Raw genomic sequence first — 127,625 nt, 5'->3', positions numbered from 1 at the left:
TTTTAATTTGTATTATTTCACTGTAATAAACCATAACTATAAATATAATAGCTTTTCTCAGTCCTGTGAATTCTTCTTTTCTGGTCATGGGGACCCTTGTCAAGGTCTGTAAAAGAGAAACAGCCATCTAAGAAGCAGTGGGAAAACCAAGAGAGTGTGGTTTCATGAAAGCCAAGGAAGTTAAGTGATTCCAGCAGGGGGATGGCCAATGGTGTGAAGATGTGTAACGTTGGGGAATAAAATATGTCCACTGGATTTTAAAACATGGAGGTCATCGATGACCTTATCAAGAGCTGCTTCATAAGTGATGGGAGTGGAAACAGGCCAGGGTAGGCTAAGGAATTGAGAGAGATGTGAGGAGATACCTTTATTTATTTATTTATTTTTAAATTTATTTATTTACTTGACAGAGAGAAATCACAAGTAGATGGAGAGGCAGGCAGAGAGAGAGAGAGAGAGAGAGGGAAGCAGGCTCCCTGTTGAGCAGAGAGCCCAATGTGGGACTCGATCCCAGGACCCTGAGATCATGACCTGAGCCGAAGGCAGCGGCTTAACCCACTGAGCCACCCAGGCGCCCCCGAGGAGATACCTTTAGAGAAATAAACTGAAATTTGAAAAAAAGACTACATGTTAATTCCACCTGTATTTATAGTAGCAAAATACATCAAAAACAATCTAGTTATCTGATAACTTAATAGGAACCCTTCAAATTTATTTACTGAAAATTTTTACAATGGGTCTACTTGCTGAATCAGCAATTATATTTTAGAAATATTCAACAGAAATAATTATAGACATGCAAAAAATTATTCATCATGTTTATCACATTATTGTATATAATAGAAAAAATGAAAACCTTATTATGTAACAAGAGCTAATACATTAAAGTACACTCAAGTGATGGCAACTTATTGCCTAATTTGAGATGTATCTTTTAAAAATTTTTTGAAAAAAATAAAAAAAAAGATTTTATTTGCCAGAGAGAGAGAGAGAGAGAGCGCGTGTGCATACACAAGCAGGGGGAGTGGCAGGCAGAGGGAGAAGCAGGCTCCCCACTGGGCAGGACTCAGACTCGATCCTGGATCCTGGGATCATGACCTGAACCAAAGGCAGATGCTTAACCAGCTGAGCCACCCAGGCGCTTCTCTCTCTCTCTCTCTTTTTTTTTTTAAGTTTTATTTATTTATTTGTTTGTTTGTTTGAGACAGGGAGCAAGAGAAAGAGCATGAGCAGCGGGGAGGTGTAGAGTTCCCCCTGAGCAGGGAGCCTGACATGGGGTTCATTCCCAGGACCCTGCGATCAAGACCTGAACACAAAGGCAGATGCTTAACCAATTGAGCCACCCAGGTGCCCCTAATTTGGGATGTATCTTACTGGTTGCAAGAATTAGAGATAATGTATATGAAATGACTTTGTAAATTATAAACTCCTGTTCAAATGTCTTGTTTATTACTGGGATTACTAATGTGCTCCTGGAAGGCCTTAGAAATATGGAAAAAACAAGAGTTAGCAGTTAGGCTCAGCTCTGCCATCTGTCTCTCTTTTGTTGGTACTAGTAGTTCTCAAATTCATTCAGACAACATAGAACCTAGAAGTTGAAGTACACTTTGAATAGCATCATGAAATGTTGACAAATGAACTTTATTATTTTTTCTTTGATTTTCAGCATCTTAAGCCTTATGAGTACATAATTTACAAATCTGTGCTGATGGTATATATCCTGTTTTAATCCTTCTAATGAGTTGACAAAAACACCATTACCTATATTTATATATATATGTATATATATATATACACACACATATATATATACACACATGAATATATGTGAGTTCTACAGTTTTATGTGTTTGTGAATCGCTGTTTAAAGATAAAACTTTTTTTTTAATATTTTATTTATTTATTTGACAGAGAGATCACAAGTAGGCAGAGAGGCAGGAAGAGAGAGGGGGGGAAGCAGGCTCCCTGCTGAGCAGAGAACCCAATGCAGGGCTCAATCCCAAGACTCAGTGATCATGACCTGAGCCAAAGGCAGAGGCTTTAACCCACTGAGCCACCCAGGTGCCCCATTCTTTTAATTTTTAAGTAAGCTCTACACCCAGTGCAGGGTTCGAACTCACAATCCTGAGATCAAGTCGCATGCTCCACTGACTGAGCTAGCCAGGCACCCCAAGACAATCCTGAATTATAACTCAGTCTTACTTAGATAGTAAAGGATTCAAAAGCAAAGTTTAACTTGCTATTATATGTCATGCTGATTTTTTTTTTAAGATTTTATTTATTTATTTGACAGAGAGAGATCACAAGTAGGCAGAGAGGCAGGCAGAGAGAGAAAGGGGAAGCAGGCTCCCCGCCAAGCAGAGAGCCCGATGTGGGGCTCGATTCTCAAGACCCTGGGATCATGAGCGAAGGCAGAGTCTTAACCCACTGAGCCACCAAGGTGCCCCTGTCATGTTGATTTTTAAAAACATCTCATCTTACAGGTAATTTACAAAATGTGAGAAGTGTTAAATATTCTTTGACATTACACATAAACAACACTAAAATACCTTTCATTAAGTAAAAGGCAACATTGTAGATACAGGGAATTTCAGTTGGCCTAATTAAGACCAAAAGATAAATTGGACATTGCTACCTTATCTTCAGCACTGTAACAGCCCCGTGAACACACATTGAAGGACAGGCGAGTCTTGCTCAGTTCTATGAAACAGTGAAGGCATTTCTTCAGTATTTAAATATATTAATATGACCAGTTGTAGAAATCTAAATATAAAAAGCAATCTCCTTTGGTTTTGAGATGGCATTCACCATCTTTGTGAAGAGTTGAACGTTACTAATCAAGTCCAATTATATCTTTTTTTTTTAAGATTTTATTTATTTATTTGACAGAAAGAAATCACAAGTAGGCAGAAAGGCGGGGGCGGGGGGAGCCGGGAGCAGGCTCCCCGCTGAGCAGAGAGCCCATGTGGGGCTCGAACCCCAGAACCCTGGGATCATGACCTGAGCCCGAAGGCAGAGGCTTTAGCCCACTGAGCCACCCAGGTGCCCCAGTTATATCTTTAGAAGGGAAAGGAGTGCTATCACTTGCTGAACTGGAGTTACTACCAAAATTTAAAAAGCTGATTGTATTAATTTAACCATAAGCCAGTTCTATTTAAATCAGAACTGTCCAACAAAAATATTCTGTTAGCCATTCAAGATCAGAATTCTTGTGTATAAGATCAATTTTTTTTTAAAAGTAAGGTCTACACCCAACATGGGGCTTGACCTCAGGACCCCAATGTAAGGGCCTATTTAGCCAGAGCAGCTCCATCCTGACCCTGACCCTTCCTTCAGGGAACTTACTTAAAAACAAGTCCCGGAAACCAGTACCAGGTAACAAAGCCCAAATACAAGGGTGGGTCAGGCCAGGTGCAGGTATCCAATCTGTGGGTGCGCATACTGTCTCCCTAGCTACCAAGGAGTATGCCCCCCACCTTTGGGTGCCCTTTGGGCACCAGTTCTGACCAAGGTGATAGGCTAGTTCAAATATCTACTATAGGGTAAATTGTAATTCAATTGGTCACTTATGTGTGACCTAGCAGGACTGTGCAGCTTTCTCTGTGTTACAATCTCATTGGCCACCTGTGCGTGGCCAGGCCCAACCACATGGCCTTTGCCCTTAAAAGATAGTCTGTAAGGCAGAGAGACGTCGCCTCTTTGCAAGAGACGGCCCTGGCTGGTCATTTGATTCTCGATGCTTGGTGTGAATTAAAGCTTTGCTTGATCTTCGCTTCGTATCAGTCTTGCTCCTTTGACCATGGACCCAACACCCAAAATCAAAAGTTGCATGCTGCCTTGACTGAGCCAGCCAGGTGTCCCTGCATGAGATCACTCAAAGTATGTTACACTTAGAAGAAGTCAGGCCATTTCTGTTTTGTAAGAAATAAGGCAGTAGCCAACTATCACTCAATACCTTTTTTGAGATACATTGTCAAGTCTGCCTTTTTTGCCTCTTAATGCTAGCAGATTATTTTTGTTCCAGGGATATACTTCTTGGGATATTCTAAATATCTCTTTCCCCAGGTGAGGCCTTTGTTCTTCTTGGTGTCAGGGTATCCGGGGGCCTGACGGGTCTTCTACCCAAACAGACCATGGAGATTTCTTGTGCTTGTTTTCCTTTTCCTCAGTGTGGTGCTGCACTCACTTCTAGACAAAAATTTGCTCTTTTCAACATCACCCCTTTTTATTTCCTCTTTCAACAATTTGTGTTAGGAAGGTCCCTTCTCTGAAGCTGGACATCCCACTAAGTCCAAGGATAAGTTGAGTCCCAGGTGCATGCGCTTGTGAATCAACACTGTTGAGAAGTGAACTTATTTATTTTTTAAAGATTTTATTTATTTATTTGACAGAGACAGATACAGCGAGAGAGAGAGAGAGCACAAGCAGAGGGAGTGGGAGAGGGAGAAGCAGGCTCCCTGCTGGGCAAGAAGCCAGATCATGACCTGAGCTAAAGACAGACGCTTAACGACTGAGCCACCCAGGCGCCTCGAGAAGTGAACTTTAAATCACAAAATTTCACCTTTAAGACCTGATGGCCTCACCCACTCATGAGTGTTAAGTATGACATTCAAGAAATGCTCCAAATCTCAATGGCAGTTCAGCATTCCTCTGCTGGCCCTCAGGCACTCTTCTGCTCCTGCTATTGACCATGCTTGCTGGGCCCAAGAGCTGCAGAACCGGCCCTTACAAGTCTTCATGCTACTATGGGTCTGCTGCCTTATTGTCACAGACCTCCTGTGCCCAACCAATGGATTATGCTCTCACCATCACTAATTCATTTAATGTCATTTACTTCTAGTGCTTTTTCTCTTTTCCGGACAACTGGAAAGTTCCTTCCACTTCCGGTTACCAACAGTCTCAGGGGGTTTTCTCCATAGCAGAGCTGCTAGGCACCTACAGCTCTCCTTCATTTCAGAACTATTTTTCTCATAATTCTTGTGCAAGAGGGTCAAAGGTAAAAGGCAGCCTTAGCCAGGGGAATGGCTGGGGACAGCCTCTACTTATACCCACTGCTCAGTTTAGTCCTTAGCAGAATTTCTCTTTTTGAGATTTTCCTAAGGTACCTTTGTTTCTCCCTCCAGTTCAGTCTCCTTCAGGAACCTTTGGGTCTGCCTCCTTTATATTCATTTCAGATTTACCATGTGCCAGGTACTGTAAGCACTTTACAAATATTTGTCAACCTTAAGGTGGGTCATCTTAGGATGAAACACCTTTTTACAAATGAGGAAACTGAGGCAAGTTAATTAAGTTACCCCAAGTCACAGCTAGTAGGTGGTGGAATCAAACTTCAAATCAGGCATTTTTAAAAAAATTGTATTTATTTATTTTGACAGAGAGAGAGATCACAAGTAGGTAGAGAGGCAGGCAGAGAGAGAAGGGGAAGCAGGCTCCTTACTGAGCAGAGAGCCCAATGTGGGGCCCGATCCCAGGACCCTGAGACCATAACCTGAGCTGAAGGCAGAGGCTTTAACCACTGAGCCACCCAGGCACCCCCAAATCAGGCATTTTGCCTCCAGGACATACATTCAGCCTCAGTGTTATGCATTCTCCATCAGACAGATTTGTGCATATGGTGTCTCAGCCTTATGAATGGTTTTAGTTTCTCCCCTACGATTTCTGAGCTACCATTGCAGATCAAGGACATACTTGGGTGTCTTTCTGCTGGTTTATTTATTTTTAGAGTAAGTTCTATATCCAATGTGCAGCTTAAACTCACAACCCCAAGATCAAGAGTCACACGCTCTACTGACTGAGCCAGCTAGGCATCCCAAGAAGTACTTAGGTATGTGTTTGTATGTCCCCAAGTATTCCATGACAGGTTACTTCCTGGTACTACCTTTTCAGAACACACAGTAAATCTCATGAAGGGCAATTTCTTCTCTATAAAATTATATAGTTTTTGAAAACACTTTTATACTGGATTTTAATAAAGGCAAGTAGTAGCAGGCTTCAAAAGGTTAAGAAAAATTCAACAAAGCAAAACTTGGTCGAGAGATTCAGCCCCATTAACTCAATTTTTTGAAGTGAATTTGGATTAAAGTCTTTATTTGCTCTTTATTATATATACTCCATATTTTTCGCCATCTGCACAGATACCCTGCAGGTCTAAACCAGTATTCCTCAACTATTATTCTATTAGCAGCCTAACTGATCTTTCTTCCACTCTGAACCCCTACACATGATTTCTCTAGGAAGCAGCCCCAGTGACTCTTCACTGCTTGGAGTCTTTGCTCAAGACTCATCCAAACCTTCCCATCTCACTCAGCGTCATGAAATTAGGTTAGGAGTACTCCTTGGATAATCCACCAGAGGAATTTTTTCCAAGGGGTACAAGCTAAGGATAGTTTCGAGGGAATTTGTCACATATAAAAATAAATGTACACACATAGTTTTTTCATACAGTGCTTATTATAAAAATGAAAAATGAAAGTAGATGTTATAACACATTTAGGTCTACATGAACTAATATAAAACTACCAGCCATCTTATTAAGACAATCCCAATAACAACTTATTTCCCATGTTTATTTAACAAAATACAACATTAAAAAAAAAAGATTTATTTATTTTAGAGAGAGAAAAGAGAACACAAGAGTGGGAGGGGCAGGGCACAGAAGGATAGGGAGAGAGAATATCCCAAACCGATCCCTGGCTGAGCACAGAGCCAGCCCAGAGCTGGATTTCACAATCCTGAGGAGATCATGACCTGAGCTGAAATCAAGTGTTGGGAGGCTTAACAACTGAGCCACCCAGGTGCCCCCAAAATAAAACATTTTCTGATGGATGTGTTTCAACTGCATGGTGGTGTTTGTTAAATAATGTTTAACTTTATTTTTTTAAAGAAAGTATTTTATTTATCCATTTGATAGAGATCACAAGTAGGCAGAGAGACAAGCAGAGAGAGAGAAAGCGGGAAGCAGACTCCCGGCTGAACAGAGCGCCTGATGCGGGGCTGGATCCCAGGACCCCAAGACCATGACCTGAGCCAAAGGCAGAGCCTTAACCCTCTGAGCTACCCAGGCACCCCAATAATGTTTAACTTAAATGTTCACTTTTAAATTGGATAATTTGAAATAACAATTTTAAAATGTCATTATTGCAAAATGTTGGTAATTGCATTCTTTGCAACTATTCAGGTGCATGATGAAGAATTTTACTGTCAACTACTTAGAGTGTTTGAGAAAATAGTTTTTCAAGGTTCTTTTCAAAGGCATGTAAGTTTAAAAAATTGAGGACTATTTCTGTGTATGACCTGGGCCCCTTAATTTCCTTATGCTCATGTTCTACTACTCTGTCCCATATTCAAACCATTCAAGACCCCCTGACTCATTGCTGTTCCTCTAACAAGTCAAGAATCCCTGTCTGCCTCAGATCATTTATACTTACTGTTTGTTCCTCTCCCTGGAACACTCTTCTTCAAGAACCACAATTATTGTTCATGTATCAACAGAGGCCTTCCTCAGTCATCTCTGATTTCTTTTACTCTTATTTTGTCTTTATAGTACTTATCACTCCCTAGCATATATTTACTGTCAATCAACTTATTGTCAATCTCTGTTATATTGCCAACTCCTAGAAGGCACAGATCTCCTTTGCTTTCTGCTGTTAATTTCTAAAACGCTCCCTAATACATAGTCAGAGGACCATTATTTTTGACCGAATAAATGAAAAATATTTCGAGGAGGACTTGTGCAAGCTCAAAGAATAACAGTTCCTTGGCAACACTGTCAGAAGACGAAAGCACTTCATGATCCTAACGTTAAAACAGCCGCTGCGCAACATAAACATCCCGAATACTTGTTTTCAAATAAAGACAAACCTTTCTGAAAGCTGCTATTACCCATATGACTAGGACATTTGGAACCCAACTCTCTCCAGGACACTAAGCGGGACTCTCAGGACATAACATTGTGTAGATCCCGTGGCTCCTCAAACCGACGCACAACTGAATCCGCGGAAGCGACTTTTCAACATCCATCTGTCCTGCCAGCCCCACCACCCCCTCCACTTCCTGATGCAGGTCTGGGGTGTGGCTCTGGCATCTCTGCTTTGAAAAAGCTCCTCAGTTGGTTTTCTGATACGTAGCAACGTCTGAGAATCAATCACCTGAAGAAGCTAAAAATAGCTGTTAAAGAGTTTCTTCCTCAGGGGAGCTTTTCAGCCTATCTCTGGCAGGCCTCCAATGAGGGTGGGGGGAAAAGGCCCAGTTTCACGGCTCCCTTGGGGCACAACCACCCAAAGGAACGCAGCCGGTTACGGCACCAAGCCCCAGGAGGCCCGCACCTCAGAGCCAGGTTATAGCGTCCGACCCTGCAGCAAGCGAGGTTCGCGCCAGCCTCTGGGGACGGCGCCGCTCGGGAGACGCTGGCTCGGAAGGGACCGATCCGGCCTCCCATCCTACGCTTTCCCGCTGTGTCGGAGCTCGTTAACAAATGCCGCCTAAAGGCGGCTCAGCATCAACGGCCACTGCTCTAAATGCTCCCAGCGAGCCGAGCAGAGGCAGCGTGGACCCCACAACACCAAGCCAGAGGTCGGGAGCGGAGGAGGGGACGATCCCGGCCGGGGCCCCAAGTTCCCGCCTCCCTCAGGAGGACGCCGTGCGTACGTGCGCGCACCGTGCCCGCCCTCTCTCAGCCGCGCGACGAGAGGGCGGGGGCGCCGCGTGCGCGCGCGCTCTCGTTCGTTCGCTCGCCTGCTCGCTCTCGGCTGCCGCTCTCGCTGCGGCTGCGGCTGGGGCTGGGGGCGGCGGCGGCGGCGGCGGCGGCGCGGGCGGCGGGCGGCGCGGGGCGGTCCGGCGGGTTCAAAGAGGAAAACATGGCGGAAAACAAAGGCGGCGGCGAGGCTGAGAGCGGCGGCGGGGGCAGCGGTAGCGCGCCGGTAACTGCCGGGGCCGCCGGGCCCGCGGCGCAGGAGGCGGAGCCGCCTCTCGCCGCGGTGCTGGTAGAGGAGGAGGAGGAGGAAAGCGGCAGGGCGGGCGCGGAGAGCGGCGCGGCCGGGCCCGACGACGGGGGGGTGTCCGCGGCCTCCTCCGGCTCGGCCCCGGCTGCCTCAGCCCCTGCGGCCTCAGTGGGCCCTGGAGTTCCCGGGGGCGCGGTATCGACGCCGGCCCCAGCTCCAGCCTCAGCTCCCGCTCCGGGTCCGTCGGCGGGGCCGCCTCCTGGACCGCCAGCCTCGCTCCTGGACACCTGCGCCGTGTGTCAGCAGAGCTTGCAGAGCCGGCGTGAGGCGGAGCCCAAGCTGCTGCCCTGCCTTCACTCCTTCTGCCTGCGCTGCCTGCCGGAGCCGGAGCGCCAGCTCAGCGTGTCCATCCCGGGGGGCAGCAACGGCGACATCCAGCAAGGTGAGCGGGAGGCCCTGCCCGAGGTCTGGGCCGAAGGAGATTTTCGGGGCCGAGGACGATCTGGGGAACGGAGGTGCTCGGGCCCAGTGCTGCTTGGAACGGCGCGATTCCGAGGGGTCTAAGAGATGAAAGACACGGCCTCAGGACAGTTTCCAGAGAAGGTGGACCGCCAGAGATAAGGGGAGGGTGAAGGGAGGGGTGCCGGCGGCGAGAGGCTGGGGGAGGGGACACCGGCTGCAAGGGAGGTTTGGGGTGTGCGGGTACTGGTCGGGAAGGCGTGGACTGCGGCCGAGCGCAGGTTCGGGAGCTGGTGGGCTCGTACCGAGGGAGGAGAGAGGGTCTGGGAAACCGATCTGAGGTAGTGTTGTGGGAGAAAAGGCCTGCAGCGCGAGAGGTGTTGAGGAGGGAATCGGTAAGCGGTAAGGGCTGTGAGGACGAATTGCTTTGGAGGGAAGGACTTGACCTGTTCGAGGCTAGGGGAGAGAAGGACTAGGAACCAAACAGAGGAGGGTAAAGGGTATTGGAGAGTTTGGGGCTGAGAGAAGCTGTCTGGTGGAAAGTAATTTTAGGGTGACATTGGGACGGAGTAACTCCGGACGCGAAAATAGGTTTGAAGGGCCTTCTTGCTTAGGGAAGTATCCTAAGGTTCAGGGGTGAAGGAGAAATGAACTTTGAAGGGAATTGGAATTCAGAGAAGCTGGGTTTCATTGTACATTAATGAGTCCCTAGTGTTCCAGACAGTGTGCTAGGATTGAGTAAAATACTGAGTGAAGAACTCATTCATAATCATATAGGTGAAACACAAACCCAGCGTGCGGCAGTGGCGGTGGGTACATGGTACAGTGGTTGTGACAAATCAAGAGAAGGTCAGGGGAATTTCATTGAAAAGGAAACCCTTGAGAAGGTTGCTTGAAGGGTGAGTTGCTCACTGGATTGGGGAGTTTTCAGGGCACAGGGTACTTTACACATCCTTGGAGCTAAAGGTTAACTAGTCATTATCAAACACATTAATGTTCCTATAGTGAGATGTACAAATATCCCACTAATGGGGTAGACATAAATAACTTCCCACAATTCAGGGTGGGTTTTGTTGTAAATTTAGGAAAACTTTAAAATTTCAAAACTCTTGAAATTTGCCACTGCAGGTAAGGGGTGGCTGACCTGTGCTAAAGGATTTGGGATTCATCCAGTAACGTATATCTTGTACAGTGTAGGCTAAAAGGAATCCCTGAAGGGCTTTTTTTTTTTTTTTTTAAATTTTATTTATTTGACAGAGAGAGACAGTGAGAGCAGGAACGCAAGCAGGGGGAGTGGGAGAGGGAGAAGCAGGCTTCCTGGGAGCTGTGAGCTCGATATGGGAATGTGGGGCTTGATCCCAGGACCCCCATCATGATCTGAGCCAAAGGCAGATGCTTAACGACTGAGCCACCCAGGCGCCCCCCTGAAGGGCCTTTTTATCAAGAGGATAAAAGAATCACATTTGTGATCCAAAGAGATCACTTGGGGGTATATTGAAGGGTCAGGGGAGGCAGGGCTGGAGGAGACAGGGCTGGAGGAATCTTGACAATAATATAAAAAAATGAGCATTTGGAATTAATAAATGACTGGTAAGAGGTTTTAAAGAAGGAAGTATTTTGGTTTGGGGAAAAGGTATGGACTTTGTGAGATACATTTGAGTTTGGATGTCTGCTTTGTATGTCCCACTTGTGTTTGGGACAGATTAATTTTTCTTAGCCTTAGTTTTTTCAATTGTGAAATAAGGACAAAATTACCTACCTCACGGGGTTACTGATGGAATGAAGTGTGTAAAGTGACTAGTATATGGTAGTTATTAATGAAAAGGCAGCTAATTAATTAGTAGTAGTAACTAATTCTTAGTAGCCATGGGAATGTGGATAGGGGGTGTCAAGATTGGTGTGGGGCAGACAGATGTGTCTAGGCTGAGTTCCAAGTTTCTTGTTTGATGGGTGGCAGTGCTATTAATGTAAATAAACGAATTCAGGAACAGAAGCAGGTGTGTGTGTGTGTGTGTGTGTGTGTGTGGTGGAAGGAGGATATAATGATTTCAGTTATGGATGTTTTGGGTTTGAAGTATTATTGAGACATACAGGTAAGAGTGTTAGGTTAAGAATAAGGATTTGATTGATGTTGAACATACTAAGTGATAATGGGTGTATAGAGGGTACATAATGGGTGTATGACTAACTGCTTAGGGCCTCATGAGTATAGTAGGACGTGTGAGATTCAGTGTTCTTGTGGGACCCTGGATTAGGTGAGAGATTTAGAGAGGACACAAGATGAAAATTGTGTTTGACTGATGTGTCTGAGGGACTTGAGGTTATGAAATTGGCTCCTTGGTATTTATGCAGGAGAGAGAGAGAGTAATAGTCTGTCAATTCGCTCTTCATTCTCCATTCTTTGTTTTTGCACTAGGAGCAGTAAGTAGATGGGACTAAATATTGTCATTTTAAGGTAATGTTGCTTTCCAGTCAGTACCTAAAACAAATTAAGTCTGGAAGTCACCGTAGTTTAAATAGGGAATCTAGAAAATAATTTGTTAGTCTTAACTCCTGTGTGTATATCTTTTGCTTTGCTCTTTAAAAAAAGTAAGCCTGCTGTTCTAGAAGAGCACTGTGTTTGGGGTCAAGGGACATAGTTCTACAGTTGTTTTCTGTAAAGGAGGTTTATAATATTTCTGTGTCTTAGTTATCTCTATAATGTAGCTAATGGTTCTTTACTTATATCTCACTAAGTCAAATGAAATAATAAATGGGAAAGTGCTTTTTTTTTTTAAAGATTTTATTTAACAGACAGAGATCACAAGTAGGCGGAGAAGCAGAGAGAGAGAGAGGAGGAAGCAGATTCCTTTCTGAGCAGAGAGCCCGATGTGGGGCTGGATCCCAGGACCCTGGGATCATGACCTGAGCCAAAGGCGGAGGCTTTAACCCACTGAGCCACCCAGGCGCCCTTGGGAAAGTACTTTTATAAACTGGGAAATGCTTTGCAAATATAAGGTATTATGGAACACTGGTTCCTTCTCTGGTCTAGGGAGTCATAACTGGTAACTTAAGTCAACATGTTAAGTGGTTTTGAAACAACGACAAGTGCATTACCCTTCCTACTAACTGGCCTTTTTTCTGTTCCTCTAACACACCAAAGTTATTCACACTTTTTAGCTGTTCCTTCTAGATCAGTGGTTCTTCCAAGTGTGGTTTCTGGACCAGCAGCATCACCATCATCTGCGATCTTGTTAGGAATGCAAATTCTTGGGCCCCACTCCAGACCTTCTGACCAGCTGTCTGTTTTAACAAGTCCTCCAGGTGATTTTGATGCACACAAGTTTAAGTACCACTTTTCTTTAGTGAAGGGTTCCTCAATTCAGATGTTGCCTCCTTAGAAAGGCCTCTGACTTAGACCTTCAGGTGTTGCCTCCTTAGAAAAGCCTCTGACTTAGACCTTAGAAAGGCTTTTTTTTTTTTTTTTTTTTTTAATTTAAGGCTTTATTTTTAGAGTAGTTTTAGGCTTAGCAAAATTAGAGGAAGATATAGGGATTTCCCATTTATCTGCACACATGCACAACCTCCCCCAATATGAATATCTCCCACCAGAATAGTACATTTGTCACAGTTGATGGACCTGCATTGACCTATCATAATCATCCAAAGTCCATAGTTTACATTAGTGCTCATTTTTAGCGTTTGTACATTTTGTGGGTTTGGAAAATGTATAATGACATGTATCCATCATTATAATATCATACAGAGTATTTTCATCACCCTGAAAATCCGGTGCCTGGCTATTTTTAAAATAGTCCCCCAGGTCACTCTGTTACTTACTATCTTTTTTTCTTTATAGCACAGCTAAAATTTAAAATGTTTTGTTTTTATTTACTTGTTTATCTGTTTTCTACTAGAAGATTGTAGAGCAAATATTCATTATCTTTTGAATGAATAAGAATCACCTGGGGAACTTTTTAAAATGCCATTTTGGGAGTTTCAGAAACTCAGTTGATTTGGGCATGATACTAGGAATCTCATTTTTTTTTTTTTTAAAGATTTTACTTATTCATTTATTTTAGAGAGTGCTCATGAGAGCAAGGGGAGGAGCAGAGGGAGAGGAAGAGAGAGAATTTCAAGCAGACTGCGTGCAGATCTGATGTGCAGTGCAGGGCTTGATCTCAGGACCTTGAGATCATGACCTGAGCTGAAATCAAGAGTCAGATGCTTGGGGCGCCTGGGTGGCTCAGTGGGTTAAGCCGCTGCCTTCGGCTCAGGTCATGATCTCAGGGTCCTGGGATCGAGACCCACATTGGGCTCTCTGCTCAGTGGGGAACTTGCTTCCCTCTCTCTGTTTCTCTGCCTGCCTCTCTGCTTTCTTGTGATCTCTACCTGTCAAATAAATAAATAAATAAAATCTTTAAGAAAAAAAGAGTCAGATGCTTAACAGACTGAGCCACCTAGGCATCCCTAGGAATCTCATTTTTTAACACGTGTCTCGTGTGACTCTGATTCTGGTACCAACTATACTTTGAGAAACATGGTTTAGATTTTTTTTTTTTTAAGATTTTATTTCTTTGAGAGAGAGAATGAGAGAGAGACAGCACGAGAAGGGGAGGGTCAGGGAGAAGCAGACTCCCTGCTGAGCCTGATGCAGGACTCGACCCCAGGACTCCAGGATCAGACCTGAGCAGAAGGTAGTCGCTTAACCAACTGAGTCACCCAGGCATCCCTGGATTTAGATATTTGGATAAGAAAGGTTGATCTATTTACTGCTGAAGTATTTGGAAAATCAAAATAGATAAATCAGTTAATACTTGTTGAATCTCAACAGTAAGCTTTTAAAAATGCTTTGTGACTTTTAAAAAATTCTGTTTTAGGTTGAATTCAAATAGCTGTCAATAGTGGGTATGTATAGATCTGTAATGTATAGTGTGTGTATTGATCTTGTAATAAAAATACAAATTTGTATTGATGCATCTGAACAAACTCTCAAATGAACTTTTGAAAGGAATGAGAACTTCATAGTAGGGCATATCAAGACAGCATGGTTTTATGCATAAGGAACTGGATTGAGAATAACTTGCATCATGTTCTGCTGTTAATTGGTCTGTGACCTTGGCTAAAGCACTTTACAGTCTCTTCAGGTTCTCTGCAGTATGAACAGTTTGAGTTCCTATCCTGTAAAATTCTATGATTGTATTGTCTTTTATGCCAACTTTTTTTTTTTTTTAAGATTTTATTTATTTATTTGACAGAGAGAGAAATCACAAGCAGGCAGAGAGGCAGGCAGAGAGAGAGGGGGGAAACAGGCTCCCTGCTGAGCAGAGAGCCCGATGTGGGACTCAATCCCAGGACTCTGCGATCATGACCTGAGCCGAAGGCAGCGGCTTAACCCACTGAGCCACCCAGGCGCCCCTATGCCAACTTTTTGTATGTACATCACTTTAGTACTCTTATTTGTGGGAAATGATGGAAGAATCAGCATGGAAAAATTCTATTTCTGAACCTTCAGCTTGTTGTGAAAAGTTTGAGATGGCAACCTTAAATGGGATAAGTGGTAAGGGATACCTCTGAGTGTAGTGTGAAGAACACCTTCTCAGAATAGTTCTGTGTTTTATCACGGAACATGGTGAGCCACTCTGGGGAGTTGTCTATTTGAGCCCTTGAAAATTCTTGCCCCAGGAGTGTATATATACTATATGGCAATTTGCTAGTTCCGTGGCTTATCTGTTTGGGTTTTTTTTAGGTCCTACTTTCTCTGATGACCTATTTACATAAACAGGCTTGAGTTTTCGAATGATAATATAGTCATCAGCAAGCATCCATTAAAGATGTGTTAAAATTGGGGCGCCTGGGTGGCTCAGTGGGTTAAGCTTCTGCCTTCAGCTCAGGTATGATCTCAGGGTCCTGGGATGGAGCCCCGCATCAGGCTCTCTGCTCAGCGGGGAGCCTGCTTTTCCCCTCTCTTTCTGGGCCTGCTGCTCTGCCTACTTGTGATCTCTACTAAATAAAATCTTAAAAAAAGATGTGTTAAAACTGAAATACTTTAGTGGTTGGTTAAGTGGTCTGTGGTTGGTTAAGTGCACACAATTTAAGAGAGTACCTGAATTCATTTTTGAGCTTCACCTTTTACTATTTGAATGTCTGTGAATAAGTTACTTAACATCTGTAGGTTGAGAGTAATATTTACACCTACTGCACAGTGTTATTGTGAGGATTCAATGAGTTAATACATTGTAAAGTGCTTCATATAGTGCCTGGCACATGGTAAGACCCCCAAAACTATTATTTCTGTTGTTTTCCAGTTGTCTTTATGACTACCTGTATTCAGTAAGCAGAAAGAAGAGGAAGGAAGGTAAATTGTTGGTATTTTTCTAGGCTTTACTGACATCTAGTAATATATATAGCACACCTGACAAAGTCCTTTGCATTCCAATCTCGCCAGCTACTTAAAATTTATAATGTGAAAACTTGTGAACTAATGTTGTAAGACCTATCTTTATGAGGTCTGCTATCTATACATCAAAAATTTTAGAAGAATCTAACTGGTTTTTATTTCCTTATCTATATTCTTAGCAGACACTAAATGAAAATACCTTCAAGTAGTGATTCTCAAAGTTGGTCCTTATAATCTTGAGGGGATCGCTCTTATATGCCTTGAGACATGGGCAAAGTTAAAACTGTTTCCATAGTAATACTTATTCATTATTTGCCTTATTCACTGTTTTGATGTTTATATTAGTGATGCAAAAGCAGTGATGTGTAAAACTGCTGGCACCTTACCAGGGATTAAGATAGTGCCTCCAAACCATAGTAAAAGTCATTGTATCTTCACCACCATACACTTAGAGTAAAAACAAACAAAACAGCGAAAAATGCACTAGTTTCATTTGTCTTTGATGAAGCATTAAGACATTTTATAGAATCTTGATTTTTAATAATTCTGTGTGATGGAATGGGAAATGTGCATAAAATGCTTTTGCTGCAGACTGAAGTATAAAAAAGAAAGTACTTGTACAGTTGTTTGAATTCCAAGCTGAATTAGCTTTATTTTCATGGAAAATAACTTTTACTCAAAACAGTGATTGAAGAGCTATGGTTTTCAGACATGTGTGTTTGGCAGCCATTTTCTCAAAAATGACTGAATTGAGCCTGTTAATTCAAGGAAAATAACTGATATATGTTGCCAGTGATAAAAAAATTGAGCTTTTAAATAAAAATTAGAATTTTGAAAAAAACTTGTATGTGCAACTATAAGTTTGATTGCTACTCAGTATTTAAAGGCTTTTCTGATGAGATTGGTAGTGTAGGAAAGTATCAGTTTTTTAAAAAGATTTTATTTATTTATTTGACAGAGAGCACAAGCAAGGGGAGCAGGAGAGGGAGAAGCAGGCTATCTGCTGAGCAGTGACACCCCTCCCTGGGCCCCCAGGACCCTGGGATCATGACCTGAACCAAAGGCAGTGCTTGACCAACTGACCCACCCAGGCACCCTCAGATTATTATTATTATTATTATTATTTTGATAATGTGCAATGAAATGTCAACATTTGGAAGCTCTACACAGTGAACCAGTATTTTCCATATGACTAGTTGACCAGTGCAGTGCATTGTGTTACAAAATCATGCAAAGGAAAGAGATTCAAAGTGTATAACATAAAGCAGACCAGTAGATTTTAATGTAAGGGAGTAGTTAAAGTTAGTAATTTCTCCTGACATTTAAGAAATAAATACACTTTAGGGGAGGGTTGGGGGGGGCATTTAATCAGTTAAGGATCCAACTCTTGATTTTGGCTCAGGTCATGATCTCAGGGTTGTGAGATTGAGCCCCATGTCTGGCTCTGAGCTATGTGTGGAGCTGCTTAAGATTCTTTTTCCCTGGGGCATCTGAGTGGCTCAGTTGGATAAACAGGGTCCTGGGATCAAGGCCCGCATGGGCTCCCTGCTCAGTGGGGAGCCTGCTTCTCCCTCTCTCTTTTGCTGCTTTGCCTGCTTCTGCTCTCTTGCTCTGTCAAACAAATAAATAAAATCTTAAAAAAAAAAAAAAGATTTTTCCCCTCTGCTCCTCCCCACCCTTCTTCTCATATATACACAAACTCTGAAAAAGAAAAGAAAAAAAATATATACTTTATACACACACACACACTTTATATATATATATATATAAACATTACATACACATATACATATATTTATATACACGCACATTTTGAAAATTTTGAGTAGTCTCCATGCTCAGCATGGGCTCAAACTCATGATACTGAGATTAAGAATCGCATGCTCTGGGCGCCTTTTTGGCTCAGTTAAGTGTCTCTCCTTTTGGCCTAGTTCATGGCCCTAGGATCAAGTCCTGCATCAGGCTTCCTGCTCCATGGGAGACCTGCTTCTCTCTGTCCCTCTGCCTGCTGCTCCTACCTGTGCGCAGGTGTGTGCGTTAGCATTTGTGTGTGCGCGCGCGCTCTGTCTGTCTCTCTCTCTCTGTCAAATAAATAAAATATTAAAAAAAAAAAAATCACATGCTCTGCCAACTGAGCCAGCCAGGTGCCCCACTCTTTAAATTTTGTATTAGAATCAAAGAGTATCCACGTTGTTGTTTGAAAGGCCATTAAAATAATCTTCCCTTTTTTAAAATGCATAGCTTTTCTCTTCATATTCTTCAATAAAACAGTCTGTCACAACAGTTTAAATGCAAAAGCCTATATTCAGCGATCTGAATATATTAATTAAACCGGACGTTAAAGAGATTAAAAAAAATGTAAAACATTGCCACCCTTAACCAAAACCTTTTTATTTTGGAAAATATAGTTATTTCTCATAAAACTGTTGTTTAAACATGCAGTGGTTTTATTTTTACATGAACTAACAGACCCTTTAATTTTAATAAAATGAAATGTTATTAACTATTACAATATTAATATTCTAAAATTCTCAGGTTTTATTTCTAATATTGCACATATTGATGGATAAACCCATCTAAACAAAAACTGTGAGATCCTCAGTAATGTAATAGCAATAAACAGATCCTGAGACCAAAGAAGGACAAAAAGAAAATGATAATGTAGTTGTTGGGAGGAATGTCAGATCATAGGCTAGTGGAAGGTGGCAAATTCTTAGTTCATACTGAATAACTGAAGTTGACTTTTTTTTTTTTTTAAGATTTTATTTATTTATTTGACAGATAGATCACAAGTAGGCAGAGAGGCAGGCAGAGAGAGGAAGGGAAGCAGGCTCCTTGCTGAGCAGAATGCCTGATGCGGGGCTCGATCCCAGGACCCTGGGACCATGACCTGAGCCGAAAGCAGAGGCCTTAATCCACTGAGCCACCCAGGTGCCCCTGAAGTTGACATTTTTTAAAGAGCTCACTATAAGTCTCTTGATTTTATATTATTTTTTCATATTTATGACGGGTTGACATTTTACTTTCCTGAGGCCAGGTTCAGACTTGGGTTCATGGTGTTCGATACGTTACCTATGACTGTGTTGTGACCAGAAACGGAACCTCTCTGCCTAGCCAGCTTCTGGAATGGACATTAGTCCCAAAGGGAAGTGGGGGAAAAAGAAAACCATGGATTGAATGAACATCAGATGTATCATTCTTAGGAAAATGTTTGAAGCGTATGCCTTAGGCATAGGTGAATAGCAGGAATTATGTGGTACTAATGAGTAATACTTTTTGAATGCTTATTGTATGTAATTTATGTTGCACTTTTGTGAATTATTTGTCTTTATGCCTTCTGTTTTTCTTTAGCTTGCTCACATTTTTAAAAATTTTGATTTACAAGGATTTTGATAAGTTCTGTATACTGATCCTTTGTTGATTATGTAAATTGAAGATTTATTCTAAGCCCACTATGGCTTTGTGTGGTAGCCAGCTTCCAAGATGGCCCCAGTGTTCCTCTCTCCTGGTATCACATTCTAGAGTCTCCACTATAGTGACTCGGAACTGCTCTGGGTGACCAAGAGAATACAGTAGAATTAAACACTGACTTCTGAAGCTAGGTTATTAAAGGCACACAGCCTTTTCCTCACTCTTTGGTTCCCTTGTTCTAGATGAAAACAGTTGACACTGTGGCAATCCTGTAAAGAAGCCCAAATGGATAGGAATTGAGGCCTTTTGCCAACATCCAGCCCCAGTTTGCTAGCCATGTGAATGAGCCACTTTGGAAGTGGATTCTCTAGCATGGTCAGGTTTTCAGATGACTGCAGTTTTGGCTTACATTATCACTGCGGCCTTGTTAGGGACCCTGAGCCAGAACTACTTGTCAAGTCACTCCCAAATTTTTGACTCAAAGAAACTGTGAGATGATGTGTTGTTTTAAGCCATCACTAAGATGATGTGTGGCTTAGTTTTAAGCCACTAAGTTTGAGGGTAATTTGTTATGCAGCAATAGATAACTAATACACTTGACTTTTTTCCCTGTTTTTTTTTTTTTTCCCTTTTACTGTAGCTTTATAATAAGCAATAAGCTTTGTTATTCATTTAGGTAATTTTACTCTCTTCCACATATACCTTGTTCATCTTCAAGATCTTCACTGAGTTGACTTTTTGCTCTCACACATTTAAAAAAATTTTTTAGAGACACACACAGAGCAAGCAGAAAGGAACAAAGGGGGAGGGAGAGGGAGTAAGAATCTGAAGTGGACTCTGTGCTGAGGGCAGAGCCCGACGTGGGGTTGGATCTCCCACGGCTTGACCTGAGCCGAAGGCAAGAGTGGGATGCTTAACCAACTGAGCCACCCAAGTGCTCTGCTCTTACACATTTTAGAATCATGTGATTCTTATTCTTGAGGTATTATTTTACTACTGCTTGGTTCTTCTTATTTTTTTTTTTTTAAGATTTTATTTATTTACTTGAGAGAGAGTGAGAGAAAGAGCATGGGGGGGTTCAGAGGGAGAAGCAGACTCTCTGCCTAGCAGGGAGCCTGATGTGGGACTTGATCCCAGGACTCCAGCAAATGCCTTCCACTCAGGTCATGATGCTGGTGTCCCTGCCTTTTTTTTTTTTTTAAAGAGATTTTATTTTTAGGGGCGCCTCGGTGGCTCAGTGGGTTAAAGCCTCTGCCTTCCACTCAGGTCATGATCCCAGGGTCCTGGGATTGAGCCCCGCATCGGGCTCTCTGCTCAGTGGGGGGAGCCTGCTTCCCCTCCTTCTCTCTCTGCCTGCTTGTGATCTCTGTCTGTCAAATAAATAAATAAAAATCTTTAAAAAAATAAAAAAAATAAAGTTTTTTTTTTTAAAAGATTTTTATTTATTTATTAGTCAGAGAGAGAGAGGGAGAGTTGAGAACAGGCAGACAGTGGCAGGAGAGGCAGAGGGCGAAGCAGGCTCCCTGCCGAGTGAGAAGCCTGGTGTAGGACTCAATCCCAGGATGCTGGGATCATGACCTGAGCTCAGGGCAGCCGCTTAACCAACTGAGTCACCCAGGCATCCCAAGAGATTTTATTTTTAAGGAATCTCTATACTTAACATGGGGCTTGAACCCACAACCTCAGGATCAGGAGTTGCACCCTCCACCAGCTTGAGCCATCCAGGTGCCTGGAGCCTTTACTTTTTTTTTTTTAAAGATTGATCTATTTGGGGCTCCTGGCTGGCTCAGTGGGTTAAGCCGCTGCCTTTGGCTCAGGTCATGATCTCAGGGACTTGGGATCGAGTCCCGCATCGGGCTCTTGGCTCAGCAGGGAGCCTGTTTCCCTCTCCCTCTCCCTCTCTCTCTGCCTGTCTCTCTGCTTACTTGTGATCTCTGTCAAATAAATAAAACCTTAAAAAAAAGATTTATCTATTTATTTGAGATGGAAGTGGGGGAGGGGCAGAGGGAGAAAGGGAATCTCAAGCAGACTCCCTGCTGAGCATGTAGTCAGATGCACGACCAGATCTCAAGACTCTGAGATCATGACCTGAGCTAAAACCAAGAGTTGTATACTTCCTGAGGCTCTCAGGTGGCCCCCAACCTTTGCATTTTTGATGTTCTCTTTTATTTTTTAAAAGATTTTATTTATTTATTTGACAGAGAGAGAGCGGCAGGCAGAGGCAGAGGGAAAGGGAGAAGCTGGCCACTACTGTTCAGGGAGCCTGATGTGGGGCTCTTATCCCAGGATCCTGGGATCATGACCTGAGCCGAAGGCAGGTACTTAACTGACTGAGCCACCCAGGCGTCTCAATATTCTTTTTATTTTATTCTTTTACTTAAATGGGAGCTTGACTGGATATGAAATTTTAGGTTAAAATTTTTTTTTTCTCCGAACTTTGAAGATAACCTCTTTTCCAATATTTTAAGAAATCATTGTTGGTGATACTGGTCTGATTTTGCTTCTTTGTATGACCCCAGTTGGGTTTTGTTTGTTTTATTTACCTCTTCCTGGAACTTTTTAAGAATTAAACACAAAAAAATTTTTTTAATATAATTTATTTATTTATTTGACAGAGAGAGAGAGATCATAAGTAGGCAGCGAGGTAGGCAGAGAGAGAGAGAGAGAGACAGAAGCAGACTCCCTGCTGAGCAGAGAGCCCGATGTAGGGCTCGATCTCAGAACCCTGAGATCACTACCTGAGCTGAAGGCAGAGGCATTAACCCACTGAGCCATCCAGGCACCCCCTCTCAAAAAAAATTTTTTTTAAAAAAATTTTTAAGTAATCTCTATACCCAGTGTGGGGCTTGAATTTGTGACCCCTAGATGAAGAGTTAACATGCTCCACCGACAGTGCCCCTCTGGAACCTTTTAATATCTGTATATCCTTTTTTTTAAAGTTTTTACTTTAAAAAAATAGAGAGAGAGAGAACATGAGCAGGGGGGAAGGAGAGGGAGAAGCAGACTCCCTGCCAAGGAGGGACCCCAATTTGGGGCTGGATCCGAGGACCCTGGGATCATGACCTGAGCTGAAGGCAGACGCTTAACTGATTGAGCCATCCAGGGGCCCCATCCTTGTTCTTAAATATAGGGTGTGTCTCTATTGATTATTTTCCCTCTTTTTTTAATTGTTTTTTTAGAAAGTTTACTGTGCTTTTTCTGTTAGTCTCATAATCTTTATTTATAATAACAAAATTTTAAACTTTTTAAAAAAAATTTATTTATTTGACAGAAAAAGACACAGTGAGAAAGAGGGAACACAAACAGGGGGAGTGGGAGAGGAGGAAGAAGGCTCCCCACTGAGCAGGAAGCCCGATGCAGGACTCTGTGATCATGACCTAAGCCAAAGGCAGATGCTTAATGACTGAGCCCCCCAGAAGCCCCCCAAATTTTAAAAACTTAATTTTTTTTTTTTAAATAAGGATCCCTCCTTTTCCTCTCCCTCTACTCTTTCTGGAACTGTTGCTGTTTGGATGTTAGCCTTTGAGGGGTCACACTCTCTCCTATCTTTTTTCTTCGGTCTTTCTTCTCTTTGTTTTCTTCTGCAGCTGATGTTCTGAAAGACCCCCTTGACTTTATTTCTTTTTTCTTTTTTTTTTTTGTCTTAGAGGCTTCTTCAGTGGATAATCTTTGGTTCTCTTCCTGCTTGAGTGAGGCACTAGAATTCTGATTGAGGGTTCTGTGTTTGTTAATTGTTGGACCTCACCTTTTTTTTTTTTTTTTAAAGATTTATTTATTTATTTGACAGAGAGAGAGATCACAAGTAGGCAGAGGCAGGCAGAGAGAGGGGGAAACAGGCTTCCTGCTTAGCGGCAGAGCCTGATACGGGCCTCAATCCCAGGATCCTGAGAGCTGAAGGCAGACACTTAACCATCTGAGCCACCCAGGCGCCCCTGCACTTCACTTTAGACCAAGAGTTGGCAAACTATGGCCGAAGGGCCGAATCTAGCCTGCTGCCTGTTTTTGTATGACTGATGAGCTAAGAATGATTTTTACATTTTTAAGTGTTTGGAAAAAAATCAAAAGAATATTTTATGACATGTGAAAGTTACATGAAGTTCGAGTTTGTGTTTATAAATAAAATTTTTGGAACAGAGCTGAGTGTTTATGTATTTTCTAACTGCTTTCACACTACAGTGGCAAATGACTAGTGACAAGCACTGTGTACTCATTGCTTTGTGCTTCTGTGTGGTGCACTACAAATTGCAGTGATGCAGTTACAACTTATTAGGCATATGTGTGGCTGTTGCATGACACACACACATTTTTTTTAAGGTTTTTAAAATTTATTTGACAGACAGAGATCACAAGTAGGCAGAGAGGCAGGCAGAGAGAGAGGGGGAAGTAGGCTCCCTGTTGAGCAGAGAACCCGATATGGGGCTTGATCCCAGGACCCTGAGACCATGACCTGAGTTGAAGTCAGAGGCTTATTAACCCACAGCCACTCAGGCGGCCTATAAAAATACCTTTTTTAGTTACATGTGCGTACCTATCATTTAGAACAAGAAAAGTAGTTTCAAATGTCACACTTTTTTTTAAAGATTTTATTTATTTTGTTTGTCAGTGAAAGAAAGCACAAAACAGGGCTGAGTGGCAGGCAGAGAGAGAGAGAGAGAGAGAGAGAGAGAGAGAAGCAGACTCCCCGCTGATAAGGGAGCCCAATTTGGGACTCGATCCCTGCTGATAAGGGAGCCCTATTTGGGACTCAATCCCAGGACCCTGGGATCATGACCTGAGCAGAAGGCAAACTGGTGCTCCAGTTTTTTGAAAAATCTTTTAGTTGTTTTGGGGGCGCCTGGGTGGCTCAGTGGGTTAAAGCCGTGGGTTAAAGCCACTGCCTTCAGCTCAGGTCATGATCCCAGGGTCCTGGGATGGAGCCCCACATCGGGCTCTCTGCTCTGTGAGGAGCTGGCTTCCTCTTCTCTCTCTGTCTGCCTCTCTGCCTGCTTGTGATCTCTGTCAAATAAATAAATAAAATCTTAAAAAAAATAATCTTTTAGTTACTTGAGAGAGAAAGAGCATGAATGATGAGGCAGTTGGAAGACGGAGAGAGAAGCAGAGCTGGGAGCCTGTTGTGGGCCTTGATCCCAGTGGCTTGATCCGAGGACCTTGGGATCATGACCTGAGATCCCTTAACTGACTGAGCCACCCAGGCACCCCTAATTTTTAACTATTATGAATGTGTTAATGAAGATCTACTTTACATCTCTTTTACAAATTTTTTTGGTAAAGATTTTATTTATTTGAGAGAGAGAGCGAATGTACAGGGTGGGGAAGGGTGGAGGGAGAGGGTGAAGAAAGGAATCTCAGCAGACTGCACTAAGTGCTGAGCCTGAGGCGGTGCTGGATCCCACAACCCGGAGATCCGGACCTGAGCTAAAACCAAGAGTCTGACACTAACTGACTGAGTCACTTTTAACATATATCTTGAATATATGCACACATTTTCTCTTGGTTATATATATTAGAGTGGATGTGCTATGTTATAATAAAGCTGCACATAAGTTCAGCTTTACTAGATATTGCCAGTTTTCTGAAGTGATTGTATCAATTTACTCTTCTACCAGCAGTGTTTGAGATTTTCATTGCTATATACCCTTACTAATAATACCTGGTATTCTCTGTCTTTAACATTTTAGCCATTCTTATGGGTGTGTAGTGGTATAACATTATAGTTTAATTTGCATTTCCGTGATGATCAGTAAAATTAAACATCTTTTTTTATGTTTATTGGCCTTTAGATATCTTTTATTATGATGTGCCTGTTCAAGTTGTACCTGCGTTATTGTCCTATGGGTTATCTGCCTTTTCTCCAGTGCTTTTGTAGAATTCTTTATATATTCTAAGCATTGAGTCCTTTGTCAGATATACATCCTGTTCTGTGGCTTGCCAAATAATTGTGTTTTTAAAACCAGAATTTAATTTGGTTTTTGAATAAGTAGTACTTTCACATGGCTCACAAGTTAAAGTATACAAAATTAAATTGTGAAAAGTCTCCCTCCCACTCTTTGTCCTCATTCAGTTCCTATCTCCTCCAACATATAACATGTGTTAATAGTTTATTTTTTCTTCCAGTATATTTAAATAATTTTTAAAAAATATTTTATTTATTTGACAGAAACCAAGAGAGTACAAGCAGGGGGAGTACAGCAGAGAGAGGGAGAAGCAGGTTGCCAGCTGAGCGGGGAGCCTGATGAGGGGCTCTTATCCCAGGACCCGGGTGGGGATCATGACCTGAGCTGAAGGCAGTTGCTTAACCAACTGAGCCACACAGATGCCCTTATCCAAATGATTTTTTTTTCTTTTTTTTAAAGATTTTATTTACTTATTTGACAGAGAGATCATAAGTAGGCAGAGAGGCCGAGAGGGGGAAACAGGCTCCCTGCTGAGCAGAGAACCCTTGGGGCTGGATCTCAGGACTCCTGGCGCTGGATCTCAGGACTCCTGAGACCATGACCTGAGCTGAAGGCAGAGGCTTAATCCACTGAGCCACCGAGGTGCCCCTCATTTTTTTTTTTCTTAAAGATTTTTATTTATTTGACAGGTGAGTGAGAAAACAAGTGCACAAGCAGGGGGAGTGCGAGGCAGAGGGAGAGAAGCAGTAGCCTGATGTGGGGCTCCATCCCAGGACCCTGGGATCATGACCTGAGCTGAAGGCAGATGTTTAACTGAGCAACCCAGGCACCCCATCCAAATGATGTTTGACAAGGTTGCCAAATCCATGCAGTGGAGGAAAGGAGTTTTTTTTCAACAAATGATGTTGGGACAGTGGGTTTCCCACAAGCAAAAGAATGAATTTTGACTCCTTCCTCATACCAGATAAAAAAATTAATTCCAAATGGATTAAAAATATAAATATAAAAGCTAAACCCATAAAACTCTTAAAAGAAAACATAGGACTAAATCTTCATTATTTTGGATTTGGCAGATTTTCAGATAGGCTACTAAAATCATGAACAACAAAAATTGACAAATTGTACTGCATCAGAATTAAAATTTTGTACATCAGGGGTGCCTGAATGGCTCAGTTGGTTAAGCAGCTGCCTTCAGCTTAGGTCATGATCCCAGGGTGCTGGGATCAAGCCCTGCATTGGGCTCCCTGTTCAGCAAAGAGCCTGCTTCTCCCTTTCCCTCTGCTGCTCCCCCTACTGGTGCTCTCTTTTTCTCTTTCTGTCAAATAAATAAATTAAATCTTAGAAATTTTTTTTGTACATCAAAGAATATTTTCAAGAAGTTGAAATGGGAGAAGGTATTACTTGGTTATATATCAAAAAAGAGTCCAGTACCTAGAATCCATAAAGAATACTTACAACCTAACAATAAAGACAAAGACTCCAGTTGAATGATCCAAAGATTTGAGTAGACAGCAGATAAAAATATGCTCAAGATCATTAGTTACTAGAGTTGCAAATTAAAACCACAAAATACCCGTTTACATCTACAACAATGGCTCTAATAAATCAGAAAGTGTTGGCAGGGAATTGGAGAAATTTAAACCCTTGTACATTGCTGGTGTGAATGTTAAATGGTGCTGCCACTTTGGAGAACATTTTGGTGGTGGTGGTGATTGCACAACATTGTGGATGTAATTAATGCTACAGAACTGGATACATGAAAATGGTTAAAATGGCAAATTCTGTATATACTTTACCACAGGTGAGGTAGAACAAGGTGGTGGTGTGGCCTTTCAGCTCTCAGATTGGAAACTAATATCCTTCTTGTGGTTTATTGTGTGCTGTTTTTCTCATTTTAGTGCTTTTTGTTGGTGATTTCACTGTGACCCCCCAAGCATAAAGCTGAAGTGCTTTAGTATTCCTACCTTCAAGAAGTCTATGTGTGCTTTATGGAGAAAATACATCTTAGGTATAAGCCTTATATATTGTGATTGGTGTTATACTGCTATTAGCTGAATTCAGTGTTAGTGAACTAAGTATATATACTAAAGTGTGTTTAAACAAATATACATAAAACAAGCTTATATGTTAATTGGTTGATAAAAATCTTGGGATCAGAGGCTTGCAGGAATCTAACCCTGTATGTCTCCTAGTGATGATTCAGTATTCAGTAATTTGGTTTTTTGTAGCAACTTCATAGACTATAACTGCTGTGAATAATAAGACCTGACCCTATATAAGTATGAATAAAAATTACTTTGTGTAAATGGCAACTTTTAATTTTTTCATTTAAAAATGTATTTTGGAGGGATGGCCTGGGTGGCTTGGTCCATTAAGCATCTGCCTTCGGCTCAGGTGATGATCCCAGGGTCTTGGGATCGAGCCCCACATCGGGTTCCTTGCTCAGTGGGAAGTCTGCTTCTCCCTCTCCTTCTGCCTCTACCCCTGCTTGTGTGCTCGCTGTCTCTCTAATTAAAAAAAAAAATGTGTCTTGGAGATGATCTTTTGTTTTTTTTCTGAAATCTCTTCGATCTGATGCTAATGGAGTAACTTGTTAGAAATATGTAAGGACTATTGAGATATAATTCACAAAGCATGTAATTCATACATTGGAAGTATACAGTTCAGCTGTTTTTAGTGTATTCATGGAGTTGAGCAACCACAATCAATTTTAGAGCATTTTTATTACCCCCTTAAGAAACCCTATACCCATTAGTGGCCATTCCCTATTTACCCTCACTACCATCCCCCAGACAGCCACTGATTTATTTTCTGTCTTTACAGATTTGCCTATTCTGGACATTTTATATAAATGGGATCATAGAAAGAATGTGTGGTCTTTTGTGGTTTGCTTCTTTCATTTAGCACAGAGTTTTCAAAGTTCAGACATGGCTGTAGTGTGTCAGTACCTTTTTTTTTAAAGCTTGAATAATATTCCATTTTATGTCTATACATATTTTATTTACCTATTCATCAGTTGGTGGATATTTGAATTGTTTCTCTTTTTTGACTCTTAACGAATAATGCTGCTGTGAACATTTTTTTTGTACAAGGCTTTGCATGAACATATGTTTTTATCTTTTTGTGTGTGCGTATGTATGTGTGCGTGTATATATATATATCTAGGAGTGGAATTTCTGGGTTATACAGTAACTACATTTCATTTTTTGAGGAACTGCCAAAACTTTACAACATGGCTCTACCATTTTATATTCCCATCAGCAGTGTGCACGGGGGTTTCAATTTTTCTGTAATCTTGCCAACAGTTATTATGTCTTATTTTTTAATTTGAGTATAGTTGACATATATTATGTTAGTTTGCAGTTGTATAACCTAGTAATTCAACAAGTTTTTAGGTTATGCTGTAATCACCACAAATGTAGCTGCCTACCATTTGTCACCAAACAGTGCTGTTAACTGTTACCTGTGCTGTATCTTTTATTCCAGTGATTTATTCATTCCATAATGTCATTTGTACCTGTGACTTACTCATTCCATAATGGGGAAGCCTGTATTCTTTTGCTTCCCTTCACCCATTTTGCCTGACCCCCCCCATCCTTCTCCCCTCTGGCAACCATCACTTTGTTCTCTGTATTTATAGGTTTGATTCTGCTTTTTTGTTTTTTAGATTACACAGTAAGTGTAATTATATGGTGTTAGTCTTTCTCTGTTTGACTTCTTTCATTTAGCATAATGCCCTCTAGGTGCATTCGTGTTGTTGTAAATGGAAAGGTCTTACCCTTTTTTATGAGTGAGTAATATTCGTCTGTGTGTGTGTGTGTGTCTGTGTGTGTGCGCGCCCTTTCACGTGCGTGCATGTGCACATGCCAAATCTTTATCCATTCGTCTATCAGACATTTGGGTTGCTTTTATGTTTTAGTTGTTGCAAATAATACTGCAGTAAACATAGGGATGCATCTATCTTTTCCCAATTAGTGTTTTTGTTTTCTTTGGGTAAATACCTAGTAGTGGAATTATTGGATCATGTGGTATATATTATTTTTTAAAAGATTTTATTTATTTATTTGACAGAGCATGCACATGCACACGAATGGGGAGGGGCAGAGGGCAAGGGAGAAGCCCAGTGCAGGACCGGGTCCCAGGATCCTGAGATCATAATCTGAACTGAAGGGCAGATGCTTAACTGACTGAGCCACCCAGGGGTCCGTGGCTGTACCATGATTACATCTTTTATTTTATTTTTTTTTTATTTGACAGAGAGAGATCACAAGTAGGCAGAGAGAGAGAGAGAGAGAGAGAGAGAGGAAAGCAGGCTCTCCGCTCGGCAGAGAGCCCGATGCGGGACTCGATCCCATGACCTGAGCCGAAGGCAGCGGCTTAACCCACTGAGCCACCCAGGCGCCCCCATGATTACATCTTTTTAAATTAGAGCCATTCTGGTGTGTTGAAGGTCATATTCATTGTGGTTTTGACTTGTATTTTCCTGATGGCTAAGGATGTTGAACATCTTCTCATGCTTATTGTATTTGTATGCCTTCTTTGAAGAAATGTTTGAAGAAATGATTTTTGCTCATTGTTTACTTGGATTACTTGAAATTATTGTCAGTTTTTATACGTTCTGGATACTGTATTTTCATTTCTGATTTGCATGTATCCTCTTTTCAGTTTTTTGGTGGTATTGTTTGCCACACAAACTTTTGAACATGTTGCTATTGTTTTAACTTTTTATTTATTTTATTTTATTTTTTTTAAAGATTTTATGTATTTGACAGAGATCACAAGTAGGCAGAGAGTCAGGCAGAGAGAGAGGAAGAAGCAGACTTTCCGCCGAGCAGGACCCCTGGATCATGACCTGAGCTGAAGGCAGAGGCTTTAACCTAAACACTGAGCCACCCAGGCGCCCTAACTTTTTATTTTTTTTTTTAAAGATTTAATCTACTGGCATGTTGCAATTTTTTAAACTTTTATTATTGAAAAACTATTTAACATGTTTTGCTATTTCATCCATTATTAAGTGTACAATTCATTGTCACTAATTACATTCATAGTATTGGCAGCACTGAAGTTTTGTGCTGAAGCCAAATTTTGATGAAGTCCAATATACTTTTTATTTAGTGCTCTTGTGTTTGATGCCGTATCTAAAAAACCCATTGCTTAACTCAAAGTCAGTTAATAAGTGTTATGTTAGTTTCAGGTGTACAGTATAGTGATTCAGCAGTTCCACATATTACCTGTCATTATTATGACAAGTACATTTCTTAATCCCTATTACCTATTTAACCCATTCCTCCACACCTCCTCTTTTCTAGTAACCATCAGTTAGTTGGTTCTCTATAATTATGAGTCTGTTGGGGCGCCTGACTGGTTTAGTCAGTAGCCCTCTTTCGACTCTTTATCTCTCAAGATTGTGAGTTTGAGCCTCACGTTGGATGTGGAGCAGAATAATGGCCCTCGGGGTGCCTGGGTGGCTTAGTTAGTTAAGCATCTGCCTTCCGCTCAGGTTATGATCTCAAGGTCCTGGGATTTAAGCCCCACATCAGGTTCCTGGCTCACTGGGGAGTCTGCTTCTCCTTCTCCCTCTGTCCCTCCCCCTGCACGTGTTCTCACTCCCAAATAAATTTTTTTAATAAGGTTTAAAAAAAAAAAAAAAAGAATGGCCTTCCAAAGATATCTACCTCTTAATTCCCAGAATCTGTTGAAGAATGAAAGATCAATGTACAAAACTCCATTGTATTTTTATGCAGTGAATGAAAAATGAATGTGAAATGATGGGTAATCCCCGAAAGTGTAAGAAAGCAATTTCATTGACAATAGCATTAGAACAAACCAAAATACAAACCAAAACAAAACAGAAAACCCCCCCAAAACCCAACCCCAAATACTTAGAAATAAACTTCCTAAGTGTCAAAATCTATATTCTAGAAACAGGCTTTCTTTTAATTTTTTATTTAAAGTAGGCTGCACACCCAATGTGGGGCTCAAACTGACAACCAGGAGATTGAGTCACATGCTCTTCTGATATATTCAAATTTAAATTGTGTTCTTTTGTGGATGTGCATTGTTGGGTTGTCTATGTTGTCCTTTTGTTTTTGTTTTTTTTTCTTTTTAAATAGATTCTGGCAATCTTTGTCCCTTAGTTGGATTTTTGAAACCATTCACATTTAACGTTACTGTTGATATAGTTGGATTTATGCCTGCCATTTTGCCTTTTCTTTTCTCTATGCTTCTTATCCTTTGTTTTTCCATTTTTCTATTTCTGTGGTTTTTTTTTTTTTTGTTTGTTTTGTTTTTTTGTTGTTGTTGTTTTGTAAAACTGACATTCCCCACTCTCGGGGATGACAGTTGTTGTGGTATTGTCTGTGTAGTGACTTGACTAGATAATTTGTGAAATGAGGTCTATTTTCCATTGCAGTGTGAAGCCTCTGATGTTTCTTGTCAGAGGGCATAACCTTGGGCATATATAGTCACCCTGGTTATAGGAAGGTGCTTTTTAACAATTTCCTTGATCTCTGGTAAACGGTGGGCTAGAACATAGCCTTTTTTTTTTTTTTTTTTTTTTTACAGTTCATTGTAATTAAATTCAGACTCCTTTCCCAGGTAGTTTTGGAGGTTGCTCTTTAAGATTTTATTATGACCCCAGGAACACTCCTTTTTAGGTTCCTTGGGTCTCTCATAAACTAGCTGGCCTGTGGTTTAGCTTGTTGTGCTCATGGAGCTACCAGCTTCCTCTTAATTGCCATAAAAATTTCCTCTGTTTTTGAGAATGCCCCTAGGGTTAAACTTTTGTACACTCCAAATAAAGTCCCCCTGCTTGGGGGTCCTCGTGTTAGTGTCTGCATCTCCTGGGCAAATTCTCTTGGGCCACTGCTCTGGAACTGTAGGTGGGGCTAGTGGCTCACTTCTAGGGGTGAAATCCCTGCTGTATGAATAGGGTGCTAGATGGGGTACAGTAGCCTCTGGTCTTATTGGCTTGCCTTTTAGCCATGGAACCCCTCTGTTCTATCAACAACTGATCCAGTCGCCCAGTATTTTTCTCCGGCCATGCCTAGAATAGAACTGTGCCCAGTTTATTGAGTTAGTATGGAGGAAGGAAGCTCATGACCTCCTGGCCACACTGCCTTGAATTTAGCATTTGCAATCCAGAGTTCTGGGGAGAGAGATGCTGGTGGCCGCCCCTCTTAGGCAGGGTATCGTATCCCTTGACTTGGATCTAGTGGGAGAGGCTTTTTTTTTTGGCTGTACCTACCTGGAGATTTGCTTCCATCTTGATGAGTTGGTAGTGGAGGTAGGGAAGGGGTGGTGGTGGTGGTTGTTGTTTACCCAAGACTAAGTCAATTTTCTTGGATTTTTATTTATTTATTTTTTAAAACTGTATGCTCTTAGGACAATTTCCAGGCCTTAAATTATTTTTTGGGAAAAAAATATTTTTTTTCAGCGGTGTGCCTAGCTGACTCAGTTGGTAGAGCATGCAACTCTTGGTCTCAGGGTTCTGCATTCATGCCCCTTGTTGGATGTGGAATATATATATATATACACACCTATATGTGTATATATATACACACATATATATATTACATATATATATTTATTACATATATATATTTAAACCAGTTATAGTTCCTTCTCTGGGGAGGGATCTGCAGAGTTCCCAAGACTATATTTTCAAAAGTTTTCCCTGTCCTGCTTTTTAAATAATTATTTTCTTGGTATGTCTGTTTCCATCCTTTTGCTTTCAACATACTTACTTGTATTTGTTTGAAGTGTGTTTCTTTTAGACAGTGTTTGTTGGGCCGTGTTTTTAATTTATCTGTTGTGCCAGTTTGTGCCTTAAATTCATGTATTTAGACTATTCATATATAAGATAGTTACTGATACATTAAGGCCTGAATCGGCTCCTTTTTTTTTTTTTTTCCCCTTTGCTTTGAGTCTTCTTTATTTTCTTGCCTTCATGGAATTACCTAAATATTTTTTTAAGATTTCATCTTTATTTAATTATGATGCTTTTTGTATAGTTTTTTTGTAGTTCTGTATAATGCTTGAATAGTTTCTTAGTGGTTGTTTTGGACAGTAGAACTAGTTGTAACTTACATGCTATTTATATTGACAATTTACCATTTGGAGTAAAATACAGGAATTTCTATTTAGATCCTTTTACCCTTTATATTTTAGTATTTTGTATTTTAGTACTGTTTTGTTTTGTTTCTGAGTTGGCTTCATGTCTAGCGTGGAGCCCAATGGAGACTTGAACTCATGACCCTGAGCTCAAGACTTGAGCTAAAATCAAGAGTTGGACATTCAACTGACTGAGCCACCCAGGCACCCCCCATCCTTTTTAGTTTTATAATGTGGTTGTCTTTTTTTTTTTTTTTAATTTTAAATTTCTGCTTTTTTAAAGATTTTATTTGACACACACACAGAGAAGTGCATGCACAAGAAGGGGGAGCAGCAGGCAGAGGAAGAGGGAGAAGCAGGCTCCCCTCTGAGCAGGGAGCCAAGTGTGGGGCTTGATCCCAGGACCCTGGGATCATGACCTGAGCTGAAGGCAGATTATGCTTAACTGATTGAGCCACCCAGGTGCCCCAATGTGGTTGTCTTTAAATATTTCCTCTATATAGTACTATATCAGACAGTGTTACACTTTTTTACATGAGCCATTACATAAGATTTAATGAGAAGTAGTATTATGTTTATTGTCACTCTTAACCTTTATAACGTTCTTTCTTTTCTGAAGATTAAAGTTTTGTCCGTTAACGTTTCTTTTTCTGTTTAGCAAACCTCCTTTAGTTTTATGTTAGGGGATTTGCTAGTGATAAATGTTTGTAGTTTTCCTCCATTAAAAATGGTTTTAGTTCTGCTTTATTCCTGACGTGAAGGATATATTTTCTGCTGCTTTATTCCTGACCTGAAGGATTTTTTTTTGGTGCATATAGAGTTTGTGGTTAAGAGTCCCTTTCTTTCACCTTTTGAAAAGTACTGTGCCGCTTCCTTCAGGCCTCCATAGTTTTCTTGATATATCCTCTGTTATTTGAAGGGATGTTCCCCTGTCATGCAGTCATTAGCTGCTTTCAGGATTTTTGTTTTGTTTTGTTTTGTTTTTAGTTTTTGGAACTTAACCACGTGTCCTGGTGTGGATTTCTTTGGGCTTATCTTGTTTGGTATTTTTAAGGTTTTTGAATCTGTAGGTTTGTTTATGTCTTGGCAAATTTGGGACATTTTGAGCCATTATTTGTTAAAATAAGTTTAAAAAATGTTTTAATTTAAATTTAATTTATTTAGCCTATAGTGTATTATTAGTTTCAGAGGTAGAATTTAGTGATTCATTGGTTGCATATAACACCCAGTGCTCATTACATCAAGTGCCCTCCTTAATACCCATTACCCAATTACCCCATCCCCCTACCCACCTCCCTTCTAGCAATCCTCATTTTGTTTCCTATAGTTAAAAGTGTCTTACGGGGCGCCTGGGTGGCTCGGCGGGTTGGGCCGCTGCCTTCTGCTCGGGTCGCGATCTCGGGGTCCTGGGATCGAGCCCCACGTTGGGCTCTCTGCTTGGCGGGGAGCCTGCTTCCCTCTCTCTCTCTGCCTCTGTCCACTTGTGATCTCTCTCTGTCAAATAAATAAATAAATAATCTTTAAAAAAAAAAGTGTCTTACGACTTGCCTCCTTCTCTGTTTTTGTCTTATTTTATTTTTCCTTCCTTTACCCTATGTTCATCTGTTTTGTTTCTCAATTCCACCAATGAGTGAAATCTTATGGTATTTGTCTTTCTTTGACTTAGTTAGCTTAACCTAATACCCTCTAGTTCCAGCCATGACATTGCACATAGCAAGATTTCATTCTTTTTGATGGCTGAGTAATATTCTTGTATGTGTGTGTGTGGTGTATATACACACCACATTTTAACCATGTTGAAATAAGTTTTAAGTTCCACTTATCAAGATGGAAATGATATGAATGTTAACCATTCTCTTATTGCCCCACAGGTCCTTAAGACTGTGATTTTGTTTATTTTTCCCATCTATTTTGAGTAAATTCTGTTGATTTTGTCTGATGTTCAGTAATTCCATTCTCTGTCATTTTCACTTTAGTATTGAGGCCATTTATTAAGTTCTTAACTTAATTATAAGTTAATATAATTATATAATATAAGCCATTATAAGTTCTTAATTTTTGTTAATATATGTATATATATGTGTATATATATTTTATTTATTTTAGAGATAGAGAGAGAGTGCACACATGAATGAGGAGGAGTGGGTGAGCGAGAGAGTCTCAAGCAGATTCTGTCCCAAGTGTGGAACCCAGTGTAGGGCTTGATCCCACAACCCTGAGATCATGACCCTAGCAGAAACCAAGAGTCCATTGCTCACTGACTTGTTGTCATATATATGTTTTTAAAAGATTTCATTTATTTATTTGTCAGAGAGAGAGCAGAAGCACGGAGAGCTGCAGGCAGAATAGGCAGAGCAGGCAGAGGGAGAAGCAGGCTCCCCGCAGAGTAAGGAGCCTGATATGGGACTCCATCCCAGGACCCTGGGATGGCAGGGGTCAGGCAGCATCAGGCAGACTCTTAACTGACTGAGCCACCCAGGCATCCCTCTTGTTATTATATTTTGTATAAAATAATTTTTAAAAAAGATTTTATTTATTTATTTGAGAGAGAGAGTGAGAGAGAGCATGAGAAGGGAGAAGGTGGAGCCCCCCCTCCCCGTGGAGCCTGGAGCCCAATGTGGGACTCCCATCTTAGGACTCTGGGATCAGGACCTGAGCTGAAAGCAGTTGCTTAATCAACTGAACAACCCAGGTGCTCTATAAAATAATTTTTTATTTTATTTTATTTTTAAAAAAGGTTTTATTTATTTGACAGACAGAGATCACAAGTAGGCAGAGAGGCAGGCAGAGAGAGAGGAGGAAGCAGGCTCCCTGCTGAGCAGAGAGCCCAATGCGGTGCTCAATCCCAGGACCCTGAGATCATGACCTGAGCCGAAGGCAGAGGCTTTAACCCACTGAGCCACCCAGGCGCCCCTAAAATAATTTTTTTAAAAATTTTATTTATTTATCTGACAGAGATCACAAGTTGGCAGAGAGTCAGGCGGGGGAGGGGCTTGATCCCAGGACCCTTAGATGGTGACCTAAACCAAAAGCAGAGGCTTAACCCATTGAGTCACCCAGGTGCCCCCAAAGTAATTTTTAATATTTTTTAGTTCTATACTTCCCATTTGGCTTTTAAAAATTATTTTTATCTTTTATTTATTTATTTTTAAAGTATTTTATTTATTTAGTTTTCAGAGAGAAAGAAAGCACAAGCAGTAGTAGAAGCAGGCAGGAAGCCGGAAAGGGGACTTGATCCCAGGACCCTGAGATCATGACCTGAGTTGAAGGCAGACACTTAACCGTCTGAGCCATCCAGGTGTCCCTATTTTATTTTATTTTTTTTTAAGATTTTATTTATCTGTTAGAGAGAGAGGAGAGAGCACAACCAGGGGGAGCGGCGGAGGGAAAGGGAAAAGCAGGGAGCCAGATGAAGGGCTGGATCCCAGGACTCTGGGATCATGACCCAAGTTGAAGGCAGATGCTCAACCACCTGAGCCACCCAGGCACCCCACCATTTGGCTTTTTAAATCAAGTTCTATTTCTTTGATCTGGTTTTTTGTTTGTTTGTTTGTTTGTTTCAGAAGAATTTGTAATTGTTTCGTGAAGTATTTTTATGTTGCTTTCTTGAAATTCTTTGTCAGATTATTCTAGCATTTTGTTGATAGACGCATTTATTATCTTTGTCATTTAAATTGTGATTTTTTTTTTCCTGGTTTTTGGCTTGACTGTGATTTTGGAGTGTATTATATATATGTTGGACATTATATTTTGATTCTCAAGACCCTGTAGTATCGTTTTTAGCAAGCTATCTTCATGTTGATGACATGATGGCTTAAGGTGTGTATGTTCAGCTTCTTGCTGGGCCCTGCTGACATCATCCCAGGAACAACTGGGGTGCTGACTCTCACTCCCTTGCTGCACATAGCTGAGATGGAATTTCAGTTCTGTTTTGGTTCTTCCTAGTGAAAGTGGGATACTAACTAATACAACTTTGTTGCCATGTAAGCTTAATTCCATGGAGCCCCACTGACATCAGGGAAGGAGGAAGCATAAGAATGACTTACACCATCTTTTTGCAGGATAGGGTTGAAATATCAGTTCCCCCCTGGGACCTTAGCATAGCAGGAAGTGGAGTGATGCCTTGCCCTACCTCCCTCAAGCCTGTTTCTTCTAGTTAGTGCCTTGTAGGGGTGGAAGTTAGCTCTCTGTGACTACCCATTGACACAGAGGGGCATAATTTTTTTTTTCTGTAGTTTAAATAAGAAATAATGTTGGGGTGCCTGGATGACTCATTTGGTTGAGCAGTTGACTCTTGATTTGGCTCAGGTCATGATCTTGGGGTCCTGGGATCTGTACTCATTGGGGAGACTGCCTCAGGATTCTCTTTTCCTTCCTCCCCCTGCACCCACCACTTGCTTGTTCTCTCTTCTCCCTTTCTCTCTCTCAAACAAGTAAATCTTAAATAATGTCTTTTTTTCTTTTTTTTTAAGATTATTTTTAAGTAATCTCTGTACTGGGTGCAAACTCACAACCCTGAGATCAGGAGTCACATGCTCTACTGACTCAGCCCACTAGTTGCCCCAAGAAATAATGTCAATTTTAGTTAGAGCCTTCTCTATTTAAGATCAGGGCAGTGGATATACTAAGAATTGTTTTTCCGGGGCGTGTGAGTGGTTCAGTGGTTAAGCCTCAGCCTTCCGCTCAGGTCATGATCTCAGTCAGGGTCCTGGGATTGAGCCCCGTGTTTGGCTCTCTGCTTGATGGGGAGCCTGGTTCCTACTCTCTCTCTGCCTACTTGTGATCTCTGTCAAATAAATAAGTAAAATCTTAAAAAAAATTGTTTTTCCTTTTTTTCAGTTTTGTTGAAGTGTAATTGGCAAAATTATAAGATACTTGAAATGTGCATCAGGATTATTGGATATCTGTATACATTGTGGAAGGATTCCTTCCACCTATTAAGTTAACATATTTGTCACTGAGCACATTATATATATATATATATATATATATATTTGAGAACATTTAAGTTTGACTCTCCTAGCAAATTTGAAATATACAGTAGTGTTAATCAGCTATAGTCACCGTGTTATGTACTATGTCATCAGACTTTATTTATCTTAGAGCAGAAAGTTTGTACCCTTTTATCAATCTTTCTCTGTTTCTATGAGTTTGACTTTTTTTTTTTTTGAAACTTCTTCTTATAGGTGATGCCATACAGTGTTTGTCTTTGTCTTATTTCACTTAGCAATGTCCTGAAGGCCCATCCATGTTGTTGGAAATGGCAGAATTTCCTTTTTTCTCATGGCTGAATACTATTTTGTGTGTGTGTGTACATGGAAGTGCAGATAGATCTTTGATACCCTGTTTTCATTTTCCTTGGCTATATACCCAGAAGTGGGATTGGTGGATCATATGGGTGTTCTATTTTTTTTTTTTTTTTAAGTAATCTCTACACGCAGTTTGGGGCTCAAACTCAGCAACCCCAGAATCCAAAGTTGCACACTCCAATGACTGAGCCAGCCAGGCACCTCTGGTAGTTTTTTTTTTTCCCCTTGGTATTTCTATTTTTAATTTTTTGAGAAACCTCCATACTGTCTTCCATAATGGCATCACCAGTTTTCATCCCCATCAACAGTGCACAAGGGTTCTCTCTCTTTCGTGTTTTCACTGATGTTTGTTATCTCTTCTTTTTTTGATGATAGCCATTCTACCATTTTCAAGGTGATATCATCGTGGTTGTAATTTGTATTTCCCTGGTGATTAGTGATGATTGAGCACCTTTTCTTATACCTGTTGGACATATGTATTTTTTCCTTGGGAAAATGTCTATTCAGTATGTCTGCCCATTTTTTAATTGGATTGTTTGTATTTTTGCTTTTGAGTTATGTGAGTGTTTTGTATCTCAGATATTAACCCCTTATTTGATAGATGATTTTGCAGGTATTTTCTTCCATTTAGTAGGTTGCTTTTTCATTTTGTTGATGGTGTCTTGTGCTGTGCAGAAGCTGTATAGTTTGATGTAGTACCAGCTGTTTATTTTACCTTGTTGCCTTTGCTTTTGCTGTCAAATTCAAAAAATCATTTCCAAGATCAATGTCATTATCCCCATGTTACTTTCAAGGAGGTTTATGTTATCATGTCCTAAATTTGAGTTTTGGTTCATTTTCAGTTGATTTTTGTGTATGATGTGAGATCTGGGTCTCATTCTCTTGCATGCAGCTGTCCAGTTTTTACCATATTTATTAAGATAGAGATAATGAGGATTTCTTTAGGTCCTAACATTTTACAGTTTATAGGTATGAAATTACGGAATCAGGAGTCATTATGCTTTTGATTCCTGTTCTGTACAAGAAAGTGTTAAAGGATATTTGCTCTCAGGAAAATGGTATTGTAGTTTGGGAGACAAACAAAGATGAAGGGATGCGGGTGTTTGGGTGTCTCAGTCGGTTAAGCCGCTGTCTTCGGCTCAGGTCATGATCCCCGGGGTCCTGGGATTGAGCCCCACATCGGGTTTCCTGCTCAGGGGAGAGCCTGCTTCTCACTCTCCCTCTGCCTGCAGCTCTGCCTACTTGTGCTCTCTCTCTCTCTCTCTCAATTAAATAAATCTTTAAAAAAAGATGAAGGGATGATCAGTATAATTTATTTTTGCAAATGAAAAAAGTTATGGGTCAGAGAGTCTTGGGTCAAGGTTATTTAAGATGTTCTTGACCAGTTCAACTTTTATAATTATTTTGAAAAAGTAGGACATGGACATGGTTAGAAGTTTAAAAGTATAAACGGTTATGTAAAGACAATTCATTTAAACTCCCAAATCTCTAAAATGTGAGATTATTACCTATATAATTTTTATCAGGAAAAATTAAAACAACATATGGGCTAGGAAGCTAGACGAGTATATGAACTTCTGTCAGGCCATTAGTTTAGAATAAAAGATTATTCTTATGCAGGCTCACGTATCATTACATTTAACAGAACTGCCTTTTTTTTTTTTTTAAGATTTCATTTATTTATTTGACAGAGAGAGATGTCACAAGTAGGTAGAGAGGCAGGCAGAGGGAGAGGGGGAAGCAGGTTTCCTGCTGAGCAGAGAGCCTGATGTGGGGCTCTATCCCAAGACCCTGACATCATGACCTGAGCCAAGGGCAGAGGCTTATTAATCCACTGAGCCACCCAGGCGCCCTAGAACTGCCTTCTTAACATGTTTTATCAAACGATCCAGATGCATTTCAGATTCACCATGTTTAAAATTGAATTCATCTCAACAGATTCCAAATCTCTTCTTGTAAGTGCCATCTGCTTGAGTAATTTACTCCAGTTTTCTTAACCAGAAATTTGGGAATGATCCTTGTCTCCTCTTCTAATACATCTGTACTCCCCATTCTATAATTTTCTGGTGATACTTTGTCTCTTATATCTTTGTCTTTGTAACAGGTAATACTGGCTTCTTTAACTGAGTTTCAAAGTGTTCTCTCCCCCTCTGTTTTCTAAAGGTTTGTGTGTGGTTTGTATTATTTCTTCCTTGAGGAATTCACCATTGAAACGCTGGGCCTGGACTTTACTCTGAAAAAGATTTTATCGTTACTGATCTAATTTTCTTTACTTGATACTGGTATATTCAGTTTCTCTGTTTCTTGTTGAGTAAGTTTTGGAGTTTCACTCTTTTTTTTAAAAGATTTTATTTATTTATTTGACAGAGAGAAATCACAAGTAGATGGAGAGGCAGGCAGAGAGAGAGAGGGAAGCAGTCTCCCTGCTGAGCAGAGAGCCCGATGTGGGACTCGATCCCAGGACCCTGAGATCACGACCCGAGCCGAAGGCAGCGGCTTAACCACTGAGCCACCCAGGCGCCCCGAGTTTCACTCTTTTAAGTGTCCATCTTATTGGCATAAGCACATTTCTATTTTTCCCTTAATTATTTCTGTAGGATTTGTTGTTAAGTCCTCTGTTTCACTCCTGCACTCTTGAGTTTGGTAATCTTTGTTTTTTTCTCTCTAAACCGATCAATCTCCCTCTCCCTCCCTCTCTCATCTGTCTTCTTCCCTCACCCACCTTCCCCTTGTTTACCTGCACCCTTTCCTCCATCCGCCTAATTGTTGATCAGTTTTGTTGGTCTTCCCAAAGAACCAGTCTTATGTTTCATCTTCCTTTCCTTCATTGATATCTACTCTGATCTTTATTTCATTATATTTAATTTTGGTTTGATTTGTTCTTTGTTTAGCTTATTGAAGGACATATTCAGATTATTTGTTTTAGATGTGTTTTTTCTTTCTAGTATAAGTCCTTAAATTTCTATCCCAGCCTGTGCTATTAAGTGTAGTAGCTAATACCCATATGTAGCTATTAATATTAAAGTTAAATAAAATTGAAGTTTTGAGTTCCTCAGTCACTGTGGTCACATTTCAGGTGTTCATTAATCTCATTTATGTAGTGGCTACCACCTTGGACACTGAATATATGGAACATTTTATCATGGCAGAATGTTCCATTGGACTCTAAACACTGTTTTAGCTGCATCCTATGAATTTATACATATTAGTTTTAGTTTTTAATTCACTTTAGTATTTTCTTCTTTTTTAAAAAGAGGTATCTTGTTAAAGTTTATTTAAGTAATCTTTACACCCACTGTAGGGCCTGAAGTCATGACGGTGAAATCAAGAATCACATGGTTGTGAAATCAAGAATCACATGGTTTTCTGACTGAGCCAACCAGGTGTCTTTCAGTTCAGTATTTTCTAATTGTTTTTGTGATTTCTCCTTTTACCCATGGGTTATTTAAATTCTGTTTTTAGATTTCCAAATATTTGGGACTTTACAGATTTCTTTCTGTTGTTACTTTCTTTTCTTTTTTTAAAAATTTTTAAAATTGATTTTCAGTGTAACAGTATTCATTGTTTTTGTCTGTTGTTACTTTCTAATTGACTTTACTTGTGGTAGCAAAATGTTTAATTATATATATTATATATATATATATAGTTATATATAATATATATGATTTGAAGCCTTTTCAAATTATTGAGATTTGTTGGGACACCTGGATGGCTCATTTGGTTAAGTGTCTGCCTTTGGCTCAAGTCACGATCCCAGGGTCCAGGGATCAAGTCGTGCATCAGGATCCTTGCTCAGTGGGGAGTCTGCCTCTCCTTCTGCCTGCTGCTCCCCATGCTTGTATGTGCTCTCTCTGACAGATAAATAAAATCTTTATCTTTAGAAAATTATTGAGATTTTTCTTATGAATTAATTAGTACAGGGGTTGGTAGACTTCTTTAAAGAGTCAAATAATATATATTTTAAGCTTTGCAGGCCATGTAAAGTCTCAGCTGTGGCTCCCCTCCTCTTCCCCCCATGCAATTTGAAATATACATTTGGTCTTTGTCCTTGGTTCCTGACACACAGCTTTGTAAGACGAGTGATAGGACTGATGTATCATTTGTATTTTGTAACAAGCCGCTTTTGACTACACTTGAGGTTATGCTAAGAGGGTGACTCTTCTTCTTCTTCTTTTTTTTTTTTTAAAGATTTTATTTATTTATTTATTTGAGAGAGGGCGCAGGTAGAGGAAGAAGCAGGCTCCTTGCCGAGCAGGGAGTCCGACGTGGGGCTGGATCTCAGGACCATGGGATCATGACTTAAGCCGAAGGCAAATGCTTAACTGACTGAGCCACCCAGGTGCCCCTGAGTTCTGTCCTTTATTACCTTTATAATAAATTGGTAATAATAAGTAAAGAACTTTCCTGAGTTCTGGGAGTCATTCTCATGACTAACTGACCCTGAAAGAGGGCATTGCGGAAACCTTCTGAATTTATTTCCTTTGGTTGTAAGTACCAGTGATAAGCTAGGACTTGTAATTGGCATCTGGGGGCAGTCTTGTGACACTGAGCCATTAAGTTTTGGAGTCTAATGCTAACTCTGGGTAGTTAGTGTCAGAATTGAATTGTAGGATATCGAGTGTCGGAGTTGGAGAATTAGTACTGGAAATGATACCAGGTATTTGGTGTCAGGAGGAAAAAAACTACTCACAACTTTTTAAAAATGCAAATAAGTTCTTAACTTGAGGGCCATATAGAAATACACTGGCCTTGATCTATCCCATGGGATACTAACCCCATCTCTAGAGTAATAAATGGTCTTTGAGAATGTTCTATTTGCAGTTGAATAGAATGTGTATTGTACTGTTTCATTATGGAGTACTCTGTATATGTCAGTTAGATCAAGTTGGTTAGTATGTTCAAGGGCCTGTATTGTTACTAACACAGTTTTACCAATTCCTGATGAGTATTGAAATCTCCCAGTGAAATTGTTGAATTGTCTGATCTCCATTCATTCTATTACCTGTTGTTTTGTGTATTTGTTAGGTGCATATGCATTCATAATTGTTACATATTCCTGATGTATTGATTTTTAGCATATAAAAATTTCACTAAATTCTGTTCATCTGAGTTTTTTATCCTGATGTTAACTTAGCCATTCTTTCTCTCTTATGGTTACTGTTTCCCTGGTCTTTTCCTCTCCTTTAGCTTTATTTATTTAGAAAATATTTATTTATTTGAGAGAGGGAGAGAGCATGCTCACATGCTTAAGTGGGAGTGGGGGAAGGGCAGAGAGAGAGGGGGAGAGAGAATCCTAAGCAGGCTCCATGCTCAGTACAGAGCCCATTGCAGGGCTAGGTCTGATGAGGCTGAGATCGTGTCGTGAGCCAAAATCAAGAGTTGGACACTCAACTGACTGAACCACCCAGGTGCCCAATCTCCTTCTTTTACTTTAAACCTGTTATGTGTTTGAATCTAAAAATGTTTGTTTTAGATAGCATATAACTGGATTTTGTATTTTATCCAGCCTGACAATCTTTTGCTTGGAGTGCTTAGTCCACTTATATTTAATGTCAGTAGTGATACAACTGGATTTAATTTGGCCATTTTGCTGTTTGTTTTCTATCTGTATCATATCAGTTTTTGTTACTTTATTATTCATTTTGTGTCTATTGATATTTTTAATGCACTTTAAATTTTTCTCTGATTTTGTTTTCACTTTTTTAGTTGTTCCTCTAGCAATTATGTCATTATTATAAGCCTCTTCAGAATAATACTGTATTAATTTTGCTAAACTATAGAAACTTTGCTTCACTATAGATCCATTCCTCTCCTTTGTATGTTACATGTAAATGCTTAAAAAACCATCAGTGCATTGTTAGATTATTGTTTTAAACAGTCTTGTTTCCATTAAAGAAATTAAGTGCATAAAATGAGTATTTTGTGTCTTCCTCCATGTTTACTATTTCTAGTGTTTTTCATTTCCTTCCTGTGTTTCGAGTTATACTCATTTCTTTCAGCCTGATGTACTTCCTTTATTTTTTTGTGGTACAACCATGCAAATGACATTCTCTTAAATTTTATTTATCTCAGGATGTTCTTATTTTGCTTTCATTTTGAGGAATATTTTTCCTTGCTATTAAATTCTTGGTTTACAGCCTTTTAGTATTTTCAGTATGTCATTTCATTGTTTTTTGGCCTCCCATTGTTTCTGATGAAAAGTCAGATGTTAATGGTATCGTTAATGGTATTGTTCCCTTACCTCTTCCTACTTAAATGATTTTGTTTGAAAATCTTTGTCTGCCAGCAGTTTGATTTGAGATAATCTAAGTTTGATTCACTTTCTTTTTATCATAATTGGATTTCTTCCAGTTTTTTGGATCTGCAGATTAATGTGTGTCATCAAGTTTGGAACATTTTCAGCTATTATTTCTACAGATGTTTTCCCTACTTTTTTTTCTTGGTTTCTCATTACATTTATGTTGGGATTCTTGGTATTATCTTGCTGGTCTCCGAGCAATTTTTTTTTTTTTAAAGATTTTATTTATTTATTTGACAGAGAGAAATCACAAGTAGATAGAGAGGCAGGCTCCCCACTGAGCAGAGAGCCCAATGCGGGACTCGATCCCAGGACCCCGAGATCATGACCTGAGCCGAAGGCAGCGGCTTAACCTACTGAGCCACCCAGGCGCCCCAGCAATTTTCTTTTTGTCTTTGGTCTTTTTCTTTGGTCTTTTCCCCTTTTTTGGATTGGATACATGTGTTTATCCAAAGGTTCACTCAAGTCTGCTATGGTGCTCACATGTGTAATGAAATTTTTATTTTGGATTTTGTACTTTTCATCTTTATGGGTTGTTAACTATAGGTTCAGGTACTCTTTTGAGACTTCCTGCATGTTGAGGCACTGTCATCCTATTTTACTTTATTCTTTGAAAGATTCCTTTTGTTCTTGGGAATATGTATAGTAGCTGCTTGAAAATCTTTGTCTGCTAACTCCAGTGTCTGGGTTCAGTTGATCAGTTGACTGATTTTTTCTTCTTCCCTGAGGTCAGGTCACAGGTCATGTTTTGCTATTTCTTTGAATGTTTTATCAGTTTGATATCTCAGATAATATATATCTGTATATCTATATTGTAGTCACTCTAGATTATGCTTTATCTTTCTGGGCCTTCTTGGTATTCTTTAGTAATTTGCCTAGATTTAAAATGTGTAATCTGTCTTTTGTATAGTGTACAGCCATTGCTATCTCATTTTAGTATTTCTGTTTCTTTGTTTAGTCTGGCTTTATAGGGCTTGCTTGTGTATTTGCATAGCTTGGTGGCCAGTCTGTGTTTTGATTCTTAATTTTGGGCATTAGTTGTGATTGAATACCTTGAGCCCATGAGGCATATACCCACTAATGATTGATCTCTGTGGTTTGGGAAACTTTTTCAAATTTGTGACCAGTTTCTAGTCTTAGAAGACTGGATTTCTAGCCAGGTATGTGTGGAGAGTTTTAGTCCTATGGCAGCTCCCTCATTTTAAGTGTAGCGTTGACCCTTGAACAATGGGGGGGATGGGATGCCGATTCTGATGCACTTGTAAATCCTCATCTAACTTTTGAGTCCCTCAGAACTTTACTGCTAGTAGTCTGCTGATGACAGGAAACCTTACTGATAACATAAATATTCAGTTTGCACACATGTTATACATTGTATATGTCATATACTATATTCTTATGGTAAAGTAAGCTAGAAAAAAAGAAAATGTTATTTTATTTTTAATTCTTTTTTTTTTTTTTAAAGATTTTATTTATTAGAGATTGAGAGCATGTGGGCATGCTATGCACATGAGCAGGATCAGGGGGCAGAGAGAGAGGGAGAAGCAGACCTCCCTGCTGAGGGTGGAGCCCAACTCAGAGCTTGATCCCAGGATCCTGAGGTCATGACGAGCAGAAGTCAGCCACTTAACTGACTAGAGCCATCCAGGCACCACAAGAAAATGTTATTAAAATCATAAGGAAGAGAAAATATATTTACAGTAACGTAAAAAAACCCACCTGTAAGTGGACCCGCACTGTTCAGACCTGTGTTATTTAGGGGTCAGCTGTGTTAATTTTATGTTTGGGCTAGTCCCTGCTCCGTGACCCTAACCTTGGCATATGTAGCAAGCTGTTATTTCCAGAGATTTTGTTTTTTGTTTTTTGTTTTTTTCTTTTCATTATTGTTGTTTAAAGATTTTATTTATTTATTTAACAGAGAGAGACATAGCAAGAAAGAGAACACAGCAGGGGGGGAGTAGGAGAGGGAGAAAGCAGGCTTCCCGCTGATCAGGGAGCCTGATGTGGGGCTCTATCCCAGGACCCTGGGGTCATGACCTGAGCTGAAGGCAGACGCTTAATGACTGACCCACCCAGGCGCCCTCATTTCCTGAGATTCTTATTTTACCTGGCAAACCTTCTGTTTTCACATTTGCCCTTCTCTCCTAATTGATTGTGCCTTATATTGCACCAAAGTCCTGTTTTTATGGTTAGTCCCACTCAAGTAAATCTACTGATCTTGCAAGCCAGACTGTTGGGGTGGTAGTGAGGATCACAGAATCATTCTCATGCAAGAAGGGCAGCATCTCTCACCGTTTTACCTGAAGTTCTAGCAGTTTTTGTAGAAGAAGCACTTTTTGCTTTGTATTTTAATAGTTCTCAGTGCTCTGAAATAGGTGGGTTTTTTTGTGTATGTGTCTGTCAGTTCAGGATTATTATTATTTTTTTAAAGTAGGCTCTATGCCCAGTGTAGAGCTCACTGTGGAGCCCACTGCAAGGCTTGAACTCAACAACCCTGAGATCAAGACCTGAGCTGATATATAGAGTTGGACACTTAACCAGCTGAGCCATCCAGGCACCCCTATTACTCTCTACTTCAGATTACTACTAACTTGATTTCAGTAAAATACAGAGTTTCTAGTACGGTTCCTTTATCTTTTCCCTCCTTTGCGGTTATTGTTCTTTATGTTACATATATATTTTTTAAACCCAGCAATATGTTTATTGTTACAGTTAGTACATTTTTACATTTCGGAGAAGTTAAGAGAATAAAATAGGGGTGCCTGGGTGATTCATTTGGTTAAGCGACTGCCTTCCGCTCAGGTCATGATCCTAGGGTCCTAGGATCAAGTCCCACATCTGGCTCTTTGCTCATCAGGGAACCTGCTACTCCCTGTCTATCTGCTCCTCTGCCTGCTTGTGCTCTCTCTCTCTCTCTCTCTGTCAAATAAATAAATAAAAAGTATTAAAAAAATAAAAGTAAAAAAAAATAGTGTTTTTTATGAATCTGCATATATTTACTATTTCTGGTACACTTTACTTTCTTTGACTTTTCATTATGGTTTGGTGTCACGTCCTTACTGCTGTTTCATGCAGGCTTTTTTTTTTGCTCATTTATTTTTTTAAAATGATTTTATTTATTTGACGGGGATGGGAAGGGAGAGAGCACAAGCAGGGGGAGCGGCAGGGAGAGGGAGAAGCAGGTTCCCGGCTATGCAGGGAGCCCGAGTATGTGGTGCTCTGTCCAGGCCTCTGGCATCATTACCTGAGCTGAAGGCAGATTAACCAACTGAGCCACCCAGGTGCCCTGTGCGGTTTTCTTTTAAATCAGTTAAAGAAAAAAAGTAGGTTTGTACTGTGTTATATATTACTTATGTAATTACCTGTTTACTTACCTCTGTTCTTTATTTCTTTATATACATTTGAGTTACTGTCTGATGTCCCTTGCTTTCAGACTGAGGAACTTTCTTTAGTATTTCTTGTGAGGCAGGTGGACGTGCAGTGAGTTTCTTCAATCCATGTTTATATGTGGTATTTTTATTTCCAAATTTACAGGTTAATTTTAATGAATGTGGAGTTCTTAGTTGGTAATTTTTTTTTCACCCCTTTGAATTATGTCATCCCATTGCTTCCAGGCCTCTACTATTTCTGCTGTCTACTGTTACTCTTACTGTTTCATTGTACATCATGAGTCACTTTTCTTGTCTTTGATTTTCAGTAGTTTAACTGTAATGGTTACTACCCATTTGCTGGTATATATTTGTTTATCCTTTTCTCTTTCAGCCTTCTCTTGTTTTAGGTATATTTCTTAATTTGATCTTCTAAACTGTCAGTTTGCTTCTTATGAGTTTCCATTCTTTTTTGTGGGGGGTGTTTTCTGTTTATTTAAATTTTGAAATCATACTTAATTGTAGTGGAGCCCTTTTCCTTTTGTTATGTGTATTCTAATTGCATTTCTGTGAAAGTTCTCAGTACTTTTTTTTTTTTTTTTTTTTTTTTTTAAACTCAAGTTCTCTCTTGTTTCTTCCATTAGTTCTGCCTCAGTAGCAGCCAGCCAGCTGGTTCTGATTGCTCACTTCAGTCTCCCTCAAGTTACTGAACCTCCTCAAATGGGGTATACTTGTTCTTTACCTGTTCATGAGTATGGCTTCATTTACAGGGTCAAGCTTGGGGGTAGTGGTGTGGTATTGGTCAGTGGTGAACCAGTAGTCCATGGAAGACATAATAAACTTTGTTTTAAGTGCCCTGTACTGAATGCATTTTCAATTTAAATACCTTATCCTGAAAGGATAGATCCTTACTCTTTGCCTGCTCACCTCATACAGCTAGTGTAGGAGCTGCTCTCTAATAATTCAGGGACTGTTTGAGCTTCTCTTTGCAAAATTCACATGGCCTCCTAAAGGAGGCAGTGAGTAAACAGATACAGTACATCCAAGTAGCCCATCCAGTTGTGGGTCTTCGTGTCATGTCTTCAGGCCTCCCTGGATCTTTTGGTTTCTTACCTCCCTTCTCCATAAAAAGAGAGAGAAACAGAGTTGCATGCAGGTTTACCCACACAAGCATACACAGACTTGTATGCATAGACAGACTTGAAGCCCTCTCTCCTGTGAAGTATACCTCAAAGAAGACTCAGTTTCTGTAGATTTAGATTTGAGTACTTGAATTCAAGCACTGTGTTGAATTTTCTGTTATGTGGCATTGTTTCCCCCTGAGTTAGTGAATCTTCAGTCATTTAAGCTGGATGTTCTGTACTTTCTCTATAATGAACCATGTAGTAGACACTTGAGACTGTTTCCACATACTATCTTTATAGCTTTTACCTTCTTCCATTCTTCTTGTTTAAAAGTATAAAAATAATAAAATCGTTCTTAATGAATTGTTGGCTCAATTGCCTTGTTGTTTGATATTGAATATTTTTTCTTTTTTTAAACTAGCTAGCAGGTTTAAGTGGCCCATATCACCAATTTTTTTTTTAAAGATTTTATTTATTTATCAGAGAGAGAGAGAGCGAGCACAGGCAGACAGAATGGCAGGCAGAGGCAGAGGGAGAAGCAGGCTCCCCGCTGAGCAAGGAGCCCGATGTGGGACCCGATCCCAGGATGCTGGGATCATGACCCGAGCCAAAGGCAGCTGCTTAACCAACTGAACCACCCAGGCGTCCCCCATATCACCAATTTAAAAATATCTTATTTGGGGGCACTTGGATGGCTCAGTTGGTTAAGTGTCTCAGTCCAGGTCTTGATATCAGGGTCGTGAGTTAAAACCCCATGTTGGGCTCCATGCTAGATGTGGAGACTTCTTTAAAAGGAAAAAAAAAAAGTTATTTTTATACGAATTTCTGTTAATTTTGAAAAAACTATGAAAAGAGAAAGAAGGGGCACCTGGGTGGCCCAGTGGGTTAAAGCCTCTGCCTTTGGCTCAGGTCATGATCCCAGGGTCCTGGGATCGAGCCCAGCATCGGGCTCTCTGCTCAGCAGGGAGCCTGCTTCCACCTCTCTCTCTCTGCCTGCCTCTCTGCCTACTTGTGATCTCTGCCTGTCAAATAAATAAAATCTTAAAAAAAAAAGAAAGAAAAGAAAAAACTTTGGTATTTTATTTCAGGTGATGCTAAGTATAATAATTAGATTGATAGAATTATTAATGAACTCAATTTTCTGATTATACAAGGTTTCTGAATTTTTATTATTTTTAAATTTTATATATATATATATATATATATATATATATATATATAAAGATTTTATTTTTCTGACAGAAGGGGGTGGAGAGAGAGAGAGAGAGAGCGAGCGAGCGCACAAACGGGGAGCAGGAGAGGAAGAAGCAGTCTCCCCGCTGAGCAAGTAGCCCAGTACAGGACTGGATCCTAGGGTCCTGCGATCATGACCTCAGCTGAAGGCAGACGCTTAACCAACTGAGCCACTCCAGTGGCCAGTCTTTGAATTTTTATATAATTATTTATTTCTTCTTCTTTTTTTTTAAAAATTAATTAATTAATTTATTTGACAGAGATCACAAGTAGTCAGAGAAGCAGGCAGAGGGAGAGGAGGAAGCAGGTTCCCTGCCAAGCAGAGAGCCCGATTCGGGGCTCCATCCCAGGACCCTGGGATCATGACCTGAGCTGAAGGCAGAGGCTTTAACCCACTGAGCCATCCAGGCGCCCCCAGTTTTTGAATTTGTTAAAAAAAAAAAAAAGTTCGTTTATTTATTTTTTTTAAAAAAGATCTTATTTATTTATTTGAGAGAGAGACAGGAGAGAGAGCATGAGCGAGGAGAAGGTCAGAGGGAGAAGCAGACTCCCCATGGAGCTGGGACCCCGATGCGGGACTCGATCCCGGGACTCCGGGATCATGACCTGAGCTGAAGGCAGTCGTCCAACCAACTGAGCATGTTGGGCATGGAGCCTAATTTTTAAAAAAAACTTTTTTTTTTTTTAAAGATTTTATTTATTTATTTGAGAGAGAGACAGTGAGAGAGAGCATGAACGAGGAGAAGGTCAGAGAGAGAAGCAGGCTCCCCGTGGAGCTGGGAACCCGATGCGGGACTTGATCCCGGGACTTCAGGATCATGACCTGAGCCGAAGGCAGTCGTCCAACCAACTGAGCCACCCAGGCGTCCCTAAAAAAAACTTTTTAAGTAGAAATCTTTTACATCCATCAGGGAGCTTGAACTCACAACCCTGAGATCAAGTATTGCACGCTTTGCAGACTGAGTTAGCCAAGTGCCTAGTACTGGCTTTTTATGTAAACTGTACTTTTTGGGATTTGCGGTTGTAAGTGTTGAAATTGGTGTCCTGATCTGTGAAGTCCTTTTCTTCTGCTTGACCATAAATATTGGTATATCAAAGGGTATTGTACTATCTTTGATTCTGTTTTCCCCTTGCTAATCCTAACTGTGCTTCAGATTTTAACTGGTTTTATGCTGATAGTTGTTTTTATACACTTCAGCTGCAGAACTATGCTAGTTAAACACAGTCTATCCAAAACTTATTCATTACATTCTAGCTAAAATTACTTTTCCCTCGTTTTGAGTAATTGTGTAATTATCTATGCCAGAAACTGGCAAATCATCTAGAATTTCTAATTTTTTTGTCTGCTGTAACTGGTACTGCTCCATCATCATGCAGTTATTCACTAATCAATTGATTCTGCCTCTTATTCATCCTCTGTATTTCTTTTATGACTGTCTTAGTTTAGTCTTTTATTTTGTTACTAATAGATCAGCCTTTTAGAGGGCCTCTTTAGCATAGGTTTTAAGGGCATGGGGTGTCAGTTCAGACACTGTAGTTTCAGATCTTACCCCATTCCCCCATTTACATTGTCCTGTGACCTTGAGAACATTACCTGATTTCTCTGAAGTTCACTTTGCTCACCTTTCGAGTAAGAATGGTAATTGAACCTACTTTACAGAGGTGTTATGAACACTAACTGAACTAATACATAAAAGTTTCACAATAAATACTAACTGGTCTTATAGTAAAACCTTGTATTAATGTAAATTTAGATAAAATGTGATCATAATTGTCTCCTGTTGAGAATGACTCAAACAGGCGGTTAAAATTCTTATGGGGTGAGGGCAGAAGTATATGGTAGAATAAGGTTGGGCTGGGATATGTGGTGGCAGGGAGTCCCTGTGTCCCCAGTAGTCTTGTCAGCCAGGTTTTGTGAATCAAATTGAAAAAAAATGGAGGCAGCCAATAGAGTAGACATTCCTAGAACTCCTGGTATTTTAGAACAGTTTTCAAAATATGGTCTTTAGAACACATTTAAGCATGGTACTAAAATACAGTCTTTGGACACTTGTTACTGCCTAGCTAAAAATGTTTGCATAGTTATTTCTCTTTCTAGCAGCTTGACGGTATTTTATGCAGTTGAATTTGATGCCCTCACCTATTTTTGTAAAGGCAGGATTCCACTTTATTTTTTCATTCATTCATTCTTTCATTCATTTTATTAAAGTAGGCTCCACATCCAGTGTAAAGCCTAGTGTGGGGCTTGAACTCAGAACCCTGAGATCAAGAAGGGAGCTGAGATCAAGAATCAGATGCTTAACTGACTGAGCTAGTCAAGGACTGCTTACCTTATTATTATTTTTTTTAAAGATTTTATTTATTTATTTGACAGAGAGAGATCACAAGTAGGCAGAGAGGCAGGCAGAGAGAGAGAGGGAGAAGCAGGCTCCCTTGCCGAGCAGAGAGCCCGATGTGGGGCTCGATCCCAGGACCCTGAGATCATGACCTGGGCCAAACACAGAGGCTTAACCCACTGAGCCACCCAGGCGCCCCTGCTTACCTTATTTTTAATTAACTTTTTTTTTTTTAAATTTTTTTTTTTAAGATTTTTATTTATTTATTTGATAGACAGAGAGAGAGCACAAGTAGGCAGAGAGAGAGGGGGAAGCAGGCTCCCTGCTGAGCAGAGAGCCCGATGTGGGGCTCGATCCCAGGACCCTGAGATCATGACCTGAGCTGAAGGCAGAGGCTTAAACCACTGAGCCACCCAGGCACCCCTTAATTAACTTTTTCTCTCTTAACTTTCCCTTCATACTGTATTTATAATGATTCATTCATTTATTTAGGTTTTATTTATTTACTTGACAGAGTAAGAGAGCACAAGCAGGGGGAGCAGCAGAGAAAGAGAGGAAGAAGCAGGTTCCCCACTGAGCAGGGGGCCTGATGCGGGACTTGATCCCAGGACCCTGGGATAATGACCTGAGCCGAAGGCAGACCTTAATCATTTAAGCCACTCAGACACCCTTAGAATGATTCTTTTAAAGCTGTAGTTTAATTGTAAGAGAATGTGTTATTGTAGTTTGATATTTTAATTTCATGTTTTTTATCTTCCTAAATTAATACTTATCTCTATATATTACTTTTAACTCATGCATATTTAGATATCAACATGTTCTGTTAATGGCTTTGCCAATTATTTTTTTTGCATCTCATCTCAAGAACATTTTTCCAGTGAGGTGCTCGAACTCACAACTCCAAGATCAGGAGTTGTATGCTCTATCGACTGAGCCAGCCAGGGACCCCTAAATATTTTTCCATGTTCTTCAAGTCAGTAGTGGGTTAACCAGTATAAAATTACCAATTTACAAGTCATAAGTAGTCTAAAATTGGCAGTTTTATATGGCTAAATTTAATGCTTTATTAGTTCTTGTAGCAAAGAGCTGTATTGGTATGTCTGAAAATTTTATTTGCTTTTACTTTTGAATAGTGGTATTATCAGAATATAGATTGCTCAGTTGACTTATTTTCTCTAAAAGCTTTTAAGATATTATCCCTGTTAACTTTTTTTTTTTTTTAATGTTTTATTTATTTATTTGACACAGAGAGAGCACAAGTAGTCAGAGGGGGAGGAGGAAGTGGGCTCCCCGGTGAGCAGAGAGCCTGGATTCTCTGAGCTACATTGATTGGAGGATCCTGAGATGATGACCTGAGCCGAAGGCAGAGGCTTAACCCTCTGAGCCACCCAGGTGCCCCAATCCCGGTTATTTTTTTGCATTGTTTTTTTTTACTAATGAAGTCTGCTGTCAATGTGATTGTGTTATAGTACTATCAGTTAAGAGTTTTTCCTCTATCTTTACTATATTTAGGTTTGAATTTATTTTTACTTATTCTGCTCAGGACTTGAATTGCAGTCTGAGGGCTCATTTCTTCAGTTCTGAAATTCTTAGCCGTTATCTTCTTTAAATAGCATCTGTACCTCATTTCCTTTATGAACTTCTAGAACTTTTTTTTTTTTAAGATTTTATTATTTATTTTATTTATTTATTTGACAGAAAGATCACAAATTGTCAGAGAGGCAGGCAGAGAGGCGGGGTAGAGGAGTGGGGGAGGGTGGAGCAGGTTCCCTGCTGAGCAGAGAGCCCAAAGCCGGGCTTGATCACAGAACCCTGAGATCATGACCTGAGCTGAAGGCAGAGGCTTAATCTAACCCTGAGCCACCCAGGCGTCCCTAGAACTTTTATTCAATATGATGCATACTGGAGTTTCTCATTCAGTGCTTCAGCTTTCTTCTCTTTGTAGTTCCTTTTCTCTTTATCTTTGTGCTGAATATCTGTGTTCTACTTTCTACTTCATTAATTTCCTTTTCAGTTATCTCTTGTTCACTGTTTAACTTGTGTTTTGAGTTTATTCAATACTATATTTTATTTGTCTTTGATTCTTTTTTAGCTCTGTCTTCACAGATTGTTTGTCCCTTAAACCCCCTCAACATTGTACATATAAATTTTTGAAGTCTTTTCAGATTGTTTTATTTTCTGTGGGTTAGGTTTTTCTTTCTGCCTTAATGTGTTTGTTAACATACTCTAATAGTATTGGGTTTCTTCATGTATTGTAATTTTATTTTATGAGCCTTTTTTTTTTTTAAAGATTTTTATTTATTCGACAGACAGATCACAAGCAGGCAGAGAGAGAGAGAAGGAAGCAGGCTCCCTGCTGAGCAGAGAGCCCTATGTAGGGCTCGATCCCAGGACCCTGGGATATGACCTGAGCCGAAGCTTTAACCCACTGCGCCACCCAGGTGCCCCTTTATGATCCTGTCTTAAGTTGGTGACCTACTTGTGCCCTGGGAAGTGTTCTAATGAGACAATTTTGTGTTGGCAAGGTTCCAGAGAAGCTTCTCTTTTTGTTGTTGAATGAACATGTGAATTCACCTAAAAAGGAATCCCAGGAAGAGAAGTAGATATGAAGCAAAGATACTCACTTTTGTTTTGTGGACATTTTGTTTGGAGTTCTGAGTTGATTAAAGAAGGGATTTTATTTTCTGTTACCTTTTTTTTTTTAAAAAAGATCTTATTTGTCAGAGAGAGGGAGTGTGCATAAGCAGCGGGAGAGGCAAGCGGAGGGAGAAGCAGGCTCCTTGCTAGCTGAGCAAGGAGCCTGAATTGGGACTCTATCCCAGGACCCTGGGATCACAACTTGAGCCAAAGGCAGACACTTTGAAGACTGAGCCACCCCAGGTGTCCCTCAGGTTCACCTTTTTTTTTTTTTTTAAAGATTTTTTATTTATTTATTTGACAGAGAAATCACAAGTAGACTGAGAGGCAGGCAGAGAGAGAGAGAGGGAAGCAGGCTCCCCGCTGAGCAGAGAGCCCGATGCGGGACTCGATCCCAGGACCCTGAGATCATGACCTGAGCCGAAGGCAGCGGCTTAACCCACTGAGCCACCCAGGCGCCCTTTTAACCTTTGTCTTTTTTTTCCTGTTCCCAGTAGTGGTACTTAAAACTAACCCCAGTGACCCATTTGTTATCAGCTGATACTGGGCCACTTGAGCTTTGAGTTCCCTTTTGTTTCTGGAACTTCAGTTTTGCCTTTTAAGTTGGGGATTCAGTTACATATTTTTCAAAGTACATTTTAATTTTTTATATTTTAGTTATTTCTGTGTTTAGCTATTTCAGGTGGTCTTTCCGTATCTGCTTAGTCATCGTTCATGAATGGAAGTCCACATCAGTCAACTTATGGAAACTAAATTTCACTTAACACTGTGAAGATAAACTAGTTTGTAGACTTTTGGCCTTATAAAAAGAGTCCTCCCCTACTTCCCCCATAATTACGCATTTTAGTAAATTGGCATTTAAAAATAATCTAATAGGCTTGAAATGATTCTCTTAGAACTTGAAATTTGAAGTAATGAAATCCATTCTAGGGATATTATACATAAAGTTGGTCAGCAGCTTTGGCTTTGGAGTTTGGGTTTTAGTTTTGAATAATGATCCAAACTCACCATGACAACCAGCATTCAGTGACTGAGTCAGGAGCACAGTCATCTGATCTATACTAATTATAAGGGTATACTTACTCATAAACTCAAATGGAAAATGGCTCTTATTTTCAAAGCAAATATTTATATAAGTTTTAAATTTATTGACTAAATACAGAAATAGATAGCAAAAAGATCCCTGAAGAAGCTTCAGCTCTTTTTGTTTTGGTGGTGAGATACTTTGGCTGCTGGGTAATCTGTCAGGTTTAAGTCAGCCAAGGAATAGGATTTGCTGATATCTATAGACTTGAATTTATTCCCTCTCATTGGAACTTCTTTTCATGCCTCAAATTTCTGAATTCCAAGCTTGTCTGAAAGTCTTTATGGAAAGTAAGAATCTTTCTCTGAGATGTACCTTTCCACTCCTTGTCTACTCTGGGTTGGGTTTCTTCTACAGTGTTTGTGTTATTTTGCTTCTACATTTCTTAAAATTTCATTTATACTGATTTGTGTGCATTGCTTTTTCCTTTGCCTTAATATTCTTGGATGTTTTTATCTCCAGATTCCTTAATAATATTTAGTAGGATAATTAGATATGGATGAATTTTTGTTATCATAACTGTGATGTCTGCGTGAATTTTAAGAAATCTGAGAATCGGTTTACTGGGTTCAAAAAAACAAAGACTTGCATCAAATTATCATTTACACAGGTATAATGGGCACTTGATAATGTTGTTTATTGCTCAACAAAAATATTCCTTTATTGAGATGCTGCAAATTTCTGAACTTCCTCAATATTTTACGTATGTATATGTGGACATTCTTCTACCTTTTATAACTTTTTTTTTTCATTTGTGAACTTTGCACTTGATATTCTTGGTTTGCCTACTGTTTCTTCCTTTTCTAGTTGAGTTTGGAGTCACCCTCAGGCTCAGTGATTGGCAGGATTGATTCAGAAAGACTGTTACTCTCATGGTTGCATTTTGTTAGAAGGAGAGAAGAAATAGATTAAAATTAGCAAAGGTGCTTATGAAGCTCAGGAGAAAATAGGTGCAAGCTTCCAGAGGTCTCCTTTCAGTGGAGTTGCACAGGTGATGCTTAGTTTTCAAGTTACTACGTCTGACAATATGCAGGAATATTGCCAACCAGGAAAGATTACCTAAACCTCCATGTCTAGGTTTTTACTGGGAAATGTTTATAAAGAGGTGCGTTCTCTATAGAACTCACACCACATCCTGACTCTAGCCACCCTTACCATTTGGTGTAGCCAAATACAGCATTGGCCCAAGGCCACAGGTGTACAAAAACTGTCTTATCAGGTAGAATATTCCAAGAGTTAGAGGTCATGTCACAGGAGCCATTCAAGGGCTGGTATTGGAGATAGGCCTTCCTTAGGAATGTACAGGATTTGAAGAACTGAGGTCAGCAAACTTTCCTGCACACTAGTAAGTGAATGTTAATTTTTCAAGACCATGTTTAAGTGTGATCTGTTCAGTGAAAGCTTACTTAATTTATTGTAAGAAGTTAGTTGCTCCCATAGTTTTATTCCTATAATTATAATTATCTCCGTTGTAGTTTTATTATACTCTGTGTTTCTTGAAAGGTTAGTAACTCAATGCCATCTAAAATATGAAAATATTTATATATCTTTTCCTCCTTTCTCTTTCCCATACTGTTTCTTCCTTTGATTTGAACATTTATTTTTATGCATTTCCTTTAAGCATCATCTTTGTATGTACTTTGTATTATAAAATCTATGTTTTGTTTTTAAACATATAACTTTGAGTTTATTTTAACAGTGTATATATAATTTGGGAGGGTTTGTGCTGTGGTGAGTACTTTGAATTGTGTAAGACTGTTGAATCACAGACCAGTACCCCCGAAACAAATAATACATTATATGTTAATTTTTAAAAAATCACACACACACAAAACCAGTGTATATATCTATTGGGAGACTGATATTCCTACTTTAATTAACTTATTTAGAGAGTGTGTGCACATGAGCAGGGGAGAGGGTGGGGGAGTGGGGCAGAGGGAGAGGGAGAGAGAATCTCAAGCAGGCTCCATGCTTGGCATGTAGCTAGTACAGGGTTCAACCTCATGACCCTGAGATCATGACCTGAGTGGAAATCAAAAGTTGGATGCCCAGTGGACTGAACTACCCAGGTGCCCCCTGATATTCCTACTTTCAGAATGATACTGTATTTAAGTTTCTGTTTTCTGTTGCAGCTTCTATAATTTGTATACTTAAAACTCTTGGGGATTCTGTTTATATCTACATATGGTGCTTCCTATAATTTTAAGTGGTATAAACTATCAAAACATTACATACTAATCTTGAACCCTTTCTTGAAAGTAAGGATTATATCATTTATGCTATATCCTCAGTTTCATGGCTGACATACTAGTTTCTGTGTTGACTGTTGCTATTTTTTAGTTTTTAACTTCCATAGGTTTATTTCTTCTCATAGGTAGCTAGATCACTAGGAGGTTCAGGCACATAGGATCTTTCTTCCCGCATGAAAGTGAATTCAAGTAGTTCTGAACCAAATCAGAATTTAGTAGGTGATAGATTGTGTATTTTTATTGCTGCTGTAACAAAATTGCCATTAACTGGGTGGCTTAAAATAAAGCACATTTTAATCTCTTGCTATTGTCAGTTTTACTGGGTTACAGTCAGGATGTCTGCTAAAGTCGAAGTATAGTCAGGTCTGGTTCCTTCTAGAGGCTCTGAGGAGAAAATCCATTTTCTTGTCTTTTTCAGGTTATAGTGGCCACTTGTATTTCTTAGTTTATTGCTTCATCCCCAAACCATATGACTCCAGTCTCTGCTTCCATTGTTAACCCCTTCTCCTTTTCGGTAGCCCAGTCTTCCTCTGTCTCCCTCTTACAAGATGACATTTAGGGCCCATCAAATAATTCAGGATAGCGTATTCTCATCTGAAGAGCCTTAATTTAATCGTATCTGCAAAGTCACCTTTGCTCTATAAAGTGACACTGACAAGTTCCAACGATTAAGATCTGAAAATCTTTGGGAGCCATTATTTGACTAACACATTGTAATAAAGCACTTGTAGAGTATAATAAATAAGTAAAGATTTTTTTTTATATATAAACACTTGTTTGTTTCCTCTTTCTAAATAGCGTATCATTTTCCTCCAATGGAGTGACTCACTGGATTATTTTACTCAGCTCTTAATGTTCATTTCTTTGGTCTTCATATGGCTATCATGCACAATTTCCTTATTTTTTCCCAAGGAATATTTTTTAATATTTTTGTTCTGTGTTGTAGTTGGTGTAATACGGTGCCCAGTATGCCGCCAGGAATGCAGACAGATAGACCTTGTGGATAATTATTTTGTGAAAGATACATCTGAAGCTCCTAGCAGTTCTGATGAGAAGTCAGAACAGGTATGCTTCTCAAATTTTTCTTTATATTCTTATCTTGGTATTGAAATGTAAATAATAAGAAAAATGTGTTTGAATAGTTACATGATAATAAGGTAGTTCAGGTATAGTTCTATTTTTCCAGTTGAAAATAAAGGCTATTTATTCTGTACTCTCATAACTAATTAAATGAGATGAAAAGTACTTAAGAATTTAAATCTTCTGTAAGTTTTTGTGTTCTCAAGACTTAGATTTTTTACTCACTTGAATGTTTGATATGGAAGGAATAGGATTTTATTGAAGATAAATGGATAACAAACTAATTTTATTCTAGTCATTTAGTATATTTGAGAGCAGGTCAGTTTTTATTTTGTGGATTTATATTGTGTAAATTTGATGTAGATTGGTATTTATTTTCTCTTTTAGGTATGTACTAGTTGTGAAGACAATGCAAGTGCAGTTGGCTTTTGTGTAGAATGTGGAGAGTGGCTATGTAAGACATGTATTGAAGCACATCAAAGAGTAAAATTCACTAAAGATCACTTGATCAGGAAGAAAGAAGATGTATCAGGTAAGACAGAAGCAGTTTTGTTGATTTAATATACTATTAATTTCTCTTACCTCACAGTATTTCTATTTATTCTTCATATGCTTTGGATATCAATATTAATAAGAATTTAGAAAGATAAAAATTTTTAGTTTAAAAATATATGTTTTATTTTACTGCAGAATCTGTTGGAGCATCTGGTCAGCGCCCTGTTTTCTGCCCTGTACACAAACAAGAACAATTGAAGCTTTTCTGTGAAACATGTGATAGATTGACATGTAGAGACTGTCAGCTATTGGAACACAAAGAACATAGGTACAAAAGTCATAATTGCTTAACAAGAAATCTTATTAAAATATTTTGTAAAATTAATTATTATTACTTAATCCATAATTTTGTTTGTTAGCATTTTCTTAATTTTATAAATTTCTTAAAGCAAGATATATTTTCAATGAATTATTTAATGGTTTCCACATTCATATATGATTATCTTATGAATATTTGTTAAAAATATGTATTATTACATTTGGGTTTTTAAGAAAGAGGTTGTATTATTTCTTTATTTGCTGTGCTTCTGGTTTAGATAAGCTTTTTTTCAAGTATACTGTGGTATTTAGGCCCTAGGCTATAATCTAAAAAGGTAATATTCCAGGGGCGCCTGGGTGGCTCAGTGGGTTAAGCCGCTGCCTTCGGCTCAGGTCATGATCTCAGGGTCCTGAGATCGAGTTCCGCATCGGGCTCTCTGCTCAGCAGGGAGCCTGCTTCCCTCTCTCTCTCTCTGCCTGCCTCTCTGCCTACTTGTGATCCCTCTCTGTCAAATAAATAAATAAAATCTTTTAAAAAAATAAAATAAAAAAATAAAAAGGTAATATTCCAGCAGGAATGGCTGATATACATTTTAACATCAAAGCATAACTATACTGATTTCATGTTAGATATAAACCCCTTGTTTTTCTGCAAACTGTGTGTCTAAGCAAGCATAGTTACTAATTTTTTAATACATAGCTTTCTATTTCAACCCTATTATGTCCTCAGAATTCAGTACTGTTCACTTATAATGAGTCTATTACATTTGAATTCTTCTGGAAATGTACTAAAATTTCTAGTTAGGAGTGTAACAGTCCTCCAGAAAATTTTCCAGTTTCTATTAAATTGTATGTAGTTTAAGATTGTCTTGCTTACCCATAGTCCAGCCTTTTCTAAAGTGTTGTTACAGTACTTCTGCTGATTTGATGGAAATAGGTTTTATGAATCTCCTGCCAGAAAAGAGTAGGTTAAGTTGTATTAACCACATTTAAATGTGTTTCTTAACTGTAGGATGTCTTAGTGCTTTTAATTCCTTAAGTTCATTGGAATTCGTTAGAATCCTCTTAAAGAGAGAATACATTAGTCCTAATAGCTGACAATTATGCTTTCTTAGTTTGTGTGAGGCACTTTTCTGAATGCTGCATGTTTGTTTAATTCACACCCAACTATCCATGAAGTGTTAGTATTGGTATCATGACAGTTTAGGTGAGGGAGCCTACTTACAGAAAGCTTTAGTAATCTGTACAGTCTCCCCATAGGTAGCAGAGCCTGGCTTTGAACACAGGCGGTTGGATCTATACTAAGCCTGCATGTTCATTGTCTTCCATATGGTATATAGTTGCAGACACAGTGTATGGAATCTCTCAGACTTGACCACATGAAAGTAATGATCTTTGTTCTTTTTTACTGTTCTATAGAACATTTATTTAGAATTGCTACTTTAAACTTTTGTAACCTTAATTTGTTCCCAAATGTTTCGTCTTACCTGCAAGTTGGGTGGTGTTTCACTTGAAGTGACTAATCTTGTAGATGCCTTCACCTTAGGGCCAAATTTTACCATTGATTGTTTTGTAAAAATCTCAATTAAGACATTAGATTATCATTCTCACAGCTGCAGTCAGTCAGATATTTGAGCACTTGGTTTACTTACACTTTCTAAATTGTTGATAAGAAGCAAAAAGAGAAGGAAGATGGCATCCTTTTTCCCCATGAAAGAATCATTTCACTTATCCTTCCCTCACACTTTAACTTTCCTTTGCCACTTAGTTTCAGGTTCTAATCATCTCTTCAATGTTTTCTCCCTTTTCTTTAGCTCACCCTATATTTTTTCCAGGATAGACTCTTATAGAACTCATGTCATTGCACTATTTTATTCATTCATTCATTCATTCAGAAATGAATGAGAGGGAGAGTGGGAGAGAGAATCTCAAGCAAACTCCATGCCCAGCCCAGTACAGAGCCCCACAGGGGACTTGATCTCATGACCCTGAGATCATAACCTGAGCTGAAATCAAGAGTTGAACACTTAACTGACTAAGCCACCCAGGTGTCCCTGTCATTGCACTTTAAAACCCTAGGTTCCTATTACTACAACACACTTAGAGTTGATCTCCCTCCTCTGAGTTTTACCTTGTCAAATTCATTCTGTCCGTGTTGCTGGCAGGATCATTTTGCTACAGTAGAGTCCCTCCTCACCCCTTCCCCCACTTTTAAAACACCTTTCAGTGGTTACCCTATCGCTAAAGTTTTGGGTGTTTAATATAGCATACATTATTGAGTCATACTAATCTTTTCTCTTTATCATCTGTACAAAGTTAGGAAACAGCCCACAGACTACCTTCATTTCTGACATCAACTGCAGAGTTTAATAAAAACCCTAATGGGAAAACAGCAAGCAGTTTAGCTCATCAATATGATTTGTTATTACCATCTCCAATTTAGAGCCTTCTGAACAGGGTGCTGTCTGTTCACCTTGGAACTGTTATCCATAAACCATTTTGTGTCCCCTCTCTTAAATTTAAATTTATTAGTTTGTTCAGTTTTGAAGTGTAGTTGACAGCCAGGCAGCTGTTTTTTGGTTCTCAGAGAGCTGATCATAGGGTACTGCCCATATGATTCTAGGATTCAGCAACTCCTTGAGTGGTTTTAAAGTTATCATTGGGGGGAAAAGAGGCTATTTGCTCATAAATACAATAAATAACTCTTAGTATCCTGCTGGGCATATGTTACTGAACAAACCCATTTCTGTTTTATACTCTTCTGGGCACTTCCTGCCTGCCTGCCTGCCTGCCTTTTCTCTTTTTATTTATTTATTTATTTAGTTAGTTAGTTAGTTAGTTGAGAGAGAGAGAGAGCACAAGCAGGGCAAGCAGCAGAGGAAGAGAGAGAAGCAGACTTCCTTTCTAGCAGGGAGCCAGTTGTAGGGTGATCCTAGGATCCTTGATCCTAGGACCCTGAGATCATGACCTGAGCTGAAGGCAGATGCTTAACTGACAGAGCCACCCAGGAGCCCTAGTCACAGCCTTCCTTACTAGACTGTTCCTCTGTTGCCCAATATGTTGTGTGTTTCATGTTGCAGACTTATATCATGTCCTTCAGTCATAGAGTCAGCCTCAATGCCCAATAGCAAATTACTAATTTTCTCTCAAGTGGTATATATTTTAACATGGTATCCAGAAATTTTCTGGTCCAAAATCTCAATTGTTCCTGCTTAGTGGCATTCACTGGCTTTGCCATAAGCCCTAGTCCACATAAATATGTGTTGTTGACAGTCCCCAAATCATGTCCAACTGTGTATTGTAGGGGCCCAAGAGCATGGGGTGATAGATTAGTTTTTGCATTTGAAACATGGCCTACCTTTGTTCAGGATCCCATTCAAATACAGCCTTCTTTTGGATAGTTGTGTTGATTGGTGCTGTTGATATTCCCAGATGTGGAATATGTGTCCTTCAGAATTCAAATATACCACCAAACGTTGGGCTTCTTGTTTAATTTTAGGGATAGGTGGCAAAAATAATTTATTTTTCTTGACCTGTGGAATGTCAGGGTTTGCACCTGACTAGATTATTCCTAAGAATTTTACCAGTTTGGGCAGGTCCTTGGACCTGGTGGATTTATTAACAGCTTCTTTTGGTTATATATGTCCTTCTTATATTTAAGTCTGTTGTACCTTTATCTTTAGTTTGTGGTATTGTCATGGTATCATCAAGATGTGTATTACTTCTAATAGCCGTGTACCAGTAAGCTGAGGAATTTAAGTACCCCTTCGGCAGTATAGTAAACATAAATTGGGATCTTTCCATGTGAAGGAAAATTGCTATTGGCTTTTTTGGGGGGGGGTTGAGGCAGAAAAGAAAAAAACATACACAGGATCATTTACTGAGTATCATTCTCTTTTAGCCTGCTATATATTTTTTTCTACTATTGAAATCATATCAGGGACTACTGATGTTACAGGGGCTCTACTTTATTCTAGCTTTATAGCCTACTGTTAGGCTTGATGAGCCATCCATTTTTTTCCCACAGGCTACATATACATTGTTATTGTTTAGAGAATTCATTGTTACCAGACTCTGGCTTATTATAATTTATCATTAGAGTGGTAATCTATCACCAGGTATCATATACTGTCTCTAAGTTTTGTGGGCTCAGTTTCATTGGTTCCTGTTTTAGCATGTCTAATCAAGACTGACCTTTAGGTGAATTTATATGCCTTCTGTTTTACAATACCAGTCAGATATAACATCCATTCCAATAATATAGTCACGTGAAGGAGATGTAACCACTTCACAGAAAATCTGTTCTGACATTCCAACTTTCATCCAAATTTTTGCCTTAATTCTGTTAACTATTGTTTCTCCCAGTCTATCTGTAGCTCCTCATTAGGACTTCTAACATTTTAGAATTATAGTGCAGTGGGCTCTCATGTTAAGGAGTGCCTGAAATGTCTCTTATCCACTCCCTGGCTATTTCACCCACACAAATGCATATTAACTGGGTTCTCCAGTGGGTTGAACCAGAAGACCCTTGCTTCTCCTTCAGTCTTCAGTTTGATTAATTTATAGGATAGGGGCGCCTGGGTGGCTCAGTGGATTAAAGCCTCTGCCTTCAGCTCTGGTCATGATCCCAGGGTTCTGGGATCGAGCCCCGAATCGGGCTCTCTGCTCAGCAGGGAGCCTGCTTCCTTCTCCCTCTCTGCCTGCCTCTCTGCCTCCTTGTTATTTCTGTCTGTCAAATAAATAAATAAATCTTTAAAAAAAATTTATAGGATAGTTACTCCTGGTAATTCCAGGTCTGGTTTTTTCACTGTCTTTTTTATCCTCTGGCTTTTAAAATTTCTCTAAAATGGGGGTAAATACAACAGAGCTGTTTAGGGCCCTTTAATGTTGGGGAGCAGCAAAAACTTTCATTGGTCCATCAGACGACCTCTAGTCATGCTACATCGGCATCTTTGTTCCAGCCTCATCAATATCTGCTTTATTCATCCCATTTTTTAATAGCCATCTGAAGATTTTTACCTTGCTGTGATAAATCCCTTGACTCTCCCATTTGTTTTTTCCTATTTTCTCAAGAAAATTTCTCTAGTTTTCTTAGCATCTGTAAGGCGCATATTGGGAACCTGAGAAAATAGATCTGATAAGGGGTTTTCAGGTTGTTGCTAAATATTGCGGCAGTAAGGTTACATGGGGTGCCCATGTGAAAGAGTCCCCCTTAATCACACTGCTTACTATAACCTCAGTAAGAATCATACTCAGTAGGTAAATATCCTATTTTTCATAATGCCAATCCAATATGCCTAGCATAAGAAATGTTTGGGGAATCTCCACATTTATAGGAGTACAGTCCTTTTCCTGTATTTCAGGGTCAACAAATTTTATGGGATCATTTATCTAGTTATCCACTTGGGAATGACCTCCTGTGAGTCTGAATTATGGATAGCCATCTTTGGTTGTTCACTACTGAGTTGTGTGTCCTGCATCACCTCGAACTTTGCTCTCTTCTGTTTTGCATCATTCAGAATCAATGGTACTGCTTCCAGATAGTCACTCTCACAGTATTTTATTATAGGTTTTTCTTCCAGAAACATTGATCTACAAAATGAGACATTCCTTTGGACTGTACTCTTTGATTTTACTAGTTTCTTGATTTTGTCTTTTCCTCAGTTGGACTACATTCTGTGACCAGAGGTCATTGAGGTACTCTCTGTTTTCCCAGAGTACTTTTTCCCTTTGGAGTGACCCTGAGGCTAGAAGTGGCCATAGTTCAGACTAGCTGAAACCTAAGCTTTGCCCACTGTCAGTATCTGTCCCAACACACTGTTCATTTTAGCTGCTGCAGAATCAATAACCAAATGATTGTATAACTAACTTGTTTCTTACTGATTTGTATTTCCTTTTATTCCACGGAGTCAATTTTAGGGGGTTGGGTCTACGTTTCTAAATTCCACTGATAACTTACCTCTAGGAACTTTAGCTGTAGTTTTAGACCATGAATGACTAGGTAGTCATCCAGGAATCAAAGGTTCATAAACCCCTGTTTTCTCATCCTTCCTCTTCCCAAACCTCATAATTTCAGTGAGTAAGGATCATTCTAATGAGTCCCATTTCTGATACCAACTATGAAGTTAGAGAATAATGCACAAGTGCCCCCTCACTTTTGACACCCAATTGCGGAATTTGAGGAGCACCCAAACCACTTTTTTTTAGAGAGAGAGCACACGCAAGTGTGTGCGTGCACAGGGGGAAGGGCAGAGGAGAGAGAGAGAGAGACAATACCAAGCAGGTTCCATGCTCAGCACGGAGCCCAACGCAGCAGGGTTCTATCTCAGCAACCCTGAGATCATGACCTTAGCTGAACTCAGCAGTTGGACATTTAAACAGCTGAGCCACCCAGGTGCCCGCCAAACCACCCTTCTGACACCTGTTGTAAATTGAGGATTTCTTGAGGCTACTGTCAGGTTCAGTAATTTGCTAGAACTCACTGGAAGTTGTTATACTGAAAGGATAATGTAGGGATACAGATTAAAATCATTCAAGGAAAGATGTATGGTGCAAAGTCTAGGAGTGTTCCAAGTGTGGAGGTTCCGGTTGTCTTCTCTCAGTGGAATCGTGGACATAATTAACTCTTCCCAACAATGATATGTTACAGTATGCATGGAATATTGCCACCAAGGGGGCTCGTCTGATCCTGGGTGTCTAGAATTATAAATATAAAATTTGTGATGTAAGTTTATAAAATTTATAAAAATTGGAGCTTTGTCATGTAGAACAGATTTCACTCTCAGTGTGACTGACTTGTCTTTAGCCCCTCCTGAGGTTGAGCTTGTTCTGGGTGACCTAAAGCTCCCACTATAAACCCTATCTTTAGCATGTAGGCCAAAGTGCCAGATAAACAAAGTACTTTTATCAGGTAGTACATTTCAGTACTCCTAATAACTGAGACAAACCCCCAACTCCTATTTGTTAAGGTTAACTCATTATTACACAGTTTGTTAACTCCTACTTGTGCTCTTAACAGTAGCAAATCCTGTTTTAAACTCTCTGCCTTTACAAATGCTTTTTCTTAACTTATAAAACACGTTCCTTATCTGTCAGAAATAGTTATCCTTAAAAAATTAAAAAAAAAAAAATCTCAAGGGGCACCTGGGTGGCTCAGTGGGTTAAGCCTCTGCCTTCGGCTTAGGTCATGATCTCAGGGTTCTGGGGATCAAACCCCGCATTGGGCTCTCTGTTCAGCAGGGAGCCTGCTTCCCCCTCTCTGTCTGCCTGCTTGTGATCTCTGTCTGTTAAATAAATAAATAAAATCTTTAAAAAAAAAAGAACTATTTACCCCTAAAACCAGTTCACCAACAGTTTTGCTTCATCTTTCCCACTCGTTTTCCCTACCTGGAGTTAAGGTCTTTTGCGACTGATTCTTCAGGGGTCTCAATTTTCTGTATGTTTATTGATCAAGTCAGGTTTCCCATCTCCTCTTGAGTCAGTTATGTGATTGTGATAATTTATCGTTTCTTAGAAAATTAGAAACTTAAAAAATACTCAGTTAGAATTAAATACCATTAAGATTTTACAAAAATCTCTGGTTCTATCTCTTGTTTATAATGTTGTATAGTTGAGTTTATTTTCTTTTTAGCCTGGCCGTAGATTTGAGTCTTTTATTGATTATTTGAGTGATACAGTTCTTAAAGTCACTTATTCTGTTCTTTAAAATTTTTCTAATTCTCAGAGCTCTCTTGTATCTTTATTCTTTCTTAGTTCGGTTTTGTTGTACTTTTCTTAGATTCTTACATGGAATCTTTAGTTTATCAAAAAGATTTAATCTCATTCCATAATCATTATTGACTCATACAGTCTGTAATTGTAGTTTTGGGTCCTCTCCACCCTGTTTGAAAAATAATTGCTTCATATTCTAGTGATAAAGATGAACTCTAATGTGTGTATGCCTGTGTATCTTTTTTTATAAAAAGATTTATTTTAGAGAGAGCGAATGTGCACTTGAGTGAGGGTATGGGCAGAGGGAGAGAATCCCAAACGACTCCCTGCTGAACATGGAGCCTCATGTGGGGCTCAGTCTTATAACACTGAGATTATGACCTGAGCCAAAATGAGTGGGGTGCTTAACCAATTGGGGCACCCAGGCACGCCATATATCTATATGTATACATATATATATACACACACACGTATATATACACACTTTTTTGAGTGGGAGAGAGCATGCACCCAAGTATACATATATATATGTTTCAAGAGTGGTATATACATACAAGGTATATACATATACACATAAATGTATACTTGGGTGCATGCTCTCTCCCACTCTTAAAACATACATATACATATGTATATACATATGTATATGTATACATATGTATATGTATACATATGTATATATATATAGTATTTTTTTAAGAGTGGGAGAGAGCATGCACCCGAGTATAGGGGAGAGGGCAGAAAGATAGAGTGCATCTTAAACAGACTCTGGAGCTCGATCTCATGATCTGAGATCATGATCTGAGTAAAAAAATCAAGAGTCGGACACTTAATTACTCAACTACCAGGTGCCTCTGTGCATCTTTTAAATGCAGAAAGTGTAGTACCAACTTTAGAAGCTGGCTATAGGGATTGAATGAGAATTTTACCTGTAAAGTGCTTAGCATAACAAGTACTCAATATCAGTTTAGCTATTAGTACTAACATTGTGACCTGTATTTTCTTTTTTCTCTCTTTTTACAAACATTGTATTGAAGTCTTTGGTGCTAATGTCTTTATTCTTTATGGCCTTGGAAGTTCTCAAAAAGAAAACAACTATAGAACTCTATGAAATTTTGTACAATTTTGAACATTACATGGTTTCTAGCTCTACCATGGGGTTATCCCATTTCCCTCTATAATTCTGTTCACAGTTAATGAATAAAATAAGTATAGACTTTAAAAAAAAATCAAAATGAGAGAAGAGACACCAAGGGATATTTTAGTGAATTTTTCAAAAGCTGGGAAATGGATTGAGTATATGGTGGATCTGATGATAATTGACCTAGTAGGTTGAATGAATAACAACCCAAGGGCCAGCAAAGGAGATATATAAAGGAAGCTATGTGATTTAATTCCTAGACACCTATTATAGATCAGGATTTAGAGATGATAGGTATCATAGAATTTGGGCTTACTCTCTTTGGTGATACTAGGTCTAGATGGAGAGTGGGGATGAGGTAAATGGCTGACATTGGGGAGGTTAAACGTAAGTCTGCATTAAACTGTGGGATCTTTACTTTCCCTGACTTGCTTCCAGATTGCCAATGGTGACTGTTTTTTTGTTTGTTTTTTAATTATTCCTTGCTATCCTCCTCTCTGGAATTAGAGAGGTCTTTTCATTCTCTGGAGAAAGTGATCAGAAGAGACCTCTAAATGTTGACATTTGGGGTTCATTTCTAATTAAGAAGATTGCTTTACGTGAAGCCTATCAGTTCATAGTTCTGTTCTCACACATGACTCTAAGCAGTTTTTAAAAAAAATGTATTTCAATGTCAATGGATGAAAGGATCATCTGACACACTTGAATAGAGCCACCCTCAGGTACCATATGCCGTACATTGTGGGCTATGTTGAGAATTCTTTTTTTTTCTTTTTTTTTTTAAAGATTTTATTTATTTATTTGACAGAGAGAGATCACAAGTAGGCAGAGAGGCAGGCAGAGAGAGAGGAGGAAGCAGGCTCCCTGTTGAGCAGAGAGCCCGATGCGGGACTCGATCCCAGGACCCCGAGATCATGACCTGAGCCGAAGGCAGCGGCTTAACCCACTGAGCCACCCAGGCGCCCCTATGTTGAGAATTCTTAACTCTTCCCACTCTTGTCTGCTTCACATGTAGAGACTGGAAAAGCTAAATATTTCCTTTCTCAGTATTTCTGGCATCTGATCCCAGGTTTATGCCCATAAAATGTAAATGGAATTCTGCTTAGTTTGTGATTTTTAAAAGGGACAAATGTTGCTGTTATCAGCTTTTTTCCATCTTTTTCCTTCCTTGAATTAGGATGTAATGCCTGGTACTGTGACACCATTATATGTTCATGAAGGTAAAGCCAAGATCATCTCAGAGACTGTCGCTTTGATGTTGTTCAGCTAGCACCATTAGCTACATCTAGTCTTATTACATGTGTCTTTATTAGTCACTGCAGCTGTACACATTTCTTTTTTTTTTTTTTTTTCACATTTCTGATTGACAGAGCCACCCACATGAAAGAGACTGAAACACTGAATAAGAGGGCCATGAAGGGCATAAGATAATATAGGAACAAAAGGAAATGTAAAATCAAACAAAATTTTGACATCCTTAAAAATATGATAAGCTATTGGTCACAAAGTAAGGATAGAATCTTTGAAAAAGAAATCATTAAGAAAGAGTTCTTAGAAGCATGATAGCTGAAATAAAAAATTAATAGGTTTTGTAGATAAATTAGTCTCCTAAACTCTAGTTAGAAAATAGAGCAAAAAGAGAAAGGACAGATAAGAAAATGACAAGATACCAAGAGCCAGCAATACAAATTATAGAAAAAGAAATGATCAAATAAGTAATCCAAGAAACTCTCCTAAGAACCTAGAGTTGCCATCTGAAATGACCTATTATTTGATTAAAAAAAAAACATAAAAAAGTATATCTCGGGAGAAGGGGGGTAGGGTTATGGACATTGGGGAGGGTATGTGCTTTTGGGTAAATTGGAAGGGGAGGTGAACCATGAGAGACTATGGACTCTGAAAAACAATCTGAGGGGTTTGAAGTGGCGGGGGGGTGGGAGGTTGGGGTACCAGGTGGTGGGTATTATAGAGGGCACGGCTTGCATGGAGCACTGGGTGTGGTGAAAAAATAATGAATACTGTTTTTCTGAAAATAAATAAATTGGGAAAAAAAACTAAAAAAAATAAGAAGATAAAAATAAGAGGGAAAAAAAAAAGTATATCTCACCATAAAATGACCGTATGCTATGGATTAAAATGAAGATCAGCAAAATTTCCAAAGTAGGCAACATGTAATGAAATGGGAGTCTAAATAGGATCCTTAAAAATAGCAATACCAGGAGACAGAAGATGGAACAGTGATTTAAGAAGTTGGGAGCTGCGAGGGAAAGATTTTCAATAGATATCTGTAGCTAATAGCTAGATTTCTATAGCTAAATTGTTAGTATTTTTTCAAGATTTAAAAAAAAATTTTTAAGTAATCTACCCCCAACGTGGGGCTCAAATTCATAACCCCAAGATCAGGAGTCACTCCACTGACTGAGCCAGCCTGGTGCCCCTTCTGTAGCTAAATTATTAATGTGAAAGTAAGATGTAGACATTTTTCAGCATGCAAGGACTCAGAAACTGCCTCCCATGCACCTCTTTCTGGAGCACTAGTAGAGAATGTGATTCACAAAAATTTCAGTCAGCCAGAGAGTAAATGATGAATTGTGAATGTCATTCTGGGCGATAACTCTACAGTAGCTAGTTTAACTGAAGCATTAAGACTGAGGATATCTCCAGGAAAAAAAAAAATTTTAAATGGAACCACGTCTAATAAATTTGGTATTGTTAGGTCATTTGAAAAATAATATTGACAGATTTTTGACTTATCAATTGGAACATGAGATTCATTAGGGATTGGTAAATTGAAAATTAAAAGAAAACAGAGGGCATTCATTAATTTAAAAAAAAAGTTCTATAAAGAAAAGAAGTTGGCTTATCACTGGCCAGTATTTACTTACTCATTTATTCAGCAAATAATTGCATGCCTGCTGAGTGCTATGCATGGTATATTTCATTGAGCAAATTAAACTCATTGTCCATAAGGGCCCAATTTTTCATAAGAGTCAAGCAAGTAGTAAATATATCAGATGCTGATTGTTACAGAGAAAAATAAAAGCTGGGAAGTTAGGGGGCGCCTGGGTGGCTCAGTGGGTTAAGCCGCTGCCTTCGGCTCAGGTCATGATCTCAGGGTCCTGGGATCCGGCCCTGCATCGGGCTCTGCTCAGCAGGGAGCCTGCTTCCTCCTCTCTCTGCCTGCCTCTCTGCCTACTTGTGATCTCTCTCTGTCAAATAAATAAATAAAATCTTTAAAAAAAAAAAAAGCTGAGAAGTTAGGACAACGTATGTGGATGTGAGTGTTTTTATTTTAAATAGGATAGTTTCAGAAGGTTTCCATGATGAGGTAGACCTTGAGTAAAGACTGAAGGAAGAATGGGAGCAACCCTGCTTAAACTTGGCAAGCCAGGGAGCATGTTTCAGATAGAGAAAGCAACTGGCAAGGGCCAGAGATCTTAGCATACTTGACTTCCTTGAGGAGCTACATGTCTGAATGGAATGAACAAGGGGAAGACTGGTATCGGGTGAGGTTAGAGAGGCAGGGAGGGCCAACTTACTGAGTGCTTTGTAGGCCGTTTTAAGAATGCTGGCTTTTAGTCTGAGTAAGACACTCAAGCCTCGAGTAGCAGAATAATCAGTAGTGACTGATTATTGTCTTCAAAAGATCTTGCTATCTGTAGTGAAGAGAGATTAAAGGGGCACAAAGAATTAGGAGATTAGTTAGGCTGTTTTCAGTAATTTAGACAAGATAGGGGTAGTGTATACTAGAGTGCTAACATTGGAGATAATAAGATGTAATCAAATTCTACGAATGCTTGGAATTTGGATTTAATACCTGAAATTGTGATGTATGGGTCTGCTGATGTATGAGTTTTATGAGTTGGAGGGGTAAAACTAACACCTAGAGTTTTGGCTTTCAGGTTACTAAGAGTAAGTAGAAGGATAGGATTGAATTTACTGAAGTGGAGAAGACTATAGGAAGACATGGTTCGTTAGGTGTTTTTAGGGAATTGGTAGTCAGGTTTTGGGGATACTAAATTTGAGATCTTAAAATAATGTAAACATCAACTATTTTTTTTTTAAAGATTCTATTTATTTATTGAACAGAGAGAGAGAGAGAGATCACAAATAGGCAGAGAGGCAGGCCTAAAAAAAAAAATCAACATTTATATTACCATCTCCCCTACTTCTATCATGCCCAGTCTAATTTTATCATTAAAACAGTTGGTGTTGGGGCGCCTGGGTGGCTCAGTGGGCTAAGCCTCTGCCTTCAGCTCAGGTCATGGTCTCAGGGTCCTGGGATTGAGCCCAGCATCGGACTCCACTCAGCGGGGAGCCTGCTTCTCCCTGTCTCTCTGCCTGCCTCTCTGCCTACTTGTGATCCATCTCTCTCTGTCAGATAAATAAAATCTTTAAAATTTTTTTTAAATCTTAAAAAATTTTTCTCCATTAACAGATTATAAGAGGAAGCCCCAGACCCACCCTTCTTCACTACCATTTGTACCTCTCTATCATTATTTGTTTTCAACTTACTAGGACTGGGCGCCTGGGTGGTTCAGAGGGCTAAGCCTCTGCCTTCGGCTCAGGTCATGATCTCAGGGTCCTGGGATCGAGTCCCTCATTGCGCTCCCTGCTCAGCAGGGAGCCTGCTTCCCCCTCTCTCTCTGCCTGCCTCTCTGCCTTCTTGTGCTCTCTCTATCAAATAAGTAAATAAAATCTTAAAAAAAAAAATAAACTTACTAGAACTAACATTACCATGTTCTTTATCCCTGTTAGTCCCCTAAAAAAGCCCCGCATTCCCAGGTTTCCCCTCATCTGGCATAATTTAATTCCCATAAGGCTGTGCATATGACAGGTATATCTCTCTTGCCACTGTGTTCTCTGGGATTAATGGTTTGTCATCACCAGCATCTCTTTATTCTCAATCTCTTTTTAGATCTTTTCTGTGCTTTCTCTGCTGTAGTGGAAACAGAGCTTGAGGACATTGCTTCCTCTTCCTCTTAACTGGTGGCTATTTTTACTTTGATATTTCATGTATCACTGGACCTTGAGGTATATAGCTATAGAACATTCTTTCTTCCTTCCTCCCTAAAAATCTCTAAATTTTAATCTTATGTCATCATTGCTATTCCTCATTTGGTGCTCATTTTCCTTCATCTCTTAATGTTGGATGTGTCATATAAAAACCCATGGGTCATTTGATTCATCTCTTAAACAGTTTCTAACTCAGAGGTCATCTATATAGATACTACTCTTGTCTTAATCATCTATATAGATACTACTCTTGTCTTAATTCCTGGCAGTTTTAATATATGCAGATTTGTCTCTTCAGATATTCTAGTTGTTGTTTTTTGAACTTCATTCTAAAATTTGTGTCCTTTACATTGTCAGTTACATCCATGATTGTACGCTAGTCCTTGGCATTTCCAGTAATTACATTCAGTTTCATGAATTCTTCTCTGTGACCACATCTCTTATTATTCTATCTCATTCTGCTTAGTGTCAGATTTCCAGTGACTTTTATTTTAATCCATTGATAGTACTATTTTTTTCACTTTACCTCATTCCTTTGTGTTCTCACTTAATCCTTTTCCAGTTTAACTTCAGGCTAATCATTTTTACTCCCTCCCTTGACTCTTGTATCCTACTTGGTTGAGGTCTCTAGGTTAAACCACAGTCTTGATTAAACTTCCCTTCCATCATGCTTTGCTTATGCAGCTGAACATCATGGGAGGAAAAAACCCACGACACCAACTGGTCTTATTCTCAGTTCATGACCACTTACCTCAAATAGACTCTTAATGTTACCTAGGTGTCATACTATGTATTAATACCGTTTTCTGTCAACATTCCATCGTCCATCATCACCTGCAGATATTGGCAGTGCTTCCTACTTCATTGAGAAAACTGAAACAATACAAAGAGAGCTTCTGCAGACGTACTTCATCACATCTTGTCTTTGAAGCAGTTGTACCCACATTTTTCATTTCTCTGTTATCTTAGTTGAATTTTCTTCTTCTATGAAGCCAGTTTCTCTGCTTACACACTTAGATTCCATCTCATCTCATACAGCCAAGGAAATTGCTTCAGCAGTTTGGCTTTCTCTGCTGATGTCAATTTTTCACTCCAGCAATATTCCCTCTAGTATTTTACTTTATTTTTTTTTTAATTCTTTTTTTTTTTTTTAAAGATTTTATTTATTTATTTATTTATTTATTTATTTTATTTATTTATTTGCTCAGAGAGCCTGATGTGGGGCTTGATCCCAGGACCCTGAGATCATGACCTGAGCAGAAGGCAGAGGCTTAACCCACTGAGCCACCCAGGTGCCTGCCCCTGCTCTGATATTTTAATATTCCGCCATTTTTTTCTTACATCTTTAAAAAATAAAAGAAAATGTAAAACTTTAATTCACTTTCCCTGTGGGGAGCTCTCTCCATTCCTCTTTGCAGCAAAATATTTTGAAAGGATTGCTTATAATCATGGTCTCCTAATTTCTCCTGTCCCCTTCTCTCTATCAACGTTTTACCATCATTTTTCTTTTCAAGGTCACCAGTAACCATTGCATTACTAAATCTAAAGGTCATTGCTTGGTCATCATCTTAATACTTAACACATCTGCAACATTTGACATAGTTGATCATTCCCTTAATACATGTCATTTATTTGGCTACCAAGAGACCACATTCTTTCAGTTTTCCTCCTACTACACTGGTTACTTCTCAGTTTCATTTGCTCATTTTCCTTCATCTCTTAATGTTGGATGTGCCAGGCATTACTTCATTATCTGCAGTTACAGATTTATGGCTTTAAATACCATCCATATGCTGATGATGTCCAGATTTCTATTTCTAGCTCGGTACTCTCTCCTGAACTTTCAGATTTGTCTATTCTATAAACTGTAACATCTCTTCTTGAGTGTCGGCTTTCTCAAATATAATATATCCAAAATAGAACTGATCACTTACTCCAGATCTTTTTTACTGGCAGCCTTGCCCTATCCCAGTTTGTGGCAGTTGCATTTTTTCCATTGCATAAGCCAGAAGTCTTGGCACTGTCCTTGATTCCACTGTTTTCTCATAACCAAACTCAAACTTACCGGAACATCTTTTTGGCTCCCTCTTCAATATCTATCCCTAAATCTCAAAATTTCTTACTATCTCATTGCTGTTAGCTCCGTTTCTACTAGGCTGGTCTCAGACACCATCATTTCTAGCCTAGATGACTGCAGTTGTCTCCTCAGTCATCCTTGTACTTGTAATATTGCCTTCCTTCAGTTTATCCTTAACTACTAGAACAGTCTCATGTCATAGTCACTCCCTGCTCAAAACCTTGCATTGGCTCTCCACTTTTGTCAGAGTAAAAGATTCCTTATAGTGGCCTGTATGCTTGTATTTCATCTACTGCTCCTCTCCCCACTCAATCTGGCTTCTGTTGTTTCTAAAACATGGCAGAGATAATGCTGCCTCCCTGTTTTCTCTACCTGGGAGAACTGGTCTACTTATTTGCATAGCGAACTTCCATTTATCCATCAAATCTGCTTAATGTAACTGTCAGTGATCTACTCGGATCACTGTATTTAAAATTGCAATTTGTCCCTTTACCTCAATCCTGTCCTGTTTTAATTCTTTTTCTTTTTTTTATATTGCACTTACCACTTTCTAAACATGTTCTGTAACTTACAACTAATTTTTCGTGTTCCTCTCATTAGAATATAAGCTTCAGGAAGATCGGTGTCTGTTTTGTTCACTGTGTCCCAAGAGCCTAGAATGGTATTTGACACACATTTAGACATTTCGTCTACTCAACAGATACTTATTAATTTAGATATAGGAAAAAATGAGTTGACAGACCTGCCTACATATAGGAGTTGTCATTTATATGTGTGTATTTTCACAGAAGTCAGTTTTTAATTTTTTAAATAGTTGAGGGCTGCTTGTTCTGCTCCTTAATTAGAGGCTCTTGTTCTTCTTTTTAATATTTAAGGAATTTCTACACCCAGTGTGGGGTTTGAACTTAAAACTCTGAGATCAAGATTCACATACTCTTCTTCCTGAGCCAGTTAGGTGCCCCATGGAGGTCCTAGCCTTTTTTTTTTTTTTTAAACATTTTATTTATTTGTTTGATAGAGTTCTCAAGTAGGCAGAGAGGCGGGCAGAGAGAGTGGGGAAGCAGTCTCCCTCCTGAGCAGAGAGCCCGATGCAGTAGATTTCCCACTGAGCAGGGAGCCCAGTGTGGGGCTTGATCCCAGGACCCTGAGATCATGACCTGAGCTAAAGGTGTTTAACTGACTGACCTGAGATGCTAAACTGACTGAGCCATCCAGGCACCCTAATCCTATTACATTTAAGGTAATTATTGATATGGTTTAAGTTTACCATTTAGTTTTGTTTTTATTTTTTTTTCTGTGGTTTTTTTTTCAACTTAATAAAAGTTGTTGCCATGTTTCAACTTAATAAAACCGTTTTTGGTGTTTGATTTTTACATTCACTTTTAGCTTTTTAAGCTCTTTTAGCTTTTTAAGCTCTAATTCTATTATTTTTTTTTAAAGATTTTATTTTATTTTATTATTTTACTTTTTTTTTTAAAGATTTTATTTATTTATTTGACACAGAGAGATTACAAGTAGGCAGAGAGGCAGGCAGAGAGAGGAGGAAGCAGGCTCCCTGCTGAGCAGAGAGCCCGATGCGGGACTTGATCCCAGGACCCTGAGATCATGACCTGAGCCGAAGGCAGCGGCTTAACCCACTGAGCCACCCAGGCGAGAACACATGAGTGAATATGAGTGGGAGTGTAGGGGAAGGGAGAAGCAGACTCCCCACTGAGCAGAGAGCCTGACTGGGGCTCAATCCCAGGACCCTGGAGATATGACCTGAGGTGAAGGCAGATGGCCAACCATCTGAGCCATCCAGGCACCCCAGTTCTGTTATTCTTAATGATTGCTCTAGGGCTAATGATATGCAGTTTAACTTAAGGCCTTCTTTTTTAAAAGTCTTGTACTATTTCCTGCATTATGAATACAGTAAACTTAAAAAAGGATAATTCAGTTTATCAAACCCTTATTCCTTTATACTAATGCCATATCATTTATTCATACATGCCCTTTAAATTTAACATTATAGTGCCTTCTTTAAAAAAAAATAGCTGTCTTTGGGGCATCTGGGTATCTTGGCTCAGGTCATGATCTCAGGGCTGTGAGATCAGCCCCACGCTAGGCTCTGTGCTGAGCGTGGAGCCTGCTTGGGATTCTCTCTCTGGGGCTCGATCCCAAGACCCTGAGATCATGACCTAGGCTGAAGGTAGAGGCTTAACCCACTGAGCCACCTAGGCGCCCCCAAGTATAGTTTTTTCTTTTAAGGTGTGACCTTTCTGGTTTCTCAGGTAGATGTCTGGGGAAGTGGTTTAAGTTCTTTTCCTCCACTAGCTCAGCTAGAACTCTGTCTCCTGGAACTGCTTGGCCTCTAGTTTCTCTATTCTACTGTCAACTTCATAGCAGCTGCTCTCTGTTAAGCCTTGTGTAATCTTGTGCTGTGCATATATAGCCCAGATACTGGCTGAGGAATTCTGAGGAATTCATTGATTCTGTGTCTTTCTTTCCCTCCATTTCCCCCACATCCCATCCTCACCCTGCATAGCTACCTCGATTCTAGTGCCCTGTTCATGGAATCTGGCTGTTCAGTAGTCCCAGACTTTTACCATGGCCTCCTCAGCTCAAAGAGACTTCTCAGCTCTGTGTGGTCTCCAGTTCTCTGTGCCAGCTATCACCAAATTATCTATAGACAGAGAGGCAGGATAGTGGTGGGGCTCTCTGAAGGATTGCAGAATTTCTCAGCGTGTAGTCTAATGACTAAATAAAGTTATCACATATTTCTGTCTTACTTCATAGTTCTCGTGGCAGGGATAGCCTGGTACAACTTATTCTTCACGGCTGAGAGTGGATGGCACCTTTGTTCTACCTTAATTTTTTTTTTTAAGATTTTATTTATTTATTTGACAGAGATCACAAATAGGCAGAAAGAGAGAGGAGGAAGCAGGCTCCCCACTGAGCAGAGAGCCCAATGCAGGGCTTGATCCCAGGACCCTGGGATCATGGCCTGAGCCGAAGGCAGAGGCTTTAACCCACTGAGCCACCCAGGTGCCCCTACCTTAATGTTTTTTATCCCTGATTGAAGTTTTGTGTATAGTTGGGTGTTTATAGATTTTTAGGATCATTATGGTGTAAGAGAGTGTACTTAAAATATAGTGTCAGACATTTTTGTTAAAGAGCAAGATAGTTTATAATGGAAGTCACTTAAATGGACCTATGTAAGTGAAATTTCTCTAAAATACTTTCCTGAGAAGTAACTTTTCTTGTATTAGACTTTTATAGTGTTAAATGGATAGATGGGTGGATAGATAGATTAATAAGCTTTAGAGCAGGTATTTTTCTTTTCAATTCTAGATGTAGAGCTACCTAGAGAGCTTTGAAAAAATACTGATACCTTAGTCCTACTCCAGACTGGTTAGATAAGAATTTTACATTACAGCCAGGTATCAAAATTTGTTTACAGTATTTTCCAAATACTGGTAAATCGCTGGTTGTTATTCAGTGAAGGTTGATAACCTCTACTTAGGAAGAACGTTTGCCAAACTCATTTTTTTTCTGTAAACTCTTGCAAAGTTACAGATGCCTTTCAGATAAAATCCACAAATTGCCAGTAAAAATGACATATAAATTCATATGTACCATCAGTTTTCTAGGGAACTAGATTCAGAAGTATGGTGACAAATCAAGATTTTCTAAGTGTGTTGTTTGCTTGCTTCCTCTCCTCTCCTCTTTCTTAACTTCTTTGTAGTAGGCTCCATGCCTAGTGTGGAGGGGCTTGAACTCACAACCCTGAGGTCAAGGCCTGAGTTCAGTTGTTGGACATTTAACCAACTGAGCCACTCAGGTGCCCCCAAGTATTTTGTTTTCATCTGGTACATTGATTGTTAGAAAAAGCAGCTTGTTTCAATACTTAGTATTCATTCAGCTCTTTTGTTTAGTAGATGTTTGAGGGCCATGCTGGATGATGACTATATAATAATAAAAACAACTGACTGTCCTTTCTGTCTTGAGTCTATATGAGTCTTGAGATTGAGTGTATGGTTCAGTTGTAGTTCAGTTCAGTGAGTAACTCCAAAATAGAGTTAATTCCTTTTGATTTTGCTGAAAAAAAGTTATTGATTTTAGTATTCTAGTTTGTGTGCCTGTCAGATTATCTGAGGAACTTGTAAGTCTCAGATTCACCTACCTAGCAGAATGATTGCTTATGACTAGAAAGAGAACTGGGTGTGGCTAACAGTTAGCTTGAATGACAGGAGTATCAGGAGAGAAGATTTGAGAAAGAAGCATTCAGAGTAATCAGTTATTTAGTAGAGGGACAGGTTCGTTGAGATGTGTGTTGGTCAAAATGTTAATTGCTGAATTATAAGAATAAAAACTCTGTTGGTTGGTCATTTTCCTTTGCAGCAATGTAGACATGCCTCTCATTTTACGATTCATCTGTGATTTCTGCATGGCTGGTTCTGTTCTTTGAGATCTCGGTGCAAACTCATCAGGAACCCTTTTCTGGGTTTCTGATCTAGAATTTTTTGCTACTTGTGTCTTCTCTATCACATAACTCTACTTAAATTTTTTTTTCTCCTTAATTAGAATGTAAGGAAAGGAAGAAAAAGACCCTAGTTTGTTTTGTTTACTGTGATATCCCTACTCTTTGAATACTTCCTGGCAAATAGAAGAATTCATTGCCTGTCACTAATGACTGCATACTTAAAAGTTTTAAAATCACAAGACAGTATCATATATATCTAAAAGTACAGTGTAAGGAATGACTAAAATATCTAGCAAATCGGGGTTTTGGTTTATTTTTTGACCTTACCACTTGATAAATGGAAGTGTTAGATATTTCTTTTAGTTCTATGAAAAAAATTACTGAGACACTAAATGGCATCATGATTCAAGAAAGTTTGGGAACCTCTTGGCTATATATAGTTTATCCATTGCTTTATTTTTACTTATTTTTGAAAGTTTTTATTGTTAAGTAATCTCTGCATCCACTGCAGGGCTTGAACTCATAACCCCAAGATCAAGAGTAATATGCTGTACTGACTGAGCCATCCAGGCATCCCTTATCCATTGTTTTAATGACAGTAGTGGGTTGTTTCTACTTTTGGCTACTATTAAAAAAATAAGATTTCTTTACATCTCTAGGGATACATGTACATTTCTCTAGGATATGTATTTTGGGCAGGAATTTAAAAAAATTATTATTATTATTATTATTCATGTTTTTTTAATTTTAAATTGGTTCCACACCCAAGATGGGACTTGAACACACAACCCTGAGATCAAGAGTTACATGCTCTACCACCTGACTAAGCCAGCCAGTCAAGAACCCCATTTGGCTAGGAATTCTTTGGTTATATTTATTTTTTAACTATAAACTCCGGTTTTCTATATCTTCTTGTTCAGTTTTGTAGCATTACATTTTTCTATAAGTTTGTCCATTTTACCTAGATTCTCAAATTTCTATTTTAGATTTTCAAATTTCTTAATACAAGGTTTCATTAATATCTTTTTAAATTAATACCTTTTTAATGTCTTAAGAGCTGTATGATGGTGACCTCTTTTTAATCCCTGATATTAGTTATTTGTGCCTTCTATGTTTTTCTTAATCAGTCTTTTATAGATTTGTCAATATTAGCTTTTAAAAAAACCAACTTTTGGGTTGTTGATCCCCACTAAATTGTATTTTTCCCACATGATTTTGTGTATTCATCTTAATTCCTTCTACCTTCTTTAGGTTTATTGTTTGTTTGTTTATATGAGAGGTTGAGTGTGCACGAGCAGGGAGGGGGTGGGAGTGGGCAGGAGGGGGAGAGAGAGAATTTTAAGCAGGCTCTACGCTCATCCCAGCAGAACCCGACCAAGGGCTCAGTCTCATGACCTGAGCCGAAATCAAGAGGCAGACACTTAACCCACGAACCACCCATGTGCCCTATCTGTTCTGTCTTTATTGGTTTGTATATAATGTGTCTTTTTTTCCTTCTAGCTACTTTAAAGGTTTTATCTTTTTTTTTTTTTTTTTTTTTTTTGGTCTTTATATGGTTTGGAAACAATATGCCTTAGAGTAATTTTCTTAATGTTTCTTGTGTTTGGAGGATGTTGAGGTTTTTAGATCTGTAGGGTTATATTTTTCATCAGATTTGGAAAAGTACTCCATTATTATAATTTCTTCCAATATTTCTTTTTCCTCTTCTACCTTCCCATTTGGGGAAGCCAGTTATACATATATTAGTGTCATTACAGTTGTCCCCAGACTCACTATTCTTCTGTCTCTTCACCACATTGCTCCCCCCGCCCCCCATTTTTTTCCCTGTTTGATTTTGGATGGGATTAACAGATTAGACATTATAGAAGAAAATATTGGTGAATTTGAATATAGCATTAGAAAGTAATAGCCTGTTGTACTAGTGAAGTCATACGAAATTGAAATGTCAACTGATGTCACTGTGTGCCCTTTGAGATTTAAAGTTGGCTTTTATTCCCTATTCTGTTTATGTGAGAATCCTTATGTCTTCCCCAGGCTTTCTCGAAATTTCTACGCTTTTAGGTTCTAATTGTTTCTCAGACTTTCTACTCTCTGCAACTCTTCCTGAACTCTTAGGGCTTATTATCATTTTATTATTATTTATTATTATTATCATCATATTGTTATCATACAGAGCTTTAAATTAGGAACATAGCCTCATTTTAAAATTTTCTTAAAAGCATTAGGTCTTTGTGTATGGTGAGCTTTTTGTTGTTGAAGGTTTGAAGCTTTATATTGTCATAATGCAAATCATTTAAAATTACTGCAAAAAGTAGCAGTGACAATTAATTTTAGCCCCTTACTGTGCTCCAGTAAGCAAAGTACTATTGCTTATTAAGTGCTTCATGTGTTTTGACCAATTTAACTCTTGGAACAGGTTCTGTAGGATAAATATTATTATTATTATATATTTCTCTGAAGAACTAACACACAGGGTTGTCCAAATTATCCAGCTGTTACTCTGCAGATAGTAATAGTACATATATCAATAAATTTTTCTAAAGATTAAATGAGAGAATCCATGTAAGATACTTAGCACAGCATCTGAAAACATGGTTCTCAAAACAGCTCTTGCTGTATATAGATTGATAAATGCTTAGATAGAATATGTTTGGGATTTTTCAAAGTAATCTTGAAAATAGAGCAAGGGGGATACAACAAAGTTGGCTATAAATAGATACCTTTGAAAGTGGATGATAGGTTCAGTGGAACTAAAATTTTATGTAATTCTTAAAATGAAGTACTGAATTAAAAAAGAAATTGAGGGGCACCTGGGTGGCTCAGTCAGTCGAGTCCCTAACTCTTGGTTTTAGCTCAGGTCATTATCTTGGGGTTGCCAGATAGAGCTCCAAGTTGGCCCTACACGCAACAGGGTGTCTGCTTAAGATTCTCTCCCTCTCCCTATACCCCGACTCACACATGTGCGCACACTCTCTCTCTAAAAAGAGAGAGTTTTTAAAAAAAAAAAAAATACTGAGTCAGAATTATTACATACTAGCTAAAAATATTTCCCAAGATATTCAGTTGGGTTATAAACTAAGATGATATATTTTCCTAGAAGTGCCAGAGTAAAATCTTATCAACTGTTAAATGCTGACAGTTAATAAATAATACTGTGAATACTTGGCAAAGGAGAGTAGCATCCCTGTACACCTCATGACCTAGTAAAGCTAAATGAGCTTTCAAAAGTTATAGTTTGAAGTTGTAAGATAATGGATTCTCAGGGTTTTTTTTAAAGCCCTTCTTCATTTCCCAGTCTTCTGAGAACCATGTTTTCAACAAATTCTTAGCAAACTACATTAAATAATAATTTATTTCTCAGTAATAAAACACATATAATCATGATGATGACTGTTCAGACTATGTAACCAATGGTATACATATTATATTGAGTTTCTGTGATTCTAATCAAAAGCTCAGAAAGTCTTGCCTAGCCTGCCTGTCCTAAGTAAATCATAGTTAGAGAGAGAGAGAGAGTGCAGGAGGGGAGGAGCTGAAGGAAAGGGAGAGAGAAATTCTCAAGCAGACTTCCCACTGAGTGCAGAACCTGACTTGGGGCTCGATTCCAGGATCCTGAGATCATGACCTGGAGCCGAAATACAGAGTTGGGATGCTTAATTGACTGGGCCACCCAGGTACCTGCGATTGACATTATACTTAATCCACTTATTGGTTATTCTTTTTTCTCCCCATTTCTGAAGTATTTCGACTATAATTTTGATGTGCTAAAAAAGAAAATGCAGCATTACTTATTCTCTTAGGTAGGAGAATCGAAGTAGCTTGTAGCCAAAACTGCTTCCACATTGCTCTTCTGTTGTTCAAGATCCAGTTAGTATTTTTCTTCTAATAATATAATTGAAATTAGTCAAATGAAGAGAGATAAATCTGATTATCACTTTTCATTCAGTTCCTTAATGGCTCACTATTACTTATTATCTGAATGCAACTTAAGCAAAATGTGCAAGTTAGCATCTTGTATTTCTCGACTTTTCTCGTTTTGCTCTCTTTTCCATAGCCTTGAAGATGACAGCTTCAGAACTATGTACTAATACACATTCAGATTTTGTTTTCCTTCGGTGTGAGGGCTTACCTCAAGTACTCTTACTCATCCGTAAACATCTAGCTCAGATGTCAACTCCTGTATAAGTGGTTAAGAAAGAACACATACTTAAATGTAGGGATATCATAGTTTGTTTGCTTAATACTAGTTCACATGAATCAACAAGATATTTCTAGACAGGATTCTGAAACATTTATATTGAAGTGAGAAGAGAAATAAATTTGTACTGGGTTAAATTTTATGAATTAGAATTTTGTGAATTATGATACTGGTTGACCTTTCTACCAGGTGCCTTTCTATTTACTGACATAATAAAACTCTGTGTCAAAAGATCTTTCTTTATCTTAATTTAAAGCTCATTGAGTCACAAAGGTTAGCATGGTAACCTCATATTCCTACTTCATTTGTACAGATTTAACAAAGTAAAGCTTTATTTTGGACATACAAAAATTGTGTGTGGAGTAAATCAAATGTTCTTCAATGAAAGAATGAAATGAAACAACAATCTTTGGATTATGTATCTATCTAACATTAGATAGTTTTAATTAATTAATTTTGATAGTTTTAATTTAAAATTAAATTAATTTAATTTAATTTTAAGTTTTAATTTAAAATTAAAACTCCCACATCTTTTTTTGCTGTTTAATATTGTACATAAGTTATAAAGTGTTATTATACTTTACATTACAGACAGGATTTGGGTTTTGTTTTCTTGCTTCATTTTGTTTTGCTTTAAAAATAAATTATTAAAAATCTTAAAGTGGTCAATTTTATTATGTATGCTTTATTACAATAAAATACTCTTAAAAGCAATGAACAAAATAAAAACCTCACTTGCTGAATATCCTGTTACACCAGTCCTCATATTGCTGTACATTTTGCCTTCTACTGCCCTCCATTTTTCCTTTACGCCTTGAACCCGAGCACTAAGCAAAATTTTCCTTCATCTTACCAAACTTCCCTCAGTGTTCACAACTTTTTAACCTTTTCTCTTAAATTTGCCTTAAGTAAGACCTTCACTAAAGGCACAGACATTTAGAGACTTATAGTCTTAATCTCAATTCCTGCCTTTAATGATTTCAGTATCTATATAGATAGTTGTACCTTTGTCAGTATCTTGAACTCATTTCCAGTGACCTTTTCTTGACTGTGTCTTAGCTAGGCATTTAATTTTTAAGTCATACCATAGACCTTACTTTAACTGCAGCATGTAAACTCCCAAATCACCAAAGGTGCTGATCTCTCTGACAGAGTCCATTGTTCAGGCTTGTTTGTGCAGCTGTGCCAGCTAGTATTGTATTATGATACCTTATCTGAGCTTCTGTCATAGAGTTGTAGCTGGTCATCCTGTTCTCTCTTCTTTGGATTTATCTTTTATATTTCTGTCTGATGATTTTCCTGGAGCATAAATCTGATTATTATATCTTGGTTAGAATTTTTCAAGGGTTTCCCATTACTAAGAAGATAAAATCCAAACATTAGCATGGTACACCCAGCCTTTCACAGCCTGATTCTGGATTTTATTAATTACTACCTCATATTCTGACCTTTGCCTGGCGCTCTTTGGCTAAATTGAAGTCTTTGTAGTTCCTTAAATATGTCTCTGTATTTAGCATATGATAATACTATTCCCACTTCGCTGTGAAGCTTTCCTTGGTATTAAGGCTGTGTTCTTGTTAAGACTATATCTCCATTATAGTTCCTTTTTTTGAAAATATTTTATTTATCTAAGAGAAGGAGGGAGAGAGAGCATAGGGAGCAGCAGGCAGAGGAAGAAGCAGGCAGAGCAGGGAGCCTGATGTGGGACTCAGTCCCAGGACTCCTGATACTATGACCTGAGTCCAAGGCAGACACTTAACAGACTGAGCCACCCAGGCTCCCCTCCATTACAGTTCTTATCACAGTATAGTATCATTTCATATGTGTGCCTATTATAAGAATATGAACAGTAATGGATTTATTTACTCACGTATCCCTAGCATACAGAAGAATCCCAAAAATATTTGTCAACTTAATGTGTAACTCACACAAAGGAAATAAAAATAAGAAAGAAAACCATTCTACCTTCCTAGTAACCAAAAAACTGTAGTCTTTACTATTAAGTATAAATTTTTGCACAATAATATTAAGAAATAACAACAGATACCACTCATGTTGACAAAGCTACAATAAAACTAGTGTCGGTGATTTTTAATTGGTTCAACTCTTCTGGAAAAATTTGACTACATAGTATGGAGAACTGAAAAATTATTTCAAGTGGTGATTGTAAAGATGAGATAAAAGGTGTAAAATTGCACATACATTGTATATACTTGTATTTAAAAATACATAATAAAAAGCCCAAGGAATATATATCACGGTAGTAGTAGTAGTGGTTTTATGATTTTAAAACTATGGGTAGTTCCTCCACTTTTGAAAGTATTTCTATAATGTTATATTTTATGGTTTAAAATGTATACAACTTATTCCAGTATTTGGATTTTTAAAAAATGTAATTCTGAATCAAAATTCTAACATAAGAGCATTTGAGCAGTTCTTAAGTTAATTTTTTTTTTGTCTTACCAAATGGCTTCTCAGGCTTGGGTCAGAAGGGAAGGGATTTGTAGTTAAGAGTTGCTGTCGAGGTAAGGTATGTGAGGGCAGCATAGAATATTGATCGTTTCAATAAGGTCATAAGTTTGAGTCATGTAGCAATTCATTTTAAGGATTTTAATAATAAATTTTCTGTTCTAAATGTAGTTTTTTTTTTTTTTTCCTGTTTTAAGATACCAGTTTTTGGAAGAAGCTTTTCAAAACCAGAAAGGTGCAATTGAGAATCTACTGGCTAAGCTTCTTGAGAAGAAGAATTATGTTCATTTTGCAGCTACTCAGGTGCAGAATAGGTAAGTGTGTTGCCTTAAAACCATAATTTCACTTAAAAAATTATTAAAAATAGTAAGTCAGTTTACATACTAAGCGTACATAGAAAACATATTTTTGGAAGGGTAAATGATAAAAGTTTGAGTTTGGATTATAATACTTGTTAAGTAAGATTTAATTCACCAGAATTTTGAGTCCTCTTAAGATACGTCTTTGACCACTTTATAATCAGCAAAACTCTAAACTTTGTAAAGCCTTAAATTACTGTGGAAAAAGCAACTAATACATGGAGAGTTGAATTACAAATTTTAACTCTGTGGAAGACATAGTACAGAGGAGAGAGTATGAAAAGAATGGTGGATAAATTTACCTTTCCAACTGTAAAGCAAGAATTAAAAATACTACTTCTCTTAGTAGTAGTATTATAAGATGAATGTATAGAACAGTTTGTGGCACATAGTAAGCCCTCAGATTTTAACTATTGGCATTATTTTTATCAGTAATACCATCAGCATTTAAAAATTCTATTCAGGTTCATTTCTAAATGAACTAAATTTATTGATAAGTCAAGTTGGAGTAAGTTCCATAAAGGAGTACATTAACAAGGTGAGGACTCTGTAGAAAGATGAACACCTGAAGCTGGTATAATTAAAATCTGTATATTCCTGAGGGTATGAATAGGGTTATAAGTATTTGTTTTTCAGTTTCACAAATAATGAGACTTTTAGGTACTTCTAGGATATTTAAGTTAATTTTTGATGATTAAAATGATGGAAAATGACAATATTCAAAAGTATTAAATTGATGAATGAATAGTATATTATATATTAGACTATAAGGTAGTAGAACTTTCATCTTAAGAATCAGTGATACCAAAAGAAAAGGCTACTCTGAGGGTGTAGATCTAAAATAGCATGGATTTGAATTGCGAGGGTCCACTTATACAGATTTTTTCAATAAATATAACATTTTCTTTTCTCTAGCTAACTTGATTGTAAGTTTATAATATGTAATACATATAACATAAAACATGCTAATCTGATTAAGCTCTGTATGTTAGCAGTAAGGCTTCTGGTCAGCAGTAGGCTATTAGCTAAAGCCTTTGGGGAGTCAAAAGGTTTATGTGAATTTTTTACTTCATGGGGATAGGTGCTCCTAACCCTCACTTTGCCCAAGGGTCAACTGTATATCCCTACACTAATATATTGCATACACTATTTATGGATGGTTAATTGTTATGAAAAAGTCAGGATGTTTTAGTGATTCTGCTATGTTGTGGGTGATACTGGAGAGAGTGGGAGCTGTCTTCTCATAAATAATAGATGAATGTCCTTTTCAGAGAAAGATGGTTGATTCATAAGGCAGTCCCATATTTTTATATAGATACTTTGTACATATTTTGCATATGTGTTTCTGAATCTTTGTAGAAAAGTAGAACAAGAGATTTATTGTTATAAAATTACAGAGGGTTAGGGAGACTAATGATTTCATCTCCAGATTTATTTTAAAGTGTTGAAATCTCCAGTAATACTTCCCTTTAGACACTCTTTTATGATCTGTCTCCATTTTTTAAATGTACATTGATTTATTTCTTCACAATTGAACACATGTAGACCTGCTTGAATCTAATGAGGATTTGACTATGGCTAACAGTTCTCTGCTTTTAGCATGTTCAGTGATTTTAGTCTTTGGCTGAGTCATTTTAAGTTGGAATCCTACATTATCATAGTAATTAACACTCTTATTTTTAAAATGACATCTTCCACTTACTTTAGTAAGATAAGGACAGAATTGAGTAAAATTTTCAAATAAGTGCCCAAACAAGTGCTGAAACATAGACAAAGGAGGGAAAATTACATTATAATTACTCAGACTGTATTAAAGTTACTCAAATTTGAATTGGGCAAATAAAAGACATTTTAGAGGTTGAAAGTATGGGAAATAGTTTGTAAAGAAGTAGAATGTATAAAAGTTGAAGGCTACTTTCTTTGATTGTTTAACATTTTATGTATTTATATTGGTGGGATACCTCTCCCCACTCCATGAAATAGGTTATTAGCTGTTTCATATCTGCAACTAAACCTTTCATTATCGAAATGGGGGCTTACACCTATTCTAAAACATCTGGCACATTTTGTAAATGGATTGAAGTTGTTTTATACCCTTAATTCTGTACAGTAGGAAAACTGTTTTGGGAAGAACCTATGCGGGATGGGGGTGGGGAGGATCATGTATCAGAACCCACATTTGAAGTGATTAAGTTATAGGAGAAAATAAGTGCTTCAAAGCTTAATTCCTATTATTCTAACCGATAATTACTGTTTGCAACATTGTTCTTTTTTGCACATTGTTCTTAAAAAGTGTTTAGTGGATGCAGCATGCCATATTTGACACTAGACAGCAATTGCTGATGTCAGATGTTTATATATCACATTCATGTCATAGAAACTAAAGGAGATTGCCATCTAGACTAATAAACTGGCCTTTATAAATTTAATTTAAAATTACTACATATTCCATTCTTTATATATAACTTGTTTGGACCAAATTGACTGCTCAGGTCTACCGAAACATAAGTTGTACATTTTGACAAAGGTTTAATTTTAATTACTCTCTTTAAGTGCCCAGTTGGATGAATTTCTGTAACAGTTGATGATTCAGAGACATAGGATAAATAACCTAATGATGCATTTCTCTTATTCAGGATAAAAGAAGTAAATGAGACTAACAAACGAGTAGAACAGGAAATTAAAGTGGCCATTTTCACCCTTATCAATGAAATTAATAAGAAAGGAAAATCTCTCTTACAGCAGCTAGAGGTACGGTTCAAAGCCAAAATAAAACAAAAACTGCTTCTGTTGCTCTTTAGCTGTTTTTAATGTTTATTGAAAGCTCTTTTAGAGTGGTTGGGGGGGGCATGGAAGTAAAGAAAGTTAAAAACATTTTTAAAAATTTCATTTTCTATTGGAAAATAGAGCTTTATTGAGTTAGTTAATTTGAAGTCCAATTTAATAATACTGATTTTAGCTGCATAAATTAGGAGATAGAGTTGTCCTCTTAGGAATGAAAGAATTATTTCTAAAATGTTCTATAAACAAAGACAAAGCCAACCTGCTACATCCTCCCCTTCCCCGAGATAGGGCCTTAATTTAATTTTTACATGTGAATGTCTAGCCTTTGTGTTTTACTTTTCTTTTAAAAATATTCCACAGTTTTGCTAAAAATGGTGCTCATTTTGAAATTTATAAACTTTAAACTTAATGATAATTTTGTTGTACTGTATTTGTGTTGCATATTTTGAGATTAATATGTAGATACAAATTTTTAGATAAGAATCCAGTCAATTTGTGAAATCCAAATTAAGTCTTAAACAAAGCTTCCCCTCTACTGATCAGAGTTGATTGGTTTTCAAAATTTGGTGCTCTGTAGTAGGCTTAGATGATACAGGTTTGTGTTTTCTGCACCATTAAATGGTAGCAATTTAAACTATGTATTTGGTTTTTTTACTTCCATTACTATTAACCTCAAATTTTCCACAGTATTTTTTTTTGTCTGTTTCATTCCTTCACAGACCATTGTAGAAATATTAGACACATAGTTACATAGAAATGAAAGAAATTATGTTGGCAGTGTTATTTCTGAATTTTGTCTTTTGAAATAATTTTTTTTTATTGAGACACAGTTGTGAGATTAAAAGTACTCTCACACATACTCTTAAAGTTGGAGGTCTCTTTCCTATTGTACATCCAGCTGATGCATTTAACTTAGATTTTTGTTTTCAAAAGGACTGTGAATGGAGAGTATTGAGCAGCAACTGTTTTTGATAGCCTTTTAAGTTACTGCAAGTACATTTTAAGTATAGGTCTAAAATAATGTTCTTAAACTGTTTCAAGAATTTTTGAGTGAAAAGATGCCTCTTAATACTAAAATATACAGAAATACCAAGTGATAAATCTGCCAAATACTCCTAATATGCTGAATTTAAACAATAGATGTTTCCTAGTGTAATAGCGTTCTTAAACTTTGTAAAATAGAGGTTTTCCTAAGCTTTGTAAAAGGAATAATTTCCAGGGAAGTTGTGAATCAAGCTTCTATCAGTTGAATACTTTTGTCACCTGTTTTACATTACAAAATGAGCAATTTGTTTCCTTAGGGAAAAAAAATTGTCCAGTAAATCAACTTTTGAGGCATTAAGAAAAGGCTAAGTACCAAGTAGATATGTTGTTTGGCATGCCAAATGTTAGAGTGTATATAGAACATCACCTGTTGCTTCTACGAGTTTTGTTCCCAGATAGTTTTACTTTACTTTGCAGCATTTCCCCCTGAACTGGTCCTTCAACTCTTACTGACTTTCTTGTTCTTTTATGAACTTTTATCGTTTTAAAAGTTTCGCTAACTCTGCTCTTAGAACATTCGAATTAGTTTCTCATTTTGTCTTAAGTATTTAAAGGAAGAGATTTTAACTCCAGCTTCATGATGCACCACCAGTAGATGGCACTTGCAACACAAAATTTTCTTTCGTCTGAAAAGTAGAGTTGAGTGTATCATATTTCTAAAGGTCAGCTCATTATGCCATAGATTCTGTGTATTGCATCAGCCTAATAGATACTGTTTTTAATAAGGACATTTTTATCTTCTGAAGGAAAAGAGAGGAGACATCAACTAACATTAATATCTGTATATGGAATGTCCTTGTTAGCTTAGAGAACTTAAGTTTTAGGTCCGCTTTTGTTAGTGAATTTTTTTCTTTTTTTTTGATCAGAGACTCATTAAATAATGAGGTGCTTGTCAACTTATCCTAATTTTAAAAAGTAATGTAGGTATTCTGTTCCTTTGCAATAAAAATTGTGAGTTGAATTTTTCACATAGAATTTTTCATTGAATTCTTGTTTTATTTCAGAACGTTACAAAAGAAAGACAGATGAAGTTACTGCAGCAGCAGAACGACATCACAGGCCTTTCCCGGCAGGTGAAGCACGTTATGAACTTTACAAACTGGGCAATTGCGAGTGGCAGCAGCACAGCACTACTGTACAGCAAGCGACTGGTGAGACACATAGTATAGTATATTTATGGTCTTTAAGTTGACTTATTAAGGTATTTCCTTCAGGGAACTGCACTTGTATGAAGTATAGATTTTGTATTTTTGCAAATGTAACCACCATGTTAAGATACAGAAAAATTCCACCACCCACAAAAGTTCCTTATTCCCCTTTACTCCTGACCCTAGGCAACCACTAGTCTGATTTCTTTTATTTTCTAGAATTGCATATGAATGGAATCATACAGTATTTACTGACCTGAAGATACCTTGTATCATAATGTAGTTTATCACCAGAAATATCAGAAGTTCAAGCATGTGCATTTGATTGCTTATATAGTTAGTCTTTTAAACACATACAGCCTCATCTGAGATTGACATTACGGGGCTACATGAGCTTTTTATGTCTTTATCATTTATGTTTTTGTGATACTTATAATTTTTAAGACTAATGTGAATTTTTTCCCTTTAAGATTACTTTTCAATTGCGCCATATTTTGAAAGCACGGTGTGATCCTGTGCCTGCTGCTAATGGAGCAATTCGTTTCCATTGTGATCCCACCTTCTGGGCAAAGAATGTAGTCAATTTAGGTGAGAAATAATTAGCTTTATGAATGTAACTGGGAACAGTGAATTAGGAGGAGAAAACATCTCAAGCAAATTTTAAATATTTAAAGCTTCACTCTAACATGTAAATTTCTTGGAAAATATGTTCCTCATTGGAAACTCAACTCGAGCTATGTTCATGACATCTGTAAGGATATTGAGAATCTCCTATGTGTAGATTTTAATAATGTGTATCGTTGCTAACGTTTCCTTCACATCTTTTAAAATTGATAATGACTATTTCATGTCGAAAACTTAGCAAACGGGCTTCATTCTCTGGAGGAATTTATTAGATGTTTAGTAGTTTGCATATTAATTGTACCAAATTGTCCACTAGAGGAGGACTTCCAGGATGCTGATGTGTCAGAAAGTCATGTACTGAGGAAGGTTTGAAAGATAAGAGTGGCTCTTTTCCACATGAAAGAGAAATGGACTTTACTCTTATTACTCCACAGTGTGGACCTCCTGACCATAGGTGAGGGTTACAGGGAGACAGACAAATAGCTCAATTTACAACAAAGGCGAAAAACTTCCCGACAGTTAGAATTGTCTACAGATTGAGTAAACTCACTTTCAGCATAGGTCCTCACCATTGGAAGTTATAAAAGCAGAGGTGGATTAATTTCTGTAAAAATGTAGTCTTTGTGTACATTAAAATTTGGTTATAGCCTTAGATCAGGCATTGGCAAACTGTTTTTGTGTGGCATGGTAGCTAAGTTTGTTTTTTAAACAGACTTTAAACAAACATTTTAAAGGGTTGTAAAAACAAATGAAAATGAAAGAACATAGGATAGATCTTATATGGCCTGCAAGACCTAAAATATCTGATGCATTAAAGGAAAGGTTTGCCAACTCTGCTTTATATCAGACATTCCTAAAATTTGCTTTCTGTTCTTAGAAAACAGTGGGGTTTGTGAGAGGCAAGGAAAATGTTCATTTTTAGAGACGTAAGTGATTAAAACATTCCATGTTTCGGCAGACAGTTTTGGAGCAGTGTCATACTCTGCCCTGCAGGCTGTGGCAGTTCAAAGGCAGATGGCATCAGCATTAGCAATCTTAGGTATCCTTGAATCAGTCTGGAAGACTTGATTTTGACCGACTGAATGGGCCTCTTCTGCAGATACCTCTTTCAGATTTTTAAATTTCTATGCATGTGTGTAAATGTAAATAAAGAATAAGGGCAGGTAATATATTATTCTGAAGAATCAAAAGTCAATTATTTGTCTTAGGACTGTTTCTGATTTTTATTATCTTTAAACCTAGCTCCCATCTCTGCTGTACTGTCAGAAGCTTTGAGTGCTGATAGTTGTCAAAGGAGAGAGGAAAAGATAGTGACTAATCCACAAAATAGATGATTTAATCATTTATATGCAAATTATTCTCATTTTTTAAATCCTTCAGGTAATCTAGTAATAGAGAGTAAACCAGCTCCTGGTTATACTCCTAATGTTGTAGTTGGGCAAGTTCCTCCAGGGACAAACCACATTAGTAAAACCCCTGGACAGATTAACTTAGCACAGCTTCGACTCCAGCACATGCAACAGCAAGTATATGCACAGAAACATCAGCAGTTGCAACAGATGAGAATGCAGCAGCCTCCTGCACCTGTATCAACAACCACAACAACAACACAGCAGCACCCTAGACAAGCAGCCCCACAGATGTTACAGCAACAGGTGAGTATTATCACATCATGGCATGATTGGCAAAAATTATGAAGGCCTCAAGATTACACTCTGTCCTGTAAGGATGCATTACACATTTCAATGTTACTAACAGGGACAGAGCTCAATGGTTAGAGTTTAAATATTTGCTCTGGGTTTGGCAGGGATTTGGGGAAGATGTGAGAAAAGGTGTTAAATAAAATACTTACCATGGGAAACGAAATTAATTCACTACTACTGTGGAGGAGCAAAAGATTTTATTCCTCCAGACCAGATACTTTTTGTTTTTCATATGTGGTTTGGGGCCAGAAGGCCAGATAGCTTTTGCCTAGGATCTCATAAGTTCTTACTTACTTACCTACTTACTTATTTATTTAAGAAGGGGTTGGGGGAGAGGGAATCTGGAGCAGATGCCACACTGAATGCAGAGTCCCACATAGGGCTTGATCCCACGACCCTGGGATCACAACCTGAGCTGAAATCAAGAGTCAGATGCTTAGCCAACTGAGCCACCCAGGCACCTCAATCTGATAAATTCTTTAGGTATTTGTTCAAATCATTTGCATCCCTGTATCTCTCCTGATCTTCCCTTCCCCATCCAAATCAAAACCATTAATCCAGGGTTGGATAAGTTAATGTTAATAGGCTTTAAATACACACACACACATATACTGAGAGGAAGGGATTGGGGCTAGAGATGGGGCAAATGTGACTACACTTTTTACTTTATGCTCTTCTGTCCTGACTGAATGATTTTTACCATAACATTTTATAATTGAAAAGTAAATTTATAAAAAATATTATTACATAAATGCAATTTCTGCCTTTTGTAGCCTCCAAGATTGATCAGTGTGCAAACAATGCAAAGAAGCAACATGAACTGTGGAGCTTTCCAAGCCCATCAGATGAGATTGGCTCAGAATGCTGCCCGAATACCAGGGATACCCAGGCACAGCGGCCCTCAGTATTCCATGATGCAGCCACACCTCCAAAGACAAGTATGCCTAGAGTTACATTTGTAAGAATCATACAATTTTCAAACTAAAAGACGTCATGCTTCTTAATCAGTTGGGGGTGGGGGTTGCTGTGTGGCCATTGATACCTTTGAGAATTTGATTGATGCTGTGTATCTTCTTGTCCCAGAAAAATACACGTACACATGAATTCAGTTTTAAGAGTTTATTTAATGGCATTCAACTCATTATATACTGTGGGTTAAGAACCTCTAATCTAGTTTAACCAATTCATTTTACAGAAGTAAAAAACAAAGGAGCTTGTTATTTTTCTATAATCACAAGAGGTAATGGTAAAGTCAAGATTAGAACCTCAGTGTCCTGAAATTGTTCTTCTAATGTTTTAATGTGGTATTTGGAACCTAATCTATAAAAGGGACTTTGAAAACAATAGAGCTATGCTATATGTTATTTAATTATTTAATCCTCCCTCCTTCTCTTTGCTTATTTTTCTTTTAAGGATACAGATGTGCCTACTCTTAAAAATAAATGTATTTAGAAATACGTTTTCTAATTGTTGCCTGAATAGCAGGTTATGTTCGAATAGAAGTTAGGATTATAAAATCAGGCTACTTTTACATGTGATTTCTAGTTATAAAAGAATAAAGTTAATTTTATAATGTTATAGTGATATTTCTCAAAGCATCCTTTAATGACCATCAGAATGGCAGGGGTTATTGTCAGAAATAGATTCTGAACCATAGTTACTGAAGCAGAATTTCTAAGGGCAGAATACTTAGAAGTAATAAATTTTTATTTAACTCTCAGATTAATCTGTATACTAAAGTTGGATAAACAGTTTCAGAGCAGTTTATCAACTTTTAGGCCCAAGTACCTCTGGAAAGACTTGAAAAATAAGTACTCACTCACGTTTACAGTTGGCATTTTAAAGTTCTGTTATAAACTTAAGTTTAAATGGTTGCTGAGGACATATTTTCTGGCATATTGTAAATATTGACTTTATAAAGTAAAACCTTTCTATCATTCTTATAAACCAATCCACTAGAATCCCAAATACTGTAGCAAGCTCTTTTTTGTTTTGTTTCTTTTAAAGTTTATTTATTTGACAGAGATCTCAAGAAGGCAGAGAGGCAGGCAGAGAGAGAGAGGAAGGGAAGCTGGCTTCCTGCTGAGCAGAGAGCCCAACGTGGGGCTCGATCTCAGGACCTCGGGATCACGACCTGAGCTGAAGGCAGAGGCTTTAACCCACCAAGCCACCCAGGCGCCCAGCAAGCTCATTTTTGAAATCAAAATTTTATTGTCTTTTCTCCTTGGACTTGAATTGCTCTTCTGTTTTTTCTACAGAATTTTATCTTAATGTACTTACATTTGATAGACTTACAAATCAGTTAGTTGCAGTTTTCTGTGGGAAAAATGTCTCTCAATTTTAAAAATTCTTATATTTCCAGCGACAGTAAGACAATATATTAAGCTTAAAAAGATTTTTTTCAGGACCAGATTTTCATTACAATAATTCCTAAACAATTGTTTAAGAATATTAGGAATCATAAAAGTAAAATTCTTTTATGTATGCATTTCTTTATGAGATAGATGGAGTCATTTCTCCCTTCCTATTCATTTATATATACTTGCATGTCTGTCACTTTTAGAGTAAGTTAGAATTCAACATTAATTTTCATTATGGTTTTTTTTCTGGTTTTGTTTTCTCATGATCCTCAGGAAATTTGTTCACAAAAGCCTATATCTGGTATTTAAAAGAATTTTCTTATTTTCCTCAGTTGTTTGAACTTTTGTGGGTTATAAACAAATTCAAAATGAACTTTTAGTACTGTTTCATAAATCTTTTTATATCATTTGACAGTTTCCTCATATCTTTGGTTTTTGTTGATCATCTGGTATCAGAACCCACTTACAGATCTGTTACCAGGTTTTTGAGCTGGGTGCACGTTTTCATCAGTTTGACACTCATAGCAGTTATTTTCTGCCCCAGACCATATGCTAGATAAGATTAGGACTGGGTCAGAGGTATGCTGTTGAGGTTTGGGGGAGAAGGGTAATTAGGAAAGAAGTAGAGGATGAGAACCTGTAGAATCTGGCACATTCCTAGGGAAATCAGGTTTTCTTTAGGGAAAAAATACTTATGAAGGTTGAAGAAATGGACATTAGTTTCATTAAAGGTGTTAACATACCCATGTACCCGTTAGTATGTGGAAAACCCTCAAGTATTATCAGGAGACAGGTACACCGTTTGGAAGAGTGCAGAAGCTGCGGAATCAGGCTTCAGGGCTCCTACAGAAATCACTGGTTGTTAGAATTTTGTGTTTAAATTTCTAATGATTTATTGATACATGTGTAATTTGTTTCCCAAAGATTCTTTTGTCTATGTTACCTTGAAAGATGGTCCTCCTAATGGTTCTTCACAATGAGACAAGTGAGGTATTAGCCACATTTCTAAATTACTGAGATGTGATGTACCTAAAGTCACAGAGTATTACAATCAGGAATTGGTGTCATATTTCTATTTATACATTCATTGTTTTTTCTTACCTTATCAGTTATACAATGCACAGTAGTTTTTCACAATTATTTTTATTTTTAAAAAGACAAAAGTGTCAAAGAAGAATATAAATAGAGCAGTGGCTTTCCTGGTGTGATGTTTGAAACCTCTGGGGGCTTTCAGGTGATCTGTTTATCTTTATCTTTGTTCCGAATTAACATCCTATTACCAGCATTCTATCACTAACATTCTATAACATTCTTTCACCAGGTTGACAGGTGGAAAGTTATTGGCAAGTCTGCTTTTTCCTAACAACTACACAAAAATGAGTAGGAAAATGAAAAGCCCAAGTTTGAATTCGGATCTTTTTGGGGGGAATAAGTTGGAGAAGGCTTACTCTTTTTTTCCAGTTTTATTGTTTAATTATCAACATATATCACTGTATAAAGGCCTACAGCATAATGGTTTGATTTTACATACATTGTGAAATGATTGCCACAATAGCTTCTGCTAACATCCATCCTGTTATATAGATAAACAGTTAAATAGATAAATAGTTAAATAAAAAGAAGAGAAATTTTTTTCCTCCTTATAATAAGAATTCTTAAGATTTATTTTTTCTTTTCATGTTTTTTATTTAAATTCTAGTTAGATAATATACAATGCAATATTGGTTTCAGGAGTAGAATTCAGTGATTTATCACTTACATAGAACACCCAGTGCTCATCACAAGTACCCTCTAATGCCCATCACCCACCTAGGCCACCTCCCACCCACCCCCCTTCTCCACCCTTAGTTTGTTCTCTGTCTTTAAAGAGTCTCTTATGATTTGTTTCCCTCTCTCTTTTTTTTTTCTATTCTTCCCCCCCCTTCCATATGTTCATCTGTTTTGTTTCTTAAATTCTACATATGAGTGAAATCATATGGCATTTGTCTTTATCTGACTGATTTTGCGTAGGATAATATGACTCTAGCTCTACCCACATCATTGCAAATAGCAAGATTTAACTCTTTTTGATGGCTGAGTAGTTTGTGTGTGTGTGTGTACACACGTACCACATCTTCTTTAGGATTTACTTTTAACAGCTTTCCTGTATATCATACAACAGTGTGAAAACTATGGTTGTATTGTATATGTCACATCCATAGAACTTTTTATCTCAAATAGAAGTTTGTACCTTTTCCCATTGACCACTTTCAGTTCCACCTTCTCCCATCCTCTGCCTTTGGAAACCACAAATCTGAATTGTTTTTCTGTGCAATTGCTTTGTTTTAAGATTCCACATATAAATGAGATCATATAGTATTTGTCTTCCTCTGTCTTATTTTACTTAGCATGATGCTTTCAGGGTCCATCCATGCTGTGGCAAATGATTGCCTCTTTTTTTATGGCTGAATAATACTCTGTATGCAAACACACTCATATACATTTTATACATGGCCAGACCCACATACATACCACGCCTTCCTTGTCCATTCATCTGTGCATGGACACAGGTTGCTTCTGTGTCTTGGCTATTGTTAAGATAGTGTTTACTTCTTTGTTTCTCAGCCACAGGTGTCAAACATTTGTGAATCTTCCCTAAACTAAAAAGTGTTGTGAAGGTATAGCTCATATTAGGATATCTTGGCAGATCATGTAATGATAACATCTTTTTTCTTAACAGCACTCAAACCCAGGACATGCTGGACCCTTTCCTGTTGTGTCGGTGCACAACACCACAATCAATCCGACCAGCCCTACTACAGCTACCATGGCAAATGCAAATCGAGGTCCCACCAGCCCGTCTGTTACAGCAATAGAGCTAATCCCCTCAGTTACCAATCCTGAAAACCTTCCATCACTGCCAGATATTCCACCCATACAGGTTTGTATCTAAATTGAATGAGGGATTTAAAACCTCATGTTAATTAAGGAGCTAAGGGTATATCTTTTCTTTCTTTTTCTTTCTTTCCATTCCCTTTCCTTCTCTTCCCTTCCCTTCCTTTCCCTTCCCTCTTCCTTCCCTCCTCCCTTTCCTCTTTCCTTTCTCCTTTCCCCTTTCATTTTTCAGGAGAAACGTGTTTCGAAATTTCCAAAGAGTAGAATATAATATTTAATTTTTAAAAGTTATATATGCTAAAACCAGCATGCCTCAGTATTTTAAAGTTTTAAGATACTGGCTTTGTTAATCTTTCTGCCACTTGCCAACAGACAAACCTTGTGTTAGACAAAGTACTTGATCTACCAATATGGATCCAGAGAGGACATGCAGGACCAAAATGTGGTCATGTATTTGCCACTCTTCTGTTAAGTCTAAAAGGGATGGTGTACCCCTTGTGCAAACAGGTTGGACTAAGAAAGGAAGAAGTTGGAAAGTCTAGAAATTAGGCACTTTGGTGGAGGGTGGTGCATAATGAGAGAGAAAGTGATAGTGAAAAGTAGAGGATAAAAAGGTGAAAAGTAGAGGATAAAAAAGCCTTCTGTCCCTTTCACCTGTAGCATCTTCCTGAAGAAAAATATCTTGTTTTAGTATATGTGCTGCCGAAGCGAGCACTGAAGAAAAATATCTTGTAGTGCCTTCTGAAATTTCATGAATTCATTTGAATTAAAAGCATTTTTTTTATATTTTTTTAAGATTTTATTTATTTATTTGACAAAGAGAGACAGAGTGAGAGAGAAGAAACACAAGCAGGGGGAGTGAGAGGGGAAGCAGGTTTCCTGCTGAGCAGTGAGCCAGACGAAGGGCTTGATCCCAGAACCCTGGGATCATTACCTGAGCCGAAGGCAGCTGATTAACCGACTGATCCACCCAGGCACCCCTAGAAGCATTAATTAAAATTTTTTTGGGGGGGTGGGGGCACCTGGGTGGTCCAGTTGTTAAGCACTGACTCTTGATTTTGGCTCAGGTTGTGAACTCATGGGCCCGTGTCAGGCTCTGTGCTGAGCGTAAAGCCTGGTTGGAACTCTCCCTCTGCCCCTCCCCCCTACATGCTTATTTCCTTGCTCGCAAATAAATAATACATATATATTATTTATTTATTTTGGATGCAGCACACAAACTATTTAATACAAAAATAATAGACAAAGTCAAACAGGCGCTTATTAATAAGAGAAAAACTGACTAGAAGAAATTTATCTTAAACACTTGGCTGGCTCTATCAGTGGAAATTGCAATTCTTGGTCTTAGGTTTGTGAGTTAAACCCTACATTGGGTATAGAAGTTACTTTAGAAAAAAACTAAAAAACAAAAACAAAAACCACCTTATTGTAACTTAATTCCAGTTGCATTTAACTGAGCTCCGTTGCTGAGAATACAACTCATGCACAGTTATGAATGAATGATTTTTACATTTTCAGATTTTCACTGAATACTACCTTACAACACATATATAGTAAATTTGAAAAAGTTTAATTCATGATCCCCAGATATACTTCATTTTTGTTGATATTTTGGAAGAGGTCATTTAAGAGAACAGTCCGTGATTCTGGCTTATGGGTTGTGTAATGAACCCAGCTTAGACTCTGTTGGACACCAGGTCTCTTCCACTTACCTTCAGACATCAGATGGGTTTTGGGTACTTGTTTGGAAAGTTCTCTGGGTAACATGACATGCCAGTACTCCTTGTGCTCGTCAAAATACTTGTTCAAGTTGGTAGATTGGCTTGTGGGCAGGGCGGGTGGAAGCATTGAGGTGCTAGGAGTAGGCACAGCAGACTGCTTGTTCGCATTAAGCCAAGGCAATGACTTGACAAACAGCATTTTGTTTATAAATTTAAATATAGTCTTTGAAGTTATACTGAGTCGTCCTCACGTGCATTGTATGAGTTATTTAGAGTCAAGGGTCACCAGGGGAGCAAGGAGCAGTGAAATTGATAAGACACTGGGGCCCTTGATTGCATTTTAATATTTTTATGTATTTAATGGATTTTATAAGAGTTTTAAAGGATGTTTCTTTAACTTTAAAATTGCTTCAAAATCACTAGTTCATTGTGAATTCTTTAAATCTTACTGTTTCCCTAATATTAGGAGACATCTTTTTTGGCTGAGTGAATGGAAGTTGTATTGGTGCTGAAAGGACTGGACAAGATAGAATGGGAAATTTGAGAATATATCTATAAAAAGTGGAATTTCTATTTTTAAGATTTATTAATTTGAAAGAGAGAGTGCACGCACGAGCAGGGGAAGGGGCAGAGGGAAAGCATCTCAGACAGACTCCTTGCTGAGCATGGAAACTGAAGCAGGGCTCTATCCCACAACCCTGGGATCATGACCTGAGCCGAAATCAACAGACAGATGCTTAACTGACTGAGCCACCCAGGCACCCCTCAAGTAAAATTTCTAAGTCATGAGCTTACAGCTTACAAAAGCATTTTCATAGGCAGTATATCAGTTTTTTATGTAAAATCATCTCGTGGTAATGTGATCCCCCTATTTTATGGATGAGAGTAAGAAAGGTTAGTTGACTAGTCACCCACTACATGGAAAAGTTGGAATTCAAAGCTCAGACTCCAGATTACAAGTTTGGTTTTCTCCCCACTATCCATCCTGATACAGTCCTGATTGTAGGCCTGGAAAGGTTTAGTATTGAGAGGTTTGGAGCAACTAGAGAGAGGTATGTATAGTGTTAAAAGAATCATTCAAGTTTTGCTAAATACTTAATATATGCTAAAGTCCTTGGTAATTGAGAATAAGAAGATAAATAAAACTTGGTTCCAGGTCTTAAGAAACTTTCAAAAGGAAAAGAAGTTTGCTACTGTCTTATTTAACATAATTTGCTAGGCTGTTTTGACCTTGGTTTGGTGCTTTCTGACAGAGACCAGATGGAGGAAATAGATGCTACATATCTTTCAAAAGTTGGGCATCATAATCAGACTTTCTTTTTATCATCTACTTTTTTTTTTATTAAAGATTTTATTTTATTTGACAGAGAGAGATCACAAGTAGGCAGAGAGGCAGTAAGAAAGAGGAAGTAGGCTCCCCGCTGAGCAGAGAGCCTGATGCAGGGCTCGATCTCAGGATGGATAGTGGGGAGAAAATGGCCTGAGCTGAAGGCAGAGGCTAAACCCACTGAACCACCCAGGCGCCCCATCATCTACTTTTAAAAATTGAGATATAATTCAGATACCAGAAAGTCCAATTTTTAAAAATAAACAATTCAATGTTTTTAGTATATGTACAAGATTGTGAACCGTTACCACTATTTCTATAACATTTTTATTACCCCAAAAGACTGTCCATTAGCAATCACATTTCCCTCTTTCCCAATCTCCAGAAACCATTAATTTACTTTATGTTTCTATGTTTTGCCTCTTCTAGACATTTTGCATGTGCGGAATTATATAATATATGGCCTTTTGTGCCTGGCTTCTTTCACTTAGCAGTGTTTTGTAGGTCCATCCTTGTTGTAGCCTGCATCAGTACTTAATTCCTTTTTATGGGTGAATACTCACCCATAAAAAGGAGTATCGTTTGGGTGAGTATTGTATGGATATGCCACATTTGTTCATGGGCTCATCAGTTGTGGGCATTTGGGTTTCTACTTTTTGGCTGGTAAGGAATAATGCTATGAACTTAATTTATACAAGTTTTTGTATGAGCACAGGTTTTTGGTTCTCTGTGGTAAATTTCTAGGAGTGAAATTACTGTGTCATATATTGTGTAAGTTTTTGAGGAACTGCCAAACTTTTCCACAGTGGATGCACCATTTTACATTCCCACCAACAGTGTGTGAGGATTTCAGTTTCTACACATTCTTACCAACACCTGTTACTGTCATGTACTTTTAAAAGTAGAGGTGGTTACCATGAAAGCACAGCTATAGTAGGAAGTAGTTAACTAAACGAACCAAGAACAGAAAGGGAAAGAAACCTGTCCTCTCTTTAAGAATCACTTACTTTCGGGGTGCCTGGGTGGCTCAGAGGGTTAAGGCCTCTGCCTTCGGATCAGGTCATGATCCCAGGGTCCTGGGATCGAGCCCTGCATCGGGCTCTGTGCTCAAGTGGGGAGCCTGCTTCCCCCTCTCTCTCTCTGCCTGCCTCTCTGCCTACTTGTGATCTCTGTCTGTCAAATAAATAAATAAATAAAATCTTTAAAAAAAAAAAAAAGAATCACTTACTGTGTCTCCTATCCCATAGTCGCCATGGTGTAGTAAGAAGAAACCTGGTGGAGGCTACACAGGAAGTAGACAAGGTAGCATTAACTATGTAATGCAACTCAGAAGTAAATTCAAAGGCAGTTTTGGATATTTGTTGATTTACCTTAATGTAGTAGTCATGACAGCCATCCAGGATTAGAAGTTGATCTAAATAGAATTCTCTCAATGTAACTTGTATTTTATTTTGCTCTACTGTCCATTTCCAGCATAGTGATAATGAATGTTTGTAATTTATACCTTGAGGTGATAGATGATGAACCCGAATACTTTTTGAATTCATAAACGAATATTAGATTCTGTTCAGATTAGATTACAATAAATAGATCTAATGTTCTTTTTTTTTTTTTAAGATTGTATTGGGAGAAAGTGTGTGTGAGTGGGTTGGAGGGAGCAGAGGGAAAGGGAGAGAAAATCTTAAGCAGACTCCAAACTAAGTGCAGAGCCTGACAGAGGGCTCAATTCCAGGACCCTGAGGTCATGACCCTTGCCGCAGTCAAGAGTTGGATGCTTAACTGACTGAGCCACCCAGGTGCCCTGATAGATATATATTCTAATGGTTTATTCTTTATACAGATTTTTTCGTATTTGGCATACATAGTAACTATTCATCTGGATACTGTATTGGACATTATGAAGTTTTGGAGAAACTATGTATTTTGATATTCATATGTAAACTTAAATGTTATGGGGAACCCATTTCTGCACTGTGCTCTTAGTGCTAACTAAATGAATCAGTCTTTTCTCCCCATCTTTACCAGTCTGATAGGTAAAACAATATTCTTGATCTCTTTTGATTACATTTCTTTTATTTGTATGCATGGTTGTCTTTTCTTAGGTTCAGTGATGATTTGTATTTCTTCTCTGGATTGTCTTTTTCCTTTTAATTCATAGAAGTTAGTTATATAACACATGTTCAAAGAACATTGAATTAATAAGTGAATTAATGTTTTTCCAGTTAGACTTTTTTTTCTAGTTAGACTTATAACTTTATTAATGCTGACTCTTCACCTATGTCTAGTGAAACCTGGGAGTGAATGTGTCAGCTAGCATTTCCTTATTGGGGGCTGTAGTGATGTCATGGGGGCCCTTTTACGTACTTCCAGTTTGCCTCTTCAGAATCTGTCCACTCTTCTTGCCTTAGGCCTATCTATCTGGCCAGAGATACAAATTGCAGGTAAAGTATAGGAACTGGTGATAGAGTTCTAGGTAACCTGGGACTTTCATGTCTTTTTTTTTTTTAGGATTTTTTTTATTTGACAGAGAAAGATCACAAGTAGGGAGAGAGGTGGGGGGAAGCAGGCAGAGAGCCCGATGCGGGCCTTAATCCCAGGACCCTGAGACCATGACCTGAGCCGAAGGCAGAGGCTCTACCCAGGTGCCCCTCATGTCTGTTTTAAATCATCCCCTCCTCCTTTGTGTTTAGGTGTGACATTGTCCAGCTTCCATCTGTGGCCCATATTAGGAGCTCCCCCTCTTTAGAAACCCTCCACTTGATTAGTTGCATCTAGGAATTCTCCTATAGTTATAGCTTACAAGTGAATTCTTGGCCAACAGCTGTGATCACCAGACAGGCACAACTCCTGATATTCCTTAATAGCCCTCCAATGAGCTCACTGCCTGCTATCACCTTTAGCCCTTTATGTTTCTAACATGAGGGTTTTTTTTTTTTTTTTAAAGATTTTATTTATTTATTTGACAGAGATAGATCACAAGTAGATGGAGAGGCAGGCAGAGAGAGAGAGGGAAGCAGGCTCCCTGCTGAGCAGAGAGTCCGATGTGGGACTCAATCCCAGGACCCTGAGATCATGACCTGAGCTGAAGGCAGTGGCTTAACCCACTGAGCCACCCAGGTGCCCCTAACATGAGGGTTTTTAAAGGGCTTTAATGAGAAAGGCTTATTTACTTTTCAGAGGAGTCCTCCCTTGCCTGTGATATATTGTGACCTACTTTATTTCGATCATTTTTCTATCAATCCAGTTGTACCTTGCTATATTTCTATAATTTTCTTCAAAGTTTCCACTTTGATGACATCCTTTCCTGTTTTTATAACCATGAAATCAGTGTAATTTTGAGAGGAAAGGAGAGCAAGAAGTAAATGTACGTGTTCAGTTTTCTGTCTTGAATAAGAAGTAGATTTGCATAAAAGGTAATCTGCTTTTAGTGGGAGAGAAGCTTAAAGGGGCAAGTATGGGCACAAGTTAGACCATATTCAAGATTGGCATTATTTAGGAGTAGTTTGACCGTCTCTTAAGGAGTAGTGTAAAATTTTTCCTAAGGTAATTTTTTAAATAGTATTTACTGCGTCTTACATAAATATTTCCTATTTCATCATTACAGTTCTTCAGTGTAGTGGGAGGTTTTAAAGAGAGGAAACTGATGTTTAGGATGCTTGTTTCTCTGGCTTTAACCTACCACTTTGCCTGTAAGTGAGAAAACAGCTCAGTTCTTCTGTGGGCTGCCCCAGGTTATAAGGGGGCATTATATCCCAGGCTGAGGGCCTTATTTGGAGTCTAAAATCTTTCTGTTTTTTATTTTTTATTTACTTTATTTTTTAAAAGATTTTATTTATTTATTTAACAGATCCCAGGCAGGCAGAAGGTGGGGGGAAGCAGGCTCCCTGCTGAGCAGAGAACCCATTGTGGGGCTTGATCCCAGGACCCTGAAATCATGACCCGAGCTGAAGACAGAGTCTCAGCCCACTGTGCCACCCAGGCGCCCCAAGTCTAAAATCTTTTTAAAGTGTTCAGGTTAGGCACTGACGTGATTAAATTTCTGTTCAGGTGGTGATTCTGGCAGGACTGTGAATGCTGAAATAAAGAGAGGACCAGATGGAGAAGGATGCTGATAAATAGCGTTCTTCATCAGCTTTGAGAAAGAGCAAGAGTCAGTGTGTCAAAGCGATTTTATTTTCATAGTAGAGCATGAAGGATTTAGTGAATTGTTAGGTTTTGTCTTGAACTGCTCCAGGTTATTTGCTGAAAAGTATTAATTATAACTTTGTTCACAAAAACTTATAAACTATGTGGGTCCTCAGGAGAGGCTAAGAAAGCAACAAGTAAGCCAGTTTGATCAAATGATCTGTTAGTAACTGTGAACATAAGCAGTTATACTAATGAAATTAATAACTTCTCCTCTGCTTTAATCAAAGCAAATTTATCATTTCATTTTTTCTTTTTAGTTGGAAGATGCTGGTTCAAGTAGTTTAGATAATCTACTAAGTAGATACATCTCAGGCAGTCACCTACCCCCACAGCCTACAAGCACCATGAATCCTTCCCCAGGACCCTCTGCCCTGTCTCCAGGATCATCAGGTAAAGCCATCAAAGGCGCTGGCTCGTTTCTTTTGTTACAGCTGACCCTTGAACAACACGGGTTTGAACTGCACAGATCCACATATACGTGGATTCTTTTCAGAGAGTGCAGTACTGTAAGTGTATTTTCTCTTTCTTACGTTTTTTTTTAATAACATTTTCTTTGGCTTTACTGTAAGAATACAGAATATAATATACATACCATGCAAAATATCTGTTAATTGACTGTTTATATTATCCTAAGGCTTCTGGTCCACAGTAGGCTTATCAGTAAAGTTTTTAGGGAGTCAAAAGTTACATGTGGTTTTTGCACAATTGGGGGGTAGGTCAATGCCCCTAACTCTAACATTAAGGGTCAACTGTGTATGTATTAGGTTCTCCAGAAAAACAGAACCAATAGGAGGGGTGTGTGTGTATAGAGAGATTTTAAGAAATTCGCTCACAGGATTGTTAGGACTGGCAAGCTATAGGGCAGGTTAACAGGCTGAAGACCCAGGGCAAAGTAAATGTTACAGGCTTGAGTCTGGAGGCAGAATTTCTTCTTCTGGGGACCTCAGTCCTTTCTCTTAAGGTCTTCACCTGATTGGATGAGATCCACGCACACTGTGGAGCTTAATTGGTTTAGGCAGAAACTCAAGTGATTAAAATGTTAATCACATCTAAAGATACCTTCACAGTAACATCTAGACTGGTGTTTGGACAAAAAATCAGGTAGCTATATTCTAGCCAAATTGATACACAAATTGATATACTCAAATCATACTTTTTTTCTGATGGCTCTTTCTAACTATATTTCTTCAAATACAGTTGACCATTTTCAGCTAACTGAAGTAATATATGTATCTGTAGTATATACTGTTCAGAGCTGTTAATTACCCCTCCCTCAACCCCCAGCTGTTTTCACATTCTTTGCTAGGTATGTAGATGCATTTGCTTGTATTTTACGATACAGATGGGCAGTTGAAGAGTTCTTTGGTTTCACCCCATATTTATGACTTATAAGATATTGAAAAATTAAAAAGTTGAGGAAAGACAAGTAAATTTTCAAATTGCAATTTTAAAACAAAAACTTAAATTTACTGGCAACTATTAAAGTTGTGATTAATCAACTCTATGAGATACAAATCTTTTCCAAAACCCGGTTGTTTTGTTGACCCTTTTATGAATGAATGATTAAAGCAACTCTGAACAGATTGACAGTGCAGAAGTGGTTATGGAGTTTATTTTTTTTTGGTTTAAATTAAATGTAACTTACTTCTTACTGAAACAGACCACCTCATTATTTCTTGAGTAAAAATAGTTCAAATTTAGATGTCAGTCTTTCATGAGATGCACCATTAATATGATTTTTAGTTGTAGAATTTTTAAAGTTTAATATAATTAATCCAGGACTTCTAAAAGAATGAGTAATTACTGGGACTCTAAGTAGGAGATTTACCAGATGGCTTGTGGCAAGATGGCAGATGGCTTTCTCTTGACCTGGTAGTTCTCATTGATTGGATAGTGTTGCTCTGAGGAGGATTCTGAGAATCCTGTCTGGGCTCAGGTGACAGAAACTGGTTGATGCCTGCGCTGCCAAGGGTTATACATGCCATCACTGATTTTGACACTAAGGCTAGGTCTGATTTCCAAGAATTGCTAAATTGCATTATAGTCATCTTTAATTCTATAAATACTAGGTGGAATTCTGAATATTCTTATCTGCATTGATACTTGTTTTGATGTATTATTTTCTAGGTTTATCCAATTCTCACACACCTGTGAGACCCCCTAGTACCTCTAGTACTGGCAGTCGAGGCAGGTGAGTATTAACATTATTAGTAGTTTTTTTTCACCCTTAAGAAAAATTTTGAACATGTATTTTAAAAAGTAGAAAATTACCTTGAACTCTTATGCTTATCACCTGGCTTCAACAATTACCAAGTTATAGCCAGTCTTAACCTCCTCTGTGTACCCATACATTACTCCCTGGTCTGGATTATTTTGAACCATTGCTATCTGCAGATATATTGACATCAAAATCTATTTATATGTTGAAGAAATATATTGTTTCCCATACAGAGTTTTCCCCACCTTGTCATTTAAATATAGTATGTGCTATTTTTTTCCTCAGTGTTGGTAATTTTGATCAGGGGGAAGGTGAGGCAAGAAGAACACTTCATTGATGGTGGCATGTACGTCCATCGGGGCATCTAACATTTGGCGGTTTTTGTTTGTGACAGCCACCATTAATTGATCTTTGCCTAGCTCTTTTTTTTTTTTTTTCCCAACTAGTTGAAAAATAGTGGTATTTTAATTACTGTGTTATATCTTTTCATGTACCAATTTAGAATATCTCTAGAAAGAGAAACTTTTTTGTCACCGGCTATTTGGTTATAGGACAGGCAGAAGAGATTCTTTCTCTTTATTTCTGTTTGTATAATAGTTGATTCCCAGCACCTTCCAACAGGGACCAGTGAGTTTTTATTATCTCTTTAACTCATGTATTTAAACATTTTATATATTACTAACTATTAAGGATGCTATTTTTATTGAAGGGTTATATTGTTCAGTCTTTGGCCTATCAGAGCTTTTTCAGTTTGGCTTCCTAGGCCTTTGGTATAACCCCAGTAGTCTTAGAAAGCTTCCTTATTTCTTGTTCTGAAATGATGTTCCAGGTTTGTCTTAACATATTTCCTGCCTCAGGCCTAGAGCCCACCATTTTTCTTAGAAATGGTTGTATTAGTGAGGAAATAGTGCTTGGAGACAGTCTTCTGGGCACTAGGGACACTAGCTGCTGCTGAGTTGTTTGTTATGCCTTTTTGGTGAAGATAGGTAAGAAATGGGATGACATTTGGAGTGTATTAACATAAGATAGAATAAATGTGTAAATGTTGCCTGATTTTTATACTTAAGTTTGAATAACTTAGTATGATGCAGGAAAGATTTAAGCTACATGTTTTTTTTAATTTGGGTTTGTGTGCATTTTGAAGACTAGTGATATTAAATACTTGCTTGCCTTTTTAATTATACCTTAAGTAAATAATCAGTACTTTGAAAAGAAAAGCACTTTGAATACTTGAGCAATTGAGTGAAAAGGTATTCATTCTCAGTAGCACTACAGTCTTACCAGTTACTCACTTCTCTCGGCAGTGGTTTTGCTTTGTGGTCTAGATAGAACTGATTAGTCATAGACCTGTCCTCTTAACCTATCATTTTGTTGATTCAAATAAGGATATTCTGGGTTGTTGACTACTTGTTATTCTCTTCTCCCAATTTCCTGTCCTCAAAAGCTAAAATAGAGTTTACTTTGAGGAGGCTTCATAAACTACTATTATTAATGCTGTTTTCTTCATTAGTTTGGGGGCAGAGAAGAATCGAAATTACTTTTATAGAGAAGAACAATTGCTAACATTCTATATTAACTAGTCTGGGAAAATGGTTATTTACTGGATTTCTTTAATGACTTAGTATAAGTGCCTCACACCATAAAAATGTTTTTAGGGTCTTCTGAAAGTTTGATACAGGTTTTTAAATTTTTTTTTTTTTTTTAATTTGACAGACAGAGATCAAAGGTAGGCAGAGAGGCAGGCAGAGAGAGAGGAGGAAGCAGGCTCCCCGCTGAGCAGAGAGCCTGATGCGGGGCTCGATCCCAGGACCCTGGGATCATGACCTGAGCCGAAGGCAGAGGCATTAACCCACTGAGCCACCCAGGTGCCCCTGATAATACGTTTTTAAAGAATCTGAAGCTATGCTTATATCATACTTCTTTTACCTGCATTATAAGGTGTCTTTAGCTTCTAGAAAGTTGGTTCTTTTCACTTTAATGAATATTACCTTTCATATAATTGATTTTATGTATATTATACAAGCACATTTGACTTTCTAAATTGTTCTTTATTAGCTGTGGGTCGTCAGGAAGAACTGCTGAGAAGACAGGTCTTAGTTTCAAGTCTGATCAAGTGAAGGTCAAGCAAGAACCTGGGACTGAAGATGAAGTATGTAGCTTTTCAGGAGCTGTGAAACAAGAAAAGACAGAGGACGGCAGGAGGAGTGCCTGCATGGTAAGCTCCCACTGGAGCCTGTCAGGGATTCAAGGAGGCCATTTCATGGATTCTTCCATCTCTGCATATTAGACTGAATAGTGGTTCTACGGACACTTACTTATTTTTGGATATTTATGCCTGGTATAATCCAAATCTCTCTGTAATTCAAGTTTTTCATCTAAGTGTCAGCTGTAATTTGTCATAAAAGGTTTAATTGTATTAAGGATTCATTTGAAATGATCTTTTAGTTTGTTATTGGTCAGTATTTTTGCCATGATTCTAAATTGGGTTCTATTTTGTTTTGACTTCATTAGTCATCTCAACAGTCTCAGGCCACAAAAGATCCTTTACTGTTTTCCTGGATCTGTTGAGTTCAGGATTAGGACTGCTGATGTGAAAGAAGTTTAATGATCAAAGAGTGGTGTGATGGGAAGATTGCCTTTGGCTTATGAATTATTAACCATTTAAGAGTTTTTCAGGTAGAACATTTTATAAAATTTATAATATAGAATGAAGGAAGGCCTCCTATTCCTCCTCCTGTGCTGACACCCCCCATTCTCCAGCAGTAAATTTTGATCTTGTTTTTTTCCTTCCTGCCCAGGCTTGGGTGTCATTTTCTACTTGGTTAGCGTATAGACATTTCAGATTGGAGTATTAGCATATATAACACAGTATATTTACATTTGAGAGCAAAGGGATTTAGTCTTGTATTTGGATTAGTGTCCCATCATCCAGTATCCGATTTAGAAAGTGCTTGCAGAAAACTGGGTGCAGAAGGGTAGTGAAAGATTTTTTTACCATTTTCACAATCTTCTTACTTGAGTAAAATGATGATAGGTAGGCAGAATAACATTTCTTAAAAGCTGTGCAACAGATTCTTGGGTGAAAAATAGGGTATCATAATCAGCTCTTTGTAGGAAAAGTATAACCCTATGCTCACTTTACAATCAGTATGTTTAACAGTTTGATTAATTTTCTTATTATCCAAGTGAACCAATATTAGAGTGCTCTATAAAATCATAAATTAACATGCCTAATAATTTTGGATTTATTTTCTTTCCTTTCTGTCACTAGTGTCATTTCCAAATTAATTTTAAGTTATGTATATGTGTATTGACATAATTCTTTTTTTTTTGTGTGTGTGTGTGTGTGTATTGACATAATTCTTAAGTTACACGCACACTGCATACACTAAGGATTAAATGATTGTTTAAGAATTTGTCCTCGTTTTGTTTTAGTTGAGCAGTCCTGAGAGTAGCTTGACACCACCTCTTTCAACCAACCTGCATCTAGAGAGTGAGTTGGATGCATTAGCAAGCCTGGAAAACCATGTGAAAACTGAACCTGCAGATACAAATGAAAGCTGCAAACAGTCAGGGCTCAACAGCCTTGTTAATGGAAAGTCCCCAATTCGAAGCCTCATACACAGGTCGTCAAGGATTGGAGGAGATGGCAGTAGCAAAGATGATGATCCAAATGAAGACTGGTGTGCTGTCTGCCAAAATGGAGGGGATCTCTTGTGCTGTGAAAAATGTCCAAAGGTCTTTCATCTAACTTGTCATGTTCCAACACTTCTTAGCTTTCCAAGGTACCAGTGAAATAGTTGATTTTTTTGTTCTTGTTTATTTTTATAGGCTAAAATACAAACAAAATTGTCCCTGCAGATGGCCTTCCTAACCATCGCATACTGTTTCTGTAAAATAAGGAGCCTGTTATTCCTTTGATAGTACCTTCTAGAGAAACTGATAGCTGAATGGTGAAATGTCCAAGATTTAAGTAGTGTATGAATGGTAAAAAGTAGACTGTTTCCTGGCCTTCAGTTTATACTTAGTATAAGCAAAGTAGATAAAACTCTGAATTATGAGAGAGGTCTGGGGTGTTGGAGAAGTTAGTCAATTTCCTATTGAAGCTGAATTTCTTACCTATTGCCGTCAATCTTAATAGGGTCTACAATAATTTCACTTAAGAATACTATTCAGTGGGAGACAGTTGTGTTGTGTCTTACCTAGAACCTATTATTCTGAAGTTTGAAAGCTTTTGAAAGGCATTTTAAATGAAAAAGTACTTTGTAAAAAAGCTTTCACAGCTTGAATATTTTTAGGTATTGCTTCCTCTTGACCCCTAGAAGCAGTTCATTGGTAGTGCCAGCCTGGAGCACTGTGTGCACATTTCTCATTTAACAAGTTGTGTTCGTACTATTTTGTCTCCAGTTGATTTTGTAGACCAGTTTCCCTCTTCCCAAACCCTTACCCCCAAATAACCCTTTTAAGTGACAATAAATAGTGTTCTTGGGAAAGCCCAACTTTTTTCTGCCTGTAGATAAAACATTCACATTTCAGTTGAGTAAATGAAGCAGTGAATTGAGTAAATTGAAGCAGTGATTTCAGTTGAGTAAATGCTACCCATTTTGAATAATTCAACCTTTTGGATTAGAAAAATACTGGCTATATAAACAGTGCCAGAATATTTTTCTGAAGAATCATAACTCTTACCTAGGTCTTAAGAGAGGTACAGTCATTTGCCAGAGATGTAACAAGGGCCTTCTTTTATTTTACTCTTTTATAGAAAAAAGCATTGACATTTTAATGTTGTAATTAAGGCTTTTCGTATTTTTCTTCCCTTTGGGTAGTAACATCTGCTGGAATGTTAGAATTTTGCCACTGAATGCTTCCTCTCAAAGGCTGATACTTTGGAAGGAATTGGAACTGTTGGAAAAGACTGGGATGGTCTCAAGACTTAGAGTTTCTTTATGGTAGGGGAGAGAAGGGAAGAATTACTGGGAATGAACCATTTTAGAATTTATGGTTTGATGGAAATCCTGATGTAAACAAACTAGACTGAACAAATTTAAAGGTTAAGGGGTATATGTATATGTGTTTGTACTTATGGAGATATGTATTCTTGGCTTTTGACTGGCCATGGAGAAGAATTGTTTTATTTTTGGCATATTTAATACATGCCATACCAGTATGGGATACCTGAGGAGTTCCGTAACCCATACTCTTTACTTTTGTGAACGTGGGGTCATTGTGAGATAGTAATGGGGTTGACATTCCGTCTTATGCTGTAAGTACTAACCCTCAACTTGGTGTTATGAAGAGATTGCTTTTGAAATGCAGGGCTACAGTTTTATAAAGCGTTCTAGAAAGTAATTAATTGAAGACTGGGAAAAAAGTTTTGGGAAGCTTTTATCAGACAACTTTGAGATTTGACAAGAATGCAGCCTTTCTTCCCCTCAAAAACCGTGGAAGGAAAGAAAAACTGGAGACTTAATTCCAGAGAACTAGCTTCTCTAGCATGGGTTTTACTATAATTACAGGGACTAATTGCCTGTTTCTCTTTAGTGGGGACTGGATATGCACATTTTGCAGAGATATTGGGAAACCAGAAGTTGAATATGATTGTGATAATTTGCAACATAGTAAGAAGGGGAAAACTGCACAAGGGTTAAGCCCCGTGGACCAAAGGGTAAGTGTCATATAAGTTGGATTTATTATTAGGGATTCTGTAGTTGTCTGGCTATACACTGGAGACTTTACATCCAGCTTCCTCATACTTAACATGTCCCAACCAAAAGCATGATTTCAAAAAAACATAAATAATAAACAAGCAAATAACAATGTAAAAACTGCACTCTTCTACGGTATTTCCCATCATAAATGGTACCACCATTTATTTCTGTTGCACAAGCCTTTCTAGTGAAAGATCAGGAATGACCCTAATACAATTTGCTTACTTGTCCTCACCATCACCTTCTGAGATAGCTATCATGGTGGTTCATCTGCACTAGCATAATAAACTTCACTCAGACTCCCTGAGTTTACTCTTGACTCTTTATACTGTAGTTTTCTGTACTGTATGTAGTATTTTTTTTTTCTAAGATTATAGAGAGCACAATGTGGGGAGGGGCAGAAGACGAGGGAGGAGAGAATCTGAAGCAGACTCCAGGCAGAGCCCAACCCAAAGCTTGATCCCATAACCCTGAGACCACGACCTCAGCCCAAATCAAGAGTGGGACACCCATCTGACTGAGCCACCCAGGCGCTCCTACATAATATTTTTTTAAAAAATATAAACAAGTCTGTCACTTCCTGTAATAGCTTTCTGTCATTAAAAATGAAATCCAGGGGCGCCTGGGTGCCTCAGTGGGTTAAGCCTCTGCCTTCAGCTCAGGTCTTGATCTCAGGGTCCTGGGATTGGGTCCCGCATCGGCCTCTCTGCTCAACAGGGGGTCTGCTTCCCTCTCTCTCTCTCTCTCTCTGCCTGCCTCTCTGCATACTTGTGATCTCTCTCTATCAAATAAATAAATAAAATCTTAAAAAAAAAATGAAATCCAGAATCCTTTCCTCATTTCACTCAGATTTCTGCAGATGTGGTCTATAGTCTCTTCTCCAAAAACAAAAGCTCTCTCGTCATTACAGTTACGTTTGGCTCCGATCTGGTGTATGTACTTGCGGAATCCCCCTCTAATATCTGTTTAGCGTGTACTGACTTCTGTTAAAAGAAGTTTAAGCAAATGAAAACTATAAATGTAAAATGCATTTCAGTTTACTTTTGACTGTATAAAAAATTCTAGAATTGTATTGAGAAGACATAGTTTGTAGTTAATTTTAGACCTGCATGGTGTCATTTCAGGAAAAGAAAGAATAATATGTGTCCTTCTTGCATCAGAGAATAGCAAAAGCAGTAGTTTATAGATTACTATGGATAACGAGGTAATCCTGCGGTGCCTGGGTGGCTTACTTGTTAAGCATCTGCCTTCAGCTCAGGTCATGATTTCAGGATGCTGGAATCGAGACCTGCATCAGGCTCTCTGCTCAGCTGGAGACATGCTTCTCCCTCTCCCATTCCTCCTGCTTGTGTTCCCTCTCTAATTGTTTCTATGTCAAATAGATAAATAAAATCTTAAAAAAAAAAAAAAAAGGTTACTAGGTAATCCTAATTACTAGGATTTAGAGAATTACCTAGTAATCTATGAATTTTTACACAGAATGCTATGTTGCTTTTATGACTCCTTTCCATCTCTGTAAATAGTCAGTAGTAGATAAATTACCTTAGTCATCGTCTAAGAACAAAAGCCACCCTCTATTTTCAATAAATTCTTTAAAAGCAGAACAGAAGGTAGTCTCAGAACTAAATGGGAGGGGTGCCTGGGTGGCTCAGTGGGTTAACTCCTCTGCCTTGGGCTCAGGTCATGATCCCAGGTTCCTGGGATCGAGCCCTGCATTGGGCTCTCTGCTTAGCAGGGAGCCTGCTTCCCTTCCTCTCTCTCTACCTACTTATGATCTCTCTGTGTCAAATAAATAAATAAAATCTTTTTTTTTAAAAAAAAAAACCTAAATGGGAAGCAAGGGAAACAAGATGGTTTTCTTTGGGTATGTGTATTTAGATAAGTCAGTATATAGGAGGCATATATTGAGTTTGTTGTAATAAGGCTTTGTAGTGATAAAGTTCTCTTAAGAATATCTTATTAGGGGAATAAACATTTCATGTGTTTTCCTTTCTTTGTTTTGGTCCAGAAATGTGAACGACTTCTGCTTTACCTCTATTGCCATGAATTAAGTATTGAATTCCAGGAACCGGTTCCTGCTTCGGTGAGTTGTTTATTTTATGACCTCCCTAGTGAAGAAGCTTGGTATAAGACTTGAGAGTATTGGCTCTGGTCTTAAGGCTTCTCATCTTAGTCTTCTTGAATGATCTCAGCCTCTCCAAGGTTCAAGTTTCCTTCTCTAATGCTATTTCTTACCCCATTTTGGATATTCCAAGAACACATAGGATACCTTTATAGAATGTTTTAGCATAGTACCTGATAATTATCAGTACCTGATAATGTCAGTACGTATTAATCCAAAATTTTATTAGGGCTCTTATGGATGTGTGATTCACTTGTCAAAAATTGCATTTTGTTTTTTAAAAGTTTTTGTTGCTGTCATGACAAAGTAATGAATTTAACTTCTGTGTTCTCTTTCACTTTTAAAATGGACATAAGGGATATAGATGTAATGGAAAGAATCTTGGACTAAGAGTCGGAATACTTAACTTCTCCCAGTTCTGCCATTAAACTAGCCTTAAAACTTTGGGCAAATTTCTTAATTTTCTGCCTTTACCTTTTTAAACGTACAGTGGGAGTACTGGACTGAAATATTTCTAAAATTCCAGTTCTATGATTCTAGGCTCTGTACCTTGAGGAGAAAATAATCTCTACGTAAGTATTAATTTGAATAAAAATGTAAAATTGAAGCTTTCACACTGGCTCTTATCTTACGAAGATAAGCCCTCTTTACCAACAGTCAAGATTAAGAAAGGACTGGAAATTTTGCAAGTCAATGCTCTTTGTTTATCTTAAAGGAGACTTTTTGTTAGGAATAAAAGCTCTAAAGTCCCATAGGAAAAGGAATATCATGGGTGCTCAGGCTTCATGAATGGAATGAGAATATGCTATATACATTTGCTCACCATCATTTGTTGAATTAAGACATTGTTGAATGCCAGGCCTGCAATAGAATATTAAATAGTTGAATTGTTTACTGGGTAGGCTCAGAAAGGAATTTTAAAGCACAAAAGCCCTAGACACAGGAACATGTTTTGTACAAATAGTAACCATCTGATACTAGGAAGTTTGTCTTCAAGTATAGGGATTTTACAGTAGAAAATAACTTTTAAATATTTCTTTTTGTGAACTGTTTAAATAGCTTCTCCAAGTTCAGTTGTTTCTCAAGAATACAACTTTCTGGCTAAAAGTTGGGGCCAGAACACTCTCTGGCATGATCATTAAAGGGTTAATGAAAATTTTCTTGTGTTATTTATCCTCTTTCTCCTCTGTTGTTTTATGTCCAGAGTTCTTTGTGGTATAAAGTTATAGCCTCTAAAAGACAACATTCTAGTGATAATAATAATAAATTTTGTTTTTATATTTTCTTAAAAAACAAAATAAAACAAAACTCTTCAGGTGTCATAGTATTCTGATGAGCCAGATGTGTCCTTAACACTAATGTTGGCTAGCTTTGCTGATCGCGTTCTTTCCAAATCTCCTTACCACAGATAGAGCTTTGAGGCCTTCATAACCATTAAGACTGCCATAGATTCTGAATATGATTTGGTTTTTATGATAAATGATTGGGGCATAAGATTTAAAATACCTTCACTATACCTAAAATTTTCAAGTAGCTGGCTCAGTAATTAATATATGCTGTACATTTTCAAATAAAACAGTTTGGTATTTTTGGAGAATCCTTAGGTATCCTTATTTATTTGTTTCTTTAGATACCAAACTACTATAAAATTATAAAGAAACCAATGGATTTATCTACCGTGAAAAAGAAGCTTCAGAAAAAACATTCCCAACACTACCAAATCCCAGATGACTTTGTGGCTGATGTCCGTTTGATCTTCAAGAACTGTGAAAGGTTTAATGAAGTATGTTAGCTTCCAAACTATAAAGTCTTGGATTATTAGTTTTTGGTTTTTGCTTGTTTATTTTTTTATTATATTTTTCCTGCTAAGAGATTTTTCTAATTTGATTGAAAATTTTTTTTCTCCTGCGGTTGTGTCAAAAGTAAAATTTGATTGCATCCACAGCTCTAATGAAGAAAGTTTATTGTGTATAATTGGAGTATATTGGATATGCCTTTTTGAAGCTGAGGGTTGAGATATACAAGTATAGAGAGTAGACTCTAGTTAAGTATATGGAAAATGATTATTAAATAGTCTATATTTGGGGTTCATTTAGGAAAGGCACTTGTACTGGTTCCTTTGATTTTATTATTAACGTAGGTTAATAATGTTAACCTATTAAATGTAGAACCCTGAAATCATAAACTAATTTCTGGTGGCTCATCTTGAATAGTAGCCCAGAGTATATAATGTTGAGTTTTCTAATCTCAGCAATACGACTTTTATTAACTTCCATGGTGTATTTTTTTTGAGGATAAGGATGGGCTCTCCTTGAGGAAAAATATGCTATATGACTCACTTCTTCAAGGAAATTGTTTTGTTTTCTTTGAGAAAAGGCAAGTCTCTTACTGTTAGAGAAGATTTTCATTATTCTATGAGAAGAAAATGGAATTAGATAAGAATCTACAAAACCTTTAGAAAGCTCAATAGTAAAATATCTTTATTACTGGTGAAATTTGGTGCCATATGACTATTACTAAAAGGACATCAAATCATTTAACATATACTCATAGCTACCTCTGGAAGCATCTAGATGACCTTTTTAATATTTGGGGGAAAAAAATCCTTAAGGTTAAAAGTATAGTGTAGCAGTATACTGCAGAAAGTATAGTAAAACCTTACTCACTTGAACTTAAAATTGATATAGTTCCACTTTTTGTCTTACTTTCTAATCCAGTTAGATTATTTTCAAATAAATGTGCTTTTATGAATTGTAGCTAACATCTGCAAGGAAGAAGACACATTTTATCTGCTTTAGCAATGATTAAATAATTTATGGTTAACAAATTGCCATACAGATAGAATTCTAAGTGGTTTGTTGATGGTTTGGCAGTTTTTAAAAAGCAACATTTCTTAATATGTTTAGTTTTTTTGTCTTCATGAGATTGATGTATTCAGTCAACCGCCATTTCCGATTGACTTACTAATTCAGAATTTGAAAGCATTCTTGAGGTTTCACAGTAGGTTTAGTAACAGAACTTTGTAAAGAAAGTGGTTCCATGTTCTGTAGAATTTGAGAAAGCACTTAATCTGGTTATAGCAATTTGTTCCCCCTAGTATGGCTGACTTTCGTCGCCAATCCTATGCAGTTTCATAACTTTAGAAAGGATTATAATTTCCCTTTTTTTTTTTTGACTCTGGTATCCTTTTTAGATGATGAAAGTTGTTCAAGTTTATGCAGAAACACAAGAGATTAATTTGAAGGTAAGCTTTTCAGACCATGCAAACTTGGTGAAGGAATATGCATTACCAACAGGTGAATATTCCTATCTTTTGCTTGCAGGCTGATTCAGAAGTAGCTCAGGCAGGGAAAGCAGTTGCATTGTACTTTGAAGATAAACTCACAGAGATCTACTCAGACAGGACCTTCGCACCTTTGCCAGAGTTTGAGCAGGAAGAGGATGATGGTGAGGTAACTGAGGACTCTGATGAAGACTTTATACAGCCCCGCAGGAAACGCCTAAAGTCAGATGAGAGACCAGTACATATAAAGTAAAATGACATGAACTTAAATAATTGTTTAAAAAAGAGAGAGAGAGAGAGAGAAAAGAAAACCTTTTATTTAAGTGTTGCTGGAATATCCTGCCTACAGTGGGCACCTCCTTGAAGAAGCTGATAGCTTTTACACAGTATTAGATTGAAGTAATGGACAGAAGTCACTTCTTGTCAAGAAAGGGGGAGAGAACTCTGTTTGCAACTTTAAAAGTAAAAGCAAAAGTGAAATGATTTGAAGATTCTGTAACTAAAGAGGATGGTTCTTTAGAATGGCAGTTGTTGGTGATCATGTGGTATTGATTGGTGCAGGATGCTGGGCGAACAAGTACATACTTGAGGGTCATGTCGCTTGATAAATTGTTTCTTTGGACAAGAGTGCACAGATACTAAAAACAACTTTCACGTCTCCCCTTCCACACACATACATACTGGTTTGTTTTCTAGCTAAAATCAGAGTTGCTCAGATTCCACTTTGATGTCAGTGCAGATGTGCATTGAATCATGCCATGACATTTTTTCTCACTTTGATGCTGTTGGGCCTTAGTTTTTATATCGGTTTAAAGAACTCAACAGTAGTTTTATTTTCTATTTATACCTAGAGTCTAGAAAACATCAGTGATCATCATTTAATCACTTTTAATGGTCTGCTGAAATAAATACAGTAACTTCTCAGTGGCAGATCTTATAGTAGTCATTTCCAGGAAAACACTTCCACACAATTGCACTTCCCAGTCAGACCATCTGATCATACAGTTACTCCCATCAAAGGCAGAATGTTTGTTTTAAAATTAATCTAGTTTTCTGTACATTTGAATTTGATTGAGAAGGTGACAACTGGCTCTTATCCAGTCTTCCTTCATATCAGTTTTCTGATAGACCACTATTGGCAAACAGTAATCTGTCAACTACCAAATGTGTAAAATTTTCTGTATTTCACTTTGTCTTATTTGTAAATAGTGAACTAAAACTTCTGGCAGATCAGCAACATTTGCTGAGCCTGTTTTTTAAGCTAATGTGTATTCTTACTAATGTTCCTATCAAGAATGGATTTGTAATATATGCTGTCTATTTCTAATGTTCACATTCATATTTTGAGGTTCTATCTTATTTTAATAGAGAACAGACTTCTCAGAAAATCTTCAGAAGCAGCTTATTATTAAATATCAAACTATTGAAATAAACCCGGTGGGGTTAGATTACTCATCTGTCCACCAAGTGGGACATTTGCATGGACTGGGGGCTTAACGGACTTAGAAGAGGCCTGTAAGTAAATCCTGAAAATGAGCCAATCCCCACTTGAATGGTTACTGGAGTAAACCCACCTTTACTACCCCGAGTTCAGCCCCTGAGGCAGATAAACCACCTTGGCTTGGTTTCATTTTTCTTCTCTTCATTTGTGATGCTCAGATCCAAGATGTGTGTTCTAGACTGTGTACAGGCTTCTCTTTTGTTGGATTAAAAAATTTAGTCCTACTTTTGTATGGACACCTTAGAATAAAAGTGACCAAAATAGAAGACTTGCCATTAGATATTTTTCAGACGTCAGCAGATTTGTGGCAAATCATTTGCCTTTTTAAAACTTCGGCTTCTGCAGTTCAGACAGTAGACTACTCAGTAAAAATTATTTGGCATAATTGTCTGAGGTAAATATTTTTTAGTGCATATTGAATCAAATAAAGTGCTCTAAAGAAATTATTATACACATTCCTTTGGGTTGTTTTTCTTTTCTTAACAAGCGTGGGGGGTAAACATGAATATTAATCAGAACTTCTGATGGTGTACGTTAAGTGGTGTTGATTTTATTACTGCTGTTGACTTCATTCTGTGACTTTCTTTTCGCTTCTCTTTCAGTTTTGTTATAAGTTCAGCTTTAAAACTTAAACTGAACTGTTTTATCATTTTACTCACATTTCAGATATCTAAGAAGAATTTTCTTAAAAGAGGGAGAGAATCGTTTTAAAATCCTTTATTTATGTGCATTTCCCTCTTTCCCACAACATTTATGATTTGAGTTTAGCAGACATATCTAGGGCATATTTGGGAAGTGAAGAGTAGCAGTATAACTTCCTTTTGTCAAGCCATTGATTTCTAATATTTTACATTTGTTCTTCAGTTGAGTCCTTTTCATGATTCTTAATTAAGTCTTTTATATAGGTTCTACCAATGGGGGAGAAACTACATTTTAATATTTATTTCTTGATATTTGGGGCCTTAAAAAATAATGTGTTCCCTTAAAGATATTTCTATGTTAGGTGAAAATTTTTTTTTTCTTTTAAGATTGGTTTTTGAAAAGCCACTTTACTGTCAACATTTAATAGACTCCATTTCTGTTAATAGAAGACAATTCATACTACAGAGAATTTACTATTAAGTAAATAGCTATCAACAAACTACCCTTAAATGCAAGTTCAGATTTCATGGAAGCTTTTTTCTTGTACACTGATCCATGTGTTCCTAAGCTGATTTGTTCAGCCACTATCTGATATAACCATTAAAAAAAGTATAAAAGCTTAAATTGATATTCAGATGTCTTCATGTTTTTCTATTAATTTATATTTCAAAAAAGCAAACCTTTTAACGTCAATTCCTAAAGGCAGTTTAATACTCTTTCTTTATTAAAAGACAGTATTTTAGACTTGGAGATGTTAAATGTTAACTTAAAAACTCGCAAAGCTTTGCAGTACTTCATTTCTGATCTCCCATCAGAACACTAAAAACAGTGTTCCTCAGTCTGTTCCGGTGGCCTAAATTTTTTTTTTTTTTTTTTAAAGCACTTGGCTCAGCTAATTCACTGAGTAAAGGAATTGTTTTGCAAGGTGAAGCATGTACATGTCCCAAAGTATGGTTAGATTGTAGGTCATGATCTATATAGAAACATTGAATCATTACCACAGAGATAATAAGGCATTGGATCTCTTGTTGAAATTATTCTTTTTGGAATCAACGAGGTACTTTCTGACTTCTATGTCTTATATAAAGGAATTTTAAATAATATTAAAGTCAGTTAATTCTCACTTTTTGTTGTAACAATTTTTGAGGTTTTTAGTTAATCCAAAGAAATAGTGTTTTTAAGTAGAAGCAAGAGGTTTATAGTGAGCAAATTGTTGGTTTACCAGTTACCTCAGCAGGTATCCTGCCCATGTAATTATTACTGATGAGTGGTCATAAGCCAGTAGATTTAGGTCTTCTGACTGTGCCCTTGGATTTTGGCCTACCACATGTTATACAGCAATCTCTTAGTATCCAAATTGGGAGTAGATGCTGTGGCCTCCCTCTCCCTTGGTCTTTTAAGTCCCTTAGCCATTCCCACTCACAACACAGGATGTATAAAGATCTCGTTTCTTGTTGAAGTCAACACTGCTTATTTGCATACTCAGCGTTGGATTGGTGAGTAGTTTTTATAAAATCCACCCACCCTAACTCCCTTAATTAGAACAATCAGATTCTTAATTCATACCATCTGTATTAATAATCTGCTGAAGATGATCCAAGGTTTTCAAGGTGTATCAGTTTGATCTTGAATTGAACCTGGATGCTTTCTTTTATTTTTCTGACAGTTCTCTCCTCCTCGATAAAGCAATAACACTGCTTTAAGTCTGTTGCCTAATAGGCACATCATAGTCCTCTCCCAGATGGTGATTTTATAGGAAAGTTTGTATGCATATCACCCAGTCTATCTTTTAAAAAATAAGAAATTTAAATGTACGCTGGAGCTTATGACAATATATTGTGGCATTTTATTTTAAAAATTGGGGAAAGTTGCATATTTTTTTAAAAGTAGGTATTTGAGTAAAAAAAAAATTGAAGGTACTTTTTTAAGAAAAAAAATTTATATGCCACAGTTTACATAGACATTTCAGATTTCAACATGTACTCTTGGATATGATGGTTTCTTTACTTGGCCAAAATGCATGTAAAACATATCTTCCATCTTAGTTCCTTGTGTTTGCCTTCGTGGTCTTTTATATATTTTTTATTGTATCTGAGAAAATTATCTTCAAAAATAGATCAATTTGGACGTATTTGTCATAATCATACTACAAAATGTACAAAATTAAGTTTAGCCCTTTTCTAGCAAGTAATCTATAAAAAATGCTCTTCTTTAAAATTCACCAAATTTGTATGTGGGAAGGCACTCAAATGATTTTGTAGGTGCCACTGCAATATTCCCTTTCAGGTGTGGCCTAAATTTCAGTCTTAAGAAGGAAGTGCTTGTCTGCTCCTGGTCTGAAAAATGTAGGCATTTACTATGTTTTAAATCACAGTGAAACATGTATATAAGCCTATAAAAAAACGGTATGTGCAATCTGAAAGCCTGTTATTTTCTATGTAGACATACACACGAAAGGGTTAAATTCACAGCCTTACTAGTTCCTTGCTTCCAGTATTTCAACTGGTCTCCTCCCCTCATTATTATTATTATTATTATTATTATTACTACTACTACTACAACTATTATTTTTGCACATAATTAACTACCCTTCAATATGATTCTTAAAGAAAAAGTGCTGTTTCTGTGGTATTGTATTCTCTAAATAATCATATTTAATTTTTTAAAACAAGGTTGCAGTTTCTAATTGTTCCGTTCCTGTGTTTTTTGCTGGTGTGTATTAAAAGCAAGATTTTCTTTTTCATGGTTATTTAATACATTAGCTGCCTGTAAATATTTCTTGTTATAATGCTCTGGAATGTGTTGTAGAAGTTGTATTAGATTAGTTTAAAGCCTTGTTTGAAAGCCACATTGTTTTGGTTATTTCTATTAAATTAGAAAATTGAAAAAGTTTGCAGATGAATTCCTTTTTCTTCCTCTTTGAGTTGACATGTAATCATTTTAAGTTTATTTGAAAAATGTATACTGTGTGTCAGGCACTGGAGATACAGAAGTGTCCCTGCCTTCACAAGTATTGTTTAGACTCTGAGAACAATGCGTGTTACAATACGGATCAACACAGAACATAGTAGGAAAATACAGGAAAGGCTCTAACACCAAACTCGTTGGTCATGGAAGTGATCTCTTTTCACTCAAAAAAATATGATAGGGCTCCTGGGTGGCTCAGTGGGTTAAAGCCTCTGCCTTCAGCTCAGGTCATGATCTTAGTTAGGGTCCTGGGATCAAGCCCCACATCAGGCTCTGCTCTGCAGGGAGCCTGCTTCCCTTTTTCTCTCTCTGCCTGCCTCTCTGCCTACTTGTGATCTCTTTCATATAAATAAATAAAATATTTCAAAAAAAGTACAATAACAGGGAACCAGGCAAAGAATGAAGAGAGAATAAAATATAGAAAAGTCTGAAAATGAAAGGGAATGTATATTTTGGGACCTGAGAACTTCAGTTTGGAGTAGAGTGTAAGCTGGAGCAGTAAAATATTAAGCTGGAGAACTGAGGCAGGGTCCTTTTTAAGCAGTGCCTTGAAAGTCATGTTAAAGGGTTTGGGCTTTTACTGATGGTAACAAGGAGCCCCTGAAGAATTTTAAGAGTTCTTAAAGAATTCTCTAAGAACAGGGTTTGGAGAGCTGATATAATCAGACTTGCCTTTTTGAAAGTTTGTTTTAAACTGTGAAGAATGGATTATGGAGAGTATTAGAAGTGGAGAGAGGGTTGTAGGCTGTGAGTAATCCAGGATTGCCCTAAACTAGCTATGTGACAGTGGAGATGGAAACTGGCAGTCAAATTATAGAGAGATTTAGAAGTAAAACAGACCAATACTGGAGGCCAGGTGGTCCTTACCTTAGGCTTTTATTATATGATACCTATTAACATCATAGTAGGAGAAAGGAATAGATTATGAGTGGAGGGGAATGAGTTCAGTTTGGGGGGTATGTTGAGTTTAAGGTATCCATGGAAAATTAAGGTGTGGGTGTCCATGTTTCTGGTGCCTATTACAAATAACTGGGCTGTAGACAGAGCCTCTAAGATCCATCGAGAATCCTGTATTATTTGTCATCAAAAATGGCTAGCTCATGATAGGCATTCAGCAAACACCTGTCAGAAGTTTAGCCATTAGTATAATGTTGTTAACTAAAACAGTGTAGGGTATGATATTGCCTAGGAAAGTTTTAGAATGGTAAGAGTATGATACTTATGATACTGGCAGAAACATTTAAGGAGTGTGTG

At 38.0% G+C, this 127,625-nt stretch overlaps 1 protein-coding gene across 2 annotated transcripts; it reads left to right on the top strand.

Moving 5' to 3' along the window:
* Positions 1 to 8,855: 8,855 nt before the first annotated feature.
* TRIM33 (tripartite motif containing 33) lies at positions 8,856 to 123,217 on the top strand. 2 transcript variants are annotated; one of them, XM_044238959.1, is made up of 20 exons: positions 8,856 to 9,381; positions 59,779 to 59,897; positions 60,300 to 60,444; positions 60,603 to 60,735; positions 87,996 to 88,112; positions 90,794 to 90,908; positions 92,990 to 93,136; positions 93,604 to 93,721; positions 95,138 to 95,412; positions 96,234 to 96,398; positions 100,540 to 100,740; positions 108,188 to 108,320; positions 110,058 to 110,121; positions 112,204 to 112,363; positions 113,584 to 113,933; positions 115,690 to 115,813; positions 117,865 to 117,939; positions 119,609 to 119,761; positions 121,172 to 121,222; positions 121,302 to 123,217. In XM_044238959.1, the coding sequence occupies exons 1-20, from the start codon at positions 8,856 to 8,858 to the stop codon at positions 121,512 to 121,514; spliced, it is 3,384 nt and encodes a 1,127-aa protein (XP_044094894.1). In that variant the 3' UTR covers positions 121,515 to 123,217. The 2 variants fall into 2 exon arrangements, with proteins under 2 accessions (XP_044094894.1, XP_044094895.1); XM_044238960.1 differs by lacking the exon at positions 121,172 to 121,222.
* The last annotated feature ends 4,408 nt before the right edge of the window (positions 123,218 to 127,625 follow it).

The sequence above is a fragment of the Neovison vison genome, chromosome 2 (assembly GCF_020171115.1).
Source record: "Neovison vison isolate M4711 chromosome 2, ASM_NN_V1, whole genome shotgun sequence".
NCBI lineage: Eukaryota > Metazoa > Chordata > Mammalia > Carnivora > Mustelidae > Neogale > Neogale vison.
Note: the sequence above shows the minus strand (reverse complement) of the source record. Positions and strands in the feature narration are given on the sequence as shown.

Coding starts and splice junctions, on each gene's coding strand:
- TRIM33 (XM_044238959.1), top strand. CDS start 8,856: ATGGCGGAAAACAAAGGCGGCGGCGAGGCTGAGAGCGGCGGCGGGGGC. Junction 9,382..59,778: donor CAACGGCGACATCCAGCAAG/GTGAGCGGGAGG, acceptor TCTGTGTTGTAG/TTGGTGTAATACGGTGCCCA. Junction 113,934..115,689: donor ACACTTCTTAGCTTTCCAAG/GTACCAGTGAAA, acceptor GTTTCTCTTTAG/TGGGGACTGGATATGCACAT.